Source organism: Pongo pygmaeus, chromosome 4 (assembly GCF_028885625.2).
Source record: "Pongo pygmaeus isolate AG05252 chromosome 4, NHGRI_mPonPyg2-v2.0_pri, whole genome shotgun sequence".
NCBI lineage: Eukaryota > Metazoa > Chordata > Mammalia > Primates > Hominidae > Pongo > Pongo pygmaeus.
This window is the reverse complement of record NC_072377.2, coordinates 155794955-155927508: the sequence shown is the minus strand read 5'-3', so window position 1 is coordinate 155927508 and position 132554 is coordinate 155794955. Positions and strand designations below refer to the sequence as shown.

Below are 132554 nucleotides of genomic sequence, written 5' to 3'. Positions count from 1 at the left end.
TAAAGTCTGTCCAGGAGCGAGTTACATCTTTAAATTCTTGCAAGGTATTTCCCGGGAAGCACACAGGAGAATCTGAGTTTGCAGCAAGCTGGGGTAAGGCTGGCCCAACCGTGCTCTTGGCCTCAGGTCCCCGCTCATCCCCTCTCGCTGCCTGGACATTTCTGTACGCTCTTCATCCATTTCAACCAAGCCCAGACTTCCTCTTTTGAACTATGCAAGGGCGCCCGATGTGATCTTGATCTAGAGAGGTGCATGGAAAGTTTCCTTCATGCAGGTCACTGATCAGCAAGTAGGCGCACCTGCAGTTCCTCTGCCTTCCCTTCCCCCAGCCCTACTTCTGGTCTGTGGCTTTGGTCTAAGATTGTCCAGTGACCATGACATCGGGCTGGCTGCTGGCCAAAGGGCGCTGCTCCCTACCCTGGCTGACCAGACTAGTTTATTGCAGGTTAGCGCGTGTTTGTTTTCTTTCTTTTCTTTTTCTTTTCTTTTTTTCTTTTTTCTTTTTTTTTTTTTTGAGACGGACTTTCGCTCTTGTTGCCCAGGCTGGAGTGTAATGGCGCAAATTTGTCTCACTGCAACCTCCACCTCCCAGGTTCAAGCGATTCTCCTGCCTCAGCCTCCCGAGTAGCTAGGATTACAGACATGCGCTACCACACCTGGCTAATTTTGTATTTTTAATAGAGGTGGAGTTTCTCCATGTTGGTCAGGCTGGTCTCGAACTCCCGACCTCAGGTGATCCACCCGCCTCAGCCTCCCAAAGTGCTAGGATTACAGGCGTGAGCCACCATGCGTGGCGCATGTGTTTGTTTTCATAGCCGTGAAGACAGCACCAGGCAGGTGAGAGAGTCTGGTCTTGTCCCTCCCTCACTTGTGAACTCAGACCAGCCATTGCCCTCACTGGGTCTCAGTTACTCCATCTTTATAGTGGGGGGGTTGGATCCAACAATTTTGAAGAGCTCTCAATCTCTGACATAATGAGTCTGAAACAAAGAAAAGTTACCTTACCGTGTCTTTACTTCCTTTCTTCTGGGCTATGAACTCAAGTGCCTTGAGGGCCAGCTAAGAGCTTTTTGGGATATTTGTCTAACTTAATTGAACTGTTACTGAAAGATAAATTAACAAAATCGTTCAGAGTTTTGGATTAAGACCTTTGTAACTAACTGACCATCAGCACAGGAGCTTCGGTTTCCTTCTCTGTAAAACAGGGCTCCTCATTCCAATTCCACCTATCCTGTAGCCTTGTGGGAATAAAAGGAGGTACCATGTGGAGGTGCTCGGCAGGGTTCGTGCCTGGCTCAGAGTCAGTCTCTCTACCTGCCCCAAACCAGGCTCAGTTGTAGGGGCTGAAAGGTGGAGCCCATGATGCTTTATGGCTTTGATTTCATGAAATCAGTCAGCTGCAGATCACAAAGGCATTTGAACCCAAAAAGAAAAGTGCCTTAAAATATATACTGAGGGAAATGGGCTTGGGGCAGAAAGGAAAGGAGTGGAATCAGGGAATAGAAGTGAGGAGAGCCCATGGAGCTGAGGGGAACACAGAAGAGGAGGCCTAGAAACCAGGAATGAGGACAGCTAAAATCGGGCACTTGTTGTCTAATGCCTCCCTAATGCCTCAGCATGCATTTTCCACATAATTTTCAGTTAAGGTAGTTGCATTCTGGTACTGGTCGGTAGCAGAAAGGAAACCCTAAGAGTTTGTGAGGTGAGGTAGACAAGATGAGAAGTGACAGTTTGTCTCCAATTAAGGAGGACTTTAAATGTCAGGATTTTCTCTGATAACCTAGGGGAAGCCTTTGGAGTTCTTGAGTGGGGAAGGTGTGCGTCTAGCTATGCTCTGAGGACAAATGTAGGAAGGCAGGGTGCCAGTTGGGAGCCTTTTGCAACAGTCCTACTAAGAGCCAGGTGCCGGCTGAACAAACCACATTTTTTTCTTGGAGTTGTAGCAGAGGAGGAGAGTAGCCACTGTTCTGAACCAGAGCACCCCATTCATGCATGCATGCAGTTTACACTTAATGAGTGGCTCCTATGTTCCATGCCACGTGCTAGGTGCAAAACATACGAACCAATGTGGTTCTGGTGCTTAAAGAGCTTCCACTGAGTGTCCCTCCTGCTCAGCTCTCTCCAAAATGACACTGGAGATTGCTTCTGTGGCCAAAGTTTAATCAGGAGAAGTGATGGGGCCTAATTTAAAACTAAAAGGAAAGAGAAAGCAGAAGCCCAAACCGCTGCTGTCTCAAAGTGGGAGAAAGGGAGGATGGCTGTGATGTTCTAAGGGTGGAAGGGGCCCTCAGAAATTCTCACCTCCCTCTCTCACTTGCAGATGAAACAACTGTCACTTCCACAGAGAGGAAGCAACTGGCCCAGGGTACATAGCAAGATAGCAGCAGACAGAACTGGAATTGCCGTCCCAGCCAGGGCCGGTGCTTTTAGAAGCACCCTGTGTTTTCTCCTTCTTTTGTCATCACCTGTGGAGGTGGGCTTCAATACTCTCTAGCTCCTCACTGCTCCCTTTCCTGCCTTGAGCCTTGCATTTTCCCTGTAGGGCAAACTGTTCACAAGCTCTGGACTGAGATGGGCCAATCTTGGTCTTTGGGGCCACTAGGAAATACCCAAAGGAAGTTGCCCATTGGGAGGGGGGTGCCCTTTTAACCTGAGCAGAGAGCAGCTATTTGGGAATTGCCACTCAACCTCCTACCCGTGGCGGTGGTGTGGGAACAGCTGGCTGTTTAAAGTTTCCCTATGGCCAGGTGCAGTGGCCCGTGCCTGTAACCCCAGCACTTTGGGAGGCCAAAGTGGGCAGATCATTTGAGCCCAGTTCAAGACCAGCCTGTGTATAGCAAAACCCCGTCTCTACAAAAAAATATAGGAAAAAAAAAAAAATGCTGGAGGTAGTGGTGCATGCCTGCAGTCTCGAGAGGCTGAGGTGGGAGGATCACTTGAGCCCAGGATGCGGAGGTTGCAGTGAGCCATGATCGTGACATTGCACTCCAGCCTGGACTACCAAGGGACACTGTGTCTCAAAAAAAAAAAAAAAAAAAAATCCCCCTATATTCATGGTGCCCCAGCACAGCTGCAAGCAATAAGACGCCACCGGAATAATCCCACTTGAGAAGCTTTGCCTCCATGGCCATTACTTCCTTTGCGGTATTATAGGGGTGATCACCCTCGTTTTACCAATGAGGAAACTTGGGCTCCAAGTGGTGAAACAAATTGCCTGAAGACATAGGCAGTACATCATGGATTGACTCACTGGAAATGGTCTTAGAGATAGCCCCAACCAACCCCCTCGTTTCACAAGTTTGGTAACTGAGGCCCAGAGACAGGATTGTGACCACTGTATTAGTAAGGGCCAGATCTGAGGCTAGAACGCAGCTGTCCTGAATCCAGGCTCTGCTCTCTCCGCTGACACTTCCTCCTTTACCTACTGATGAGGAAGCCAGACTGAGCTGAGCACGGGAGGGAGAAGTGTCGGGTTGCCCAACCTGAATTTCGGAACCCAGAAGCGGTAAAACAGCGCTCTAACATGCCTCCTCATTCCCCACCAGAACTTGGGTTTCCTACAGATTTCCCCACTTTAGGGTTGGAGTGAGGCAAGTGGGAAATTGTAGTTACATAACTGAGCCCTCTGCTCAGTGGTTAAGTCTGTGGAGGCAGGCAGGCCTGGGTTCAAATCCCATGCACCACTATTAATAGAAGTAAATAAGTAACTTGACCTGTCTGTACTGGCAATGCACGTTTATTTCTGAGCACACTGTCTAGAACATACGAAGGACTCAGTAAGTATATCAGCTCTTTATTATCAATAATAGGCAGGATTTTATTTTAGAGAAGAGTAATCAGGGTCAGAGGGAGGAGTCTGATGCTCTACACTATGCCTGCTACACAGAGAGCTAAGTGGGGAAAGATTATTAGAAAAATCTCAACCAGACCAGGCTCAGTGGCTACACCTATAATCCCAGCACTTTGGGAGGCCAAGGCAGGTGGATCACCTGAGGTCAAGAGTTCAAGACCAGCCTGGCCAACATGGTAAAACCCCGTCTCTACTAAAAATACAAAAAAAAAAAAATTTAGCTGAGTTGTGGTGGCGGGCACCTGTAATCACAGCTACTTGGGATGCCGAGGCAGGAGAATCGCTTGAACCCAGGAGGCGGTGGTTACAGTGAGCCAAGATCACACCACTGCACTGCAGCCTGGATGACAAGAGCAAAACTGTCTTAAAACAAAAAAAGAAAGAAAAAGAAAAATCTCAACCAAGCAAGGGACACTGAGTGCAGAGGTGATGAATTAACCACAGGGAGGACTAACAAAGGCTCCTTGGAGAAGGGGACATTTGAGAGCACCTCAGCAGATGGTTAGAGAAGCTCTTACATTAGAAACTACTGAAGGAGGGAGGGGTGTCCAGGCAGAGGCAATGGCTGAAGCAAAGGTGCAGAGCTGGGAAAGGAGAGGTGCGTGGGAGTGCTGGGGCCCGTCACCCGCTGTGCGAGGACGCCCTCTGGGAAGGTCACTGAGTCTAGGCTGAAGAGTATGGCTTTATCCTCCAGGCACTGGTAGCCCCTGAATATGCTAGGGAGGGAGAGTATATGATTAGAGATGTCCTTTAGAAAAGATATCCCCAGGGACCAGCATGGAGGAGACAGGACCAGCAGCTGGGGTCCCTAGGTGTGGGGGGGATGAGGACACAAGCCAGCACAGAGGACGCAGAGATGGAGAAAAGAGAAGGACACTGGGGAGCGAGAAAACAGGGAAAAGGGCCCTAAAGTGCCATGGGGAGTGAGCGGGGAGGAAGCAGATGTGAAGCCAGGTTCCATTCCCTAAGAACCCAGAGAAGGACATGAGGACAGAGGTCCCTGATGTAGGCTGTCCCACTGCCCTCCTCTCAGCTAGGTAAGGACTGACAAAACCCTAAACAAGAGCCGTCTGGGAATGTCCCCCCACCACATAAACAGGCCCAGCTGTTAAAATTTCCAGAACATGCATTTCCTTCTGTGGGATGGCCCCACCCCTTCCTCCCAACTACCACCATCTGCCTGTTGTGCTGCCAGCTGCAGGCAGAACCCCTCCCTGGCAGTCTTGAAGGCCATGGACCTTGACCTGGGAGGGCCTGAAAGGAAAGCAAGGAGGGTAGGGAACTGACATTTCCTTCCCCCACTTTCCCGTGTGCCTGCTATCCACTCAAGGCCCGTAAATACCGCTTATCACACAGAATTACAGTCACTGCCAGCCATACCCACAGAGCACACAGTAGGATGAGAAACACATTGCTGGTAATACAAAGAAATGTACGGTATTTTGCTGGTAACACATACAGAGACACACATTGTTGACCATATAGAGAAAATAATTTTTTTTAATTTGCTGATAACAACCAAAAATAGACATTGTGTATGTGTGTGTGTGTGTGTGTGTGTGTGTGTGTGTGTGTGTGTGTGTGTGTGTGTGTGTGTGTATGGCTGTCCACATGGGAAAGATATATATCCTCGCATATATATCTTAACTTGTTCTTCACACACACTGGGGCATGTGCACACTCACACTTTTCTTAGCGCACAGCCTTAGTGTGCCCCACACACCTCCAGAAATCAGGAGTCTGCCTGTTGTTGTGTAAGCCCATCAGAGGAGGACAACCCACCAGGCCGTGTGGAGGGCAGACTTCGAGCCCAACAGCCCTGACTTGAACTCTGATCCTACTTGGCATCCTGTTCTGGGAGACAAGACCAGCTCCCTGGAGAACCAGGCAGTAAACGAGATCAAGCCTTGGAAAAGGAGTGAAGTCCCTGGGGAAGGCTTTCTGAATATGGTGAGGCGCACAGCGAGTGAAATTTAAAGAGGTAGCAGAGAAAAATTGATTCTCCTTCAAAAGCATGGATCCCATTCCGTTCACTTTTCCAGGAGCATTGTAGAAACTGGTGGTGAAGGGGTTAACTGTGCCAGCTACCACATCCCTTGCCCCCACAGGGCTTTGAAAAACCAGAGTGCTGGGATTTGCCCAAGGTGAGTCAGGGTCACTACCTTCCTGCTGCCTTTGGCCGTTCCCAGGATAAAACTCCCCTGGTGAGTGAGATGGAAACCTAAAATGAAACCTTGCTAGACTCCCGGACTCAAGCCTCATTACTGTCACCTTTGTCAGCAGCCGCAGCGCCAAATCTATCGTCACCATCATCACTTCTCCCTGAGGCCTGGTCTCCCATTGGGGTAGGAATGTGCTGATTTTGCTTGGGCAACGCACCCTTTCAATGGGCCTGAGACTCTCAATTTTCCTACATTGGAGGATACTTTAGAGGCAAAATGAGATTAATTTCATGAGGAGCCTAGCACAGTGCCTGGTACCCTGGGAATGTTCAGGTCCTATTACCTGCCCTTCTGTCTTTCCCAGTGTCCTCTCTCCTCTTTTCTCTCTCCCATCCCAGGGTCCAGGTTAATTGCAGTGCAATATTTGCATAGACGTGAGACCTCACCCGGGGAAATTCCCCCTGGTGACCAACCAGGCTTCCTTTCTGAGGTCAGGCCACATCATCAGACACTGCTCCTTCCTCTCCGGCTTGCCACTGCCACCGCTGGCTTTCGCCCCTGTCATCTGGTGGGTTTAGATCCTGGCACACAGATTTAGGCTCATCCTTTGACCTTGGGCGCTGTCCAGAGGGTGGGGATGTGGAGGCTGGGCTAGGGACCCAGAGCAAAACAGTGAGGAGATAGATACTCGGGGAGAAGAGGAAAGGGCAGCAGGTAGGTGGTAGATAGGAAGCCTGGATTGCAATTTGAACTCATCAGTAACTCCCTGGCTGCCCCTGGGCACAAGCCTTCCCTTCTCTGAACCTTAGTTTCCCCTTCTATCCAGTGAGAAGATTGGTCAAGATAATCTCTAAGCTTTTTTCCAGATCTGATAGACTAAGAAGCCACTTCCTTTGCTTCCACTTCCTTTGGCAGCACAGTGTTGCAACATCTATACTTGGATCCTCTTCCTTTGACAAGAATCTTGCAACATACCACCCTGTATCAGTTTCCTTGGAAAGCACAATTTTGCAAAATGCCTCCCTGAATCCCATTTTTCAAATGCTGATAGAATTACACATACCTCCTCCCCACTTAGTGGCTTAGCTTGAGTTTTAACTTTTCCTTTCACACCCATCATACGTAGTGTTCTGTGACTCCCCAGAAGAGGGATTCTCTCTACATTCTGAAATTTGTTGTCCCTATCTTGGTATTGAGAAGTCACCTTCCTGATACAAAAGGAAGGAACAAGTTGGGAGACCACAGTGACTCAACGACAGTAAGTTCCTGGGATCACCTGCATCAGAACCAGCTATTAAAAGGGCAGCTTTGTCTCCAAAAAAAAGGCAGCTTCTAGGTCAGTGGTCACAACTTTGCACCTCAAAATCACCTGGGGAGCTTTATCAATACCCATGCCCAGGCTACACACCCGGAGATTCTGATTTAATTAATCTGGTGTGGGGCCTGGAGGGTCTGTGTGTTTAGAAAGCTCCCCAGGTGATTTAAATGTGCAGTCAGGATTGAGAACCCCTGGGGTCAAAGGACACTAAAGTTAACAAACCCATGGCCTATAATATTCTCTATGAAATTATCCTAATGGATGCCCTTTTGTGCACACAGCTGTGCTCAGTGTTATAAATGGGCGAAGAGAATTTACTCCCTTTTACAGATGAGGAAGGTGAGGGATGGAGAGAGGAAGTACTGATGAGGCCACATGGTGAATCAGTAACAGTGGCTGGCCTGGCACCAAGCAGATGCCTGTGGCCTCAAAGTTTGAGGCCTGTCCCTTTACTCACAGTCTGAAAAAGGGTGCTGCCTGCTCTTCAGACAGCTGTTTGCAACCGGGGTTACCCCATGTGCATCAGTAAAATAAAGAGGGATACTTGTGGATTTAAGACCTGCCTCTGTCACTAACAAGTCAAATCCCCTTTCTCAAGACATACTTCTCACTATCCCCAGATCTCTTCCTGAGGTGCCAGTTTGATCAGATCATTTTTGGTCACAAAAATGTTTTGTTAATATTAGTGGGAAGAAAGACTCCTATGGCCCCCCCATTGCTTACAGAATGGAGGCGACATTCTTTTTTTTTTTTTTTGAGACAGAATCTTGCTCTGTCACCCAGGCTGGAGTACAGTGGCGTGATCTTGGCTCACTACAAGCTCTGCCTCCTGGGTTCACGCCGTTCTCCTGCCTCAGCCTCCCGAGTAGCTGGGACTACAGGTGCCCGCCACAAAGCCCAGCTAATTTTTTGTATTTTTTAGTAGAGATGGGGTTTCACCGTGTTAGCTAGGATGGTCTTGATCTCCTGACCTTGTGATCTGCCCACCTTGGCCTCCCAAAGTGCTGGGATTACAGGCGTGAGCCACTGCGCCCGGCCAGAGGCGACATTCTTTAGCCCAGTGTTCAAGGCTCCCGAGGTCTGTCCACCCAGTCTCAGCTCTCTTTACATGTATCTCCCCAGTCCTCTACTCTCCCCAACCTCAGGGACATTGTACATGTCAGCCCCACTCAATGGGGTTCTAGCATTTCATTCTATGACCCACTTCCTTCTCCTTCTCTCCTTCCCTCCACAGCATTCATGGATTGCCCACTGTTTGCTAGGCACTGGTGAAACTGTGACAATCAAAGAAGAAATAGTCCCTGACCACATGGGGCTGGTACTCCAGAACAAGTTTTCTGTATGGACATGTTGAGAACACTGTTGATGTGTTGGGTTGGGTCATTTTTTGTTACAGGGATCTGTCCTGTGCATGGTAGGCTGCTTGGCAGCGTCCCTGCCTTCTGTCCAATAAATGTCAGTAGTATACTCCCTCCTCAGTTGTGACAATGAAAAATGTCTCCAGATATTGCCAGTTGTCCTGTGGGGGCCAAAATCATCCCTGGCTGAAAACCATTTCTCTCATCAGATGCTAAATTAACTGCACCAATAATCATTTTATTACAACTAGTTGCAGAGAGAGAGAAAAGCAGGGCTTGAAAATGCAGAACAAGGGGCCTGCTGTGGTCTGGAGGGGAGTGCAGGAGTGGGGAAGCTCAGGGAAACTTCCCAGAAGAGGCACACTTAAGTCAAGACAGAGAAAATAAGCAGGCATTGGCCAGGCGACAGGCACAGTGGAGGGGAGGTGCTGCAGCCAGGGGCCAAGGAACATGCAAGGAAGCCAAAAGAAGCAAAAAGGAAGACCAGGCACGGTGGCTCACGCCTGTAACCCCAGCACTTTGGGAGGCCGAGGCAGGTGGATCACGAGGTCAGGAGTTCGAGACCAGCCCGGCCAGCATGGTGAAATACTGTCTCTACTAAAGATATAAAACATTAGCTGGGCGTTGTGGCACGCGCCTGTAATCCCAGCTGCTCAGGAGGTTGAGGTAGGAGAATTGCTTGAACCTGGGAGGCGGAGGTTGCAGTAAGCCGAGATTGTACCATTGCACTCCAGCCTGGGCGACAGGGCGAGACTCTGTCTCAAAAAAATAAAAATAAAAAGAAGAAGAAGCAGAAAGGAGCTGGCACATTTGAGGAATGCTTAGGGGTGGTTAGGGTGGGAAGGGATGGTAAGTAGAGACTAGATCATGAAGGGCCTTGGAAGAATTTGTCAGCCATTGATAGGCACCCATCCAAAGGAGAAGAAGGCAGATCTGAGCTTTAAATGAGAGCTGACTGACAATGCAATGGGCTACCTGTAAGGTAGTGAGCTCCCCATCATTGAAGTAGGGTGGCAAAACTTGGCTGACCACTTGCCAATGGTTGGGGGAGGATGTGCTGGTTCTGGGTAGGCTATTGAGCCAGTAGACATCTGAAAAACTATGATTCTATGACCTCTTCTAACTGCCTGTCCTCAAAGTTCAGATAAGAAGGTAACTTCATTGGCTTGAGTGGGACTTTGCAAAAATCATAGATTTGATGCTTGGGTGACTCAGAGAAGTAAACACATCCTCAGTATCTACCAGTGAGTTCCTGACAGTGAGTTCTACCTAGCTGCCTATATGTGAGCAGATAATTCTCACTTTGGATTTGGAAGATCCAGCTGAGAGTTTTGGCTTCTCAAACTCTATGGGGAGTATCGGGGAGTATCAGGGAGTTTAATTAAACTGCTGCCTTTAGGGATCCCCTCGTTAGAGAGTCTGATTTCTTAGCTCTATGATGGGGTCCAGAAATCTGCCAAATCCTGGGCTAGGTCCTAATGGCATGAAGAGTTTCTATTCTTGGGGAACTTTCAACAGAATTGGTGAACCAGGAAACTCACAGAGTCAAATTCATTCATTCTCTAAGTAAGTATCAAATAGCTTTTATGAGACTGGCCCAATCCTGTCCCTACAACATCAGCAGCAAGACCAGAGATGTCAAAATGGGTGAGGTAGGGCTAGATAATTCCGTATCAAAAGAGTGGTCCTGTGAGAGTTTCCTTGTGTATATCCAAATTTTGCCCTCTTTTAAGATCCAGTATAGGTCTCATCTCCTCCACATCCTCACTGGAGACATTACTTAGATTTGAACTCTACTTGTGCCATTTATTAGCAGTTGTCTTAACCCACTAGGAGCCTCATTTCTTCTTGTGCAGAATAGTGTATCAGTCTTATACAGTTCTTAAGAGAGATGCATGAAATAATTCACTTAAGAGCACTGAGTACTTTGCCTGGCATATGATAAGCTTAAATATTAGCTATTAGTGTTTTTATTTCCTAACCACCTATTGGCATTCCACCTTTATTCATCCTGATTTCTCCTTCCTCTGAACTTTTGGACTTCCTTAACATGTCAGAATGGGAGGTCCCTTAGTGGTCATCTAGCCTGATTTTTTACATTATAGAAGGAGAAGCTGAGGATGAAAACTTGCCTAGGGCCATATGGCAGAGCCAGGATTCAAAGTCAGCTCTACTGATTCCCAGTCCGAGGGCCTGTTCTTCCTTGGTATCTATCCCCTGGCCTGAACAGAGAAGGCAACTTCAGGGAATCCATGCATGGCTGGAACGGGGAAGACGTGAGAGAAACTGCTGTCAGCATTTCAGCAGGGGGAGCTCAGAGCCATTCTCCTCACGGGATGTGCCAGCCAGGTATTCTAACTGGAAATGCCAGCTCATGTCGCTCCAGCTCCTTGAACCTCCTTAGCCCTTCAAGGTCCCTTTGCCATCTAAGATTCCGTGGGCAGGAACTGGTCTAAGCCAGACTCTGTGAATTTACAGAGAATATGTGATTATAGTGGACTTCAAAGTGAAAATATTGTATATAGGGGGAAAATTGCAATCCAGGAATATTAGGGCTGAGCTACACATATTTTCATCCCCTGCAGAGAAAAGGGTCTATGTACAGGAAAACATCATCTTTTTGCCCCTGGTCTAGCTCAAGGGTCAGTATCATTCATATAACTGCACTTTCTGTGATGATGGAAATATCTGTGCAGTCTGGCATGGTAGCTGCTTGCCACATGTGGCAATCAAGCCCTTGAAAAGTGGCAGTGCCACTGAAGGGCTGAGTGTGGTGTGGGAAAGAGCACTGGACTAGGAGTCAGGAAGTCCCTCTATTTACTCACTTGGAAATTTATTTCCCCTGTCTGGCCTCCACTTCCTTGTCTGTAAAGTGAGGCCATTGGGCTAGGAGATTTAGCATCCCCGTGTAATCCTGATCTGAAGGGCACAGATGCAGTTGGATGGGATTCAATGGACCCTTCTCCGCCCCCACCTCTTATTGCCCCTCTCCTCCTGCAGAGGCTGCATGTGGCCCCTTGTGACCTGGACCTGTTTATTTCTCCAGGTCTACCTGCGTCACTTCCCCCAATCTGCCTCAAACCCCTTGGTCTACTCAAACTGAACAGTTCATGGAATATATTCTCTCTTCTCTTTCTGTTCTCGGAATATATTCTCTATTCTCTTTGAATATTCTATTCCCTTTGTGGAGAACACTCTTCCTTATCTTCTTTCTTGGCTACTTTCAGGTCTCAGTTTAGGTGTCACTTCCTCCAGGAAGACTTCCCAGATCCCCATATCCTGACCAGATACTCTTTTGTCCAGGCTCCCAAAGCCCCCTGCATTTCTCCTGCCAAAACACATCTTTCCTGTACTTTATTGTAATCACCTGTTCATTTACCTGTGGCCCCCAGAGCAGTGCTATCCAATAGAACTTTCTGTAATAATGGAAATGTCACATATGTGTGTAGTCTAATGTAGTAGGTACATGTGGCTGTTGAGCACTTGAAATGCAGCTTGTGCTACTGAGGAATTGAACTGTTAATTCTGTTTAATTTTAGTTTAATTCTACTTAATTTATATTTAAATAGCCCCATATGGCTCCTCAGAGTCTGTGAGCTCTCAGAAGGCAGGAAGCGGGTCTGATTGGTCCACTCTTGTATCCTCAGTGGTCCATAAATGTTACCATAAGAATGAGGAAACTCTGGAACCAGGAATGATGAAGAAAGGCTACACCTCATCCAAAAGGCCCTCTTCATCCCCTCCCCAGGCATATTTTCAGGGGATAAGGAACAAAGACTTTTTGTTTGTAAAGCAGTCAGTAGTTTACAAAGGATGTCTACAAACTGTTACTTTTATTTCTAAATTTATTATTATTTTTGAGACACGATCTCACTGTGTTGCCCAGGCTGGAGTGCAGTGGTGCCATCATGGTTCACTGCAGCCTCAACCTCCTGGGCTCAAGCAATTCTCCCACCTTAGCCTCCCAAGTAGCTGGGACTATAGGCAAGTGCCACTACGCCCAGCTAATTTTTGTGTTTTTTGTAGAGACAGTGTTTTTACCATGTTGCACAGGCTGGTCTCGAACTCCTGGGCTCAAGCCTGCCTCAGGCCTCACATAGTGCCGAGATTAATAGGCATGAGCCACTGTGCCAGCCCATCATTTTATTTTAATTACCATTAAATGGCAGGAGTCAGGCAAAGCAGGACTCATTAAGCAGGGGATCACTGGGGCTCAGGATGACAAGGTGACTTGTTCAGGATCTCCAGCTGGTCCGTGCAGAATTCCTTGGGCTGCAGTTTCTAAGGCCTTACTTGACATCCAAATGTGACTCGGCATGCACCAAGGAAGGAGTGGGCCCCTTCTTCACTATGGATGGAGAAGCCTCAGAGAGTAAGTGGAAACAGGTGGGATAGGAACGGGGTGGGAGGATGTGGGCTGGGCATCTGGCAACTTCCTCAGGGCCCTGAGCACTGGAATCCCCCACCTTAGGTGAAGGAGGAAATGGAGGTCTTCAGGAGAATCTAGGGAGGCCAGGCCAGGTTGCCCCAGCCCATTCTCGGGTGCCTTTTCCCAGCCCAGCTGAGGAAGTATCAGGCTTCCAACTGTTCTCCCCAGATCCGCCCCCCCCCCCACCCCAACTCCCTGGAATTCACAGCACGGGACAGACAGTCTGGGAAGTGACGGGTGGAGGCTGACAAATAAGGGCTCTCTGCTCTGCCAGCGGGCAGGATGGGGCCTCAGCTGGGCCTTGCGGGGCTGCCTGGTGGCGGCTCCTCCATCTCGGGGAATTCCCCTCCTGCCTAAAAGTCAGCTCAGCCCAGCCCAGCCCTCCTTCCTGCAGAAGCACAGTGAGCCGAGGAGCCTTCACAGGGACAGCCGCCCCTGGTGCACACACCCTCGTATTCTCCTGCCCTTCCCCAGGTGAGTGACTAGATGGGGGCCGGTGGGCCAGGACAGGGGAAAGGACCCACCGCAAAAGGGTGCTGGGGCAAGCAGACACCCCCAGCTCTGTGCCAAGAGCCACTTGGCCTCCCATGTCCTGCCAGCCAGGGTCTGCTGCTCCCAGCCCAGCTTGCTCTTCCCACCCAGGTCTTGGGTTCCCAGCCCCTGCTCCTCACCCAGCCTCCTTCTCCACTGTCTTCTCTCCCCCGTCTTGTTTCTTCTTCCTGCTCCTCTTCTTCTGGCCTTGCCTTCTTGGCCAGTCTTTTTCTCTCTAGTTGTTACTAGCTTTTCCAAAGGGAAAAGAAAAGCCTATTTTGTCTTCTTCCCTCAAGAAAAGGGAGGTATGCAAGTACGAATATGGATGTGGGTGTTCGTGTGTGTGAGAACGTGTGCCTGTGTTGTGTCAGATCCCTGAAGTGTGTATGTGTCTGTCTGTGAGGGTGTAAGCTGGTGACTGTATTTGTGTGTGTATCTGTGTGTACAGTGAATTTTCGATGGAGAGTGTACAGGTGTGTGTTGGGCACTTTAGAAGTCTACAGCTAGATAGGAAGAGACCAAGAATCGGCACTGCCTCCAGGGGAACATAGTGGAGGCTGGGACCCTCCTTAACACTGGAGCAAAAGGATCTCTTGCTTCTCTCCTGCCTGCTCTGCTTCTAGGGCCGCTGGACTCTTTTGTGGTAGAACCTGTAACAGAGAGCCCAGGGCACAGGGAGTGGGCCAAGGGTAGGCAGACACAGCTGACGCAGCTTCCTCTTTGATCACTTAGAAAATCTGGACTAAAATTCTATTTAATTTTAGTTTAATTCTACTTATTTAAATAGCCCCGTATGGCTCCTGAGAGTCTGTGAGCTCTGAGAGAGCAGGAAGCAGGTCTGATTGGTCCACTCCTGTATCCTCAGTGGTCCATAAATGTTACCGTAAGAATGAGGAAACTCTGGAACCAGGAATGATGAAGAAAGGCCAGCTCATCCAAATGGCCCTCTTCATCCCCTCCCCAGGCATCTTTTCATAGTCCAGGGAAGTCCCTGGCTAGAAGAGGCAAGGAACAGAGGCCAAGTCTGGTGGTGGCTTCTAGGCTACAGAGGAATGGAGGGAGAGCGGGAGGGACCATCGAAGAAGAGGGTGTGGGAGAGGACAGGGAGGAAGGTAGGTGGGACTGAAAGAGGATTGCTCTCAGGGCCCTGTTAGGGCTTCCCAGGATTAGGAAATGCTCCGGTTTTGTGGGTCTAACTTCCTGAAAGGCTGGGCCGGGCTGGGCCTGGCTGACCTGTTCCCACTTCCAGGAGGATGACAAGGGGCAACCCTGGATGCAAGCCCAGATCCAGCCTGACACCCTGACCTGGAGACAGAGAGGCCAGGGGGAGAGATGCTGGAGTGGGGAGACCCAGGGCTCCTAGGAACTGTGGGAGGGGCCTGGCTAGGCCACGTATGTGACGAGGCTGGGAATTTCCCCCAGTGTCACTTTGCCCGTTCCTCTCCTCCAGTGGTGCCCTAGAAACTGAAGTGTAACAGGCCAGCCCAGGGACACAGGGAAAATAGTTGGGATAGAGAAGGGGGAAAAGGGGAAAGAGCCTGGAGAAAAGTCAGCAGCAATGCCTTCTAGGCCCAGCTCCTCAGAAGACAGTCTGATGTCTAGGGCAAGCTGCTCCCCAGCTCCAGGCCTTGGGGTCCTCCTGGGAAAAGGAGAGAAGCAATCCCTGCTGCCTCATAGGATTGATGATCATAATGATCATCGCTACCTTTCATTGAGGCCAAGCCTTGTGGCATTTGATTGTCACCACCCTGTGAATTGGGCACAGTTATAGCCTTCATGTCATTGATAAAGAAACCAAGGCACAGAGTTGTAAGTGGCAGGGCTGTGATTTAAGCCCAGAGGCCAGAGCCCACACCTTATCCTCTGCATGACGGTCTCTTGGGAAATGGGCAAGTTGTGGGTATGAAATGGTTTCATTCACCTTAAGGTGCTGAATGAATGTGAAAACTTCTGAAAATACAACTACCTCCTCATGCAGATATTTGGGAGCTGGATAGAGAGAATTAAAAATGTCTTCTTAGGCTGAGGAGAGAAGCTGGGACCATGGACCCTGCTCATTTATTTACTTTTTACCAAAAACTGCCACAATTGCCTAGAACGGTTTCAGTCAATATCATGTGCTTGACGTGCATTATCTCATTTAACTATCACCAAAATGTCTCTCTAACATACACATACACCCAGCACCAAAAAGTACCTAGAATCCACTGGAGGGTTTTACACTCCTGAGATTGCCTCAGGCTATGGATCTAAGGAAGGGACCCAGGGCTGCTCTTTTCCTAGTTCATTAGCTGCTCCCAAGTTCCATTCTCCCCTAGCCAAGGCCCTGATTCACTCATTCTCCTAATGCAATGAGGCATGTGCTTGTTTGATTTAGACACTCCATTTCCTATCAGTGGGGTATGTGGAAATAGCACTGTGCTGGGAGAAGGATACTTGGGTTCTGTCCTATGTATGAATCACAAACTCAACGTAAGACCTCCTGCAAGTCCCTGCCCCTCTCTGGCCCTTGGTGTGGCTCCAGCCCTACAATGAAAAGACTGGGTTGATCATTTCTTTCTTTTTTTTTTTTTTTTTTTGAGACAAAGTCTTGCTCTTGTCCCCAGGCTGGAGTGCAATGGCGCGATCTTGGCTCATTGCAACCTCCGCCTCCTGGGTTCAAGTGATTCTCCTGCGTCAGCTTCCTGAGTAGCTGGGATTACAGGCACCCACCACCACACCTGGCTAATATTTATATTTTTAGTAGAGACAGGGTTTCACCATGTTGGCCAGGCTGGTCTTGAACTCCTGACCTCAGGTGATCAGCCCGCCTCAGCCTCCCAGAGTGTTGGGATTACAGGCATGAGCCACAGCACGCCCTGCCTGGGTTGATCATTTCTAAAGACGCTTCAAGCCTGGCACTCTGAGTTCTGTGTCTTGCTAGCTGGCAAGACTTTGGAGCATGATGCTTAAGAGTGTTAAGCGTTTAAGAGCCTGGATCTTCAAGCTCCGGTTATTTGCTGTGCTGTAAGACCTTGGGCAAGTCATCTAATACCTCAAAGCTTCAGTTTCGTCTGTGAAATGTGGATGATAATGGCACCGACCTCATAAGCTGGTTGGGAGACGAATTATGAATAAAAGCGTGGAGATAGCACACAGCAAATACTCCATACATGTTACCTTTTAATGCTTTTATTATGCAGCCTCCACCCCTCTTCTGGCACTTGGTCTAGAGTTAAGTTGGTTATAGATGGATTTTTCGTATGTTTTTTATTACCTTCAAATGTGTATTTGGGTCTGACTCTGTAGCTACCTCAGTAGAGGTGAAGGAGGAGGGAGTAGCAGAAAGGAGATCGAGAAGTTGTGTGCTTTAAAACAAAACCAAATAAAACAAAACAAAACAAAGGCAGTTTGATTCTCCTTCTGGGTGTGGCTTTGTGCGAGTGCTTGTCATTACTCTGGAAGAACAAGAGGTTGCACCTGCCTGAGTCACTCAGCTCCCAGTGTCAGGCCCAGCTTCTTGATTTGGAAATCCCCTTCCAGACCACAGGGTAGCAGGCAGTGCCAGGCTAGGGAGCCTGTCTCCCATTCCTGCCATGCTCCTAGAGGCTAGGGTCTCACAGAGGATGTGTATGATGGGATGGAGCCTGGTGAGGTTGCATTGCTGAGTTTAAGAGCAAAGTTCTACCCAATGCATGCAGCCCACATCTAGACACCACTATCATTTCTTGAATGCCTACTGTGTGCTGAGCCTTGGGCTTTATTTGCATTATCCAATTTATCCTCACGATCACATGAGGACTAGGTATATTATCCCCCATTTTCCAGACAGAAGCCTGAGGCTTAGAGGGGCCACCCAGGTAGTAAGTGGCTGAGCAGGGATTGGAATCCCATTAATTCAATTCATAGCCTGTGTTTATGACAGTGGTAAGTTTCTGCAAGACAGTGAGAAAAATCATGTCATTGTGAAGACAACTTGGTACAGTGGACCAAGCACACAGGACTGGGAGCCAAGGCCCTGGATTCCAATCCTGGTTGTGTCACTCAATGTGTGTGGCCTAGAGCAAGTCCTTTTCTAGACAGAGGACTCAATTTACCTATCTGCCAAATAGGGGTTTGTTATCTATGGGCTCCATGGCCTCTAACAGGGTGGAATGCCCTAAAGACAAACCAAGACTTCAAAGAATGGAAGAGGTGGGGGCAGTGACGACTTCATAAATAAATGAGTTTTCTCACAAATTGGAACTGTTAAGAAAAAGGATCCAGAACTAGGAAATCAGACAAAAAGATGACTGAGTGCCATTTTTTATGTCAAGCTTGAGAATTCCCAGCGGACACTTTGAGAAATGAAACTGTCTGCCCAGCTAATGCCAGACATGCTACAAAAACAGCTGAAATAGTGTGGAAACAAAATGCAAGTAATTAGAGACCAGCCATTTTTAAGTAAATTTTAGTTTTCAGTGGGTAGAGGGTGGGGGTGGAGAAGATGTGGGTTGGGAATAGGAAGAGAGCACTGCAGGAAGAGAATTGGGAAGTACAGGCAAAGAGCAGGAAGAAAACTGGCAGGTGCGGATCTGATGGGTGGAGATGATGCCTGGGAGCTGCTATGTAAACCAGGGCCAGGATTCCCAATTTCTCTGTAGGATCCCCCAGTGGTGAGACTCAGTGGTGCTTTGGAGTTTGCATTGCTTCCTCCCTCCCTCCCTTCTGAATCAAGGCATAAGTGTAATTCTTTTCATAATTAAACTAGAATGAGTATCGTTTTGAAGATCTGATAACACCGTTGAAGTAACTGAAGGAACCCTAGGAGGTTACAAAGCCTTAAAGATTAGGTATATAATTTGGGCAAGTGTCTGTGTGTGTATTATTGCGAAGTCACAGTTGATTGATGGGTCTCTCTTCTCTAAAATGAGGGTGTGTATTAAACAGTTCCCCAAATCCTTTCCCCTAATTCTTTTTGAGGATGAGGGCCTGTCAATGACTAAGTTTTCAACAGTACCAGTGAAATGGGTCTTTTGCAATAGGGTTTTCATAAAGCTATATTTAGTTTAAAGAGCTGTTCTTTATTCCAAGGTTAGACCTTCCACTTTTTGGAATTAAAATTTAGCTTTCTTTCTTTTTAAAAATAAAACGATAAGCTTTTAAAAAGCTTTCCTACCCTTAAAGCAAGTTTATGTTCCTTACCGGTCTAGGAAATCCCAGTCTGTTGGGATTATCTACCCCACATATAAGTAGGTAGGGTGGCACGCGGCCTCTGGATTTGCCCACCCGGGTTTGAATCTTGATTCAGCCCCTTACCGAGGTCATCTAACCTTTTTGTGACTCAAATATTATTTATTTTAAGAAAAGGTAGTAAAACCCACCTCCCTAGTGTGATTGTGCAAAGAAAATAACGCACGCAAAGCATCTACAATGTCTGGAGCAAAGCGTTTACGACGTTTGGGAATCCTTTACAATGTCTGGAGCAAAAAATGTTCGCGGTAAGAGTCTTTATGGGTCCTTTCAGCTCGGAATTTCTATAGCTTCGTTAAGAAGAGTCCTGGAGCGCCCTAGATGGAACTCTGGGGCCCTGAGCTCCAGCTTTGGCTTAGTGCCAAATGCTTACGTGCCTTTTGGCAGGTCCCCTCCCTGTTCTGGCCTGTGTTCCCCTCGGCACAAGGAAGGGGCTGGGTGGTCTCTGTGGCTCGCCTCCGCTCTGAAATTCCGGCTTTCAAGGTGGCCCCAGGCCTCCGCCAGGGGCTTCCGGCGCTGGGAGTGCGGCAAGGGGCCGCGCGGGCCCGGGACGGTGGCGCCAGGGAAGTCGTTCCTAGAGGGGAAGGCCACCGAGGGGACGAGAGACACCGCGGGCCCCCGGAACCGCGGGCAGCCGGTGTTTACCTCGCTCGGTCCCACCCCTGGCGGCCGCGGGCCCGCCCGGAGCGCGCGGCGCGATTGGGCGAGTGGTCTGCCAGTCTCCGGGGACTTTCCCAGGGGTGGGGCGGCCGGGCCAGGCCCCCAGCACTTCCTAGTCCTCGGCCCGGGTGCCCTGCCCCCGTCCAGGAGCCCCAGGAGTGCTACGGGGGGCCGGAGCCTGGCCCGGGCCGCTGCCCCGTCCCTGGATTCGGGGCTGGACGCAGCAAGCGGGGCGCTGTGTCCCCAAGCTCCCCGTCCTCGGGTAAGCCGGCCGGGCCGGAGCGGGGATGGAGGGGAGGAAGGGAGGCCGGGCCCAGATCGTCCGGAGCCTGGGTGGTGGCGGGGCGCGAGCTGGGGAAGGTGGCTTGTGCACCCAGGCCCGGCGCGCGGGGTCCCGGGGCGTCTCCGCCAGCGGCCAGGCCAGGCTGCGCCGGGACTCCCTGCTTGGCGCTGGGCCTGATGGGGGGGCGCGCGTGCGCACTGCGCGGGGCAGCACGCCTGGGAACGGCGTGGGGTCGTTGTACAGAGCGCAGACCCTCCGGGTGCGGGCGGCGCTGCGGCCCTTTGGGTGTCTATCCTGTGGAGACGAGTTGCCTGCGCGGCGTCAGGAGTTTCGTATAAAGTTGTGGAAGCAGTGTACATATGTCACGAGGAGGAAAATAATAATTCTTGTTGGGCGCTTTCCAAGTGCTGATCTTAACGCTCTACGTGTATTAGACTCATTTAATTGTCACTTCCATCCTAAACATTAATATTGTTATTATCTCCATTTTATACTTTAGGAAACCGAGGTACTTGGAGCTTGAGGTCACACAGCTGTGAGTTGCAAAGTCAGATTTGAACTCAGGCATTTGGCTCCAGAGTTCCTACTATACTATTTCTGTTGAACATATTTTGTATGCACATTGTTGGAGACATTTGTGTGCATGTGCAGGATAGATGAGTTTCCAGGAGTGCTTCTGGGGATGGAGTTTGAAGGCTGAGCTTTCTGCTGTAGGACATTTGTGTGCACGTGTGCATTGTACATTCATTGTGCGTACAGGAGCAGATGGGAATTTTGTGCGACTGGGTGAGAGATTGTGTTTTGGTAGGGGGAGGGAGGGACTTTTGTGGATGATGCAGAAGAATCAGCAACGTCCTTCCCCACCCCCTTGCAGAATGACAGTGCAGGGAAATGTGTAGATTCCTAATGCATCATTTTTTTCTCACAGTACCGTCAAAATGGGATTTAATCAGCACTTACTCATTTTCCAAACAATGGGGTGTGATAGAGGGGAATTCGGCATCTGATGAGAGGTCAGAAAAGGGGACTCAGAATGTTTTAAAAAAATCCTTGACAAAGGAGGGTGGAATTGTATTAGGAGGGTAGAATATTAGTTAGTACAAACTCAGCATCCCCGTGGTGGTCTCTGTTTTGCAACAGAAGAAACTGAGGCAGTGAAAAAACTGATAATGCTAATGCTGATACCTTACTATGTGCCAGGCACAGTGTTTACATTCCGTATCTCATTTAATTTTTTGTTTTGTTTTTTTTTTTTGAGACAGAGTCTCACTCTGTTACCCAGGCTGGAGTGCAGTGGCACGATCTCGGCTCACTGCAACTTGCCTCCCAGGTTCAAGCGATTCTCCTACCTCAGCCTCCCGAGTAGCTGGGATTACAGGCACTCGCCATCATGCCCGGCTAATTTTTTGTATTTTGAGTAGAGACAGGGTTTCACCATGTTGGCCAGGCTGGTCTCAAACTCCTGACCTCAAGTGATCCGCCCGTCTCAGCCTCCCAAAGTGCTGGGATCACAGGTATGAGCTGCCGTGCCCGGCCTCACTTAATCTTTCTAACAACTCTTAATTTTCAGATGAGGAAACTGAGGCCCAGAGAAGATTAAGGCTTTCCCAAGACTAGCAACCCTTGAATCCTGGACCCTGTTCCCTCTCCCCTGACCAAGACTGCTGTCCTGGCTGTGTCCCGGGAAAATAATGTGATCAGGGACTGGCACTTCATGGAAGCACGTGATCATGTCTCTCTGGAAGCTGCCGCTGGGAGTGTGTAATGTTCTATACGCTTATGTAACCATGTTTGTCTCCCAGCCTTGGGTGTTCATGGGTATGGCATGGCATTCATGCTGAAGGTTGATGCCTGCCCCTGGATACCCCCACCAGGTTTTTTGGGGCCCCAGGAAGCTGTGGGGTCTGAGTCATACCCTTACCCCCAGTGCTGCCTGTGACTTGGGGCCCGGATGTCCTGGTTGGGTCAGGCCGACCTGATTTGAGAGAGGCAGCGTTGTAGGAGGTTGTTTGTCTGCCTCTCTCTTCAACCCACTGGTTACTGTTTTACTCCTGCACCCACTGTGATTTGGCCACACCATGCTGGCCTGCTTTTCCCCCTCCAGCACGCCAAGCTTGTTCTCATCCTTAGGCTTTCACACATGCTGTTCCCTCTGCCCAGAACATCTTTCCCCAGCTTTTCCCATGGCTGGTTTTTCCTTATCGATCAAGTCTCAGCTCAAATGTCAGCTCCTCAGAGGGGCCTTCCCTGATCTTTTTATGCAAAGCAGCCCCTTTTTTCACTTTCTGTCACATTACTATTTTATTTTTCTCATACATGTATCATGCTATGAAAGAATCTCATTTATTTGCAAATGAGAAAGCATATGTGTAGAACTTAGTGTCTGGCAAATTGTTATTTTTAGTGTTTATTTGTTTACTGTCTTTCTCTTTTCCTAGAATAGAAGGGGGTGAGCAGGGACCTCCTTAGTCCTCTCGAGTGTATTTCTGTAGCGGGAGAAGAGTGCCTGGTGGATGGCTCTTCTGAGTTTGTTTAGTGAATGAGTAGAATAATGGCACATTTCACAAATGAGGAAATTAAGGCCTAGAGATGAGAAGGCAGGAGGAGAACCAGAGTGCTCTCCTAGCACTCTCCCAAGCATCATTTCCTGATAGCTCCCGTGCCCAGTGCCGTGCAGTGTTCTTGATGCACAGGTGCATAAGGAGCTGGCTTTGCCTTCCAGGAACTTTTGGTCAAATGGGGAGATGTGCTATGAGTGCGACCTGAAAGGCATTGTGTGCCAGTAAGTGCCAAATGAGTCGGATTGGCATAGGTATAACGGGAGTGCAGAGTAATTTGGGGGCACCAGATGGTTGGGGGGGTCTTCTGGAGGGAAGTGACTTCAAGGTCAGACCCTAAAAAAATGACGAAGTGCAGAGTGGAACCTGGGTCTCTTCTGGAACTTAGTAGACTAATCAGAATAACTGCAATCAGCCTCTCCTCGGTTGGGAGAATTGACCAGTTGGCCTGGGAAAGACCCTAAAAGATTTTGATACCAGACATAGAAATGTTGATTTTTCTCCTTAGCAGCATTGGGAAATGGTCAGAGCAGTTGGTTCACAAACATGAGCCTGCATCAGAATCCTGGGGATGGAGGAGAGGGTGGTTGTTAAACACAGATTGCTGGGCTGCAACTCCAGAGCATCTGATCCAGTGGATGGTGGTGGTGCCAGTGCCGCTGGTCCAGGCTGCTCCTTGAGTACCCCTGGTGAAGAGCACATGATTCAGTGCTTGGCAGACCTGGGTAGGTGCCGCGTCTGTCACTCTGGTCCTCTGCATCCTCACCTGTCAGCTCTGTATGACGTCAATGCTACCTCCTAGAATGGTGGGAATTAATGGGACAGTGTGTGGCAAGCACTCAGCACGGGCCACCAGTGTGGTAAGCACTCGGTACATGGTAGCTGCTATTATCGTTAATGATGCTAATCATGAGGCTATTGACAGGATTCCAGTAGGAGATGATGAGACTGGTTTGATTTTCTGTGCTCTAGATAACTTGCTGCTAAGGTTTGAATGTGTCCCCCAAAAGTTCATATGTTGGAAACGTAATCCCTCTGCTTCATGAATGGATTGTCAGCTCTGCCCTCATAAATAGACTAATGTCACTATCACGGTGTGGGGGGACAGGAGGTTAGTTATAAAAGGGGCCAGTTTGGCTAATACACTCTCTATTTCAACCCCTCATTTTCTCCTTCTGTCTTCCACCTTGGCATGACCCTTGCCAGATGGTGGTGTCATGCACTTGGATTTCTCATCATCCGGAACCATGAGCCAAATAAACTTGTTCTTTATAAATTACCCAGTCTGTGATATTCAACAGAATGGTAGCAGAAAGCAGACTAAGACATTTGCCCTCAACCCTCTGCCACTTGTGGACCATGCTATGTCCCCTCTGGATGAGTTGTCCTTTGCTTTGTCTCAAACATCTGTCCCTGTTTGGAGTGGCGGAAACTCAGATGTGGGTGGGGCTTTGAAGACACCTGGCTTGCATTCCCTCAACAGCCCCAGTGCCCCTCTGCGTGACCCTGACCCCTGGGATCAGGGCGCTTTCCACCTCGTAGGCAGCCCCTTCCAGTGTTATTCCAGACTTCTTTCTTTTGTGGGCCCACATCAGGCCGGGTTCTTCCTTTCTCACCTCCATCATTTTCCCTCATTGCTTGCCTGACCACTGTGAGGGAGGGAGAGGTTGAGCAGTAGCATGGTGTGGTAAGAGAGTGCACAGTGGCCATCAGAGGACGGGGTGTGCATTTCTTCTGTGCCACTGCTGTCCCATGTGGCTGTGGCACGTCTGTTCGCCTTTGCTGACTTTGGTTTCCCAGCTTTAGAACGAAAACGTTTCACTCTCTGGCATCTCAGGGTATTCTCTTCCAAGTCGTAAAAACTCTGTAACAACCAATGATTGGGTCACCCTCTCTTTGGCTCTGGCAGCTCCTGGTTTCCCACTGGGCCAGGCCTTGCTGTGCCTGCCCTCCTAGATTCTTGCTGCTATGCCCCCACATGCCTGCAGTGCCTGCCCCTCCTATCCCTGGCCGTCTGTAGGGAGGGTATCCGGGCATCCTCCAGAGAGTTGCCACAGGAAGGCACAGGGCAGCTAGGTCCCCTTGTTTTGTGGGGGAGCACAGCTCCCAACCCCCAGAGAAAGACCTTGGCAGCCACCATGACCATTGCGGGAAGTTCTTGATGATTTTCCCATGACTGGCCCAGGACAGTCACTCTTCAGATTGGAACGGATGACTGGCGAGCAGCAGCTGGCTCTTTGTCTGAGGGCTGCTCTGGGCAGAGCTGAACTCTTCTCTCCCAGGGACCTCACCCTGGGGCTGTTCCTTGAGAGGCAGGAGCTCTGTGTCCTTGAGCACCTACACAGTGGACAAACCGGGCAGCCCAGGCCAGGGGTGTGTGTTTGGGGTAAGTGGGTGTAGGTGTGTGGGTGCTGTGGGAGTTGTGTCACCAAGGAGTCACGCTGAGAGGCAAGGGCAGGTATGGGACTGCCCTATGAGTCAAGGGCCTTTGACTCGGTCTCCACCCACTCGGCAGAGCATTGGCCAGGCTCTCTGTTGGCCTTCAGGCCACGTGTCCTTTGCCTTCACTATAGTCAGCTTCAGCAGCAGACTTAGGAGCCCTGGTCCCTCTCCACCCCACTTCTGTCTCTGCAGGTGCAACTCCTGCGTGATCTGGTCCCCAGGAAACTGGCAACATAGACTTTTAGAAAATATTGTCCTAAGCACATTAACACAGGAACAGAAAACCAATTGCTGCATTTTCTCACTTATAAGTGGAGCTAAATATCAGGTACTCATGGACATAAAGATGGCAACAGTAAACACTGGGGACTGCTAGAGTGGGGAGGGAGGGAGGCAGAGTTGAAAAACTGTTGGGAACTACGCTCAGTACCCAGGTGATGGGATCACCCCTACCCAAATCACGCAGTATACCCAGGTAGCAAACCTGCACATGTACCCCCTGAATCTAAAATAAAAGTTGAAGCAGAAAAAAACAAAAAATACAGTAAAAAGAAAAAAAGAAAAATTGAAGGAGACTCTCAGATATAGAGGGTAACATGCAGGCACCTGCATGCTCACTCATCTGGTTTAAGAAATAACACATTTCCAATCACTTGAAATTTCTCCTTCATCAGCCACCAACAAGAAACGAGTGTTCTGCATTTAGTGGGGTTTTTTTCTTGCATTTCTTTAAAGTTTTTTTTTTTTTTAATGTGTGCATCCCTAAATAATATATAGTGTTTTTTTATGTTTAAAAATGTTATTTAGGCTGAGCGTGGTGACTCATGCCTTACTGGCACTTTGGGAGGCAGAGCAGGCAGGTGGATCTCTTGAGCCCAGGAGTTTGAGACCAGCTTGGGCAACATGGCAAAAACCCATCTCTGCAAACAATACAAAAATTAGCTGGGTGTGGTGGCGCATACCTGTAGTTCCAGCTACTTGAGAGGCTAAGGTGGGAGGATGACTTGGGCTGGGAGGTGGAAGTTGCAGTGAACTGAGATCATGCCACTGCACTCCAGCCTGGGCAACAGAGTGAGACCCAGATTCATTCATGTTTGTATCTCCAGCTGTGGCTCATTCTTTTTTCATTGCTGTATAGTATTTCCTGATAGGAAATTGCCACAATGTATTTATTCATTTTCCTTTTCATTTTAGGTAGCTTTCAGCTTATTGTTGTTAACACAAGGCATCTTTGGCTTTTATCTGAGTACCTCAGCCCCTGTCCAGCCTTTTCCTTCCTAGCTCCTTGACAGCCATTATTGCTCCTGTCTGGGTAGCATTTTAAGGTTTACAGAGAACTCTATGGTTCCTACTTGGTCCTCATAACATTTCCCTAGGGAGAAACAAGGAAAGTGAGGCCTGCCCAGGGTCATTCGAGAAGGGATCATAGCCAGGATTTGAATCTGTGAAACCCTCTTTCCACCATATTTTGTATAAGAGGAATTCCCCAAAATTGGCGTCTTACCTCTTGGAGGCAGGGGAGTTACAGGGTTAGATAAACTCTGGTTTCAAGCTATCCTCTTGCCTCTGTCTCTGGAGTAGCTGGGACTACAGGCATGCACCACTGCACTCAGCTCACTTAAATTTTTTAGAAAAATATTTTAAAATTTCCCTTTAAAAAAAATTACCAAATAACACATGATTATTGGGGAAAAACCCCCCAAAACTCAAGCAGTACGAAAGATATAAAGTAAAAAAATGACAGTTGTCTTCTCTCTCCTTCCTTTCCCCTTCCTCTGTCCCTACTGTATTTAAAAATTAATTTTATAATTGTATAAGAACAGGACTAGATTTCCCATGTAAAGAGTTAAAATAGCAAAGGTAAAATAAAAGTTTCTTTTGATTTTAGTTCCTTGCTCAGGTCCTTCTGTAGAGCAGTCTACTAATAGCAGTTTGGTATGTAGCCTTTGAGACTTTTTTCTTTTCTTCTTTTCTTTTTTTCTTTTTTTTAAGAGACGGAGTATTAGTGTGTCACTCGGGCTGGAGTTCAGTGGCATGATCATAGCTCACTGTAGCCTGAACTGCTGGGCTCAAGTGATCCTCCCATCTCAACTTTCTGAGTAGCTGGGACTCCAGGCCTGTGCCACCATGCTCTGCTAATGTAAAAAAGTTTTTTTTTTAATAGAGAATCTATTCTTGCTTTTTGCCCAGGCTGGTCTTGAACCCCTGGCCTCAAGCACTCCTCCCACCTTGGCCTCCCAAAGCACTGGGCTTCCAGGCCTTTTTCTATGCACATTTAAGATTCCATATGTATACACACACACACACACACACACACACACACACACAATGTGTTTTTGAAAAAAATGGCATCCTGTTACACATATAAATCTGCACTTTGCTTTGTATTTTATGGGCATCTTTCTGTATCATTGCCAAGCAATCTACCCCATTCTTTTTGATGACTGTATAGTAGTCCATCGAATGAATGGTAGTTTGCTTAACCAGTCCCTTCTTGATGGACATTCAAGAATGGCAAAAATGTCTATTACAAAGAATGTGGCAGTGCATATTTTTGTCCAGCTTTTGTGTACTGATGCAAAGATCTCTAGATTCCTAGGTAGGGGATTACTGAATCAATCAGTTACTTCTGCCCCCTTAGGTAACTTGCACCTCCTCAAACACTTTTTTTTTTTTTTTTTTTGAGATGGAGTCCCAGTCTGTCTCCCAGGCTGGAGTGCTGTGGCGTGATCTCGGCTTACTGCAATCTCCACCTCCCGAGTTCAAGCGATTCTCCTACCTCAGCCTCGCCAGTAGCTGGGACTACAGGCATCCACCGCCACACCTGGCTCATTTTTGTATTTTTAGTAGAGACTGGGTTTTGCCGTGTTGGCCAGGCTGATCTCGAACTCCTGACCTCAGGTGATCCGCCCGCCTCGGGATTACAGGCGTGAGCCACCGCACCCAGCCCTCAAGCATACTTTTCTACATGAGAACTTTGTTCTCACCAGTTAGGCATACATGCAGGTTGTTGTCATTGAGAAAGGACATTCTTCAGTGGGTGACTCAGCTGTAAGAAAAGCAAATGTATACCCAGGCTCCCTCAATAGGAATATACTGCCTAAAAGGGTGGAGGTGAAAGTCTGCATTTGGTTAGGCAAACCATGCCTGGAATGTTGGGTCCAGTGCTAGAACCAGCTGGAGATAGTGTGGGGTAGAGGGTTGGTGGGGGACTGGCGAGGGGGCAGTCCCTGTGTGGAACAGTATAGAGAAGGCTGCAGGTTCCAAATGTCCTCAGGGCTGGCTGTCATGCTGAAGATGGGCATCTTGTTCCTTATTCCAGGGGACCACAAAGGGGAGAGAAGGGCCAGTGGAAACAGAACTGGGAGCAGCCTAACTATAGCCAGTGCCGGCTGCCCCAGGAATTGTTTTGGGGAGGAAGTTGGTGAGATCTGGATTGCTTAAGTTAGCCAGCTGGAGTCCCTGGGCTCCTCAGAGGACTGGGTAAGCACAGGATGGAATGTCCTCTGAGCTCCCTTCCAGCCTGAGATTCTAAACCCTGTTGACTACAGGTGGTGAGGGGCAGATTGCCACCTGGTTGCATATAAAGCTAGAGACATGAAAATGGAGGGGCTAGGAACTTGGGGCACGTTCTGGAGGACTGGAAAGCAGGTCTGGTTTCCTACCTCTGAGCTTCAGCCTGCCGCCTCTCCAGGCAGTGCAGAGCAGTGGAAAGGGCACCGATGTTGGAATCTAACAGATTGAGGCTGCATTATTTGTTCTACCACTAACCAGCTGTGTATTCTCAGGCAAATGACTTAACTTCTCTGAGTCTGCTTCCTCATCCATGTAGCTGCGTCGACTGGTTTCCTTGCTGGAAAGTGTGGATGATAATTTCCATCTCTGTGTGGCAGGAAGAAAATGAGGTCACGTGCGTCACGACGCGGCCCAGCACCTGGCATACGGTAGCGCCTAACGAACTGTCACCCTCTCTCCGGCTTAGTTAGGTGCTCTCCAGTCCTCTTTTGCAGTGTGAATTCTGGCTCAGGTGTTCAGCAGGTGGTGTGTAACCTGGGCCTCGGAGGCTGAGTGGAGACGGTGGGGCCTCCTTTGTGGGTGACTCGGGGAGGGGAGGACATGAAGGACATGGGAAGATGTGTGCCATGTTGAGGAACACAGATCAGGCTTGGCCGGAGCCTGGTACAGGTTAGGCAGGAGGGGAGGACCTGGCACAGGGCTGCGGATGTCAGCTGAAGGTCTCTGACTGCACTGGGGGAGAGGATAGCACCTATGAAAGCTCTTATGGGAGGACTGATGGGTTAGGGAAATCCACCTGGGCCTTAGAAGGGATTGGAGCTGGGGATTGGAGCCTTCTTAAGGTTAGAAGGTTAAAGAAAGTAGTGCTAATAAATTTCAGATTCTGAAATGTTAGAACTAGAAGGGGCCTTAAAGATTATCCAGCGCAACCCCCCATGTTATTACTATTTTTGCAGCTCCCTCTTTTTAGGTAACTGAGGCCTATTGAGGGTTAAGATGTTCGCCCTAGTGTACCTGCCCCAGCTGTTATTATATGAGACTCTATGCCTGCAGCCTCATTGTTGCTCAGTTGATTGCAAGGATGGAGGAGTTAAGTCTGGGCTCCTTATTGGTGAGGATGCCAGGGTGGGGTCCTTGAATACACACTGTCTCAAGTACGTGCTGTGTCCTCACTCATGTGTGAACCTGACAGCCATCGGGAGAGCCCAGCCTGGTCCTTTTCTCTTTTAAATTAAAGACCTTATTTTTTATAGAGCAGTTTTAGGTTCACGGCAAAATTGAGAAGAAGGTACAGAGATTTTATATATACTGCGCCCCCCACCCCCAACAGGCATAGCTTCCCCCATTATCAACATCCTCCACCAGAGTGGTAGATTTTTTACAGTTAATGAATCTACATTGATACCACTGTCACCCGGGGTCCATGGTTTACATCAGGGTTCCCTCTTGGTGGTGTATGTTCTATGGGTTTGGACAGATGTGGAATGGCAGGTGTCCACCATTACGGTATTGAACAGAGTAGTTTCACTGCCTGAAAAATCCACCCCAGCCTTTGATGGATTGGATGGATTGGATGGACCTGAGGCTGCAGTTTCCCCAGCCTGGAAATTGGTTGGGGAGGACTGGAGGTCATCATAACACAAATATGTGGACAGTTTTTTGTTTATGTGTGCAATGTGATATCATGGCATCTCACTTCCTTTCATCCTTGGGTGGAATTGGAGGATATTGCCCTTTACAGCAGAGGAAATGACGCTCAGATTCCCAGTCGTTGGTGAGTGTGGCATCGTGGTTCAAGGGCTTCTTATAGCTACATCTTCACTAGTTATGGTGTGTCCGGGCACCCTGCTTAACCACAGTTAAATGGTGATTTGCAGGTCACTAGAGAATAAGTGGAGGCCAGAACCTAGCTTACTGAGCTGACGGAAGAGCCTAAAATCCCATTAAAGGAGGGAACATACGGGGAAAGCCTTGGCCCTTAGATTAGCTGGGCACAGTTGTGGGGTTGCCTCAGCCTTTTATTAAGCACCTGCTGTGTGCCAAATGCTGAGCTAATTACTGTATACTCTTATTATTTTGGAAATCTTATTATAAAACAAAGATGTGTTTCTTGTTAAATCAGATAATCAGGAAGTATTGCCTAAAGTAGAAAGTGAGAATTCCCTTCCAACTATACACATATTGTTCCATTTAATTTCTTTGATCTTCTATCAGGTAGGTTCTATTATTACTCCTGCTTTACAGATGAGGCATCTGAGGCTCAGGAAAGGTGAGTGGCTGGTCCAGGGTCTCACAGCCCACAGGGTGGACAGAGCTGAGGCTAGTGCAGGTGAGGCCCCCTCTCAGGCCTCGTGTTTGCAGGGTTGGCCTTGAGCACTTTCCCTGTGTGGACCTTTCTTCCTGCCTCCAAGGCAGCGATGTTTCCATGGTGCCGGCTCCCTCTCTTTCCTCAGCTTGCTGCTAGCTCCTGAAGCTTGGGTCTTCTTGATCCTGAGGCCAGCTTTAGCCATCACCCAGTTTCTGTGTGGCCCATGCTCCTCCCCTTGCATGTGAGGGAATGAGCCCATGGTTCCATACACAGCAGAGTAGACACTAGAGTAGACCTCTCTGATGTTCTGTTCTGTGCCGTCTTTCCTGGAGACCCCTTCCCTATAGCCCCTCTGCCAGCCCACCTGCCAGCATCCCTGGCAGCCCTCGCCTCTGCTGGGGAGGTAGATGTTGGGCTCCATGACCTTCCACCTCCCTGTACCAAAGATTTGCTTACACTTTTCCCTCTGGGCCAGGGAGGGCATCACCTGCTCCAGGGTTGCAGGGATAGCTGGCCCTAGGATGCAGCCAGTGACCAAAGGCATTAAATTGGGCTGATTAAGTCCCCAAGCTGGACTTCAGTTTCCTTATCCATCAGGCAGGTATCAGCCCTGCCTTCTTCCCAGGGCTGTTGTGATAATCAGATGGAAAAACAATGCTTGGGACACTATGAAGTATTTTGCAAATGTTAGTGGCTATGCAAGTGAATATCATTTGGGGGGTCTGGGACCACCCGCCTACCCAGCCACCAGAACACGGCTAATGGCAAGATAATCTGACAGACCAAAGCATTGCAGTGCAAAAGCTAGAATGTAAATTTAATTCTGAATGTAGTCTTTATCACACCCCTCTCTTTCTGGGGTAAGGCTGAGAGTTGAGCCCTGGGGACTGCTGCCTCCCTGCCACCCACAAGTGCTTGCCTGCTAGTGGGTGGCTCCTTCGGTTTCAGCAGCATCACTTCCATCTTCACGCTCTGTGGTCGTTGCCTGACCAGCCGTCTGTCTGGGCCCCTTTCTGCCCCCAAACTGGGCCTTTCTGGTTCCGGCGGGCAGCCCCAGGGCCCCTCTGGGGCAGGCTGTGGAGGCCCCGCTGGCTGAGGTCTTGTTTTGGAAGAAAGTCTGCGCTGGCTGCTTCTATACCACCAGCTGTTTCTGGTTTGGGCAAGGGGGGCTGGAGTCCCACTGCTGGTGGAGCACCTGCTGATTTGTAGTTTGTGGAACCAGGCCAGGTGGAAAGAGACTCCGAGAAGATGTGGTGGGGGCCTGTGGTGTGCCATGGGATTGCTGGGCAGGAAGGGAAATGGAGGATGGGCTGTGGGCAGCCTGGAGGGAGAGCAGGGATCTTCTGGTCCCAACTCCATCCTGACTCCTTTGTGACCTTGGCCTTCCCTGCTCAGGGCCTTGCCTTGCTGCACTGCCTGTGCCGTGAGAATCAGATGAGCTCATGCCCAAGGACTCCTGGGCTCTGAACTCCAGATACTGCCACATGGAGGGGAGTGGTCAGTGCTTGCTTTTCCCCTTTGAAAACATCCTCATGGTTTGTGGACAGCAGAGGGGAGTGCATGCCATCGTCATGTTCGAATGCAGCCCCTCATCCGTTGAGTGTTTCTGGGCGCATCTCTCTCCCACCTGATAATGCAGGATTCGCCTCATTGCCCTTGGAGAGTCCCCTCCAGCTCTGTCATCCTGAGAATGAGTCCTCTCTCTAGGAGAAGTTATAAAAACCTCACTGATCAGAGGGAGAGTTCCCGTCTGCCCAGTGGTCATCCAGGGACTGCCGCTGACCATCTGGGCATGAGGTCAGCAGGACTTGGAAATTCCCTGTTTCCCTCTTTGTCTTTCTTTCCTCCAAAAGTCCAGGCCCTCCAGGGGCGGCTCCCCTGATCTCCAGAGAGGGTTTTCCCACAATAGGATATTTCTCCTGCGTCTCCTCTGCCCACTGCCTTTCTTTCTCCCCAAGCTCTGCCCTCTGAGGCTAAAGTAGGGGAGCATAGCTCTGTCTGCCCCCTTTTTGTTTCCCATGAACCCCTTTCCCTGTTGACTCCCCAGCGCCAAGAGAAACTGAGTGTTGCGTGTTTTGGAGGACGTGGGGTGGGTTTCAGTTCCCACATCCTGCATCCTGCTTTGTCCCTTCGCCTTACATCTGGGCCTCTCTGAGGGAGCATGGCTGGCCCAGACCGGATTCTAGAAGTGTCTGGGTGTCCAAGTGCGTCTGGTCAGTGGGTCAGGGTTAGGCTCTCTCTGGGATGTTGGACATGGCCTTGCAGGAGGCGGGGTCAGGGTCAAGGGCTTGTTCCCTTCAGTCTGACTTCTCTGAATTCAAGGTTTATCGAGGCCCTACTCTGGGCCACTCTGAAGATACCCTAGCACACAGGATGGACTTGCTCTCTGTCCTCATGCAGCCTCTAATCTATGGGACAAAGCAGACATTGAGTAAGAAATTCCCCATGCCTTCGTGTGGTGTTGACTGTGAGTTCCATTTAGGGTGCATGCATAGTGGTGGACAGGAACCAGGACACTGCTGCCCTTGTCATGCAAGGTGGCTCCAGGCCCCTTCTAGCCCTCTGTTTCACTGTTCTTGAACTCCAAGCAACTCTTAAGGAAGGCCCACCCTCCTGTGCTCCCGACAGGAATACAAAGATGTGCAAAGTATGCTCCTACCTCAGGAAGTTCCCAGCCAGATGGGTAATGCCCGCACCAGTCAGACACATGCTGTACCAGGTGGCAAGGCTCGTGAGGACAGAGGCAAACAGAGGGGAAGGACCTCCAACGTCTGCCAACATTTTTGAGTACTTTACTATGTGCCAGTTCCAGTGCTAAGTGCTGCCCCCACACTGTTTCTTAGTTCAGTGGAAATATCTGCGCTTTGTGCTATGCTGTAGAACATTGACCTTTCAGGTTAAAAACAAGTCACCCCTAAGCCAGGTGATGACTTGTGATGGGCGTGTGGGTAGCTGTCCTTTGCCTCTTGGGCTCAGTAGGGCGTGGGTACCTCCCACATGGTGTATTCATCTTGTATCTGTCAGTCTTTGGGAGAGGGGGTCCTGCTCATCAGAACTTTGTTTTTCTTTCTGGCCCATTCCATCCTATGGATGCTCTTGGAAAAGTCCTTATTGATTCTCATGCTGCAGGGCAAGGGAAACTGCCCAGAGGTGACCTGATAGCGTGGTGCTGCCCTACAAACAGATTTGAACTCCCTGTCTGTCCCTCTGGCTCTGTGTCCTGGCTGTGTGAGTATGGTGGGGGTTAGAGTCACAGTAGGCAGGGCTGACTTTGCATCTTGGCTCTTATTGCTGGCCGGGTCATCATGGCTGAGTTACTTAACCTCCCTGAGCCTCAGTTTCTCCCTTGTAAAATGCAGATGAGATTAGTATGCATGTTAGAGTTACTGTGCAGCTCCACCAAGATTGTATATCTGAAGTGTTTAATGCAGTGCCTGGCAAGGAGGTGATTCAAGCATGGTGGTGTTGCTGTTAATCCTTTCTCACTCTCATCTTTCATTTACCTTCTGGGAGCAGGGTGGTATGGTCATAGTCACCTGGCAGCGCCAAGGACCCATGGAGCATGGTGTGTGGACTTGGGAGGGTCTTTGAGGATTCCTGATGAAACAGTTTTTGTCTTGGGGGTGGTGACCTTGGGAGGAAGGTGCCGAGCTCCCAAACCCTTCTGAGGTCCCCAGTGAAGGCCTTGGGGGCCCTTTCATGCTGGAGAGCTATTTGGAGGGCTGGAGGCTGGCTCGGTGTTTCAGCCTTAGGGCCTCTGCCCTTACTGTTCTCTCTGCCAAGAATGTTCTTCCTTCAGATGTCTTCATGGCTAGTTCCCTCACCTCTTTCAGGTCTTGGCTAAAATAGCTCCTTCTCCTTGGGGCCTTTTGTGCCAGCTCCATTTAAAATGAAATTCCTTGCCTCACCCTTCCCTGCTAAATTTTTATCCTAGACTTTTTGATCACTTGAAATACTGTGTTCCCCACCACCGTCCTCTGCTTTCATGGAGTTTAGACTATAAACTCCAAGAAGGATTTTTGTCTGTTTTGTTTGCTGATAATTCCTCAGCACCCAGACTGGTGCCTAGCACGGAGTCGATGCTCAATAAGTAATTGTTGAATGGATGAGTGGATGGACAGAGAGCTTCTCTATTAAGTCACAGAGCTAGGATTCTAAAATCACCTTTCCAACTGGTTTCAGTGACATAAAGCAGATGAAACTGAACAGATTACTATAAAAATCTTGGTGCTCAAATAGACAGTGGTTTGATGAAATAGACAGTGGTTTGATGAAAAATTCTTCTGTTCCTTAGAACTGCAAGGGACAGACCGTACATGATATGAGACTCACGGAGGAGGGTGTTAGTGTATTAAATATTAGTCAGGGTGTTTTTTTCTTTTCTTTTTTTAAAGAAGATGATACACACATAAATGGAACTTTGGACTGGGTTGACTTGCTTATCCCTTAGGGTAAAAGCATTTCACTTTAAAGATTACTGAATTAACTTAAGACTTTCATTTCCCTCCCTCAGAGAGGGGAAGGGACTGCCCACAATCCCATAGTAAATTAATGCCTAGGCCATTAATTGAGTGTTTATTGGGCAAAATTCATAGCTAATACTGTGGTAGGCTCTGAGGATGCAATGATGGGTAAAACATATGGGATTCCTGTTCTTCTGGACCTCACAGACAGGACATGAACTCAGATTTTTTTTTTTTTTTTTCCGAGTCCAGGTTCTTTCTTGTATCCCACATTGCACCCTACTGTTTATTTGGACTCCTGTTCCAAACAAGCCAACAGTGCATTGAGGCTGCTAAGAGAAACTGATGCCATTCTAAGGTTGTATTAATAGAGGCAGAGTGTCCAGATAAAAGGAGGTTACTGTCCTGCTTTACTATAATATGGTCAGACCAGCTTAAAGTGGGAGACTGCCTTCTGGGGCATTGACAGACTAGAGCTTCTCTGCAAAGGATGCCCCCATGGCCTGGCCAGCCTGTTGATATGCTGCTGTTGTCCTTACAGCCAGGCGGGCACCACGGCAGGGGCTGAGCTACCCTCATGGAAGGGAGAGGACCGTACCGGATCTACGACCCTGGGGGCAGCGTGCCCTCAGGAGAGGCATCCGCAGCTTTTGAGCGCCTAGTGAAGGAGAATTCCCGGCTGAAGGAAAAAATGCAAGGGATAAAGATGTTAGGTAAAGCAGACCCTGCCCCCTCCCTGCGAGCGCCCCTCCCTGCAGACTGTGATGCCAGTCCCTCTACTAGCAGTGGAGAATGAAGCTGGCAGATGCCTCTGCCCAAGTCATCCCCTGTCCCTCCTGGCCCAGCGCTGGCTCCTGCCTCACAGCTGTCTCTATGCACCATGTAGCATGGTGACAGTATTCCCAACCCTGATTCCTCAGCACCCTGAAACCAGGATGACAGGACTCAGGTCCAAGAGGGAGGTGTCGGCTAAGGGAGAGGGGGCTGGAAGTCCCAGTTAGTGGCCATGGAACTAGAATGGCCTCCTGTTTCTGGGGCACGAGAGATGGGGAGAGCCGGCATCACCAGGGCAACTGGGGCATGTGTTCCCAGGTGTTGGAGCAGGGAGCAGAGCTTGGCTTGAAGCAAGGAGGTGGTAGGTCCCTCAGTTCTCTTCTCCTGGCTCTTGCTCAAGCCGTCCCCACTTTAGAACAACCCCACCTCCCTCCACATGACCGATGGTCCCTGTGCATCAGCACCCAGTTGCTGTGCCCCCTTCTCCTTCAGGCAAGGCTTTCATTGATTTCCCCATCCAGAGGGGGCTCTCTTTCTTCCACACTCCTGAAACTCTTCCTTTGCCTTGCTGCGCCCTTCTCTAGTCTCAGGTTTTAGAGGGGAACATAGCTCCCTGATTTTTAAAATGCTTTCTCCTTGCTTGACAGATCCTTGCTTGGGATGGCCGACTGGGGAGGGAGGAGTGAAGTTTCCCCATCTCCGCTTGTAGGAGAAGGAAAATGGAGGCCTAGAGGGCTGGTTGGAATTATCCAAGGTCTCCGCCCTGCAGGCAGCTCTTTGCCCTGGTGGCTCAGGCTGTGGGTAGCCCATAGGGTGGGGAGCCTCTGGCTTTCTGTGGAGTCCCCTGGCTGGGTGTGAAGGGAGTGGGGCAGAAAGAGAATGCTGGGGGCGGGGGGAGCCGAGGAGTTTCTCATAGATGCCTTCCGCTCCTGTGTCCCCCGATTGCTGGGCCCTCTTCCTTGCTCTAGCCTGTTGCTTATGGTGGACCAGCATGGAGTTTGTCCCACTTGGCCCACAGAGCAATGGTGGGAGTGAAGTCCAGGGCCTGGAGCCTTGGAAGCCAGGCAGCAGCAGGGTTAGGGGCCTGGGACGGGGAGAAGCAGCACACTGAGCTGAGTAAATGCTTTTGCTTCCTCTTCCCCAATAACTCTAGGGGAGCTTTTGGAAGAGTCCCAGATGGAAGCAACCAGGCTCCGGCAGAAGGCAGAGGAGCTAGTGAAGGACAACGAGCTGCTCCCACCACCTTCTCCCTCCTTGGGCTCCTTCGACCCCCTGGCTGAGCTCACAGGTATAAGAGGAGTCTGGGTACCTCTGACTCTCCCTGTACCCCAAACTGCTCAAATCCTTCACAGTGAACTCCCTTCTTATGCCAAAACCCACATTCTCTCGTTTATCCTTAGGTCACAGGCTACCCTTCCATTCATGTTTTGGCTGCCACATCCCCCAGAAGGTCAGATTTGGAAGGGACTTCGAAACAATCTTGTTAAAAATAGCCAATGACTCAGCACTCCTGAGGCCCCAGCAGACATGAGTAATAGATACAACAGTTGACTGCCTTGCAGTCCTGTGGCCTTGGGGTCTTTATCAGCATATTTAGTGAACAAATATTTAATGAGCAGCTACTGTGTGCCAGGCATCGCGCTCCAAGCAGCTACTCCCTGTCACTTGGAGCTGGCATATGAGTTGGAAGCTCCCTGGTTGTGCCCTGTGCGTCCATTTTACAATTAGGGAAGCTGAGGCCCAGGGAAGAAGCTGGACTCGCCTGTCAGCCTGCTGCAGCGTATTTCAGATGTAAGGTTACGTGTGCTGCCCATTAAAGGAAAGGGTGACTGTAACTCAGAGTTGAAGTCCCATGTATGGTAGAGGCATTACCATGCGTACAGAGCGTGCATTACTCTCGCATGTCTCCAAGTCCAGGGTAAGGTCTGGGACCAGGATGGAAATGATCCCCACCCCAGCTGGACTCAGATGCCTCCTGCTGCAGCTCTACCATATGGTATCTGGCCCAGGCCAATGTGACAGCCTTCTATTGGCTGGTGGTTGCATTTGCTGAATGGACAAATGGAGGAAAGTGATGGTCTCAGAGTCCACTGTGCTGTAGTCAGTGGGCATTTCCAGCCTCTGCTTGTCTATTCAGCAATGTTCCTGAGTTCCTGATTGGTGCCAGGTCCACTCCCAGAGTGAGAAATGAGGCTACCTTCAAGGAGCTCCCTGCAGCAAGAACCGCAGGAAGTCAGGGAGGGAGGGCCAAGTCTCAGTCCTGAGTTTGCAGTTGCTGGCTATGTGGCTGTGGGCAAGTTGATGACCTTCCCAAGCCTCAGTGTCCTGACCTTTAAAATGGGGATATGGGGCTTTTATGAGAATGGCTGGGATAATAGATACATAAAGACTTTTCAAATTGTAAATCATTGTCTTTATTATTGAGGCATGTTCAGGGCAGCAAGGAGCAGCAGCCAACTTGGGATTTTCCCAGTAAGCCCAAGGAGCATGGTCTCTCTGCTCAGGCTCTGCCCCGTCACTCCAGGGCAGTCCATTTTCTCAGACTACCTGGCCCTGATGAGACCACCTCCCATTCTCCCATACTCGAGTGGGGAATCCTGTCTGAGAACCCCTTTGTCAAGGGCTGTCCTTGAGACGGTGGTACCTGGGCTTGTCCGCTTCCCAGTCAGTTCATCTGTGCTTTCTTGATTCTCCAGGAAAGGACTCGAATGTCACAGCACCTCCCACAGCCCCTGCATGCCCCAGTGACAAGCCAGCACCAGTCCAGAAGCCTCCATCCAGTGTAAGTTTTATTTGGAGTCATGGGTGGAGGTTGCCTGGATGGACCTCAAGGTCCTACTGACAGATACAAGAACATGAAGAAAGAGGGTTGAGGTCAAGAAACTGTTCCGACTTGCTGGGTGATATTGGGCAAGTCCATTGCAAGCTCTCTGGGGCCTCAGCCGCCCCATTTTGAAATGAAGGTCATAGTTAAAACTTACCAGGAAGACCCTGGTATGTACAAGGAATTCTTCTCACTTACTAAGTTGTATACTGTTAAGTATCACTGAGTGTGCACAGTGCTAGGAAAACAGACAGATGTGACATGGAGCTCACATTCTCAAAGAGGGCTCAGAAACTGTCTTCTACAGGCTGGGCACAGTGGCTCATGCCTGTAATCCCAGCACTTGGGGAGGCTGAGGCAGGAGGATTGCTTGAACCCAGGAGTTTGAGACCAGCCTGGGCAGGATAGTGAGACTCCATCTCTCTAAGAAAAAAAAAGTAGTCAGGTGTGATGGTGTATGCCTGTGGTTCCAGCTACTTGGGAGGCTGGCTGAGGCAGAAGGGTTGCTTGAGCCCAGGAGGTCAAGGCTGCAGTGAGCCATGTTGATGCCACCACACTCCAGCCTGGGTGACAGTCAGACCCTCTCATTAAAAAAAAAAAAAAAAAAAAAGAAATCTACAGATTTGGCTAGAGAAGTTTTGCTTGGTATCCTACAAGGGATTGTATAGTTCAGCATCCTTATCCTACAGATCAGGTGCAGGGAAAGAAGGACCTGATTTGAGGTTACATGGGTAATGGGGAAAATGTAGATGGAGGAGGGAGACTTTCTAGGGCAGGGCCAAGAGCCAGAGGTGAGTTCTTGGTGGCCATGAGGGTCCTCCAAGAACTGACTCCTCATCTATCCTGCCCCTTTCTGGGATGAAGGGAGGCTGCAGACCAAGTTCAACGGGACATGGAAATCCCAGATCCCAGAGCTAATGGCTGGTTCAGGTGGGCCATTGGTGTCTTGGTTGGTTGAATGACCAGTAATTCTACTTGGAATGATGGAAAGATGTGAAAAAATCTGGGATTCTTTGGCCACCCTGGATTTGGTTGAATCCTGAAAGAGTCTCCAAATTTGGTGAATCATCTCTGAGACTTTTCTCAGATAGTTCACTCCTCTGGGATCTCCAGGACTGGCTTGGGAAGGCCAGCACAGGACCGCGCTTGGTGGTGGCCATAACAGCTGCCATCTGTGTTCTGGGAAACTGATCAGAGACATCTGGGCCTAAGAGACAGCTCTGGGGCCATGGCAGGAATGCTGGATCTGCAGTCTTGGGTTCAGTCCCTGCTTTTGCATTAACCAACTGTATACTGTAGTTTCCTCATCTTTCCAAAGAGGATATAACCTTCTGACCCACTCCATGGGTCACTCTGAGAAATAATGGAGCTCATGAAAGCATTTAAAAAGTACACGGCCTTAAAAAATGCAATCCTACAGTGCTGCTGGTTCAAGGTCAGCTAGTCCCACATCTCCCTTCTACAAAAGAGGATTGGCCATCGAGGGGATATGACCTCACGTTATGCAGAGGGCTATGACAGGCTTGTCGAGAATCCTGCTTCGTGATCTCATGTGAGATGATATGTAACGGTCCCTGTGTACTCAAAGTGGGAAGAGATTTTCTCCCCCTTGCTGCTCTCAGCCGCAGGGCTGCAGAGGAGGGCTGAGCTGTTTTTCTCTCAGGCAGCACCTAACTTCCTTTCTGCACAGGGCACCTCCTCTGAATTTGAAGTGGTCACTCCTGAGGAGCAGAATTCACCAGAGAGCAGCAGCCATGCCAATGCAATGGTGAGTGGACGGGCAGGCCCCTGGGCTTGACCTGCTGCCCTCTTTGTGTCCTATCACTTGCTATCATGTGAGAGGCGCAGAACCTGTTCAGATCCCTTGGGTACCCTGGAGTCACTTGGGGATACACGAGGGGCAGGAGCAGGGGGTGCTTCTCGCTCACATATGCAAATTCCTGGGCTAGTGACTTCCCTGACTTGGGCCACATAGGCACCTGACCGTTGTGAAAGCCTGGGCTCTTTGCAAGCCCTGTTGCCTTCTGCCAGGGGCCAGGCACCTCCGCACACTATGACTCAGCCCTTTGGGTCTGGGGGCTTCCAACCCCGGGGGAGAAAGAAGGCTCAGGACGGCCCAGGGCCCTGTAAGACAGGTGATTTGCCCTTTGTGCGGACTCTTGGAGCACACAGGAAGGAGGTTCAACTTTCCACTTACACGCATGCACGCATGCACACACACACATACGCACATTCTCTCTCTCTCTCTCTCGTACAGCTCTGGAGCGTCTGCCCAGCATCCTCGTTCCACACCTTACAACACTGACTGCCTTTATCCTAACTACATTTCCTTCTGTTCTTTCTTAAAATGGCAGACTTATTGAAGAACCATTGTGAAAAGTCTGGAAGATTCTTTAAACGTCTTAAATTCCTACCTTCTCCATTCTCCCTTCCTTCCCACTTTTAAGTTTTTTTCTTTAATTGTTGTTATGCAAGCAATAGATGCTCTAGCCCTTCACTGATATATTGATCTCTGCTGCCTCCCTTCACAAAGGTTTGGCTGACAAATGTGCTTGTGTTCACTGGTTGCCCCATGTACCTGTCAGTGCCCAGTGCAAGGCCCCCTCAGGTGGTTGTCTAGCTAACTAGCATGCCTTCAGTGTTGAGAGGCTCACTACTGCCTCAGACGGCTCTGAGTATTGGAAAGGCTCTTTATGTTCTGTCTCCTGGAACCTTCTGTCCCCTTGTCCTGTTCTGTCCCTGAGGGCTCTGAGATGCTGGCCATGGAGGCAAGATCCCCTGCTCAGAAAGTATTTCACTCTGACTTTGGACCGATAACTTTAACTCACTTAATAAGTTCCTCGTTAGCTCTACAGTGTGCCTGTCTCTGCTGAGCCACTTCAGCCAAGACAACACAGCCTCCCTGTGCTCTGAAGCTGGTAGTCTGGAGAAGTCGCAGGCATGGGAAGCATTGCATGAGCCTTAAATAGAGCAGCATCTGCCACCTCAGCTCCTTTGTGGGAAGAGGCAGTGGAGGAATGGATGCAGAGTTGGAACAGCAGCATTTCGTCTTGTTAGAATGTGGCACTGACGCCATTACACAGGTGTTCGGGGAATGCCAGGTTGTGGTTATAGTCATTGCCATTCCTCCAGAGTTCAGAGAAGTGGGAGGTCAGTGCAGCAGAGCACTGGATGGCGAGTCAGGAAACCTCAGTTCTCGTTATACCTCTGCCACTGACTTACTGGGCGACTTTGGGCAAGTTCCTCCTCCCCATAGCTTGGTTTCCCAGCCTGATCTCTGAGGCTCCCTGTAGCTCTGATGTCCTGTGATTCCCATAACTGTTTCTGGGAGGCTGCTGGAGGAGCTGAGCCATGGACAGCGTGGAAAGGATGAGCAGAACTTGCAGAGGCAGAGAGAACACATGGGGTGAAGCCTGCAGAGGCAGAGAGGACACATGGGGTGAAGCCTGCAGAGGCACCAGACCTGGTGTGTGTGGGTTCAGGCAGGGTAAAGTGGGGAGCCCAACTGGATGCTGCTGTAGATGGGACCTGTGGCTGTAGGGCCTTAGATGCCCAGCAGGGGAGCTGGGCCCAGTGCCGTCTGCAGTAGGGTAACACTGTAGGTCCTTGGGCGTGGAATTGGCGTAACAAAGGCAATGTCTTTGGTAGGAGTATTCCAGATAGACTAGAGAGAAAGAGTCAACTATCTGGCCCACGGTGTGCTTTATTTCTTATATACTGTACTAGTTTGGGACTTTCTGAAGTATCTAAAGCAGTGGTTCCTTAAACTGTTTTGAGTCTTGGGTCCTCAGAAGCTGATGAATGCTTGGACCATTCCCCAGAAGACATACGTGCAGGCCAGGCATGGTGGCTCACGCCTGTAATCTCAGTACTTTGGGAGGCCAAGGTGTGTGGATCACCTGAGGTCAGGAGTTCAAGACCAGCCTGGCCATTGTGGGGAAACCCCGTCTCTACTAAAAATACAAAAATTAGCCCAGTGTAGTGGTGCACTGCTGTAATCCCAGGTCCTCAGGAGCCTGAGGCAGGAGAATCGCTTGAACCCAGGAGGCAGAGGTTGCAGGACGTATATGCAGATGTCCCTTGGTAAACATGGGAGAGTGGTTCCAGAACTCCCTGAGGATACCAAAATCCATGGATGCTCAAGTCCCTTATGTAAAATGGCGTACTAGTTCCCTATAACCTATGCACATCCTCCTATATACTTTAAATCATCTCTAGGTTACTTATGAAACCTAATACAATGTAAATGCTAAATTTTGTTATACTGTATTGTTTAGGGAATAATGACAAGAAAAAAATTCTGTACATGTTCAATACAGTTTTTTGCTTGTTTGTTTTGGGATGGAGTCTTGCTCTGTTGCCCAGGCTGAAGTGCTGTGGTGCGATCTCTGTTCACTGCAACCTCCGACTCCCTGGTTCAAACAGTTCTCCTGCCTCAGCCTCCCAAGTAGCTGGGATTACAGGCATGTGCCACCATGCCCAGCTAATTTTTGTATTTTTAGTAGAGACAGGGTTTCACCACTCAGGCCATCTTGATCTCCTGAGCTTGTGATCTGCCCGCTTAGCCTCCCAAAGTGGTGGGATTACAGGCATGAGCCATCGTGCCCGGCCAGTTTGTTTTTTTAGAAGATTTTTGATCTGCAGTTGGTTGAATCCATGGATGCGGAACCCATGGATATGGAGGGCTGACTGTACAGTGATGTCCCTTCTCTGGGCTTGTTGCTGTCAGGGGTCAATTCATCCTCCTAAGAACCCTGTGAGGTTGAAGGGAGGGAAGGATTGTGCAGACATTTGGTAGATGAGGATGCTGAGGTCCAGCAGACAAGTGACTTACTGTCAGGCACTCTGCAAGGCCCAGTGTGTGGGAGGATGGTGGCCCTGCTGCTGTGGAGCCGCCAGTGGCCTGTGAGTCCTGGGTCCTGCCCTGTGAGTCAGCCCCAGACAGGGAACCTGCATAACTGGAGAATTTCCCGGGGCTGAGCTGGGGTCACAGGGGGAAACTGAGTCATGAGAAATGAGGAAGCAGAGAGAGAATGGACTGGCTGCGCCTACTCAGGCCTTGGTGAAGAGTGGGCCGTGTGCCCTTTCCCTCTCCAGGCGCTGGGCCCCCTGCCCCATGAGGACGGCAACCTGATGCTGCACCTGCAGCGCCTGGAGACCACGCTGAGTGTGTGTGCCGAGGAGCCGGACCACAGCCAGCTTTTCACCCACCTGGGCCGCATGGCCCTGGAGTTCAACCGACTGGCATCCAAGGTGCACAAGAATGAGCAGCGCACCTCCATCCTGCAGGTGAGGCGTGTGGGGAGGGTGGCCCGAGACAGGCAGGTGTGCTTCCCCCCGAGCTCTTCCCGCCTTCCTGCTCCTGGGAATCCACTGGTACCATGGGGACTTCTGAAGGCTGTGTTGTGGGCAGACTTCGGGCTTTTTGTTCAGGGTGATGAACAGGATAAGGAAGTTGTGGGGAAGGATGAGGAAGAGGAAGGAAATGGGGAAATACGGGATGGGCAATGCGAGTGTCATGGTTGGGGATACCCCTAGCAGTCCTGCCTTTATTTCTCATGTGCAGGGTTGGGGGATGGGAAGGGAGGGAACAAAGGTCAGCTCCTTTCATAATGCCTCTTTCCCCCCAGGGTAGGCACCCTCATTATCACCACTTCACAGGTGGGGAAGCAGCCCTTTTTTTGCCCAAGGTCACCCAGCTGGTAAATGGTGAAGTTGGGATTGGAACCTCGATCTCTCTCTCGCATTCCAAAGCCCATACTCTTGACCACCATCCCAACCTGCCTCCCCTATTGAATTGCTTTTGAAAGCCTCCCTGTGCTGTGGGGAATGGCCAGATTTCCTTGCTAGGCCAGGCCAGACCTTGGAGTTATATGGTCCTTGGTTCCAGTAGTGACCCTTTATTGCTGTATGACCTTGGAAAAGTCACTTATCCTCTCTGTCCCCCAGTGTTCCTATCAGTAACATGAGCTAGGAGTGCCTCCATGGTTAGATTGCTGCATTAAATGAGGCCATGTACATGAAGCACCCAGTGCAGTCCAGAACCTAGTCCATGCTGGAAGAGAGGTCCCCATTCGGAGCTCATGACAGGCATCCGCACTGGGCAGGAGGTCTTAGCCTTGCGGGCTTTGGCAGCGGGGAAGTGTTCAGTTATAATTAGTGACCATTCTAAAGATGGCAAAACGGAGGCTTCTGAGGGACTGCTCGTGATCTAAGTACCCGCCACCTTAGTGACAGAGCCATGACTTGAAGCCTCTTTACTCCCTGCAGAGTCTCCTACCAGGCCAGTCTCTGGTCTGTGGTCTCATTCATGTCAGCAGGCACTCAAGTGCCCCGCTGATGGCAGAAGGGGGAGTCCCCCTTGCGTGACCTTGGTTGCTGAGAGCATGAAGGGCAATCAGGTTGGAGATGCAGTATGAGGAGAGGTGTGGGGGCAGAGGAGCACGCAGGATGCCCATCCCACCTGGAGGGGAGGGGTGTGTTGGGAGGTGAGGCTGAACGAGAGGCAGAGGCCTGGAGGGCCAGGCTGAGAGAAGGGAACCCTTTAAGATGTCAGTGAGGCTTCAAGGTATCCAGGCTGAACCCTGGCAAGGTGAGCTTGGCACAGTGCCTAGGCCGTGGGCAAGGTAGGAAGGTGCCTGGGGTGAGAGCACTTTGTGCATCCACTTTTCAGCTTTGAGATGGGGATAGATCCTAGGCCCCTTAAAAGGGGTCCTGCCAACCTCTGTTATTTTTTATTTCAGGCCCCTCCTTATTTATTTCCTCCTTAGCTCTTATCATAGTTTGTAATAATTTTATTTAATACATTTTTTCTTATACTCTTTTTTTTCTTATACTCTCTGCTAGAAGGTAAGCTTGAGGGGGGCAGGCACCATGTCTATTGTATTCACTGTTGCGTCTCAGTTCCTGGCACTTCATACACATTTGGTGAATGAATGAATGAACAAAATAATAAATGATCAAATGAACTCATAGCTTAGCTCTTGTAGCACCTTGGATGGAAGGTGATGATCTTTATGACCTCTGATGATTCTATCCATTTGCCGGTTTGCACCCAGGGCATTGGCCCAGAGACTCCAAGGAAACAGCTCTCTAGACTGCAAGGGTAGGACAGCAAGTGAGGCCTTGTCCTGGCCTTCCCTTAGGGACTAGGAGCAGGCCATTCTGTTCCCTGGAGGCCTCGCCCAGAGACATGGCATCTCAGGTATTTTTACTGCCTGGGTGGAGGTATATTAATCCAGTTCCTCCTCATTCATTCATTGATTTGTTTCTTGGTTCACTAAACAAACATATTCAAGGGCAGGTATAGCATAAGGCTCTCTGCTAGGCATTGAATGGACTCGTAAGAATAATTTTTCGATTTCTTTTTTTTGAGGAGTGGTGGGGGACAGGGTCTTGCTCCGCCACCCAGGCTGGAGTGCAGTGGTACGACCACAGCTCACTACAGCCTTGACCTCCTGGGCTCAGTCCTCCCACCTCAGTTCCCTGAATAGCTGAGACTATGTGCATGCGCCATTATGCCTGGCCAATTTTTTGGTATTTTTAGTAGAGACAGGGTTTTGCCATGTTGCCCAGACTGGTATTGAACTCCAGAGCTCAAGTGATCCTCCTGCCTCAGCCTCTCAAAGTGCTGGGATTACTGGTGTGAGCCACCATGCCCAGCTAGTTTTCTGTTTGCTAAGCCTCATCTCCCTCATTGTCCAACCACCTCCAGTTTAAGGCTGTGTCCTCCATTTAGCCTTCTCAAGGGTCTCCTGTGTGAGTCAGAAATGAAACAACTCTGAAATCTCCCTGGATTACACAACAAAAGTTTTCCCTCCTATTCTGTGTGGCAGGGGTTTGTTTCTGGTCTACACAGTTCCTTAGAGTCCCAGGGAGACAGGGGCCCAACCTTCCAGCGCCCTTTAGAATACGAGGCATCCACATCAGCCCCTGCTACCAGGAAAAAGAGACTGGAGAATTGTGCATAGGCCAGCCCAGGAGTGATGCTTGTCCCTTCCACACCTCTTTTGTTGGCCAGAACTAGTCACATGATTGCATCCACCTGCAACAGGCCTGGGAGATGGAAGGCAGCAGATGGCTGTTTAGTGAATGGCCAGGGTCCTGGCCCAGCTCAAAGGCTGTCCCCTCCTTTGGGCACCATCTGTGTCCCTTCTCTGATCTTTCATCACACGGGAAAGAGACACCAATGTGGGGTCTGCCAGTTGGAGTTTTACTCCCCACCAGTGATGAGTCTTAGCAGCTGTGCACCTGTTAGACTGTATCATTTTACCTGGTTTCCCCACCTTTAACATAGAGATGAGTTACTTAGCTTTGAGGAAGTTGTGAGGCACCAGTGAGGTAGTATATGGAGAAGCACCGAGCAATGTACCTGGCACAGGTGAGGTGCTCAGTGAGGATCTGTGGAAAGATTGAACAACTCTGTGCTGACACTGTATGTTAGCATTGCTAGTCAGCACCTTCCCTTCCCACCCAGCCTGTGAGGTCCTGAGTCTGGTGACCCCTCTTCCATGCCCCCAGTTCACAGAGCTTCCAATATGAGTCCCCACACATAAGCAAGTGACTGATGGTTCATGGACGCTTCCACTCTCACTGTCTCATCTGTCCCTCTCAGCAGCCCTATCGAGGAGGCAGAGAAGAAACAGTTGTCCCTGGGCTAGATGTGGTGGCTCATGCCTGTAATCCCAGCATTTTGGGAGACTGAGACAGGTGGATCACTTGAGGTCAGGAGTTCGATACCAGCCTGGCCAACATGGTGAAACCCTGTCTGTACTAAAAATACAAAAATTAGCCAGGCATGTTGGCACACACCCCAGCTACTCAGGAGGCCGAGGCAGGAGAATCTCTTGAACCTGGGAGATGGAGGTTGCAATGAGCTGAGATCATGCTACTGCAGTCCAGCCTGGGCAACAGAGTGAGACTGTCTAAAAAAAAAAAAAAAAAGAGAGAGAGAGAAACAGTTGTCTTTCTTTTGTAGAGGAGGAACCAAGTGTCACAGCCACATTGTGAGGGCGTGAGGGCATAGTGAGGTCCCGACTGACTGCCCTGTCTTCTGATTTTCCCCTTGGCAACACTGGGTACCTCTCACACCTGCAAATTGATGTGCCTTCCAGGCCCCCAGGACTCGCCTGCTCATTTGTCCATTTGCTCATTTGGCTGTTCAGTCATGTTGTTCCTTCCACAAACTTTGAGCTGGGGGCTGGGGATCTGGCAGTGAACAAGAGAATGGTTAGGGGTCCCAGCCCTCCGGGAGCTCAGGAATTAATTGGGGATAGGGGGGTAGATATTAAGAAAATAGCCGCACAAACAGTTCTTTAGCTTTATCTGCCACAGGTGCTGAGAAGCGTAAAAGCCGGGGGCTGTGAGCGAGGATAACGGAGTTAGCCTAATTTAGCTGGATCGGGGAGTCAGGGAGGACTTCTCTGAGGAGATGGGATTTAAACTAAGACTTCGAAGAAGAGTAGGAGTCAGCTGGGGGAGGCTGGTGGGGAATAGGGGTCCCGGCAGTGGGAGCAGGGATGAAGGAGAAGGGATGGAGCTGTCTGTCTTGGAGGAGCAGAAGGCCCCATGGCTGATGCTTGGTCAGGCTTCTCCATAGTTGGCTCCCAAGGGAGAGGACACGTGGGTGGCCAAGTGGCATAGCTCCTTAGAGAGGGATTGGGTGAGGCCAGGCAAAGGGGATAAGGAGTTGGGCCCTGGGGTGGCTATAGGCCCCCCGCCATCCTCTAGCTCAGCCTGTACCTGGGAGGCGCCCCTCCTTCCCCTCACCCTGTGTGTTCCCCTGCCCCACAGACCCTGTGTGAGCAGCTTCGGAAGGAGAATGAGGCTCTGAAGGCCAAGTTGGACAAGGGCCTGGAACAGCGGGATCAGGCTGCTGAGAGGCTGCGGTAAGTTCAGGCCCCTCAGAGAAGGGGTGAGGAGTGGGGGCTGCAGGAGGAGGGGCTGGTGCGCAGCACTGATTTCTGAGTTGAGGACCATGGCTCCGAGGCCCTGTGCCCAGAGCCCTATTTGGAGGTTACGTGTCTTGATCCTTCTCCTTGGCTCTTTTGGTATTTTCTCTCTGGCCCTTTTGCCACCTTGGGAGGTATATAGAGTGCCTTGAGAGCTTCAGAAGAAGGTCAGCATAGATTGTACTTCCTTCCTCCTCCAGCGCTCGCCTCTCTCCCTTGTTAATGGTGAACTGGCTGTCCAGAGGACTCAGGACTTTGCTGCCTCCTGCTGGTCACCATCCTGACCTGCTCTGTCTTCCTGAGAACATGAGAGCTCCCCCCACTGGACTAGGGGGCTTAGACTGAATTAAGGGTTGAGGGTCAGGGAAAGGCATTACAAGTTTATACTCCTTCCCTTCCTTCCTTTGCAAGATTCTAAATTGACAGGTCTTAGGCAAGACCTAGGAGCCTGCATTTCACCAGGAGTCTCTGTGATTATGACGGAGGTAGGCCCAGGATCACCTCTTGGGAAACACTGATATTGACTGTCAGAGCTTGACAAGCCCTTGGAGATCATGCAGGCCAGACCTCTCACTGTACAGAGGGGAAACTGAGGCCCAGGAAGAGGCAGGGACTTGATTGGAGTCTTACAACAAGAACTTGGGCCTCCTTGCTCTCCATCCTGTGAGTGGCCACAATTCCTGCCTGCACTGTGGTCCTGGACAATTTGGGTGATGAGTCATCTGTTGGGTACCAGCTGGGCTCAGGCACATAGGAAAGGCCCGTGTTATAGACAGGACTTGCTACTCTGTTTTTTCCTCCTCTCCTGTTTCTTATTAGAATCAACAGAAAGAGAAGGAATATACACTTCTTAAGTATGGCCACAGAAGTAATGTTTGACTACTGAGCCACTGGCTATTTTGAATCAGTGTGTAATTTATTTGCTTTTGGATGGCCAAGGATGCACTTTTGGGGTTTCTATAGCCCTAATGACCCCATCCATGGATTCAAAAACTGAAGCTGGGGAAAAAAAATCACGGATTAGAAGGCAAGAATACAAGTCTCTGCTGTATGACCTTGAAAAACTTCTTGGTTTTTCAAGCGGAAACTCAGCTGGCAAATAGAACATAAAGAAATGGTGGCTGGGCGTGGTGGCTCACACCTGTAATCCCAGCACTTTGGGAGGCTAAGGCGGGAGGACTGCTTTGAGTCCATGAGTTTGAGACCAGCCTGGTGAAATACATCACCACCCCTCCCCCAGCCCCAACAAAAAATACCAAAAAAATTAGCTGGGTGTGGTGGTGTGCCTGTAGTCCCAGCTACTCAAGAGGGTGGAGGTGTGTGGTGGGGGAGGTTGGGGGTGGCTGAGGTGGGAGGATTACTTGAGTAGGAGCAGTCCAGGCTGTGGTGAGCCGAGATTGGGCCACTGTACTCCAGCCTGGGTGACAGAACGAGACCCTGTCTCAAAAAAAAGAAAGAAGAAACATTTTAGTCAGACCTGAATCCACATCACTAATTTTATGATATCCTCTATCACCTGCCTTATTAGTTACTTAGAATTTTACTTTAATTTGATTCATCTTTTTACTTAAAATTATAAAGGAAACTTTAACTAGAGTAAATGGAAAACAGCATTACCTATGATAAATAGAAGATAACTCTAAATACGATGAAAATGAAAGGATGTTAATAAATCCAGGCTAAGGATCATTGCACATTGAAGGCTCTGGGCCTGCAGCCTGCACCTTCTGTGTTAACGAGGGAAACTCGAGTAACTAGAGAGGTGCCCAGGGCCTGTTAGCGCTAAGATCGTACTGTCTCCGTGGTCTACACAGGAAATGTGAAGATAATTGGAAAGGGTGTCACTTTCTCACTAGAATGTGATCCAGGGTTATTTAATGCAGTGTTTGGATATATCCTGAAGGTCTTGTGTGCATAGAAATTCCACAGCTGGGGAAACCCTGCCATTGACAATCAGAGACCTCCAGGGAAGCCCACAGATTGAGAGCAAGGTGGCTGAAGATGCCCTTTTTGGTTTTCCAGGAGGGCAGGTTTCAGGATCCCGCAGTACTCCCTGGGGCTCAGCTGCAACTCATGCGATAGTGAGCATTAAGCAGCCCTGTAGTTTTCTTAACTCAGGGTCAGCATTGTGACTTCTCTGTTTACCTCCATCCCAGGGAGGAAAATTTGGAGCTCAAGAAGTTGTTGATGAGCAATGGCAACAAAGAGGGTGCGTCTGGGCAGCCAGGCTCACCGAAGATGGAAGGGACAGGCAAGAAGGCAGTGGCTGGACAGCAGCAGGTATGTGGTCACAAATTCCTTCTGTAGCATCCTTGGTTTCTGGTACTCAGCCTCTGCTTACCACCTCCAGTGACAGTGAGCCTACTACTCCCTCCTGCAGCCAGTGCCAGTGGTAGAAGGTTCTAGCTGTTACATGTTTTTTTCTTTACTTGGCCTGACCTCCATGCTTAGAGGCTGCTGGTAGTCACTGTGGCTTCGTGGGCCTCATAAGCCTTCTCTTCTCCTGGCTAAATAGCTCCAGTTCCTTCAGCCATTGCTCATAGAAGGTGGTGTTGAGTTGTTTGCTCAGTCTGGGTGCATTCCCTAAACACATTCCAGTTTGTCAAGGTCTGTCTTAGAGAGTGGTTCCCAAAAGTCAGTTTAACATCTTTGATATTCCTGGCAGAATTAGGTTGTTTGGTTGAGCAAGCTCCCTTGGATTCTGCTAAGCTCCTGGGATTGTGTCTCTGGAGCCTCTAAAGTGGAGAGGGGAGGGTGTTGGCCAGTGTCAGTGTGGTCTGGTGATGCTGCAGAGCTGGCCCACTCCCCCATCCTCCTCTAGTCCCAGCACTGGCCACATCCAGGTCCCAAGCAGGAGCAGACTCTGCACCCCTTGCCCAGTCGTTACCATTCCCCTTGCTGCAGAGCTGAGTCCCAACTCTTTACCAACATGTTTTTACTTCACCCTTTAATGGGATTTAATAGCTGAGCAGTGGGGCTCCATGTCTTTAACCCACCCTACACCTATGCAATAGTAGTAATTACCGTAATGGCTTAATTCCTTATTACTATGTGGCAATGTAGAGTTTACCCAGGACATGCAAATCTGTTATCTTATTTGGGCCTCATCTCTACATACAGAGTAGGCAAGGCTGGGACTAATATTCCATTCTATAGCTATGGCCATAGGTTTGGAGAGGTCATGTAACATCATATAATCAGGATTTCTGTGTGACCTGCTATCAGGCAGATGTAGGGTACAGCCCTGGAAACATGCTGATAAATGGCGAAAGTCTGCTCTTCCCTGGTCTTCCGAATCCCAGCCCATGGAGATCCTCTTTTTTTCCCTTTATTCCCCAAATCAGATCCTTCCTTGTCTGCCCTCTTGTGGAAGGGACTTGTAGATGCGGCTGTTCTCCCTTGGGTTCTCTGAGCTGCCTCAGGTGTGGAATTCCCTGGGCAGGTCTCTACTTTTCCTGTGCCCTTTAATCTCCACTCATCTTCCTTGAAAGCCCCGAGCCAGATGTTCTTCCTGCCCTGAGAGTGGGAGCGACTTGCCCTTGTGCCCCAGGGTCACCTGTCCCATGTGTTACAGAGGGGCGGTGAGTGTGCCTTGGAATTACTTGCAGGTGGAATACTAGCTCCACCTTTTACCGGCACTGCAACCTTGGATAAGTCACTTAAGACTCCTAGGCCTCAGTTTCCTCTGTAAAATGAAGATAGTAACACCTGCCTCAAGGGGTGGTTGTGAGGATTCAGTGATGCAATGCTTGTAAAGTAGGTTTAGTGTCGTAAACAGTGAATGTTAGCTGTTGCTCTTTAGGGGAGATTTGGTGCCAGCAGCCAGTTCTGTTGACTCCACGTGGACTCCTCTCTCCCTCGTGGAGGTTCAGGGTGCACCACCCTAGAGCCTGGAATCCACCCTCTTCCTCCTTCCCCAGTAACTCGTTGACCTTTTTGCTAAGCACAGCTCCCATCCAAGATGCTGCAGATTTCAAGTGGGCAGGCCTGTCTGTCCCTTTTCTCAAAGGAGGTGACCTTCCTTGGAGGGTTCCCCTCACCTTGCTCCTTGGTGCTATGTTGTGCTTACAGGCCTGAGCCTGTAGGGGGCAAACTCTGCCCCAGCCCTACCCGAAGCCTCTGGGAGGTGCAGTGTGGAGGGAAAGAGAACGCTGAGAATAGAGAGAATCTGACTCCAGGATGATGGCAGACAATGTCAGAAGTCCGGATGGGGCCTGCAGACCTTATTCTGTTTGAGCTTCTCATTGTATTGAAGCCCAGAGAAGAGGAGGGTCTTGGTGTCCATCACAGAGGGGCTTGGAGATAGAGTCGACACACACCCTCCAGACTACCGGCCTTGTCGCTGTTTCACCCCAGCACTTGCTATTTTTTTTAACCGTTAAACCTTTTTATTTTGGTATAACTAGACTTACAGAAGAGTTGCAAAAATAGTCTAGAGAGTTCCCCTATCCCCTTCCTTTACTTCCCCTAACAGCAACATCTTATAGAACCCAGGTTGAATGATCAAAACTAGAAATTAATGGCATGTACTACTTAGTAAACTACACACTTTATTCGGATTTCACCAGATTTGCACTCACTTCCTGTCGTGTGCCAGCATGGAGTCTGGGATCCCACATTGCATTCAGTTGTCTCTTCTCCCTAATTTTCCTCTAGTCTGTGACAGTTCCTAGTTGTTCCTTGCTTTTCATGACCTTGACACTTTTGAGTTGTACTGGCCAGTTATTTGTAGAATGTTTTTCAGTATAGACTTATTTGCTGTCATGATTGATGCCTCACAAGTGATTGGATCTCATGAGGAGATTGAGGTTACGTGTTTTGGCAAGAATCTCACGGAGGTGACGTTCTGTGTACATCAGAGTGTGCAGAACATTTCTCAGTCCAGCAGACCAGGGGTACATGATGTCAGTGTTTTACTACTGTTAACCTTCATCACTTGGTCAAGTGCTGTCTTTCAAGTTTCTGCAATCAAGTGACCAATTTTCCCTTTGTAATTAATAAATGTTTATTTTTGAGAAGAAACTTAGAGACTATGCAAATACTCTATTTTTCCTTAAACTTTCACTCACCGATTTTACTGTCCATTGGTGGATCTCCACCTGCAGCAGTTATTACTATAGTAATGGAATGGTGATTTTGTATTTTCCTTATTCTTCCTACACTTATTAATCGGAATTCTTTTGTAAGGAAGAGCTGTCCCTTCTCCCCCATTTATTTATTTATTCAGCTATTTTGTTCTGTCAGTATGAACTCAAGAATATTTATTTCATACTGTGACTTACAATCCAATGCTATTGTGAATTATTTTGCTGTTCAAAGTGTTCCCGTTTTGGCCATAGAAGTTTTTTTCAGGTTGTCTCCCGTGCCCTTTTGACATGCCCTTTTATTATTATTGTTATTAGTATTATTCATTTGAGCACTTCCTTGCTTTCTGGCACTGTAAGATGCACCAAACTCACCTTATATTTTATCTGCTCCACCTTATATTTTGTCTGCTCCAGCCTCTCAAAGCAGCCCTGTTTCTTTTTAATAAAAAGAAAATGGTATTTAGAAACCAACTGAGCACTAGGTGTACTCCGTGCTGCTGGATGTCTCTGCTTTAGCCCCTTACAGAGGACAGAGCTGGGAAACATCCATGTGTATTACACAGATCTTTATTTCTGCATCTTTCTAAAAATGTTTTTTAATAAACATTTTATATAACTTTAACTTTTATAAAAGTTTTATAAAACATATATGTTTTATAGAATGAATATATCTATATCTATATCTGTCTGTATCTATATCTCAAATGTCTTACCTTCCAGGCCAGAGAGTGTTTTGGCTGATGTGTGTAGGGAGTGAGGAGAGTGGCTGTTGGTACCTTAGAGGTTGTACCTAAACAGGGAGAGTGGCCGCAGGGAGGGGAGAAGGGAAGGGGAGAGGGCCTGGCAGCCACCCTGAGTCAGGGAGGGGGAATCATCATCTTGTAGACTTCTAGAAGGGGACATAGTCATGACTGGGATGGTTAGTGGTGTCCTGCTGGGTGGGAGGAGTAGGGAGACAGAGGGCTGGGGCCACTTGGGTGAGGGGTCTTAGAGGAGCACTGAGTGGGTGAGATAATTTGTATTGAGATTTTGGTGAAGGCCCCTCTGTTCTTCTCCCCAGGCTAGTGTGACAGCAGGCAAGGTCCCAGAGGTGGCGGCCTTGGGCGCAGCCGAGAAGAAGGTGAAGATGCTGGAGCAGCAGCGCAGTGAGGTAGGTGGCTGGGGTGGCAGTAGTGGGAGGATCCCTCTTCCCTCCCAGGACCAGCAACACAAAGGCTTGCCCTGGCCTCCTGGCTCTGGCAGGTCCCAGGTCACCGTGAGGAGTTGGCATGGTGACCACTGACCCGCCTGCCCATGGATGAGGTCTGAGTCCCTGCCCTGGACTGTCCTCTCTTGATCAGTCCCTTTGCCTACAGTGGTCACTCTGAGGAGGTGGCATGTGGGGCATGGCCTAAAATTGTTGGGGGTAGAGTTTAGGCAGGCTCCTATGGTAGATCTTGGATGGTAGAAAGAGGTTGTGATAAGTTAGGCAAGTTTTAGCATCACTTATGAGGAGTGGAGGGACCCTTGAGAGATGGTTTAGGGAGGGCCCATCACGGAAGGAGGGGATTAAGGCCACTTCCTACTAGCCTGGAGGCTCCATAAATTTACTGTCAAAATTTTTAACGTTAAAAGCTACCTTGGCTGGGTGTGGTGGCTCATGCCTGTAATCCCAGCACTTTGGGAGGCTGAGGCGGGTGGATCACCTGAGGTCAGGGGTTCAGGACCAGCCTGGCCAACATGGCGAAATCCCGTCCCTACTAAAAATACAAAAAATTAGCGGGCATGGTGGCACATACCTGTAATCCCAGCCATTCAGGCTGAGGCAGAGAGAATTACTTGAACCCGGGAGGCTGAGGTTGCAGTGAGCCAAGACTGCGCCACTCCATGCCAGCCTGGGCAACAGAGCAAGACCCTGTCTCAAAAAAAAAAAAAAAAAAAAAAAAGCTACCTACCTCTATTGGTATAGCTACTTTGCAGATATTTTGAGACTCCCATTTCAAGAATTTTCATAGGCAAGAATGAAAAGGACCAGCCAGCAGCTGAAGCCTGACACAGAATACTGAGTGGATTCCTAAACTCCATTAAGGCTATGGCTAGGTCTTTAGGTAGTTTAAATGTCCCCCAGTCCCACTAAGGTGAAGGAGCCAGTTCGTAAGAGGCTCTTAGTTTCCCTCTGCTGCCAAGAGAGAAGCCACGCAGCAGAGTCCCTGTGCTGCAGTCCATTCCGCCTTTTCCCATGGATCTCACGTGTGTTCCTCCCCCTCCTCACACCCTGAGTCTAGTCCAGTCTTTCCAGACCCGAGGTCGAAGTGCAGCTCCTTTTTGGTAGACACTTGTTCTGTCTGTTCCGTCTAGCCCCTCTCCACACAGCCCAGGTGCTTCTCTAGAACCCCGAGCCTGCCTGCCCTTGTCCTCCCGCACATTTGAAAGCTTCTTGATGTGCATATTAGTTTTAGATTTCTTTTTGTATTGTTATAAGCGTTTTTTTTTTTTCTGATTTCAAAAGTGATATAATGCTCATTACAAAAAGATCAAGAATACCACCTCCTAGAGAAAACCACAACTGATTACAGGTTGTTGCATATCCCTCAGTTTTTTTCAAAGTAGAATAAAATTATACATATACGTGTGTGTGTATATATGTATATACACACACTGCCTTACAGATTATTTTTTCTTTTCTTTTTAAAAAAATTAACTGGGTCAGGCGTGGTGGCTCACACCTGTAATCCCAGTACTTTGGGAGGCTGATGCAGGAAGATTACTTGCAACCAGGAGTTTGAGACCAGCCTGGGCAACATAGCAAGACCCTGTCTCTACAAAAAATAAAGTAGCTGTGTGTTGTAGTACACACCTGTAGTCTCGGCTACTCGGGGGGCTGAGGTGGGAGGATCACTTGAGCTCAGGAGGCTGCAGTGAGCCATGATCACACCACTGCACTCCAGCCTGGGCCTGCCTCCAAAAAAAAAATTAACTGCCTTTGAGAGTATCTATTCATATCTATAACATATACCATATTCCTTTAATTCTTAGTAATTTTTTTATCATATACAATGTTTTTGAAATTGTTGTGGATCCTTATGACATATCTTAAGGGTCAGGGCCAATACTCCTTTTGTTTTATTTAGTTGTTGATGTAGGGTTGTTTTTCTTCCCTGAGGAATTGTTATATCAAGAGTATGGTGGATAGTGTCATCTTCGAACTGAGGAAGTGTGTTAGGTGCTTTATTTTCTGTTTTCTTTTTTTCTTTTCTTTTCTTTTTTTTTTTTTTTAAGACAGAGTCTCACTTTGGTTGCCCAGGCTGGAGTGCAGTGGCATGATCTTGGCTTACTGCAGCCTCCGCCTCTTAAGTTCAGGTGATCCTCCCATCTCAGCCTCCCGAGTAGTTGGGACTATAGATGTGTGCCACCATGCCTGGCTAAATTTTGTATTTTTTGTAGAGATGGGGTTTCGCCATATTCTCCAGGCTGGTCTCAAACTCCTGAACTCAAGCAATTGGCCCACCTTGGCCTCCCAGAGTGCTGGAATTATAGGCATGAGCCACTGTGCCTGGCCGCCTATTTTCTTATTTTCTTAACAGCTGCACATTGTCTGTTTATACTATCGTTTATTTAACCTATCTTCTGTGCTTAGATTGGCCTCTGGATTTTTTTGTAATACAGATATTGCTGAGATGATTAGCCTTGTGTATATATATTTGCACACTTGTGTAAGTGTTTCTGTTGGTTAAATTCTTCAGAATGGAATTATTGGGTTAAAGTTGATGAAAATGTGAAATTTCAATACATAATCCCAGACTGCCCTCCAAAGAGGTGTGTGTGTTCCATAATTATTCACCAAAATGATGTAGTTTCCATGTCTTAGTGTTAATCTTGCTTTCCTGGCAAGGTAAAATGCAGCAGTGGATGAAGGTGGATGGCTTTGAGCAACATTGAGTTTTTGAGAGGTGAGGGATGGAGACAGTGTCTGTAGCCACTATTCACACACACCAAGCGCACCTTGGGATGCTGGTGTACATGGGGCAGGAGTTGGCTCTCCTTGTTCCTTCTCTGCTCATCTCCCGCTAACTCCAGTCTCTCCCCACAGCTGCTGGAAGTGAACAAGCAGTGGGACCAGCATTTCCGGTCCATGAAGCAGCAGTATGAGCAGAAGGTAATGTGGGGTTCCTGGCCACGCCCACAGGGCATGCCTGGTCTTCATCTTGCTGCCTCTTTAGCAGCTTTGAACCTTGGGGAGTGGCCATGCTGAGCCCCAGTATGGCCCAGAGGAGAAGTTGGGGGCAGTGTTGGAGGGCCCAGGGGCAGCCGGGCCCTGCCCACATCCTGGAAGTGCTCTACATCCTTGCCTCACACACTCCTCTCTGCCTCTGAACCCAGATCACTGAGCTACGTCAGAAGCTGGCTGATTTACAGAAGCAGGTGACTGACCTGGAGGCTGAGCGGGAGCAGAAGCAGCGTGACTTTGACCGCAAGCTCCTCCTGGCCAAGTCCAAGATTGAAATGGAGGAGGCAAGTGTGACTGCTGGTCCCTGCAGAGTCAGTTCCCCTCCACATTAGCAGAGAGTTCAGTGGAGCAAACAAGCCAGGGGCAGGAGTCAGGAGACCTGGGGGTCTAGTGCCAAAGAGCTAGGTGACCAAAAACACAGGCACGTTCCTTCCCTGCACTGCAGTTTCCCATCTGAAAATTGAGAAAGTTGCATTAACTACAGCTTTTCACATTTTCTTGTTTTTATTCAGAACTTTTTGATCCATTAAAATTGTGGGGACTGGGGAACTGTACAGGGAAGCACACCATATAAAAGATCCAAGCAGGTGGCCGGGCACGATGACTCCCGCCTGTAATCCTAGCACTTGGGGAGGCCGAGACGGGTGGATTACGTGAGGTCAGGAGTTCAAGATCAGCGTGGCCAACATGATGAAATCCCGTCTCTACTAAAAATACAAAACTTAGCCAGATGTGGCAGCAGGCATCTGTAATTCCAGCTACTCAGGTAGCTGAGGCAGGAGAATTGCTTGAACCTGGGAGGCGGAGGTTGCAGTGAGTCAAGATTGCACCATCGCACTCCAGCCTGGGGAACAAGAGTGAAACTCTTGCTCAAAAAAAAAAAAAAAAAAAAGATCCAAGCAGGCCTGCTGTATGGCGCTTTGTGGGGTGGGATGCCGCTAAGTGTTCAGCATAGTGATGGTGATTTGTTGGGGAGGGGCTACAACATGAGACAGAGCTTCATTTATCCATTCATCCAGGCATTTGTCTTCAGAGCCTGTCTCCAGGCATTGTGCTTGGGCATAGAGTCCACAGGAACAGCTTAACCGTGCCCTTGCTGGGAGAGAGGTGCCAGACAACTAATTACAGAAGCAAATAAAGTAAAAGTGTGTTAAGTGTTGCAGAGAAGGCCAGGTTGGGTGGCTTGTGCCTGTGATCCTGGCACTTTGGGATGCCGAGGTGGGAGGATTGCTTGAGGCCAGGAGTTTGAGACCAACCTCAGTGACATAGCCACACCTTGTCTCTACAAAAATTAAAAAATTCGCTGGGTATGGTAGCATGCACCTGTAGACCTAGCTACTCAGGCTAAGGTGGGAGGATTGCTTGAGCCCAGGAGTTGGAAGCTTCAGTGAGCTGTGATCGTGCCACTGCACTCCAGACTGGACGACAGAGTGAAACCCTGTTTCTTTAAAAGAAAAATATATGGCCGGGCGTGGTGGCTCATGCCTGTAATCCCAGCATTTTGGGAGGCCAAGGTAGGCGGATCACTTGAGGTCAGGAGCTCGAGACCAGCCTGGCCAACATGGTGAAAACCCGTCTCTAATAAAAACACAAAAATTAACTGGGAGTGGTGGTGCATGTCTGTAGTCCCAGCTACTCGGGAGACTAAGGTACGAGAATCGCCTGAACCCGGGAGGCGGAGGTTGCAGTGAGCTGAGATTGCGTCACTGCACTCCAGCCTGGGCAATAGAATGAGACCCTGTCTCAAAAAAAAAGTACTATGAAGAAGTTACAGAGATCAGACAGTGGGCATAAGTGGGACCAGATTCTTTTTTGGGGGGAAACAACAGGTCCCCTGAAGTAGTAGTATCTGCCCAGTCATATGTATGACTGAGACCAGCCAAGGCCCATCAGGACCTTGGAGCAGCTTAAAGAGGAAAGGCCACTTGACTGCCAGAATCTTGGGAGATTTTGTTTATGTCACCATGTTTTCCCCTTCATGGGAACTGGGCATGGTCTTTTGCCTAGCTTAAAAATGGACATTTTCAACATGGATTGCCTCTCAGAGTTCCTCCCATCAGCATGGGACACCAGGGGCCTTATTTGAGCAGTCAACCTGCATCTGTGACACTCCCTTAGCTTGGAGGTGTGGTAGGGAGAACACTTCTGTCTTTCCTTATGAGTGCACAATCGTACCTGGTGACTCGCAGCCAGACGTCCTGGCTCTTTGGCCCCTCTCCCTCGCTCACAGCGATAGGTGAGACAAATCCCTGGAATCTGAGGGCTCTTCCCTGTCAGCTACAGGGAAGGTAGGACGTTTCATGACAATGCGTGGCCCTGTACATAAGTACGTATTTCGGTAAAGGCCATGCCCATCCAGGAGCCTCATGTTGGGGAGTCCAGAACGATTCTCAGGGAGGTCTGACCAAGCCTGCCCTCTGTAGTCCGTACTGACTAAAGGTCACACAGGGCTGGGTGAAAACTAACCCCTGAGACTGGTCTCCTAATCACATGCTGTGAATACACAGTTATGAAATGTCCACACACTACAAAGTGAAAGTTTCCCTGGACCACCTCCCACTGCCATGATCCCAGGCCCTCCCTAGAGGGAACCACTGTTACCATTTTGGTGCATCTGTTTCCAGACCTTTCTGGCATATGTGTACACATAGGAACATGTAGTTTATTTGGGGATGTGCCTGGTCTTTCCACTGCACTGTGCTGCGATCCCCTAGTTTCAACACCTCCTTTGACATGGAGAGAGCAAGGGAATAGGAAACCTGGGTTCTAGCCCCAGCTCACTGTGTGGCCTTGGGTATGTCACTTCCCCTCTCTGGACATTTGTTTCCCATCGTATTACAGGGCTGGGGCTTGATGCTGTCTAAAGGCCATCCCAGTCTTGGCTGGCTGTGGCGAAGCCCTGCTGCTTCCATAGAGGGTATGGAACCGCCTCCTGGAAGCCTTCCCTCAGCTGTGGTGATCTTTCTTTTAGCCCCACAGTATTTTGTTTCTTTCTGGAGGAGCACTCTCTGCCTTATGCCACAGTTCTCTCTGGGCGTGTCATCTCTCCTCTAGGCTCCAAGGCTGTACGAGCTGCAGTGTCTGTTAGGGATTATCAGTAGTTTATTGCTTTCTGTGGATCACGGAAGACCCCCTTGTGAATCTGGTCAGAACTGTGGCTTTTCTTTCTAGCAGATTACACACAGACAAAATTTTGCATTCAGTTTTGGGGCTCACAGCCCTCCTGAGGCCTCTGTCTGACTCACGTTAGGAACCCCGTACCTGTGACAGGTAGGTAAGCTTAGACAAGAGAGGGCTGTGGCAGTGCCGGGGGGTCTCAGCTGCTTAGTGGATGAACTGGTGTCGGAATCCAGGGTCTTTTACTCAACTGAGCTACTGCTTTTTCTTTTTTTAATTATTATTTTAAATCGGCACATCATAATTGAGGGCAGGACCGGATGGACATTATTGCACCGACCCCAGGTGCTTTGCATGTGAGCAATGTGGAGTGATGGCCGGGGAGAACGTAAGGGCTGGGCCAGGCAGGACAGAGAATCCAAGGCCTCCTGGAGAGGCCATCCTAGCCAGCTTACCAACCCTGTGTTCCCTGCAGACCGACAAGGAGCAGCTGACAGCGGAGGCCAAGGAGCTGCGCCAAAAGGTCAAGTACCTGCAGGATCAGCTGAGCCCGCTCACCCGACAGCGTGAGTACCAGGAAAAGGAGATCCAGCGGCTCAACAAGGTGGGTGCCTTGGCCTGGGTCCCTTGGCTGGGCTCCCTTGAGTCCAGCTGCAATGCCCACCCCATCACTGGCACCCCCAACCATTCAGCTTAGGAAGGGTAACCCCCAGTCAGTGAGCTGGCATCCTGTTTCCCGCCTGCTCTGCCATTGCCTCCCACACACGGAGTGACTGAGCCCTTGAATGAGCCTGTGTGACCCTTCCCTCTGGAGGTGCACTCTTCCCCTTATGCCTCACCTGCCCACCCTGCTTGTCGGGGTTCACTTTACCCTCACATGCTCAGCAAAGCCTTCCCTGAATCTCATTCAGGTTGCCCTGGTCTGTGCTGCTGAGGTACCAGCAACTTCTCTGACACTCCTTCTCATGGCTCGTCATCACTTATTTAATTCTGTCTTCCCATCTGGCAGTGGGAGGTGCATACCTTCACCAAGGTGTATACCCTGCGCGCCTTGTACAGCATCTGGCATCAAGCACGTGTTCAGCAAACACTGATGGGAGTGGAGGAGCACGGGCTGAGGGGCCCGCCCTTGTGCAGTGGGATCCAGGGAGATGGGGCCCCCAGGGTAGAGGCTGGGGAAACCGGAAACCCTCTGGTCTGAGCCAAGCGGGTTTCCTCTAGTCCCAGCTTAGCCTCTCCAGCCTCTCCAGTTCAGTTTCGCCATCCAAGCCCTGGTGGGAACGGCTCTAGTTCTGCCTGCTTTCCAGCAGGATTTCAAAGATGCAAGCTGACAGGAGGGAGCTTTGAAAGGAAGCATTCTCTGAGGGCCTGGAGGAGTTAAGTTCATGGCTCAGCTTTTCATTTCGTGCTAATTGTTTTTCCTTTCCCTCTGCCTCCTGACCCTGGTCACAGTGGACTCTGGCATGAGTTGAGCATTCCTAGGCCTGCTGGGGAAACCCTTTCTTTTTGGTTTTGGTGTTTTGTAAACACTGATTATGCCAAGTCTGGGGCCCTTGACCTGTTTCCAGAGAAAGAAAAGCGATCTGTCCTGAGCTGGGGGACTTGGGGCTCTAAATCCAGGCAGAGAATTGTCCATGTTGCTGATCATAAAGATGACCTTGGAGGTTTACTTGGCAGAGCCAGGGACAGACACCGTGTGGATGAGTAATGCAGGGCATGTGGCCTTCTTTGCTCATGACCTAGGCATCTCCCTGTCGCTGGACCTCAGTCTTTTCATCTAAAAAGTGGGGTGGAGTAGGAAGATAAAGTGGGGCCATAACTTCCCCTTGGAGCATCCTGAATTTACTCTCGGTCCTGCAGTTTCTTTGCGTGTCTAGGGGAGCTGAGGAGACCAGGTGGAAGCCCGAGTCCAAGTTGGGCCAGGTCTCTATCTCCCCACAGTCCAGGGAGGCCCATGGGCGATGCTGAGTCATGCGAGGGGAGGCCCTGCTGTCCTGGGGCCAAAGTCCGGGGTGACTAGTCTTGAGACATGTTCCAGAGTTCTGAGTAACATGTTAACAGAGTTAAAAGGGAAACACAGTTAACTGAAACCTTTAAGATGTGGGCACACTGTTTATATAATCTATTGTGAACATGATAGATTAAGAGTACATTTTTATTTTCAAAATATTATTTGGTGATATTTCAGCCCATTTTCAGTGTTAGAAAGGGAAAATATTAACTAAGCAGAAATTAAATCCAGTCTTCTCTACATACGTAAGTGTTGAGGATGGAAGGGGTGGTTTGGATGGGAAGGGGTTGCTGAAGCTGAAGAATCTCAGGGCAGGGCAGTTGTTGGGGAGACTGAAGCTTCCCCTGGAGGACTTAATCTTCCTTCTAGGTCTGGGTGCTAAGAATTGAGCCACACCTGTTCAGGGAAGGCAAGATTTCCCCTTCTGCATGACAACCCCAGTTTAGCCTGCTGGGTAAGAGCATATGCTGGGCTTGAATCTGTGCTCTGCCACTTACTAGCTGTGTGACCCTGACCTTGGACAAGTCCCTTCAGGTCTCTGAGCCTCAGTTTTCACATCTGTAAAATGAGGATGATGATCATAGTCTTTTCTTCGTGGCACTGTGCAGAAGATTCAATGAAATGATATGTGTAGAATGCAAATAAGTAGGGCAGCATTTATTAAATAGGACTGATGGTGGTGGCTATTATTAGTACGATTATTATTAGGAAGGAGGTCCCTGAGGATGACCCCTCCAAAGGGCCCTGATTTCCAGGGGTTCCTGCTGATGGTCCCGTCTTTTCTTTTCCTGATTCCAGGCCCTGGAGGAAGCACTGAGCATCCAAAGCCCACCATCATCTCCGCCAACAGCATTTGGGAGCCCAGAAGGAGCAGGGGCCCTCCTAAGGAAACAGGAGCTGGTCACGCAGAATGAGTTGCTGAAACAGCAGGTGAGGCTTCTGGGAGGAAATCAGGTGGGAGGTGCTCTGTGGGAGCTGGAGCTTTCCTGAGGGCCCAGACAGCTTGGAATCACATGGAACCTGTAATTAGTAATCCACTTTCTGGCCATTGGCCAGGGCCCCTGTCTGGCCCTAGGTTTATCCTTTCCAGCACCATAACCCTAGCTTAAGTCGTTCCTCCACCACCTTTATGATTTAGCCATCTCTATGCCCCACACGTGCTATTATTTACCTAGTATTTAAAAAATAAATTCCAAATAAATGAATTTAAAAGGGAGCTTTATATCACCGCTGTAAATGGAAAAACCCATTTATTATTTGTCACAAGTAGAAAGTAACTGTATGCAATAAACAATAAAAACAAAACAATGTTATTAAACTCTAGCCAGATACTCTTGCCAGATGAAGACTCTGAACTGGAGTTCTTTTCTCCTTTATTTAAAGGAGATTGGCAGGTACTAGAATGGTATTAAAGACCTACTGGCCCTGAGGGACACAGAAGGATTGGGGTGAAAGGAAATGAAAAGGTTAGGGCTCTCCCGTTGGCTCTGTGCTATTTAATCCTATGCTTTTGATCCTCCTAAACCGCCTTGAACCTAGCCAGTGTCTCAGCTGATCTGCACTAAGGATGTGAAACTACAGGCTAAGAGACAGAGGCAGGCCCCACCCAACCCACCTCTGCCAGGGCACCCCAGAGCCCTAGCAGAGTTTGTAGGGTCTCTGCCCTCAGAACCAGCAGACCCAAACTCTAGTCTACACCACACTCTGGTTCTGTGATCACTGCCCCTGTGGGTCTCAGCAGAGTGGAAGGACTGCACTGGTTGATGGCTTTCAACCTTTTTTTAAAACCATATATCCTTTGTTCAAATAAAGTCCTACCTTGAAGCCCAGAATGTAAGATAGAGGGACACAGAACTACTCTGTTTGAAGTTAAGGTGGGGGCTGGAGGTATACCTGTCCCATTCCCCATGGCAACCCCCAGCTCTGCCATCTGTGACCCCAGCAGGAGGCATGGGAGTCTGGGCCTGAGGAGAAATCCCCACTCAGAACCATCCCCCTCCCTCTCTTCACCCTCACTCCACACTAGGTGAAGATCTTCGAGGAGGACTTCCAGAGGGAGCGCAGTGATCGTGAGCGCATGAATGAGGAGAAGGAAGAGCTGAAGAAGCAAGTGGAGAAGCTGCAGGCCCAGGTCACCCTGTCGAATGCCCAGGTGAGAGTGACTGGACCCAGGAAGGGCGACTGGCCTGTCCTCGTGGGGAGAGGGGGCATGGATTGGAGGGCCCTGGTGAGGCTGGATGTCAGGACACTCATTGCTTCTCTCCAGCTCTGCGATCATATTTGACCTCGGCAAGGCCCTTCCCCTCTCTGACTCTTTCTTTGTACAATTATGAGGTTTACTCTAAGATACCTCTACCTCTGACTTTCCACAGTCAGTTCTGGGGCTTTACTCTCCCAGAGTGGAACTAAAAGATGTTAGCACAGAAGCAGCAAGGTTCACGTGAACCCTCTTGACCTGTACACAGACCACTGTGACAAGCAGGTGGCCTGCAGCAACAGCCTGGGCTGTGCTCTGCCCTCAGGGCCCTTTCCTGGGGCTGGCCCATGCATGGTGGCCCAGAGGGAAGCATCAGCCGGTCAGTCCTCATGGCTGGTTAGGCCCTGGATCCAGGCCTGGCCAGAAACCACCTGTGCCGACAGTCTTTTCTCCCTCCCTTCTTCTCTCAGCTGAAAGCATTCAAAGATGACGAGAAGGCAAGAGAAGCCCTCAGACAGCAGAAGAGGAAAGCAAAGGTGAGGAGGCTTGAGGGAGGTGGCAGCACTGACATCCTCTTACCTTCCTCATGGAGCTAGCCTGATGGATGCACAGTGTGTGCTTGGGCATGGGGACATCCTCTGCTAACTGATGAGTAATACAGGAAAAGCCTTAGAGCAGTATTGGTACAGAGGCAGTGCCCACAATGCATTAGCTGTCATCACTGTTGACATTCTGTGTCCAGGTAGCAACCTTCTGTGCCCATGTGACTAGCCTTCTTTGGCCGTGTATGAGCCTTCTGTGCCCATGTATCCAACTTTCTGTGCCCATGTACCAGCCATTTGTGCCCATGCCCGGCCTTCCATGCCCATGTACCAGCCTTCCGTGTCCATCAGCCTTCTGTGCCCATGTGCCCAGCCTTCTGTGTCCATTTACCCAGCCTTCCATGCCCATGTATGTGCCTTCCGTGCCCGTGTGCCCAGCCTTCCGTGCCCATGTGCCAGCCTTCCGTGCCCATGTGCCAGCCTTCCGTGCCCATGTGCCCAGCCTTCTGTGCCCATGTATGTGCCTTCCGTGCCCATGTGTCCAGCCTTCCATGCCCATGTGCCCAGCCTTCCGTGCCCGTGTACCAGCCTTCCGTGCCCATGTGCCCGCCTTCCGTGCCCATGTGCCCAGCCTTCCGTGCCCATGTGCCCAGCCTTCCGTGCCCATGTGCCCAGCCTTCCGTGCCCATGTACCAGCCTTCCGTGCCCATGTGCCCAGCCTTCCGTGCCCATGTACCAGCCTTCCGTGCCCATGTACCAGCCTTCCGTGCCCATGTGCCCAGCCTTCCGTGCCCATGTGCCCAGCCTTCCGTGCCCATGTACCAGCCTTCCGTGCCCATGTGCCCAGCCTTCCGTGCCCATGTGCCCAGCCTTCTGTGCCCATGTACCAGCCTTCCGTGCCCATGTGCCCAGCCTTCCGTGCCCATATATTAGCCTTCTGTGCCCATGTACCAGCCTTCCGTGCCCATGTACCAGCTTTCCGTGCCCATGTACCAGTCTTCTGTGCCCATGTCACAACCTTCCGTGCTCATGTGCCCAGCCTTCTGTGCCCATGTGCCCAGCCTTCCGTGCCCATGTGCCCAGCCTTCCGTGCCCATTAGCCTTCCGTGCCCATGTACCAGCCTTCCGTGCCCATGTACCAGCTTTCCATGCCCATGTACCAGTCTTCTGTGCCCATGTCACAACCTTCCATGCATGTGTACCCAGCCTTCTATGCCCATGCAGCCTTCCATGCTCACATATCCAGCCTTCTATGCCCAGGTATCCAGATTTCTGTACCCATGTAGCAGCCTTTCATAACCACATACCAGCCTTTGGTACCCAGCCTGCTAGCCTTCAGAGAGCTAACATTCTAATTAGAGGGTGATGAGATGGGTGTCCTGTGCAGCCTGTTGCAGGCCAAAGCCAGACGTGAGCCTTTCTTGCAGGCCTCAGGAGAGCGCTACCATGTGGAGCCCCACCCGGAACATCTCTGCGGGGCCTACCCCTATGCCTACCCACCCATGCCAGCCATGGTGCCACACCATGGCTTCGAGGACTGGTCCCAGATCCGCTACCCCCCTCCCCCCATGGCCATGGAGCACCCGCCCCCACTCCCCAACTCGCGCCTCTTCCATCTGGTGAGTCTGTGTCCCTCCCTTGCTCCAGGGCACACACAGAGGCTGCCCCAGACACCTTCCAGAGAGGAAGGTTAAGTGAGGGGTTCAGAAACTGCATCCTTCTGAACTAAACAGCACCATGGTGGCAGGTGGGTGTCCAGGGCCTGGCTCTGGGCTGCTACCCAGGGACAGGGATCTGGCCACAATCCCTCAGGGCTGCCCCACAGCTGTTCAGGGTCACTGGTCTGGGACGGAGAAGGCTGAGTAAGAGTGCAGGGTGGGAAGGAGGACTCCCTCCAGGCCCCAGGCCATGGCTATCAGAGTTTGGGTTTGCTTTTTCTTATAACTTCCGCATGTAACTAGGTTCCAGAGCCTCACCATGTTTCTCTCTCTTTCCTTTCCTTTCCTCTCCCCTCCCCTCCCCTCCCCTCTGCTCCTCTCCGCTCCTCTCCCCTCCCCTCCTCTTCTCTCTTTTTTTATTTTCTTTTCCCTTTTTTTTTTTTTTGAGATGGAGTTTCACTCTTTTTTGCCCATGCTGGAGTGCAGTGATATGATCTCGGCTCATTGCAACCTCTGCCTCCCAGGTTCAAGCTATTCTCCTGCCTCAGCCTCCCAAGTAGCTGGGATTACAGGCATGCACCACCATGCCCGGTAATTTTTTGTATTTTTGGTAAAGACGGGGTTTCTCCATGTTGGCTAGGCTGGTCTTGAACTCCTGACCTCAGGTGATCCACCCGCCTTGGCCTCCCAAAGTGCTAGGATTACAGGCGTGAGCCACTGCGCCTGGCCTCTTTTCCTTTCTTATCATTCTTCTTCCAAAGATCTGCTGTCACTTGTCCCATTTTCCCCAGTCCTCTGCCACAACCCCACCTTAGGCATCCCAGCTCTCCCCTGGACCATTATAGAAACCTCCTGGCTGGCCTCTTTTTCAGCTTCTCCCATATGACCCTTCTTGGTACACATCTTTAAACACCAGAGTATAGTATGGCACTTAAGAGATTGGCTCTGGATTTACAAAGACCTGGATTCAAATCCAAACTTAGCCATTCTCCTTGCTGGATGACCTTCAGCAAGTTATCCCCTCTGAGCCTCAGATTCCTTACCTGTGAAATGGGAGTGCCAGCCTGGGTTGTTATAAAGATTCAATTATACTTGACTAATACAGATTTAGTATTTTCCTGGCACAGTAGGTGCTATTGTAATTTTTGGGTGTGGTTATTGATTATTAAGCACCAGTTTTGTCGCAGCCGGAATACACCTGGCGTCTACCCTGTGGAGGGATTCGGAATCCAAATCAGAGCTCCCAAGTGATGGACCCTCCCACAGCCAGGCCTACAGAACCAGGTGAGCCCCTAATACTGAGTCTTGGTCCTCCCTGGGGGAGATAATGTCTCATCTGCCAGCATTGCCTGAGTTTGGGGGTGATGTTGTTACTTTCTGATCTTGGTGGAGGAGAGGCCCAGCTTTCCAAAACAGTGTTGAATGGAGAGTGATGGCAACCACAGAGTGAGGGGGGCTGAAACCATTCATTCTAGTGCATTATCTAATGCCAGGCATTGTGCTAGGTGCTATGGATGCCAAGAGAACAGAAGCAGATACAGTCCTTGCCCTTATGCAGCGTAATGTCTAATGAGGGAGGCAGAAATGAATAAACAAACACCACACAAACAGGCTGCACTCAAGTGCCCTAAAGGAAGAAGAGCCGGTTTCTGTGGGAGCAGATAGCAGAGGAAGCCGACCTAGACCGGAGGCAGCATTTCAGTTGAGACTCTCAGAATGAGTGACACTAGCTAGGTGGAGAGGTAGGGGTGGAGGATGCTTTTGCAGAGAACATGACAAATGCAGAGGCCTTGGTGGGAGGAGGGGAAGTAGGGGAGCCGATTTGAGGATCGGAGGGAAGACCAGTGTGGCTGGAGCCAAGAACAAGGTAGGGAGAGAGAGGGGCAATGCAGGGTTCGGGATGTAGCCAGGTCCTGACCGTGCAGGCCTGTGGAGCGTGGTGGGAGGCCTGGGTCTTATCCTCAGCATAATGTGTAGTCACTGGACATTTTTAAAGCAGAGTGGCATGACCATATTTCTGTTTGAAAAGCTCCGCTGACCATGGTGTCCACCATGAAAGGCTGAAGAGCCTGGAGCTGTGTCCACTCGTGAAAAGATTGGGACCTTAGCGACTGCCATTGCTCCCTGTAGAGCTCTCATGGGGCACAAGGCACCACCTCGCCTGTGGGACTTCTGGGAACAGAATTATAACTAGTGGGTGGGAATGACAGGGAGGCCAAGTCCATCGCAACATGAAGAGGAACTTTCTAAGGGACACAGTTGTACAGAAATGGAGCCAGCTCTGGGAGGTAGCGAGTGTCCCTTTGCAGAAGGGTGAGTAGAGGCCATGGGACGGACACCTTGGAGGGGTTGTGGTTTGGAGGATTTGGTGACTGGAAGAAGGGATTGGGCTGCTCAGTCATTTTCTGTTTTTCCCTGAAGAGCCCTACAAGTTCAGTGGAGCCCCTTGGAGGCTGCTTTGATGAGTGGTAGAGATAGGTTTAATGGGAGGGGCTCCCTCCCCAGAATTGCTCCAGGATTTGAGATTGGGTTCAAATCCTAGCCCCACTACTTCCTGGACCTGGAACTATGAGCAAGTCATTTAAAACCTCTTAGTGTCCCAGTTCCCTCTTCTACAACGGGATAATAACCTGCCTTCTTCATAGGGCTGGGTGAAGATTACATGACCAACATACCTAAGGTACTTACCCTGGCACTTGGTAGCACCCAGTAACTCTAGCTGTTATTTTCACTGTTCCTGTATTGCGTTCCATAAGAGACTTTGAAACTCACTCTACCACATAATCATGAAGTTCTCAAAATTTTTGTTTATTTAGAGTCTCCAAAAAATGACCGTGAGGGGCCTCAGTGAGACCAGATTGTGTCATTTGGCTCCACCTTCATCTTGCAGAGCCAGCTGATCTCAGATTGCCGAAAAACTAGAAGCCACTTGCACGGTGTGGCCAGAGCCTCAGCTGGATGAGAGGCTGAGATGGGTGGCCAGCTTGTACACCAGTCCCTGAACTGAGCTGTTTACAGGACTGGGGAGGCTCCACCCAGAAGGCTTTCATTTGTACTCTGCTGAGAGTGACTGGGAAAAACTCACTTCCCTGCTGCTGAGTGGAGAGAGGCCTCATCCGGCTTTGACCTGCCATCCGTTGCAGAAGCCTCCAGGAGCAGCAGTCCTAAGAGTGGGATGCAGCCAAGACCCCCTTCCTTCAAAACCTCCCGGAAGTGGTTTCAGGCCCTCTAGTTGCCATGACCAATTTGTGTGTGTGTTTAATTTTTGCTTCAAGCTCTGTAGCAGGACCTGCCCCACGCACACCGCTACCCCTCTGTGAGGAGCTGTGGGAAGTGTGGGTTTGTCTCCGGAACAGAAGAGAGTGACAGATATTCTGGCTCTGGGGCCCTCTCCACCACCACTCACAGTAGCCTTGCTAAAGCCACCACAGATGGGAGAAGGCCATGCCAGCCACGTCCGCCGAGGGGCCCCAGCCTGAAGCTGCCAGGCCCTGAGGTTCAGACCCTGGACCCCATAGCTGGAGGCCTGTGGTGCCAGAAGCCCAGATTAGGGTGGCTGTCCATCCCTGGATAGCTATTTGCACGAATCATGGACATAAATCCAAGTTGAAGAAGATCAACATTCTGACTCATGTTCATTTTTGCGCTAATGTTCCCCTATCAACCCCCTGCTTTCCTGGGTCCCTCCTTCTGTTCCCCTTTTCTTCTTTTCCCTGAGATGGTCGCCATTACTCTTGAGTAATGGTGACATATCAGGGCCTCCCTGAGGGTAGGGCAACCAGGGGCAGTGGAAGGAGCCTAGGCCAGGACTCAGGGGACTTGGGTTTAAATTCCAGTCCTGCCCCTCACTCATCAGGAGACCTGGGGCAAGGCGTGGCCCTTCTGTGAGCCTCGGTTTCCTCATCTGTCAAACAGAACACCTCATCTTAACCTTAGCTGACGTGGAGAACTGTGGGAGGGAATGAGAGTAGATCAGAACTGGTTTTATAAACTCCAAATGCTGAGTGAGAGAAGCAGAGTGGGCCAAGGTAGGAGCCAAAAAGCAGGGACTCAAAGCATTCTCTAATTTCTCTCTTTTTTTTTTTTTTAAGAGACAGTCTCACTGTGTCACCCAGGCTGGAGTGCAGTGGCTCTTCACAGACTCAGTCATGGCACACTATAGCCTCAAACTCCTGGGCTCAAGGGAGCCTCCCACATCAGTCTCCCAAGTAGCTGGGGCTACAGAAGTGCGCCACTGCACCTAGCTATTAGGTTGTTGCAAAAGTAATTGCAATTTTTGCCCGTTTTTTGTGGCGGGGGTGCCTCCCTCATGAAGATGCCACCCCTGACAGGGCTACATGGCCCTTGCAGTCTGCCTTGGCTGATCTCAGGGAGAATTGTGGGGTGGGGAGGTAGCCTTGGATTTTGCCATATGGCAAAAACCGCAATTGCCTTTGCACCCACTGTAAAAAGTTTTTGTTGTTGTATTTGTTCTTTTCTCATCCTCCCCGCTTTACCCTGCTCCACCTCCTCCTCACTCCCCACCCAGGCGGGGGCGGCCACCATTGAAGAAGCGCCACACACAGTAGGCTCAGCTGCTGCAGAAAGGCTTTTACTGGGCAAACGGGTGAGTCTCATGCCAGTGGACCAGTGAAGGGAGAGGGCACGTCCTCCGAAGGAGCAGGGGTGGCATCCCTGCCCAGGGGCCTTAGCCTGAATGCACTAAGGGCTGGCCCCTCAGACAGGCTCAGGGGAGGTCCGCCCACAAGGGCTTTGGGCCCCTCCCTCATGAAGACGCCACCCCTGACATGGGGTACGTGGCCCTTGCTGTCACATCTGCCTTGGCTGATCTCAGGGAGGTTGATCTCTCTCAGGGAGAACGGTGGGGTGGGGATGTAGCCTTGGGAGGGCCCTTCATGAAGTAGGAGTGGGGGGTTGGGCAGTGTGGTAGACCCAGAAACTTCTGGGGATGTCAGTCGTAGTTACTAATATTTGGAGGCAGTGGGAGATGCTGGCCCCAAGGTGGAGGTATCGGTTAGAGCAGAACAACTGGACCTAGAGCTGGTTTTTCCTTTGGGTTTAGGTGTAAGTGAACTATTATCATTGGAATGGAGAACTGGAGAGAAAGGGTTGTTACTCTCCAGCACTACACAGCTGCAGGCACACAGATGGTACACATTCCCAGAAAGACACATAGGTAGACATGTGGCTGTACACCCATGCACACACACACAGTCACACATACCTGTAGGCATGTGTGTAAACACCCACATGCACCCACACCCACATGCCTGGCAGTACACAGAACTGTATGCATCCATTTGTGCCAGGCTGGGGCCTTGAGTGATAGGAAAGGGGTCTGTGGTGGGTAGATAGTGTGGTTGGAGAAACGGATTCCTTCCTGAACAAAGTCTCTCCCCTACATGGTGGACATGGGATAAGACGGCCTTCAGTTACTTCCTCTTGACCCCCAGGGCTGCCTGCCGCCTCATGTAGGACAGGATGTCCATCTTGACGTTGCTGACCGTGGTCCGGTGGTGCCAGCGCATGATGGGTATACCATCTGGCCCCACCAGGAACTTCTCAAAGTTCCAGCGGATGTCGTGAACCTTCATGGGTTCCCAGAAGAGGCGGTCAGATGTACCCAGGAGCTCCGAGGTGGGAGGACAGGAGTTCTAGAGCAGGGATGAGAGGAATGTCAACCTTGCTTGAGGCCCCCTGACCCTCTTCCTTCCCAGGCCTTCCTGGGGTGGGAGAAAAGCCTGGCCCTGAGAAAAGAGCCCCAGTTTGGGAGTTAGAAGACTGCCAGTGCCAGCTGTGGCTCTAGAAGATTTTGAGACCCTTAGTATGTTCACTCTGGGTCCTCCTTCTGGGCCTTTCTGTAAAATGGGCCAATGAGAACCTAGTCAGGGTCTGCAAAGCCCTCTAGTTGGAACAATAGTCAGGTGCCAAGAAATTCCCCAAGAGCCCAGGAGCAGGGGAGGTGGCATGGGCCCTGACGCTGTGGGCTGGAGCCAGGAGGGGCTGCAGCCCCAGCCAACACAGGTGGCAGCTCACTCACCTTTAGAAAAGTGTAGAATTTCTGCTCTTTCTCTCCATTGACATCCCCTTTCTCAAAGAGCTGGAAATTAGGGACAAAGCCTCCACCTGGTCGGACATACCTGTTGAGAAATGTTCTTAGGTGGGTCCCAAGGAGGTGGGCACAGGGCTCAGAAATGAGAGGAAGGGACAGAACAGGGGAGAGGGTGTTGGGGGTCTGGATTTATTCTGCAGTGGGCAGCAGGAGCCAGTGAATGTGCACGGTCTTCCTTTCCAGCCTGGTCCCTTTTCAGTGTCCCCCAACCTTGGTGCTCCCCACGGATGCACATCACAACCAGTTGTCCCTGTCCTTCTCCCTCTCTTGTCCCTTCCCTTCCCTCAGTCCACTGGGGATCCTAGAAGAGGAGAGTGGTTCTTGGTGGCTGGTAAATGTCCACCATGAATTGGGGTTGATACAAGACACGTGGGCCATGTGAGAGGAGCTTTCTCAGGATGCTGAGTGAGCACTCACTTGAGGGTGGGAAGGATCTCTGAGTTCTCTCCTGGTTCCTGTTTTCCAAATTGGTTGCAGGGAAAGCCCAGAATGACCAGACCGAATGGTGCAAGCTCCTCCTGTAGTGCATTCAGTTCTGGGCCAAAGAGAAAGAGCAGACATGGGAGTATCCTGGTGAGGAGCCCTGTCTCATCCACACCACTCCCCCGGCTCACCCGCTGTGCCGCTGGAACTACTGAGGCCCGAGAAAGGGAGGGACTTGTGCAAGATCACCAGTGAGTTCACAGCAATGCTGGGACTCAGGTTCTATCCTCTTGACCGTAATCCGGATGGATTGGAGGTTTGGAGGACAAGAATAATATCCTTCCTCAAGTCAGCTGTCAGTCACCTGCCCATTGCCAAGGCCCTCCACCTGGGCCAGCTAGAGCAGTCATTCAGGACCCTCAGGATTGAGTTTCCTGGAGCAAGAACTATCCATCCCTGGATACAAGGCAGAGAACTTCTTTGGGGTGAGGTTACAACCCTCCCGTAATCTTTGGCAAATCAGGAACACAGATGAGGCCCTGGCCCAGCTCCCCAGTTTCCTCAGTGTCCCCTGGTCTCTTTTGCAGCAGCACCCAGCCCATCTCTTGCCCAAATGCACTCTGCTGTGTTCCAAGGCTAGAGAGAAGCATCCCAGACAAAGCACTCAGAGCCACTGGGCCACGTGACCACCGTCCTTCCACTTCCGGGAATTCGCCTGTGATTGCCAGGCAGAGCTTAGAGGGTCAGATTGCCCTTGCCTCCCTGACCCCCTGCCAGTAGACTGCTCAGCCCCAAAGCGTTTTCCCCTGGGTGCTGTCACTTGCCTTTGGTTGCCTGTTCCCCTAGCCTCTATTCTACCCCAGCGAGGGAGAAAGGAGTAAGCATATCAGGAGATCATGAAACCTGGGCCAAATGCCCCATTCCGCCGCTAATAGCTTTGTGACCCTGTTTAAGTTGTATCTTCACTCTGAGTCTTGGTTTCCTATCTGTAAACTGAGAAGAGGGGAAGGCTAAACTAGATCATCTTCAAAGTTTATTTTAGAATGGGCATTAGAAGTGTAGCCTGCCCCTTCATCCCGCTACACCACGCATACGCTCTGGGGCCTCGAGGCAATTGCCTGCTTTCCAGAGAGCTGCCAAGAGAAGCACCAAAGCAGATGGGGCTGAGGGAAAATGAGATATTCTCAGCAAGATGGAGCTCCAGTTACCATTTCATGCTCCAGCCAAAGGGAGCTCTAAGCACAAATCTAATCTCTATCCCTCTGCCTTTAGGGTTGTTGAGGTGCCCAGAGATGAAGAAGGATAACTAGGAATCTCCTAGAACAGGTCCAAAGGCAATCAGACCTCAGGCTTATATAATCATCTTCACAAAACCACAGAACACAGTGGAGCTGAGAAAAGGGGCTTGGACTCTCGTGATTGCCATCACCCTTCCCCCTATGCACCAGAAAAGCTCCTGTGATTGAAATATGCCATACAGCCCCAAATAAAGCAGGGAGGAAGGGTGGGCTCTTACCAATGTACTGGCCCGTCAGGCCTCAGTAGCTGGCCACGTTGACAAAGAGGACGTATTTGCCAGCGTACTGCTTGAAGGGGATGTACTCCTCCCCATCAATGGTGAGGGCTCCGTACTCGTAAATGGTGCCACTTATGCCACCATGGCAGTCCATCTGGAACACAGGCCGTAAAAGGAGCAGTTAGAGCTGGAAAGGAACTTGGACATCTCCATTTTCAAAAGAATGAAAGATCCCAACAGGGAGAGTGACTTTCTCAAAATCATCACCGAGAATTGGAACTGGACTAGCACTGATGTCTCCTAATTCCTTGTTTAAGATAATGATTATGAAAGCACTTAATAAGTGCTTTTTAGGTGCTTAATATTAAGTGCTTAATAAGCACTTATTAATATTAAGCACCTAATAAGCACGTATTAAGCACTTAATAAGTGAGTGCTATGGAACCCTGGAGAATGACTTATTTTGCTAATTACTTCCACATCACATGTCAATTTCAGAACATTTACTGGGCTCTCAGGGAGACTGCCCTAAAGCTGATGACTGGGTTCCTGGACAGGCTGTTGGAGACTGGTTGGGTGGCTGTTGGAATAATCCAGGCAATTGAGAATGAGAACCTGAACTAGGCCAGTGTGAAGGAAAAACTGAACAGAAAGGAGGAAGAGGCAGTATGGACATGGTGATTCAGAGGCTCCCAGTCTGCAGGACAGGAAAGATGAGGCTGTTGTTACCAAACAGGGAAGCAGGACTGAGAGCCAGGCATGGGGGAAAGGGCTGTGGTGAGGTAGGGAAAAGCAACAGTACCTGCATGTGTTAATGTTTCGGGTCTGAGTTCCAGGTCTGAGCAGGCTGGTGATGACCCTTATGCCTTCCTTCCTCCCCAGCTGCTGCTCACAGTCAGCCTCCAGGACAAGGAGGGACAGAGTGCAGTGGACTGTGGGCTGGGAGACCTGGACTCCATGTCCCTCTGCCATTAACTCCCTGTGTGGTCTTGAACTGGCCCTTTCTTTTCTTCGGACCTGAGTTTCCTCATTTATAAAATAAGAACCTTGAACCGAACCAACTCTTCAACCAGGTCAACCATGATGGCTTGATAGGATCATGATCAGTGGGAGAGGGGGGATTGGGGTCACTGCTAGCTAGTAGGATGTGGTCTATGAGCCTATTCTGCCCCTGACACAGACAACAAAACTCTGAGACTATTCTTGAAAGGATGTCATTGCATCATTGACACATTTGGCAGGTGGGCTGGTCGTGATGGGGAAGGAAAAACCTTGAAACCATTGTATAAGGTGGTCTTTAAGGTCCTTTGTGGCCGTGATATCCTTTGAGAGGTGGGCAGACAATAAACAAATGGAATGCAAAGTAGCATTATAGACCAGGCGAGGGCAGAGACAGGTGGCTGGAGTTAGAGAAGCAAATTCACTCCTTCTCTTCCCCTCAATTCTGGAGAACTTGCTGTTGAGGCAAGGTACCTGGGCCTGACCAGGTGAAGGGAGTGATCTATGCTGGCAGGGCGTGGCCCCAGTAGGGTGGGGAAGAACTGCCTCTGTCATGAAGCAGGTCTGCTGAGCCGGGTGAGGCTGTGCTTCCTCCGCCAGGCCATTTCCTGGCAGCTGCAAGCTCTCTTCTTGGCTCTGGTGCAAACTTTCTGCTTTACATGAGTCTAATATTCCACACCCTGTGACTTTTGGTGGGTGCTGGAGGCAGGCCCAAGACCTAAGATCAACATTCCTACTGCTCCTGGACCTCCTCGTTCCCAGCCGGGGCCAGTTCCACCTTAAAATGCAGACAAACTGGGGCACAACAAATACACCCTAGACCGCCACAAAGATCTAGTGGCCAGAAAGCCAGGCATGTCTATAGCCTCTCCACTTTTTTTACTCTGCCATGATCCAAAAATGAACTCTGAGACATAGAAGAAAAAAAGATTACAGGTTGTCCTAATAATGGGAGCTTGTAAACAGAAGGACCAGCTTCTGGGCACAGTTTCAGCTTGGGGATGTGGCAAGGAGAACCCTATTTCATTAGGTTCTATTTTTTGCTGGCTGTGTGGCCCTGAGCAAGTCACTTACACTGTCTGGGCATATACTGTCCAGGGAGATAAGCATGCTGCTGCCCAAAACGGTTGTGGGAATCTGTTGGCAGAGCAAAACAGACCTGGAGTCTCTTGGAACGAAATCTCATGTCAAGGGATAGTGGGGGTCAGAAGGTGGCCCGTGGGTGGAGAACCACGGCTGTACTCACCACTGATCACTGCAACTCAGTCCTCTATGAGCCCCCTTCCCTTCTCTGGGCACGTGGAATCCCAGAGCATTGCATCTGAAACAGTGGCCGGAGGAGATAAGGGGAGAGGCCATGAGGGTGCCTGAATCCTCCCATAGCCGGGCAAGAGAAGAGGGTTCCGATGGCTTGAGAGTTGGATGATGGGACTCAGCCAGGACTCTGGCTGGCTGGGGCTGCTGGTCTTGTGTCTTTCTCCTCTCCCATCTTATCACTCCTATCAATATGATGCTGTGAGAAGTGGTCTGGGAGCCAGGAGACCTGAGTGCTGGGCTTTGCTGTGTCTCTGATGCCATGTGACCCCCTTTCCTGGGGTTCCACCTCCTCCATTGTAAGATGGAGTTAGGTTCAGGGCTGTCTTAAGGGCCCTTTAACTCTGTCAGCCTGTAGTTCCATGATTCTCTCTGCCAGGTTTAGTCACCTAGAAACCAGCAGTTACTAGGATCCCATGCACGTCAGCAGTTGTCACTCTTTCCGGCTTCTGCAGTCCTTTTGTAGAGACAAGGAGCGTGGGCAGCCTGAAGTTGGACTGGGGAGGGGACACAGCAAGAAGAGGAGGACCCCGTCTCTTCTCTAGCCTCTCCCTTTGAATTGGTAGGAGGAAAACACCTCTCTGGGGCTGAGTCACCTTTCGTCCATTCCATTCTCCACATGCCCCATAACCCTATCTCTTTACCCTGGAGTTGGGGATAAGGTGAGTGGTTGGGTCCTAATCCAGAGCTTAGACATCTGAACTCTAAGAACTTGGGAGCAGAGATGGGCATGCCCAGGCTTTCGTTAGCCAGCAAGTCCTGACTGGTTGTATGTGATATGATCACACCTCACCCTAAAACTTTTCTAGACCATCCCCATCCTATTCTCTCTGAGTCCATTTATCCTTCCCCAGAGTTCTGCAGAGAAGACACAGCTATGATGAGTTGTTCATGGAGTCCACGTTCTCCCCACTAGCCTTCTTGAGGCAGGGCCCAATTGTATCTTCTTTGACCCTTCCAAAACTGAGAGGTTGGGACTGACTCCATGGTGCTGGCCTGTCTATGGCCCACCCCAAACCTCAATGTTGAAAATCAACCCCATTCCTGACCTGGAAAATGCCTTCTGAGTTGGGGATTATGAACAGGGATGGATAAAAAGGAGGGGACTTGGACGAAGTGGCTTCACATCCATTTAGACTGACTCCAAGGAGAGGCTGATTAATGGGATTTAGGCTGAGGACAGAAAGGGGGTGAGTAACATGGAAGGAACCCTGTGCTTGCAATGGGCTTCCTGAGAAGTGGACAGAATTTTGGAAATAGAATCCTAGACTCATAAGACCTTAATTAAAGTGAAGACCCAGAGGATTTTAGAAACACAAGCTCAGAGCTTGCAAAAATGTGAGTTATGCATGTTGGGATGCTGGAGACAGAAATTGCTCTCTTTGAGTCTATCTCTACACCTGGCTTCTGCCTCCTTCCCCACCCACTCCCACTCCCTGGGTAGAGGAGGGGTCTACAGAGCCCACCCCAGTATATACTGTCAAAGGAGATAAGCATGCTGGGTCATCCCACTCCTGGCCTCAGTATCCCCACTCCAGGTATGGGCCACACACCTGCTGGAAATAGACTGAGGCTCCAGAGAATTCTCTCTCTTCTGAATTAGTCCCCAGCTTTCTCCGGCTACCAGGTTTCCTCAGGCTAATGAGGACTGACTACACTCCTGGGTAGTGAGGCTGCCCCAGAGGAGGAAATTTCAGAGAACAGCTTGGGGATTTTTCAGCTTCTCCAAGCATCCCCTCTGAGGCCCTCAGCTTCATTGTGCCCCATGCACTCCCACCCCCAAACTCCCCCCTGCAGATGGAGAAACGGGGGTCCAGGCGCAGGTAAGGACTCAGGGTCCTCAGTGTTCTGCACTGTCACTCCAGAGCTCTTTCTAGCACAGATCTCTGCCTCTTCTACCAATGCCCTAAATCCAAGTGGCCATTTCGACCTGCCTGTATCATTCTTGGGGTAGAAGAGCCCCCCACAGCAGTTCTTCAGGACCAGGACCACCCAGCTGCCTCTCCCCTTTCTCCTTGTCTGTCTCCCTGGGAACTTGCACAGCCCACCCAGACGCCAGGCATTTTTTTCTGTGACGCCCTCCCTCTCAGGCCCTACTGAAGGGGAGCAGCTCAGGCACGGAGGTGACATAGATGTAGCAAGGCGACCCTCGAGGTGGCAGTGGGGAGAAAGTGCGAGCTCGGGGAGAGAGACCTTCCTCCCTTAGTCATTCTGCCCGCCTGAAGCACCAGGTCTCGGCTCTCCAACAGATGGAACTACGAGACGACGACAGTCGGGGGCGGGGTCCCGGCGGCGGAGGGGGCGGCAAAAGGGGTTCAGGAGGTCCCTCGCACCTGGGGATCGCCCATCTGGCGGGGAGCCTGGGAAAAGGGGTGCATTGCACTGAGCGCTGGACACCGAGGGGCTAGGTTTGTTCTCCCGGCCCCCGGCCCGGAGGCTCACTCACCTTCGACTTCTCTTGTCCCCGGCTCTGCGGGACGAAGCCGGCCAGAAGCAGGGAAAGCAGGCAGGACGCCTGCAGCAGCCGGGCCATGGCGGGGTGGGGGCACACTCAGGGTCGCCTGAGCCGCTGCCTGATCCCTGGCCACCGTCCGTCTGAGGTGTCCGGCGCTCCCAGCCACCTTTCAAGCCCTCGGGTGTGACCAATCCGCGGCCAAGCCGGGGCCCTTGCAGCCAATCGCTAGGCGGCTGGGATTTCAGGGGCGGGCGCGACTTGCCCTCAGCTCCCCACCTCCCCGGCCCGGGGCGACAGTGACATAAGCAAATCTGGGCAGAGAGGTGGAAGTCAGGTCCCTGTGGACGTGGGAGGCGGTCCCTTCCTCTTTTGGCTCCAAAGTGCGAAAGGAGGCAGGCACAGCGGTCTCCATTACAGCCAGGGCAAGGGGCCTAATAGCTCCCAAGAACTGATGGAAGTCTCCATTCTGGGAAGCATTTCTTATTCCTATCGAGGCTTTAAAAACACCTCGCGATGGTCCTCTGGAAATTGAGAGTTTGAAATTTCGGCAAGATCTGAAGTTAAACTTCCAGAAACATTTACTATATATAGATTTAGTGCTTAAGAAACAAAGAGTGGGTGTCCTGGGATTTTGAAAACCCCATTCTGGGTAGGACATTGGGACTGTAGGGACAGAGAAGGTGGGGTGCCTTTCCTCCCCATCATAAGGGTCACAGCTGACATGCCTGCAGAAAAAGACAGGTTAGCAAGAGAAAAGCATAAGAGATTTATTTAATTAAAGTTTTCTGTGACATGAGAGTCTTCAGAAATGAAGACCCAAAGACTCAAGGAAAACTGTCTATTTTTAGGCTTAGATTCTATGAAGACCATGGAAATGCGCAGAAATGTGAGTGGAGAAAAAGGGAATGGTCTAATAGTAATAAACTGAGTGGGAAACCCAGCAAGGCTTGTCTGTTCGTATTCTTCTTGGCCTATCTGTGGCCAAACCACCTGGTTTAGAAGCAGAAAATAAATTTGCTCCCTGTGTAGTCTTTAACATGTTGCATTTACTCTCTGGGCCTCAGTTTCCTCAGCTGTGTAATGATGGGATTGATTAGTGATCTCCAGTGCCCTTCTGGCTCTGGCTAGATGACTTGTTTCTAAAGTAAGTGACAGACCGAGACCAGGAGTCCTTTGAGAATAGGGCCCATAATCACCACTTGGCACAGGGCCTAGCACACAACAGATGTAAAGTATTTGCTGACTTAATCATTCATTACATTAAAAAACAAAATCTCCATGGAACACTTACGATCAGGCCAGGCAGTTCTAGGGCTGGGCTGTCTAGGTATGATCCTGTCCACAGATGGGGAATGTGACGGAATTAGTCTCAAATCTGTCTGACCACCAGAGTCAACTGGGAAGCCTTTAATACAGATTCCTGGACCCCACTTTGGAATCACTGCATTAGAATCTCTAGGGGCAGAAGCTGAGAATCTGTCTTCAGACATATTCTAAGGTTATTGTGAGGCAGTTGGCCTGGCTGTAGCCTTGGTAGTGTGAGTCCTAGGATTAAGTGCCTTCTAGAACTTTCTTCTGACCAAGAAATGCCTTGAGAAACCATACCTTTACTATGATTAAAGGTATTAACATCCCCATGGGAATTTGGAAGATGTCTCTCAAGTTTTGCATTCTCTATGAAGTCTTCCCACCTGAAACCACAGGCTGTTGAAGTGGAAGGAACCACAGAGGCCGGAAAGTCTTTAGCTGAGTTAAAGCCTGGGAGCATATGAACAATGGCTGACACCCAGTAAGTGCTCAATACGTTTTATTCAACCACCTCATTTCCCTGAAGCCTAGAGATGAGGAGCAGTTTATCCAAGTTCCCATAACCAACTGATGGCAGGGAGGGAACCAGAATCCAGGTCTCTAGACTCAGTCTCAGGCCCTCTCCATGTTGTTCTGTTGTCTTTTGAGGTTCGTATTTATCCTAAAATATAAACATCTGTGTGCACATCAGTTTGCCAAAAATCCATTGTTCATTAGTATCAGTAGGCATCTAGTGACCCTCAAAATAGGCACCTAGCAACATGTTAACACCATGAGAGATGCTGAAGAGTTGTCTAGAAGCCAAAGTCCCTGCCCTCAACGGTGTTTCCAGCAGAGACCAGCAGGGTGACGGAAGGGAAGGCACCTATGGTCACACAAGTGCAGGCTGGCACCTGGCAGCAGACATCTCTACATTTTGCACCTTCTGTGTCTCACTTTTCTCACCTTAATCCCAGTCCTGGTGGTCTATTTCTTTGGGGGAGACAAGAAGGAGCCAGAGACCTGAGATGCTACCCCTGGATTGCTACAGAAAGTAATAAAGTTGCTTTCCTTCTCTGATCTCAGTTGTCCACCTATTAAACAAGGATCTTTGACAGTCTCTCAGTGGTGGTATCTGTGGCTCTTCATTCCTAAGGGTGTAAGGAAAGCCTGAGCCATACGAAACAGGAGTACAAAACTGATGACATGGACAGTGGGGTGGGGAGGCTTGGGGAGCCTGCCCTGGCATTAAGAAGGGCCTTCATGCTGCAGTCAGCTTTCAAAGGAGGTCTAACCATTGACACAAAGAGCATGACAGTGAAAACAATGAGAATGAAAACAATACTTCCCAATATTTTCATCAGCAGCCTTTTAAATACATTTGGTTGACTTGTTCTCAAGGACCCTATGTTTTGAAATATATTGTTCTCCACCAGGCTGCTTTCGATTGCCCTCAGGTTAAAGTGTAAATTCCTTAGCACTTCAGAAAGTGCCCTCAAAATCCATCTGCTTCTTCATCTTTTGCCACACTCTCCATATTCTCTCTGCCTCCGCTATACTGGACATTTTTCTGTTCTTGCAGTCTGCCATTCTCCCTCACTTCCAGGTTTCATCTCTGCTGTTCCCTGTGCTTGGAACAGAGGTTGTCTCCCTTTAACTGGTTCTATCCTACTCATTTTTCATGTCTCCACTAATGTCACGTCTTAAGACAGGAATTTCATGATGGTCCCCTTGTTTTCCTATAGTTCCTAGAGTATTTGACACTTTCTTCATCGACCCTTTGTTGTACTTTATCATCATTTCTTGTTTGTCTGTTTTCTGCACTAAATTATAAGATCCAAAAAGGCACCAGCACCAGCACAGAGCTTAATACATAGCAGTTGCTTGATACATGTCTATCAAATAAATTAATGTCAAGTAAAACAATATTTGGCATATAGAATAAGGAGAGCTTCAAGTCAGCAAGTTGTAACCATGTAGAGCCCTCAAGACTGGTCTGATTTCATCTTCTAGGAAGATTCAAGACATGCGGGTTATGCTGAGTAGGCTTGTCAGAGGAGAGTAGATGATTTGCATTGGGCAAAATGGGAAGGGAGGGATGGAAAGAGAAGCTGTAGAAGAATCATAAGCTAGTTTTGCTTCCAGTCTGAGAACACGTCTTCCACATTCCAGACAAGTGAGCACTCGGAACCTCTTCATCCTATTTGTTAGAGACCTCTACAGGGAGCTCACTACTTACATACTTGGTAGGTGAACAGAGACCGAAGACGACTTAAAAGGAGGTTTTACAAAAAGTGCTAATGCACTGTGTCTTCAAGGAAGATAGAACACAAGTTAATAAACTCAAAGGATTGTAAAAAGTTAAAACAACGAAAGCCAGCCTTATTATTGGTTAGTAAATATTTCAGGTTCTGAACTCAAAGATGGGATCAGCCACTCTAACTGATGAGCCTAGGTGGAAGCAGAAGTGAGGCCCAGCCTGCGTCACTTCAGTGCCAACTTCAAACCATAGCCCTTGTTTTGCAATCAAGAGAAATTGCAGAACCGAGCTGGGGCCCTGGAGCTGCCAGTTTCCTAAATAATTGGCAAATTTGATCTCAGGGCCTGCCAGAAGACAGGGAGTTCATCAAGAGGAGAGGTGGGTGGCTGTAGTTTTTGCTTGTGAAACTAGTGCCTTCCAAACTCTGGGCTGCAGTTTTCTCATTTATGGAACGAGGTGTTAGACCAGTTGATCTCCATGGGCCAAGCTTTAGCATAAAGAGAGTAGCAGCCAGCATTCACTCAATATCCTATCTATACCAGGTGCTGCCTTAGATTAACTAATCTCTGCAACCTCATGAGGTAGCCAACATTATTATCCCCACTTTGTAAATGAAGAAACTAATACATAGAGAGGTTAAGCAACTTTGCTTAAGGTTATGCAGTTGGTAAGTCACAGAACCAGGATTCTGACCCACACGTACTATTCTGCTGTGAACAGGTCTCTGTAAACCTACCCCACCCCCGCGCCAGCCAAAGTCAGAGGAGGCTGAGAAGCTGAAGAAAGAAGCTGACATACCCAGTTTCTCAGAAAGAAACATTTATTAGGGGCTTACAAACAGAAGCCACAGAAGTCTTAGGTGGCTGTGAAGTGAGAAGTGAGATAGTGGATCCCCAAGTGAGATAGTGGACCCCTCCTCAGCCCAGGGCTTATATAGCATAGGGAAGGGGTGATTTCCCTATTGAAGGGATGTGTAGGCCAACTGAAGTGTGATAATATTAAGGTTGTTTTCACCTAAGGGGAATATTTATGTTAAGGACATGCTCTTACACAAGGAAGAGTAGATAAACTGAAAATCTTAGCGGCTTTCCTGGAACTGGAGTTAATCAGAAATCAACATGGTTGAATCAGCATCCTAGACAGAATGTCTTTAGCCTCCGCATATACTGTCTCCAGAGCCCTTGCCATTAACCTCTAAGCCAATATAGCAGGCAGGCCATAGGCGTGTGTGGCTATTGCATGCTTGGAGTGGGGCTAGTACAAACTGATCTGTGCTGTGAGTATAAAACACAGTGTTTTCTGAAGACTTAGTGTGATAAAAGAATATAAAATATCTCAATAATTTTAATAAAATTACATATGGAAATATTTTAAATATATTTTTAATGTAGTGGGTTAGCTGAGCATGGTGGCTCAGGCCTGTGATCCCAACGCTTTGGGAGGCTGAGGTAAGAGGATGGCTTGAGCCCGGGAGTTTGAGACCAGCCTGGGCAACATAGTGAGACCAGATCTCTACAAAAATTTTAAAAATTAGCCGGGCAAATCACTGGAGCCCAGGAGATTGAGGCTGCAGTGAGTGGTGATTGTACCACTGCACTCCAGCCTGGGTGACAGAGTGAGACTCTCTCTCAAAAATAAAAATAAAAGAATAATAATATATTGGGTTAAAGAAAACATATGCTTAAAATTAATTTTGCCTGTTTCTTTTTGCTTTTTAAAATATAGCCACTAGAAAATGTAAAATTACATGTGACTCACATTATATCTCTGTTGGATAGCACTGGTTTAAGCTGTACACTCTTAAAGGCTTGGCACAGGATTATGATTGACTCTGTGAAATCTAGGCTTATCTCCTGTTGGGGGTCCCCAGATCACCTCTAGGTTCAGTGATTTGCTAGGAGGACTCACAGAACTCAGCATATAAGTACACTGACACTATGATTTATTACAGCACAAGGTTACAAAATCAGCAAAGGGAAAAGGTGCATGGGACAAAGTCTGGAGGAAAACAGCCACGAGATTTCAAGAATCATCCCCCAGCTGAATTAAGCACACAGGATGTGCTTCATTCCTTTGTCAATGAACTGTAACAGCATGTGTAAAATGTTGTTTACCAGGGAAGTTCACTGGAGACTCAATGCCAGGGTTTTTGTTAGGAGCTGGTCACATAGGCATCCTTGGCTAAGCACATACCAGAGTTCTAAACTCCCAGAAGAAAAGTAGGCAGTCAACAGAAACTGCATTGTTTGTCCAGTTTAGGCATAATGAGCTACTCTTATTAGTTTGGGGAATGGTGGAAATCCTTCTGAAATAGAAGTTCCCAAGAGCTGACCACAGGCCAAGCGTAGCGATCTTTCTAAGGATCACAGTCTCGGGCCTGTACTACTAACAATTTGCTACAGATTTCCCAAATAAGCCTCAACAGGACCTGGCCTGGCAAATACTAGGTTTGTTGGGCTTACCTGAAATGGAGTTGTCCTAATCCGTTTGGGCTGCTATAATAAAATTCTATAAACTGGGTGGCATGTAAACAACAGATTTATTTCTTACAGTTCTCAGGCTGGGAAGTCCAAGATCAAGGATTTGGGATCAGGTGAGGACCTGCTTCCTCATACATGGCTGTCTTCTCACTGTATCCTCACATGGTAGATGGGGTAGGGGCCTTTCTTGGGCCTTTTTTATAAGGGCATTTATTCCATTCATGAGTACTCCACCTTTATGACCTAATCGCCTCCCAAGTTCCCACCTCCTAATAGCATCACTTGGGAGGTTAAGATGTCAATATAGCCAGGTGCAGTGTGGCTCACGCCTGTAATCCCAGCACTTTAGGAGGCCGAGGTGGGCGGATCACGAGGTCAGGAGTTCCAGACCAGCCTGACCAACATGGTGAAACCCCATCTCTACTAAAAATACAAAAATTAGCCAGGCATGGTGGCGTGAGCCTGTAATCCCAGCTACTCAGGAGGCTGAGGCAGGAGAATTGCTTGAACCCGGGAGTTGGAGGTTGCAGTGAGCTGAGATCGTGCCACTGCATTCCAGCCTGGACAACAGAGTGAGACTCTCAAAAAAAAAAAAAAAAGTCAATATCGGAATATGCGGGAGGGGAAACACTCAGACCATAGCAGGAGTTAATGACTCCCTCTGCCTGCAAATCCCACTTAGAGGGAGAGTTATAAAAAGAAGAATCCCTAGAGACTAGCTCATTCCACCCTCTCACGGGAGAGGCTAAGGCTTCAAGAGACTGAATGATTGGTCCAGGGTCCCATAGCAAATACAAGCACCTATGAGAATCACATTTATCTATGCTAGATATAGTTCCAAGCTTTCAGCCAAAATGTCGCTTCCCTCCTCTTGGATTTATATGCTTCTGGAACGTAAAGCACATACCCTTTGCTCTATTTCTTAGTGGTAAGGTGCCCTACCTATGTCTCTGCTAGCCCCTCTCCACCTACTCTCCATACTTTCTTTTTTTTTTTTTTTTTTGCGATGGAGTCTCGCACTGTCTCCCAGGCTGGAGTGCAATGGCGTGATCTCACCTCACTGCAACCTCCGCCTCCCAGGTTCAAGTGATTCTCCTGCCTCAGCCCTTTGAGTAGCTGGGATTACAGGCACCCATCACCATGCCCAGCTAATTTTTTGTATTTTTAGTAGAGACGGGGTTTCACCATGTTGGCTAGGCTGGTGTCGAACTCCTGACTTCGTGATTCGCCTGCCTCGGCCTCCCCAAGTGCTGGGATTACAGGCGTGAGCCACTGTGCCTGGCCACTCTCCATACTTTCTAGGTTATTGTTCAGCTGGGAGACTATACTGCTGTAGTAGCAATAACAATCTTCATAAACAGTCACTAAGTAGTAAGCAACCCACATCCTACTTCTCGTGGGCTACTTACCAATGCACAAACCATTGAGGACTAGGAGGGAACTAATGAGTTCTAGAGTAGAACTACCAGAGGGGCTGCCTCTCTTCGCCCAGCCTGACCACAGCTAACAAATGGCCAGGTCATGTTCACATCATTCTTAGCCCTTTCCCAACTCAGAAGGTTCATGTCAAGGGGACTTGTGAGCTATACTTCAGAAAGTTCTGACTCCGGAGTTCTGACCCTGTCTCAGTATGTGCTATAGACTAGTTCCTTCTCTAGAAGCTTTGGATTGCCCCCAACTGTGAAATAAGGAAATTAAAAGTCTAGGGTTTTGTCTGTCCCAGTCAATCTGCTGGTGGACAGTTTCTCATGAGTTGACACCAGGCAGGGAGTCCTTGAGGACGAATGGGGTGGTACTCTGCACTGTCTGCCCAGGAACAATTGAGTTAGAGGGGGAAGGTGGATGACGGGCAAATCATGTGTCTACTTTTTTTGTGGCTATGGCTACTGTTTACCTCAAATGGTTATTCTGAGTTTGAAATGAGCTAGAACACTTAGTTCAGAGTCTGCAGATTACCACCCCTACCCCATCCCCTGCAAGAGGGAGGGGTTGGATCTGACGTCTCTGGTCCCTAACTTTCTTTGGACATGCTTTGCCACCACCTGGCTGGGTAACTTCAGCTGAAGTAGGTTCACCTCTCTGAGGCATGACCTTCCCCAGCTGTTGAATGGGGGTCAATAATGTCTGCCCAGTCTGCCTGGTAAGCCTTGTAGGAGGCCTGATACAGTGTAGAGCTGAAAGCCACTAGAATGTGGACTCCAGAAAGGACTGAGGAATTGTTATATTCTTTTCCTTCCAATTTATCAATTTATTCTTTGTCTCCAAAGCCATGTCTTGTAGATGCCTTTGTCTCATGTTACTGAGCATTTTTTTTTTTTTTTTTGAGACGGAGTTTTGCTCTTATCGCCCAGGCTGGAGTGCAGTGGTGCTATCTCAGCTCACTGCAACCTCCACCTCCTGGGTTCAAGGGATTCTCCTGCCTCAGCCTCCTGAGTAGCTGGAATTACAGGCACCTGCCACCACACCCAGCTAATTTTTTGTATTTTTAATAGAGACGGGGTTTCACCATGTTAGCCAGGCTGGTCTTGAACTCCTGACCTCAGGTGATCTGCCCACCTTGGCCTCCCAAAGTGCTGGGATTACAGGCGTGAGCCACCGCACCCAGCCCATTACTGAGCTGTTAAATGTACTAAACTTAGTGTCAGTTAATTCAACAGGTGTTCCTTAAGCACCTACTCTGTGCTATGCATTGCAGCAACTGCTGAGGATTCAGGATTCAGAGTGAATAAGACAGGACTCCTGCCCTTGAGGTGCTTACAGTCTAGTGGGGGAAGGACAGCCAATTAACACAGCTGCACAGGTGATGGATGCTGTCATAAGGGAAGGTGGCACAGAGGGATTCCTAGCCCAGATCAGTGGCAGCAGGGCCAGCTTCCAGTGGGAGTGACGAGTAAGCTGGGAACGAGCAGGAGGGGTTAGTTGGGTGAGAAAGAGGGAAAAAGAGGAAGAGATAGGGACAAAGAGAAAGAGTGATTGGGGCTGAGAGAACCACTGGATCAAAGGCTGGTTGGCCTCTTCCAGCCTTGATACTCTATGTCCTGTGTGGCTGGAATGGAAAGTTCAAGGTAAAAACTGACAGGAGATAAGGCTGGAGAAGCAAACAAGGGCAGGTGGAGATGAGCTTTTCCAGCCTTGGACTTTGTCCTGAGGACAATAGACAGAAGAAGCCCCCTACCCCATCACTTTGTTTCATTATTCTTTTATTGCTTTTTGTGATTTTAGATGATCTCATTCATTTTTAAAATCTACTTATTTATGGCCTGTCCCATTTTCCTCCCAATTAGAATGTAAGCAACATGAGGTCAGAGACCACATCTGTCTTATTTTCTCTGCTGTAACCTCAGCCCCTAAGAGAATACCAGGCACATAGAGAGTACTCAATAAATAGTTGAATAATGAATAATGAATGAATGAATGAATGAGAAAAAGGAAGGACAGAAAAAGATTCTCAAGTGTCCCTTAAGCCTTGTCCTTTGTCTTCATTAGGAACAAGCCTCTCCCTCCCCAGCCCTGATAGGGGAGGGAAATGGCTTAGAAAACTTTGTCTCTTCCCTTTAGGAGGTGAAGTGCAGGTGAGGGTGGGAGATGGGCTGGGAAGAAGAGTCCGGAGAGCTGGCTCTGCAGCTGAATGCCTCAGTGAGTGCTGGACATCAAGCCCCTTTTTAAAGGGGTCTGTGGTCCATGGGAAATAGCCTGGCCCTCCCACTGGACCCCCAAATACTGTAAGGCACTTGGGGCAGAATTTGTTTTTGCTCTACTTCTCAGTCTTTGGTGTCTCGCTCTCATAGGCATTATCATAACAGAAATGTCCTTCGAGCTGATCTAGTTCCTTGCTCCTCAGAGAGTGATCCTTAGCTCTGCAGCACTGGCATGGCCTGGAAGCTTGTCAGACATTCAGAATCTCAGGCTTTTTCCCAGACCTACTGAGAATCAGAATCTACATTTGAACAAGATCATCAGGTGACTCAGAGCCTCATTCAAGTTTGAGAAGCATTAATGTAGTTAAACCTTCCATATACAGCTGGGGAAACTGAGTCCCAGAGAGGAGAAGCAATCAGCCTAGTGAATAAATAACGCAGATGATGCTGGAACACAGGGTCCCCTCTTCTCTTTCCAGAACTTATTTTTCTCAGCTCCTTAAATCAAAGATGAAACAAGGTTTGTTCTAACTGAGCTCCAGACTGACCAGAGTTTAAAGTTGGAAATGCCTCTGCAGCTACCAGAACTCTGGCTTTGTGGCTGCATTATTGTCTGGACTTCACAGACATTCCCACTGCTGCCTGCCCTACTCACTAATTCTGATCTTTGCCTGCCTGATCTGATATGGCATCTGGGTTCTAGTTGGCTTTGCTGTCTACTAATTAGCTACTGATATAGGTAAGCAATTCTCTTTAGGTCTTGGTTTCCCCATCAGCAATATGAGAATAATAATAATCCTACCTCATAGGGTTATTATGAAGATTACATGAGAAAATTCTTTAAACCCAACTAGTGGTCGTAACTAACAGGATGTTGCAGGCTTTGTATGTGTCAGGGACTGTGCCAAAGGCTGCAAATGCATTATAGTTGATTCCCACCACATCCATTTTAGAGATAAGGATACAAAGTCATAGAAAGGCTAAGTGGGGCCGGGCGCGGTGGCTCACGCCTGTAATCCCAGCACTTTGGAAGGTCGAGGCAGGCGGATCACCTGATGTCAGGAGTTCGAGACCAGCCTGGACAACATGGTGAAACCCCATCTCTACTAAAAATACAAAAATTAGCCGGGTGTGGTGGCGTGCGCCTGCAATCCCAGCTACTCAGGAGGCTGAGGCAGGAGAATCACTTGAACCTAGGAGGTGGAGGTTGCAGTGAGCCGAGATCGTGCCATTGCACTGCAACCTGGGCAACAAGAGCAAAACTCTGTCTTAAAAAAAAGAAAAGAAAAGAAAGTCTAAGTGATGGTCTACCTCACACGCTTGCTTGTGACCGCTTTGCCACATTGCCCATTTGCAGAGCATTTTAGAGAGGCTACAACCTCCCTCCACTTCCCTTTCCTAACCTGGTCCCCAGGATAGGTCTATAGGGTAGGCACTATTGCCTCATGCTTCACATGAAAATTTGAGGATCAGAGAGAGGATTTGCCTGAGGTCACAGAGCTTGTACATGGCAGAGCTGGGTAATGAAATGGGCTTTCCGATGCCCCGTCAATAACTCTCCACCATAGTACCTCACATGCAATAAGCTACTACACATGATATAGTTGGAAACATAATCCACATAGATGTAAGACATTATTTTTAACCATTTCCCCCTCTCGTTCCTCCTTCTTTAACAAGATATCTCCTATTCTGAAGCCCCTTTGAAGCTGTTGCTACATGGAGGCATTCATTCCTTGGTCCAATCTGTTTCTCTTCAAATTCCCCCTCTCACCACCGTCCCCCTCCTTTGATGGTGGTGTGGGAAGAGTAGTATTGAGCTGGGAATTAGAATATCTGGGTCTTTGTCTCTCAGCCTTTAACCCCTCACTGGGCTATTGTCCAGTGTGGACTAGATAATCTGTAACATCTTCTGATTTAAGCCCATCTGTGTTCCCACTGATACTAAATGACACCTTGCATGGACAGGGCTGTAGACTCTCCAGGGCAGAGAGTATCTGTCGTGCCTGCCACGTCCACTGTACCCTCCTAATGCTGCGGTTCTCCAAGCAGATTTATGGTCTCTCTCATGTTTAATCCTCATTCTTAGAACCACACCTCTGGCCTTCCTGGTTCAGCAAGACCCCTTCCATAGATTGCTAAAGCCGGCCTCACTCTGAAGAAATACAATTTTCAACTTGACATTAGGTGGTTATGGAACCATGACTCCTACGGAAGTCTGTGATTTCAAAGCCCTGTGCAGTAGGAACTGCCATGGTATCTATTTTACACATGTAGAAACTGAGTTTTACAGAGCCGAAGTGACTTGTCCAAGGGTTGCCATGAGCCATGAAGCTAAAATCTGTAATGCAGGTTTTCTGACCCACATTTCAGTGCTCTTCCTTATGTCCCTCCATTTTTTTTTCATTCATTTTCCATGTTTATTTATTGAGCACTGACTCTAGACAGGCCTTGGGTGGGGCACTAAGCATGTGGTAGTGAATACAACAGATGTGGTTCCTGCCGTCATGGGGAAGAAGACTGTATTAAACCTTATGCTTCTTACACTATATTAAGTTGACAAATTCACATCAACTATAAACTTCATATTTTTGGAGGGGAAAAGTTTTTTTCACCTTACCTGGTTTCTTGCTTCTCCTACCACTTTCTGTTTGTTCATGCTCCTCCCATTCAAGTCAGAGCCCTGGCTAAAGTCTGGGGAGGTCAGGCCCAGCAGCCAGAAGCGTCACCCCAGGCTCTAAGCCCTCCTCCCCTTCCAGTTCCGAAAGCAGCCACTGCTTCTCCCATTGACAGTGGGGACAGATAACACAGAGGCAGGGCCCCTGGAAGAAAGATTTCCTACACAGGGTCTGGTCTCTCATCATGGCTTGTGGGTCAGGGTGGAAGGGGCTGAAGCTGACTGGGACCCAGGCTGATTCATTAGTGTTATCGCTTGGCCAGCCCAGTCAGACAAATATAAGATCTGCTTGACCAGCCCAGTGAGACAAATATGAGATCCTTATTTATTGAGGCTCGAGCTTCAAACTAGGCTCTGGGAAACATGAAAAGAGCGTTGCATGAGAACCCTGGTTTTGGCATTAGAGAAACCGGGATTCAAAGCCCAGCTCTGCCCCTTTGTAATTGTTGCAGCTTGGGCAAGGCATGGATCCTCATTTGTCAAGGGGATTTTGTATGGAGTAAGTAATGCATGTGAAAGCGTCTGGTGCAGTGCCTGGGATATAGTCCCTCCTTATTACATGGTTATAATTATTAAAGATGCCAGTGGTGACATCGGTGCTTTAGTTATGGGGTAAGTGCCTGAACTAAGAATCCTGGAGGTCATGGAGCCTGGGAATCTGACCTCTAGCATCCCACCAGCCCTCTGGCAGCCCATCTCACTGTCCCCTTAAAGTGCCTCCCTTCCCTGCAATGCACCACCTGCAATTCTATAACTCGTCAAAAGCTCTATGGTCCCAGATAAGTCAGAATCTCTCTGGTCCACCCTGTTCTTACTGTAGCATGACAAGTTGGACCAGATGATCTCTAAGGGGTCCATCTGGCTTTGAAAGTCTTTGACAAGTTTCCTATGGTCTCCCTGGGAGAAGTACTTTGTGTTCAATGTTCTGTCCTCTTCTTATCCGAAAAGGAGGAATGTGGGTTTTCAGGACTTTAGAATACCCTCAGAGAAGGTCCAGCTCTCCTCTCATGCACACATACCCCTGTTCTACCTCTCCATTTGCATATAATAGCTGAGATTAATTTAGTACCAACTATGGGCTAGGCGCTATTCTAAGTACTTTTAAAAGCGCTTTTATAAATTAGGTATACTATTTATAAAAGTGCTTTTATAAATTAGGTATACTATTTATAAAAGTGCTTTTATAAATTAGGTATACTATTTATAAAAGTGCTTTTATAAATTAGGTATACTATAAATTGCATTTTATAGTTGAGGAAACTGAGGCACAGAGGAGTTATGTAATCCAAGCTAGTAAGTGGTGGAGATGGTCTGGTTCCAGGACCTGCACTTCTACCCAACTTCTGCTCTTCACTTCCTTCCCACACTTCACTGAAGCTCAGAGAGTGATGGGGACTTGCCCAAAGTCACACAGCAATTTACACAATGATCTCTGACCATTAAACCATTGGAAGAGCCAGATTAAGGGCAAATATGAGCCAAAGGTTAAAATATCTTGGCCTCTCCCATTCTACATCCTCCCTCCACCCCCAGTTCCCATGGGCTATTTACTAAAAGCAGAGAGGCTTAGGGTGTGGTCTTGTGGGGAAGTGCCAAGGCCAGGCGGGCCCCGCGGTGGTCAGCCCTCCTCTGAATGAAGCTTGGCTTCTTCGTCTACCCTCCCAGGCAGCAGCAGCACAGTCAGTGAGATGGAAGTGCCCAGAGTGGAGATGGGAGCAGGGCTGGAGCAGGAAAATAGAAAGAAAACAGGGCAGTGGCCGGGATTAGGGCAAAAGGATAGGGTGGAGGGGGAAGGAGATGACCAATATGTTTTAAATGCCCACTGTGTGTGCCTAACACAGTGCTAGGCACTTTCCCGTACATCCTGAGATGAAGGTCCCATTATTACCCATTTTACGCAGGAGGAAACTGAGGCTCAGAAGGATGAGTTATCCTGTGTGTCTACTGTGAATCGTATCCTCTTTCCACTGAAGAAAGGGAAGGAATGACAGCAGAGCAGGAGAGGAAGGAGGAAAGAGGAAGAGAGCCAGATTCGGGAGAAAGGAGAAGAAAGTGAGTATGGGGCCTTGGCGCTCTGCCCCAGCAAGGGCAATGGACCCAGAGTCATCCTCATCTCCCAGAAGGCTTACTGGGGAAATGTTTATGAGAAACCTCAACATTCAGAAGGGGCATGACCTTCCAGCTGGCTGTCCCATGACTGCTGCTGGCTATAAACAGCCTGCTTATTCACCCCAGGAACCTGGCTCCTCTGCCACTTAAGGGATCGCCTGGAATGGGTGGGTTTGGAGAGCAGGAGGGTGCCTCGCCAAGAATTTGCAGACCAGGAGGAGTGGCTGCCAGGAACTTGATGATTTGTAGAGAGCTGGGCCAAAGGGGGCCCCCTCTGCTCCCACCCCTTGCAGAGTTGCTCAAGACCACATAGTGAGTTAATGTGCCCTAAAAGCCCTTAACCCAGACTTGACCAATTTAAGGGAATTACAAAGCTTGACTCATCTCATTATTTTCCCTAATGACCCATGTCATTAAAGCACTGTGGTGACATCAAATGAATTAATGGTCATAAAGGCATTTGGTAAACTGGACACCCCTGCATACCTGAGACCTTGTTCCTAGTCCAGTCCCCACCCCTATTGATCACTTAGGACAAACTCACATAGTGAGACAAACACAGAGTCACCCACCACAAGCTTACTGCCACTTACCACCTTAGGTCGTTCAGCCACACTAAGTCCCAGCTGTGAAATGGAGGTTATAATAGTACTGACCTACTGGGGTTGCTGAAAGGATTAACCAAGATACTTCCTATGAAGTTAGCACAGTGATTGCACCTTTGTGTGCTCAGTCAGTGTTAGCTACATCCATGCTGTGGGTCCCATGAGAAATTCTATAAACTCCACCACCACCACCACCACAGTAATGCTCTCAAAAACGACCTTAAATTGGAAGTTTTTTGAATGGAGAACAAGAGAGGAGGCAGGTATTTGCCGGAGCTGGACTGGGAAGAAGTAGATTTCGTACACAGCTTGAAGGACTGGAAAGAGAACACTAAGAATATCACTGTGGAATTTCTGGGAAAGGAAGGGAATGTCTAAATACAAGAAATTGATGAAATGCTTTAGGATGTTTACAACTCAAAAAAGAACAGAAAATCTCCCTCTCATTCAAGGGCAGTGGTGGGACATGGCGACCTTTCAAGGACACAGGAGCTAGTGGCTGTAAGTGAAAGGTGTTGACAACCAGCCGAGTTCACAGGACTCATCCTGCTGGCTGCTGTCTCTGCAGCGTTGCTGAGTGCAGTGGATCCTTTTTCCACTTTGCATTCCAGAAACTTCTCCCAGTGCTCCCAGTAACTGTCCTACCTATAGTCTCGGAATATATTCCTGTCTATTCCATTGCTTCCTCTTCCCATTGAATCTTTCTTTTTAAAAATAGTTTGAGAATTTTTATTCACTTAAGTAACAGATGATTACATTTTTCTTATAAAATTAAAACCTGACAACTATGCTAAAACGCCATTTAACCCCTTCTGCTCTCCATGTTTGTCCCAACTCCTCCCCTTTATCACAATTAGCATGGGTTTAGCTTTCCAGAATTTTCTCTATGCCTACACATACATCATTTAAAATATATATGTGACAGGATTGTTTGGCTTTTCTTCTTTTTTCATAAGTAATGTTATACATTTTTTTTCCTTCCAAAGAATTCTGATTTAATTGTGCTGAGGTGTGTCTTTGACAATAGTAGTTTCTAAAAGCATTTCAAGTACTTCTAACGTGAGGACAACTTTAAGAATCGTATTCTTAAATCAGTAGTGGGGCTCATAACTGTATAGAGATCAAGCATTGAGCTCCATTTTAAATGAAAAAGTCTATTGGCCTCTGTGCAGGGGTAAGCAAATCTCCTACACTAAATTCAACCAGTCCATAAATCTTAACCACTTTTCGTTTCCCCCATGAGTCTATTAATAATAGTCATTATTCTAGTCAACATGCTACTATTACATAAATAAAATTCATTTGTGACATTTATACATTTGTTTTGGAATTAGACCATTTTACTTGTATTTATCAAGCAAAGGACATTCTATGCTGTATCCTCAAGGTCATTTAAAACTGAACACTACCTATTCCATGACTAATCTTTGTTTTTTGGGATGAAAGATGGAACCATTGCTAGAAGGTGGTGGAGTTTCCTTGGGTAAGCAACTGTCAACTCCTAATGATAGGATTTGAGAACCTGTCTTTCCAATGGAATAAGTGAAAATTTCACTCAAGATCCACTACAAGATGACAAAGGGTAGAGGTGTAATGTTATACATTATTATTGCACTACATGTTGTTTTTCTCATCCACTGTATGTTCTGCAGATCTATCCATGTCAATACCTTTGATCTACTTAATTGGTAACTATTGCACAATGTGGATGTTTAATGGTTTATTTGCCTGCTCCTCCCTGACCCAGGCTTTCACCAAGACAGACAATGCTGCTGTGAACTTTCATATGCTTTCTTGTGCACGTGTGATTTTGTTTCTCTGGGATAGAAACCTGGCTGCGGAATTGCAGGTTATCAGGGTCTAACATGCCTTGCTGAATCTTAAGTGTAGGTTTTTCCCTGGCAGCTCCCTTGGTCGTTTCTTCTTCTTTTTATTTATTTTTTATTTTTTTTGAGACAGAGTCTCGTTCTGTCACCCAGGTTGGAATGCAATGGCGCAATCTTGGCTCACTGTCTCCTGGGTTCAAGTGATTCTCCTGCCTCAGCCTCCTGAGTAGCTGGGATTACAGACACCTGCCACTATACCCAGCTAATTTTTGTATTTTTAGTAGAGACGGGGTTTCACCACGTTGATCAGGCTGGTCTTGAACTCCTGACCTCAGGTGATCCATCCGCCTCAACCTCCTAAAGTGCTGGGATTACAGGTGTGAGCCACTGCACCCAGCCTTCTTCTTTTTTTTAAATTTTATTTTATTCTATATAGAGAGGGTCTTACTATGTTGACCAGGCTGGTCTTGAACTCCTGGCCTCAAGCAGCCCTCTCATCTTGGCCTCCCAAAGTGCTAGGATTACAGGCGTGAGACAGCATACCCGGCCCTGGGTCATTTCTTCTGATTCTCAAGTACTGTGTCTAAATCACCAGCTTCCTGTTTCTAACTTTCCACTAAACATCTCCACTCAAAGGTCCCTGAGGTCCCTCCAGCTCATAAAAGAAAAGTGAACTCGCCTCTCCCTTCTGTCCAGCCCCTCTCCTGGTGTACACACTCACATTCTCCTGGTTGCCCAAACATGAAAATCTTAATCACGATTCTTTCCTTTCTTTCTCCAGCATCTAATAAGATCTTGTGGATTTTATCTCTGTAATGTCTTTTGGTTCTCATTCCTTCTCTAGTTATCTTTGGCCAGTACTATTTTAACTAGCCCCTAACTAGTCTCCTTGTTCTCTTATGCAATGCACCAAATTAATCCTCATAAAGCACACATGATGTCATTCTCTTTAGCTGGTTTCCCCTGAATACAAAATACAGTAGGATCTCCTTGGCTTGCTACTCGCGGTCTTCACCACTCTGACTTAGTTTTCTTTCTCTAGTTTTGATCTCTCCAGATTCCTCCTTTTTCACACCCCAGGCACGCTGATCCCCTTGCCATTCCCAGATGTGCCTGTATTTCTTGCCTCTAAGGCTTCGTTTCTGTGTTTCCTCTCTTAGAAATCTCTCTCCCAGCCCTGCCTGTTGAAAGTCTACCAACCCTTGTAGGGCCTCCTGAATTCACATTAAGGACGTGCGTTCCAGTGTTGTGCCACAGTAGCTGGTTTCTTAACCTCTCTGACCATCAGTTTTCTTCTCTGTAAAAAAGGGTAGGATACCTTCCAGGTCTGTGGGGATTTGTTTGTTGGTTTGTTTGTTCGTTTTTAAGAGACAGGGCCCTGCTATGTTGCCCAGGCTGGTCGCAAACTCCTGGGCTTAAGCAATCCTCTTGTTTTGGCCTCCCAAAGTGCTGGGATTACAGGCATAAACCACGGTGCCTGGCCTGTGGGGAAGTTTTAATGAGATTATGCAGGTAAAGCACTTAGCACAGTGCCATGCACAGAGTAAAGGCTAAATACACCTTACCTCTTATTGTCAGCATACCCCTTCCATAAAAAACTGTGCCCAGCCTCACTGTCGAAGTGAATTTCCTGCCTTCCTGGGCTCTCCTGTCTGTTATAGTAGGCACTTGGTTATTTAGGTGTGTCTGTCCTCACACCTGATAATGACCCCCTGAGGGGCAGGGATGGTCTTCTTTATTTCTGCATGCCTCATAGTGTCCCCAGCACAGCACCTGGACTTGAAATGAATGTAGGCAGAATGTTGTGCTGCTGTCAATTTATTTGGAAATACTGTGAAGAGAAGAGCACCTGATAATGAAATCATCAGCTTTGCATCCAAAAAATGGGGCTAATACTAATGCTACTACCTGCTCACAAGGTTGGGGTAAGCTTATGTATGTGAGATAACTTTCTAAATAGGTTTGTTTGATTTTTTTTTTTTTTTTGAGAGAGAGGGTTTTGCTCTGTCACCCAGGCTGGAGTGCAGTGGTGTGATTATAGCTCTGTGTAACCTCAAACTCCTAGGCTTGAGCTGTCCTCCTGCCTCAGCCTCCCAAAGTGCTGGGATTACAGGCATGAGCCACTGCACCCAGCCTCTTTTTCTTTATTCTAAATCTTAGCCTGTCTTCCCATGGTTGCCTGCTTCCCCCTTGTGGTTAAAATTCCAATCATGTATTAAAATCAGTCAATAGAAATAATCTAGCTGATAGCCAGAGGTTTATCTCAGCATTGTTTATATTACTGAAAAATCAAATACAAACCAGGCCCCCACGTAGGAGTTTGGCTAGATTATGGTAGAGCTACACAGGGGAATATTATTGAGCCATTTGAATATAATGAAATAGATGTCTATGATGTACTGCTAAGCAAAAATATATAAACGTGTATACTACACTCCATTTTTCTAAATATCTATACAAATGTGAAAGGATAATACACTAAATGTTAATAGTGTTCAAGGGAAATTCAGTTGATCTGAGTTTTTAACACTGAGCATGTATTGCTATTAAAGAAATTTAACTCCTTTAGTTTTGAGAGAACCTATCAATCAAACAAGAAACCCATTAGTTAACCGTTATGCCAGGCCCATCTGAATTGACAGGCAGCATCGACCACCATTTATCTGCTCCTTGTGCCTGCTCTCTGCAGAGGGTCTTGTATGGGGAGAAGGTGGAGCATACGGAGAATAAAGGATCCTGGGCTGGAGTTCTAGGAGCATCTGAGAAGTGGGATGATAGGGGCTATGTATCCACTGCTCTTGGCCAGGCTGATTTTCGTCCTGAATTTGACCCTTTGTCCTAGCCCCAATCAGACTCGCAGCCTAGACAAAACCCTAGAACCATCACAGGCCTAACTGGAGACCTGAAGGGTAAAAACCGGCCTCTGCCATCCATGGCTCACAGTTGAGACTGGGGGAAGGACAAGAGTGTGACGAGCACAGATGTGGTAGCTGTTGAAGACTAGGGGCACTGTTGGAGCTCATAGAAAGCACGTCTTGGGTCGGGGGTGGGGAATGTTCTTGGAGGAGTTGACAAGTAAGTTGGATATACATTCGTTCAGTGTCTACTCAGCCTTTCTCAAAGATTTAGCAACCAAGGGTCACCTTGTGGACATCCAGTGCATATAAAGACTATACATTTTAAGTTTTAAATTAATCACAACTTAAAATTTAAATTATAAAATGGTACTTACATATCAGCGAAAGAGGTAATATTGTTTTCAAGCTTGAATCAGGATGTGTGTATCTGGCGTAATGAAGGACAAATTACTTCCACTTCTAGTTGTTTTCTTTTCATTTTTTTCCTGCTATTTTAGAAAGGCTAAGCTCAAAACTGTAGGTCATCAGACACTGTGGAGAACAGTATGATGGTTCCTCAAAAAATCAGAATGACCATATGATCCAGCAATCCCACTTCTAGGTATATACCCAAAATAATGAAAAGCAACGATCCAGGCATGGTGGCTCACGCCTGTAATCCTAGCACCTTAGGAGGTTGAGGTGGGCAAATTGCCTGAGCTCAGGAGTTTGAGACCAGCCTAGACAACATGATGAATCCCATCTCTATTTAAAATACAAAAAATTAGCCAGGCGTGGTGGCACGCACCTGTAATCCCAGCTACTGGGGAGGCTGAGGCACGAGAATCACTTGAACCCAGGAGGCAGAGGTTGCCGTGAGCTGAGAATCGCACCACTTTACTCCAGCCTGGGCAACAGAGTGAGACTTTGTGTCCAAAAAAAAAAAAAAGCAAGGACTCAGATATTTGTACACCCATGTTCACAGCAACATTATTCTTAATAGCCAAGATGTGGGAACAACATGTTTATCAATGGATGAATGAATAAACAAAATATGGTATATACATACAATGGAATATCATTCAGCCTCAAAAAGGAATTAAATTTGGATAGATGCTACAATATGAATAAACCTTGAAAACATTATGCTAATGAAATAAGCCAGTCACAAAAGGACAAATATTGCATGATTCCACTTATATGAGGTACTGAGAATAGTCAAATTTATAGAGACAGAAAGTAGGATAGTTACCAGGGGTTGAGGGAGGGAGTAGCGGAGAGTTATTGGAGTGTAGGAAAATAAATCTGTATTAATCAGGGTTCTCCAGAGAAACAGAATTAATAGGATATATAAAAAAATTTCCTATAATGAATTGGTTCATGTGATTTGGAAGCTGAGAAGTCCCGGGAGAGCAATCTGAGTCTGAAGAACTAGGAGAGTCAATGATATCAATTCCAGTCATAGTCGAAGTCTGAAGGCAGGAGAAGACAAATGTTCCAGCTAGAAGAGTGTCAGGCAGAGAGAAGGATGAGGGCCACCCACACTGGGCAGGGCAGTCTGCCTTACTTAGTCCACTGTTTCAAATTCAAATATTAGTCTCGTCCAGAAACATCCTCACAGATGCACCTAGAAATCACGTTTAACCAAATATTTGGGCATGCTGTGACCCAGTCAAGTTGACACATAAAACACAAAAGGCTTCTCAGTTTCTGTCTTAAAGCTAGCCAAATGCTGATGCCAAGGTCTACAATGCATGCAAAAACACAAGGAAAAGCAAACGCTAGAGTTAGTGGCACAACACATTCATGTTTTCAGTCTTCATCCCTTGGAGCCTGACCTGTTGGAGTTGGCTCCTCGCCTGGATTGAGGCTGCAGCTTGTACTAGCTGTGCTTCTGGGCAGTGGTTATACCCTGGAGCATTGCATCCAGGCTTCGAAGCTGAGGCAGTGTCCTGGCCTTGGGGTTTAGACTGAATCCATTTCCTGTCCCTCTTCTGAGTCTTCAGAATCCCCCAGAGTGGAAGAAGGACTGCAATGGTCAAGCACATTTCTTGCTTGTGTCTTGCCTCCTGGCTGTGCCTTGTTCTGTAAGCAGACCCTGTGGGAGTAGGGAGCAAAGGGGAACAGGTGAGCAGATAGCCAGTTGACCATTTGGTGTCAAATTCTCCCTCTTCATACACCACAACCTGACACAGCTTTTCTGCCTAGGATATCTGTTAACAACCTCTTCCAGTCCAAGAGGCTTTGAACCTTAGGGGTGGCAAAGTGTCCTCACCATACCCTAGCCCTGAGACCCTATGACTTTAAAGCCTATTAACTGCCTCCATTCCTACATCATCAGTAGAGGCTCAGGGCCCAGCTATTTCTGTGGACAGGTATTCACAGTCCTAAAATTCTGACTGATATTGTTATCTTTAGCCTCGGACTTCATTCTTTTCTACCTATTTGAACCACATACAGACCCTATTGGGACATCAGTATAAGCGATAAAAATCTCTCATTTTTCAGACAGTTATCCTGAGCCTCCCTCAATGTGTCAATCTCTCCTACTAATCCCCCCAAAAGACACCCAAGCCCCTGGGTGTTGGATCTAAAAATCACCACCACAGGATGTCTCTCTTCCTTGTTCCCGAGACTTCCAAGTGCATCCCCATATCCGAGGACTTCATTACCAATTTTTTCACCCACTACACTATCCCACAGGAGTCCAGGGCCCTATCTGGATTCTAGAAGAGGCTATTTCCTTGTTGATCTAGGAAGGTGTTTTGCTTTCTCTTCAATCCAGTGCTCCACTTTGCTCTCCTCATTCAAGCCTAATATTCATCAACAGATACTGTTTGGTCTGGAAGATTATCTGGTCTTACATGTAAATCTGGAAGGAAGGAATACTGGCATTTGAGGCCTCAGCTCTCTCTTCATCCCTCCACAGCTAGCCTAATGGCAGAGTCCCTTGGATACCAGTGAGGCAGGAGAATAGGAAACCTAAGGCCATTTCACGCTGACTTCATAGAACTAAATTGAAAGGAAAACCCTAACTTTCCATGCCTAAGTAACAAAAGGACCAGAGGCTACTCCTTTTGCAAACTCCCACCTTTTCTGCATGGCATATGGTTAATTGAAAGTACCTCTGGGCCAGGCGCAGTGGCTTACGCCTGTAATCCCAGCACTTTGGGAGGCTGAGGTGGGTGGATCACGAGGTCAAGAGATCGAGACCATCCTGGCCAACATGGTGAAACCCTGTCTCTACTAAAAATACAAAAAAATAGCCGGGCGTGGTGGGGGGCACCTGTAGTCCCAGCTACTCGGGAGGCTGAGGCAGGAGAATGGCGTGAACCCAGGAGGCGGAGCTTGCAGTGAGCCAAGATCGGGCCACTGCACGCCAGCCTGGGCGACAGAGAGACTCCATCTCAAAAAAAAAAAAAAAAAATGAACAAGAAAAAGAAAGAAAGTACCTCTTATTGGTTGCTTTTGGCAACCAGACATTTGCCTAACAGTGTAACTTTGTAACTTCACTTCAGCCTCTGATTGGTTTCCGTCTGCAAACAATCAGGCTGATTGGGGGCCAATGGGAAACCTCCAGCGGGTATTTGGACCCAAGAAGATCCTGTATCCCGGCCCTTGAGTGGCTGCTTGGGCCTGCTCCCACTGTGGAGTGTACTCAGTAAATCTCTGCTTTTGTTATTTCATTCTTTCCTTGCTTTGTTTGTGCATTTTGTCCAATTCTTTGTTCAAAATGCCAAGAACCTGGACACTCTCCACTGGTAACATATTTTGGTGAGCCAGCCGGGAGAAGGTAGGCCCAAAGTTTGGGATTTATTTTTCTCCTTTCCCCTTTTACATACAGGGACATCTCTCTCTCTCTTTTCCTTTCCAACTCGGGACCCTTGGTGAGCAGCGTGTAAACATGGAGGTAACTGCAGGTTTCTGGCCGTGGCTGGTGAATATTAAGGGGTTTTCATGTGAAGAAGCCTAACCGCTACCACCTGGTTTGCCTAAGGGACCTGGGTCTTTTTCATTTTTTTTTTCCTTTTCTTCTTTATTAGTCTTTTAGCAGCTGTTTCCTAGTAGCTCCTTGGAAATTGAGGGAAATTGGCTGGCGTCAATCCCCAATATTGCCTGAAGACCATGGAGTGAATTGGGATAATTGCCCTGCCCGGAGGGGGAAGGACTCTTTTTTAAATCTTTTCTGGGTGTGGTCCCTGATCCCTATGTGTGGCACAGCTCAGAGCAAACTCGCCTGTTTCAGGAAACTTAAACCTTTTCTTTTGCGTAATTCTTCCGTTTCCCTACTGGACTGGCTAAGTGCAAAAGAAACACATCTAGCCTCCAGTTATTAAGTTCCTGGAATGGGAAACATGGGAAAGTGTGGCCTTATCAAATTATAAGGATGCTAAAAGTCAAGGCCTTCATCCAGGGACAAAATGAAAGGTCATAGTAGGCCATTCCCTTTAGAGAGAAAACATGCAAGCAGGACCGGTGCCCACCTAAGGTCAGAGACGTCTGACACTCTTAAGATTGGACCCCACTAGGGGAAGCCCCAGAGGGGAATCCTCCAGACCTCAACCTCTCCAAAGAGGATGCCCTTCGCAGAGGTTCTGAGGTCTAGTATTAAACCCTCCTTAAAATTTTATCTCACAGTTGCAATGCTATTTGGCCCCAATATTGTTTGGAATGTGGAGTTTACTGTTGAATGGAAAACTGGGATGGCATTGCCGTTGCATATATCCAGGCTTTGGTGCTGCTATTCTAAGCAGAGGGCCTCGTGAAAGAGTGATGTTCTCCTTTGGTACTGTTTGGTCTCGGTGTTCTTTGGAGTCTGGGGAGGTTTCACCTTTAAAAATCAAACTGCTAGGGCCAGGCACAGTGGCTTATGCCTGTAATCCCAGCACTTTGGGAGGCCGAGGCAGGTGGATCACTAGGTCAGGAAATCAAGACCATCCTGGCCAACGTGGTGAAACCCCATCTCTACTAAACCCCATCTCTACTAAAAATACAAAAAATTAGCCAGGCGTGGTGGCGCGTGCCTATAGTCCCAGCTACTCAGGAGGCTGAGTCAGGAGAATCGCTTAAACCCAGGAGGTGGACACTGCAGTGGGAGCTGAGATCACGCCACTGCACTCCAGCCTGGGCGACAGAGCGAGACTCTGTCTCAAAAACAAAAACAAAAAAAATCAAACTGCCATCTGGGCGCGGTGGCTCACGCCTGTAATCCCTGCACTTTGGGAGGCCGAGGCGGGTGGATCACGAGGTCAGGAGTTCAAGACATGAACGAGGCCAACGAGGTGAAACCCCATCTCTACTAAAAATACAAAAATTAGCTGGACATGGTGGCACATGCCTGTAACCCCAGCTACTTAGGAGGCTGAGGCAGGAGAATTGCTTGAACCAGGACCTGGGAAGCAGAGGTTTCAGTGAGCCGAGATTGCACCACTGCACTCCAGCCTGGGCTACAGAGCAAGACTCCATCTCAAAGAAAAAAAAAAAGAAAAAGAAAAAGAAAAAAAACCCAAACTGCCATGGAAATTGCTTTACCCAAAATTTTGGTTCACAGCCTTCATTGGATTACCTACTGGGGCAAACAAAGTAAAACCGGTAAGCTTGTGTTGCTATCTCATGGCTAGGGTTTCAAGCTATTAGATCTTCATTTGTGTGTGTGTATACATGTCTAGATGTATTTATTTGTATGTACACTTATATGTTATGTTTGCCAAATTGGCTTATAAGTAAAAGAGCGCTCATAAATTAATAAGTCTAAGTGATTTTTAAGTTCAAGTGACTTAAGTATAACTTTACTAAACAAGCTGGCTTTAAAATTATTGGTAGAATAAAAATAGAAATGCCTTCAGAATTGTCAGCATACATTTTGTCTGGATTTTATGTTTGTCTTTGCTAAATATTTTGAGATGTCAATGTTTGGCATAGAAGGTTATAAAACTACAAACCCAGCCAAAACAAAATGATCTCGGTTTGTGTGCCTTTTTTTGACAAATAAGAGCAATTTAATGTTAGCTACATCTTCTGAGTTATTGGCAAAATACTTATGTATTTAATTCTGAGACTCTTAGGTTTAGGTGAGCACTTGATATTCACTGGCTATTAGAAACATGGTTAGCAAGGAAATAACTAACTTTAAGTGATAGTGTCTAATATCTCAGTTTACAGAAGTAATCTAGATAAACTGTTAAAAATGAAAGAATTGAGTATAGTAAATGGGATAAATGTTTTAGGTAAACTTTTTGTGTAAATTAAAAGCTTAAAATTAATTTTGATGCTCATTGAATATTTGGGTCATTTCCAATTAAGGAAGGGTAGTGATATGGGGAAATATGTTTCTAAAAATTGTGGAATTGTTCTTATCTATAAATGCCCATATCTGATAGTTCAGGATTTCTTTTTAGGGTTTCACTAAAATTTTAGGTTACTAAGGATAATATTTCTAGTTAACACAGAGTTCTGTATACAAAATGTACCAAATAGGTTGTGTTATTACTCAGAAAAAGAATAATTTTGTCTAATCAAGAAGTTATCTAAAAGTTAGCTCAAATTACACATTTGAAAAAATTATTTGTGAAACAATGTAGTAAGGAACCAGTGATTAGGGGAGAAAGATGTGGAAAAAGTTTAGATAATAAAATATGCTTTAAAACATGATAAAGAATTAGAGACATTAGGCTAGTTAACATTTTCATAGTTAAAGCTTTTAGTCTTGATTAAAGTAAAATAATAAGTATTGTAAAGAAATGCATTGGCAGTTTGGCAGTTCTTTTTTTTGTATAGTTAAGCTTGAAGCTGGATTTAGTGTGGAGCCAAATTTCCCAGACATGCTTGCACTGCTTCACACTATGTTTACTGTTTTGCATGGATAGTGCTGGCACTGGAGTGCTTATTGGTCATGGGCCTAAAGTAAACTTCTTGATTGCACAGGATGTATGATGATATTGGTGAACTTAAGGATATTGAATTGTGTATCAGGAATAAAATATTTATTATGTGGCTCTTTTGGGGCCCTGGGCAACACTTTAGCCTCCAGGGTAAATTGAGTAAGAAAAAATTAGGGTTGCTTTCCTGTTTATTTGTTTTTGCTTCTAGAAGGCTTTTATTTGGTTTTGTGGATAGTTATTTTGTTTCCTGTGCATTTCTAGCAAGTCATCATTTGTTCAATTTATCTGGAATTCCTAGGCTACCTTCGTCAGACCCACAGGAATTAATGGAACACATCAGCTTTTTAACCTTAAACTAACTTTTCGGAGTTTAGGCTTCTTGATATTTTAAGTATGTTGAGTATACTTTTGTAAACAGAATTTAAGTCATATTTCTCTCTCTGCCTAATTTCTCCAAAATTTGTAAACTATTTGTAAATGTTCTTAATTCATGGTAGTGTGTTTGTTTGCATACAGTTGAGCAGGGTCACTAGGGCTGCTCAGGGAGAGAAAACCCAGAAACGTGGCCTACTGGCAAAAGGATAAGAATTTCCTACCAGTCAGACTCTGGCCTTTTTCTCTCTGTGCAAACTGGTTAAATGAGACGTGAAAGTCACTGTTTATCTCCTCTGTAAAGTTTTCACAAATGTCTTCAAAATATAAACATGTGGTCTAAATTATGTTCAAATATTAGGTTTGCTAAATGCCTTAAGGTCATAAACTGCTTCTTTGGCTTTTGAAAATTGTTTGACTTGCCTGCCTTATAGCTAGCTAAGGCCTGGGGACATGTGGAGTTGGCCATGCCCCTAGCTATGCTGGAATAGTAAAACCTGATCAGCACCTAGTACATAGTTAACATAACTTACCAGGTTTTACATTAAAAGTAAGATTGCTAAGAGTCATCATTATAACATGTAATTGATACTACTAAAAATATTTTTACATGCGAGGTGTGTTAGGAAAAATGTCTGTGTGTGTGTGTTTTACTAAAAGGTTATAAGAAGCCATGGAAATGTAAATTTTTCTAGAGTTAAAAGGTTGTTTTGAATTTAATAGGATAAAGCTAAAGGTTCAAACCAGTGGTAGAAGGAGTGCGGAAATTAATCTCGCAGAAGTGGTTCTCTGTGTGAGAAACATCGGCCTGACCACCTGACTTTCTGATCACATTCTGCTGGGAAAAAGTCCAAGGAACATCCCTATCGCATTCTGCTGGAACAAGGACCAAGTCACCTCATCATGGGAACATCTTATCAATAGCCTGTTGGGCAGCAAGCCATACTGCCCAGACCCCTCCCTCCCATACCTGTAAGTACCCCAGCCTGTAAGTGGCAGTGGGCTCAGGCATTAACCTGGTCCCCCACCTCTGCAGGTCTTGGGCTAGACATAAAACCTGCATTTGCTGCAGAGCATCCAGCTCTCTTTCTTTAACCCTCACCTTCCCTTCAAAACCTAACAACTTCCATTGTACCCTCTCAAACTCCTGATTATGAAAAAAACTCCACTACATTTTGGCGCAGAAACACAGGACATAGATTGGGTTCTAAACGGGTAAGTCTTCTCTTGAAACCTGGAAAGCAGCAAGCAGCAAAAATTAGACTGAGGCCTGCTTCCAGATCCTGAGTAGACTCCCTGTTTGCAGCCCTTTTTCTGTTACTCTCTCTTCTTTGGCCCTGGGCTGACCTCCAGATCCTGATCAAACTCTCTATCCTCTTTTGTCTTTCTCCCCCTTTCTAGACGGCTCCAGCAAGGATCACCCCCATTGCAGAACATCACGTCCAACACCAGTCTCCATTTAGTGGGTGAGTCTCCCTTTTCCTCCTCTCCAGATTCCTCGCATGCTTCTGCTAGTTCACCAGAAAATCCCAGTGCTGGGTGAGAGGTCTCCCTGGTCACCAGGTGACCACGGTCTGCCTTCTCAGGGGATGCCCTCAGAACACTCACCACTCCAGTCACTCTGATCTCCAGGGGACCGTGAAGAGCTGCAGGGATGCCCTGGCTTTCTTATGTCCCTCCTCCCAAGAGGAATCAGGGTATTTACTCCCCTCCGGGGTACTCACACCCCTCCTCTATATTTCTCACACTTCCAGCCACCAGTATGGGGCAAGGCTCCTCAAAACTTCCTCCAGATACCACTCTCAGACGTCTAATCTGGAACCTCCAAGCCTCAAAATGCCCCTTCCTTCAGACAAGCCTTCCTCCTCTAATTTCAACCTGGACAACAAAACCCCTCCTTCAGTCCTTCTCCCACCACCATCCCCTCCTCCTCTTTCAGCTCCGGCTCCTTCACTCCTTTATTGTTGCCCTCTGTTCCCCCTTTCTTCTCCACTGCCTACCCAGTCACACTTAACCCCCTTCCGCCGAAAACCAGGCATACGCCCAAAGGCCTTCCAAAGTCCTCCCCTTGCGGGAAGTCGCGGGGGCTGAAGGTATAATCTGAGTTTACGTTTCCTTCTCTCTAGCTGACCTCTTCCAGCTTGAAAAAAGACTTGGCTTCTTTTCCGTGGATCCCACCTCCTTCCACAAGGAATTTCTGTATGTCACTCAATCTTATAAATTACCTGGCATGACACTTATGTCATCCTCTCCTCCTCCCTCACCCTGGAGGACAGGGAGCACATCTCAGACTGTGCTCAGCAAACCCCTTTATCCCACTTCACCACCTCTACCTGAAGACTGATAGGGCTCAGAATCCACCACTCCCACCACCATCACCACCTTGGAACCAAGAGTAACGCTGTCAGTCTCTGCTAAGCCCAGGTCTTTCCCATTAGATATGAGGCTAGTTATTTATTTTTACCAGAATATTCTGAGCCCCTCCTCAGTTCTTCTATCTCTATTGTGGGAGTCGACAGAATCCCCTCTAGACACAAACAGACTGGTCCTCTATTATGCAACCTATTCATCACCCCCTTCACCCACTCTTTCCTGGTTATCCCTCAGTGCCCTACCCCTATCTTGGGGTGGGACATACCAAGTAAATTTTAGGATCTTACCCACAAAGGCTCAGGTTAGCCCAAATGCAGGTCACTTACCTTGGGCTTGTCCTAACCCCTAATTCTCAGGCCATTCCAACCAAATGAAAGGAGCTAATTTGGGACATGCCTCTTCCCCACACAAAAAATAACCTCCTCTCCTTCTCAGGCTGCATGGGATACTTCCATCTATGGATTCCCCATTTTGGCTTGCTGGCCAAGCTGTTCTATATGGCCTCACATGGGCTCATCCTAAAACCCCTCAACCCAGCTTGCCCCATCAACTCCCACTTTAAAAAACTGAAAAATGACCTTTTTAATGGCCCCAGCACTGGGACTGCCCAACTCCACCAAGCCTTTTACTCTGTATTGTAGGGAAAAGAAAGAGAGATCAGACTGCTACTGTGTCTATGTAGAAAGGGAAGACATAAGAAACTCCATTTTGACCTGTACCCTGAACAATTGCTTTGCCCTGAGATGCTGTTAATCTGTAACTTTGCCCCAGCCTTGAGCTCACAAAAACATGTGTTGTATGGAATCAAGGTTTAAGGGATCTAGGGCTGTGCAAGATGTGCCTTGTTAACAAAATGTTTACAGGCAGTATGCTTGGTAAAAGTCATTGCCATTCTCCAGTCTCGATAAACCAGGGGCACAATGCACTGCGGAAAGCTGCAGGGACCTCTGCCCTGGAAAGCCGGGTATTGTCCAAGGTTTCTCCCCATGTGATAGTCTGAAATACGGCCCATGGGATGGGAAAGACCTGACAGTCCCCCAGCCCGACACCCACGAAGGGTCTGTGCTGAGGAGGATTAGTAAAAGAGGAAGGCCTCTTGCAGTTGAGATAGGGGAAGGCCACTGTCTCTTGCCTGCCCCTGGGAACTGAATATCTCGGTATAAAACCTGATTGTACATTTGTTCAATTCTGAGATAGGAGAAAAGCCGCCCTGTGGTGGGAGGCGGGACATGTTGGCAGCAATGCTGCTCTGTTACTCTTTACTCCACTGAGATGTTTGGGTGGAGAAAAGCATAAATCTGGCCCACGTGCACATCCAGGCATAGTACCTTCCCTTGAACTTATTTGCGACACAGATTCCTTTGCTCACATGTTTTCTTGCTGACCTTCTCCCCACTATCACCCTGCTCTCCTGCCGCATTCCTCTTGCTGAGACAGTGAAAATAGTAATTAATAAATACTGAGGGAACTCAGAGACTGGGCTGGTGCAGGTCCTCTGTATGCTGAGCGCCAGTCCCCTGGGCCCACTTTTCTTTATATTTTGTCTCTGTGTCTTATTTCTTTTCTCAGTCTCCTGTCCCGCCTGACGAGAAATACCCACAGGTGTGGAGGGGCTGGCCCCCTTCACTGTATGTACATTCTGACCAAGGCCTTGCTCTTGGACTACTCTGCCAAACATATGGCAATGCCCCACAAGCCACTGCATACCTCTCGAAACAAGTGGACTGTCATCCAAGGCTGGCCATCCTGCCCAAAAATCTTGGGTGCAGCCACATTACTGGCCTCAGAGGCACAGAAAATTACTCTCTAGCAACACATTACTACTGTATCTTCCCATAACCTACAGGATCTCATGAGCCATTGATCTCTTCTATCCCTCCCACCATCCTACTTACAGGATGCCTTATTCATAGATAATGCCTTATTCGTAGGTAACCCTCTAATCATCTTCTCTGAGAAATGTAAAACTCTCAACCCAGCCACCCTCTGCCCTGTAAACACCTCTGACTCTAAGCTCTCTCACTCCTGCCTGGACCTCTTAAACTCCCTCTTCTCCCCCTGCCAACACATTTCAAAAGCCCCTTTGCAGGGAACACCCACATGATTCATTAATGGAAGATCTTTTTAGCTCTTTTAGGGAGCCATGTCCAGCAGCTGGCTATGCCATCATTGCTGAAAATAAACTCCTAGAATCCAGCACTCTCCCACTCCATACTACCTCTCAACAGGTGGAGCTAGTTGTCTTAACCAGAGCCCTCACCCTAATAAAGGGAAAGAGGGTTAACATTTACACCGATTCCAAATATGCATACCACATCCTACACTCTCATGCCTTAATCTGGCATGAAAGGGGTTTTCTAACTACGAGAGGAACCCCCATAGTAAATGGCAAACTCATACACAAACTGCTGGAGGCAGCTAAACTACCACTAAAGGCCACCTTTATCCATTGTAAGGGACATCAAAAGGCTACAGATGCCATAACCAAGGAAAACTTCTCAGCAAACTCAGCAGCCCAGCAGGCAGCCCTTAAAACCTCATCATTATTGCCCATCTTTCCCAGCATACACCCTGTATATACACAGGAGGAACAAACCTCACTCACCCAGGCTGGTGCTATTTGGGGAGGAGGATGGTTCTACCCCATTAATAAAATTGTCTTGCCCAAGTCCCAGGAACTTTCTGTACTTTCATACGTGCACAACGATTTCCATGCCGGTTACTGCCCCCTACTCTAGCTCTTAAAAGCTTATATATATTTTCCCACCATGGCTGCCAATCTCATAGGTATTACTAAGGCATATTCCATTTGCACTCAAACAACTTCCTCTCAGGGAGCTATCAAACCACCTCCTTTCCCCACACACCAGGCCCAAGGACACCTGCCAGGGCAGGACTGGCAGATCAACTTCACCCTCATGCTCCCCGTAAAATGGGCCTGGTACCTTCTGACAATTGTAGATACATTCTCTGGATGGATAGAAGATTTTCCTACCACCACCGAAAAGGCACACACCAACACTTCTATTCTCCTCATCCATATGATCCCCTGGTTTGGACTCCCCTCCTCCATCCAGTTAGACAGTGGGCCAACATTTGTTTCACAGGTTAACCAACAGTTGGTGGAGGCTCTAAACATTAAATGGGCCTTTCATGTTCCTTACTGCCCCCAATCTTCAGATAAAAGTAAATGGGTCAATGCCTTTTTAAAACAACAACTAACCAAACTTCCTAGAGGTTAAAATGGCCTGAACTTCACTTCTTCCAATGGCACTCATGAATTTACAAGCCATTGCTCACAAGCCCCTCAGCCTAAGCCCATTTGAATTCATGTACCAATGCCCCTTTATCCTCCACAATCTCCCTGTATCTGCCCCCAGCCCACCCCTCCGCCACTTCGATACTGGATACTTGGCTGGCATTATACCTCACTCAACATCTAATAAGACAGTACGCAAATGTTACTTGCCCCAACCTAAAAGTCCATCCTCCAAACATTTCTTCCTGCCCCTACAACCAGGGAACTGGGTCTAAATCACCAATTCCTTCTCCCCTCTCCAACCTAAGTGGACGGGTCCTCACCAGGTAATCCTAACTACTCCTGTGGCAACAAAACTAACATTCTTTCCACACTAAATCCACCATTCCAAACTAAAAACAGCACCAGACTTACATCCAGAAGTTTTCTCAACCCCAAAATATTCTTCCTCCCTCATAGGACCAACCTCACTATGCTTAACAAGAATTCCAGAAGTTGCCAGTCCAGAAGGCCCTGGTCCATTACACTCTCTGCCTCCAATTTCAAATCTGTTATCTCACACCTTGTTTCAGATCTTTCCTGATATTCCCTCCCCACATCCCTGGATAGTCCACTCTAATTCCTCACATTAACCCAGGAGCTATGGCTGCAGGGCACCTTCCAAAATTTCCCTGGTACTCAAGTCTTCTTTTTCCCCTTTTGTCTTTGCTGTGGGATACTCTAAATTCCACACCCTCTGGCAGCTGAGCTTCCTTTGTCAACCTCACACATTACCTCTTAAATCAGTCACACTCTCCTCTTTCTTCCAATTGTTTAATTTGTTTGTCCACACAAATCCAGCAGTTCACAGCCCTTCCTGTTAACCTAACCACAGAAACTTTATCCAAAGTAAACCTGCATCTCACTTACTCAACCAGTCCCTTCCCAAAACCTGTTTATAATCTTGCTTGGCTAAACACCTTTCCCTGCAATCCATCAAATCTACCTGCATCATCGCACGCAGGGCTGGCACCCTCCTTCGTCTCATGGCCTGTAAACTAAACATGTCACAAATTGAATTCCGTAAAACATCCCTTCCAAACCCCTCCCTTCTCTGCCAGCACTGCTCTCCATGTATCCAACTTGAGGGAACTCCCTAAAAAAAATGCACAGACAATGCCCTCAACTGCAACCTTTATTCTTCTTCCCTATCAGGACCCCAGTGGCTGTTAACAAAAACCCATTTCTCTCTCTCTCTCTCAAACCAAACAGCGTTCACCACCAATATCCCTCCCTATCAGGCCCTAACAGGGACTATCCTTGTTAACAGTTATTCAACCTGGAAAAACAAAAAAGTTGGGACAAAAGTTTGTTCAGGATTTAACCCCCACCTTCTCATGGTTCACTGCCTTCACTTACAACTTTGCCCGTCAACCCCCGGTCTTTTCTTTCTGTGTGGAAAAAACTCTCCTCTTTGCCTACTGGCAAGTTAGTCAGGAACATGTACCCTGGTGTTTCAATCTCCAAACATTAACATTTTGCCTAACAATCAAACCATTCAGGTTCCTTTAGTAATCTCTATTTCCTCCTCCTCCACACACACCAAGTGGGCTATACACTTCATTCCCCTGTTAGCAGGACTAAGCATCTCAGCTACACTTGGCATGGGGATATCCGGTTACCCCTTTCTTAGGGCCCCTAATCTTCCTCCTAATGCTCACAATTGGCCCACGTATGCTTACCTTCATATCCCACTTTATCTCCCAAAGGTGGAACTACCTTGCCTAGGCAGCCACCCAGAAACACATTGATACCATCCTTCTCCTCCACCAAGTCCGGTATCAGCATCTCCGGGAAAACAACTCTGAAGTTGGACACCCACTGCTTCAAAACCCAAGCCCTGATTACAGTGCCCCTATTCAGCAGGAAGCAGCTAGATAATGAACAATGCCCCTCTTCCTTTTAGACTAAAGTAGAAGGCAAGAATGTTAATCCAAACCGTACCACTTTGTAAGCCCCCCATCATTTCGCAGACATTGGTCAAAGTGAAACATTCCATGGGGGTTCAGGCCATGAGAAACATTTTGCTCAGCCACCTGAATTTCTTACCATATTCTGCTGGGAAAAAGTCCAAGGAACATCACTATCACATTTTGCCAGGACAAAGACCAAACCATCTCATCAGGGAACATCTTATCAACATCCTGCCAGGCAGCAAGCCATACTGCCCAGACCCCTCCCACCCACACCTATAAGTACCCCAGCCTGTAAGCGGCAGTGGGCTCTGGCATTAAGCTGGTCCCCAACCTCCGCAGGTCTTGTGCTATACATAAAACTTGTGTTTGCTGTGGAGCTGCCAACTCTCTCTCCCTGTCTTTCTTTAACCCTCGCCTTCCCGTCAAAACCTAACAACTTGCATTATACCCTCTCAAACTCCTGATTATGAAAAAAAAAAAAAAAAAAAGCAACTCCACTACATATTTTTACCTCTTCTTTGAAAAATTTTTCCATGTCATTGCCTTAACCAAAATCTGGCCCAGCACTTCTCTGAATCTAGAATTTCCTCAGAAATCCGTATTAGTCAAAGGATCACAAAATTAATTTTATGCCTTGCAAGGAATTCCTAAATTCATCTAAAGCAGGTGAAATAAATTCTGCTTCAGCATTTCTCTTTCTTATCCAGAATGAAAAATGCTTAAAATATTCAGAAGCTAAAATGAGTTATTTAGTTTCAGCAGAGTTAGTGTTTACTTATGAACTTAAGTTACTTGGTTGCCCAGGCAAGCTGTCACTAGCCTGGGATTATAAGAACTTGATTTCAAAAATACCAGCATTCACACTTCTATGTTAAAATTCATATTTTATATTTTAACTCCAAAGGCAGAAGAATGAAAGTCTTAGTAATGAAGACATTTCAAGAGAAGGGATAAATAAAGGAAGCAGCTTTCTTGACCTACCATTCCCCATGCCATTCACCTTTGTGTTAGCGCAAACTGCACCATTTTATAAGTCCCCTGCTATTTTGCAGACCTTGGTCAAAGTGAAACATTCCATGGGGGTTTGGGCCATGAGAAACGTCCTACCTGGCCACCTGACTACAAGGAAGACAAAGGCCCAATAAAAAAAGTTCTTATTATACCCTACCAGGCAAAGGCCCAACTAAAGAAACCTCCCTATCCTATCTTACTGGGCAAAGGCCCAAGGAACACCATGAAGACATCCCACCAGAAAAAGGGCCAAACCACCTTATCATGGGCATATCTTATTGATATCCTGCCAGGCAGCAAGCCATACTATCCAGACTTCTCCCAGCCATACCTTTAAGTACCGCTGCTTGTAAGTGGTGGTGGGCTCTGGCATTAAGTGGGTCACCCGCTTCCACAGGTGTCTGCAGTATACCTGTGTTTGCTGTTAAGTCGCTCTCTTTCTCTCTCTGTCTTCCTTTAACCCTTGCCTTCCCTCCAAAACCTAACACTGATTCTCTACTTTCAGCATCTCTAAACCCTGATCCAGTAAATGCTTCTGAATCCCATGATCAAATAATTTTCCTTTTGTCCCATAGATTCTGGTATGTTAGGGTTTCAGATTCCTTGTATGTTTTCATTAAGTAACTGAAGAAGATACTCCCATTCTCTTTGAGAATAGCGTATACATGGTTACACTACAGGGCTAAAAACTTCTAATTAGTAAATGAGAATTTTCTATTAAGGCGTTTAATTATGTGAGCTCTCTAGTGTTACCCAAATCCAAAATTCTGTGATTTTGTGTTGCAATGGTGCTGTAATTTTAAGAGTCGAATCCACTGGTGGCTTAGTTGCTAAGGCAGTTACAGACAACCTCGCCTTTTTCTTAGGGGTCTGCTGTGTCTGGGATTTCATATATGGCTGGCTGGTATTCCCAAGGTAAGTGACACTTTCTTTTTAAGAAAAGTATACACAGCCGACTTATGGGTCTATGTGACCTATCTTGTAAAGAGAAGATGACCAAAAACACATCCTTGTGTTCCATAATGCTGGTAAGTTCCAGTGAGAAGAAAGAACATGAAAAAGTGCCCCGGGTAAATTTTAAAAAATAAAGTGAGATAGTCCATTGGCTCCTAGACTCAGTTGCCTTTGTGGAGAAAGCAGTAAGTATGGATGGAGTGGTTTGTATGGCCTTACAAGGGATCCATGTTAGAACACAAGATGGTGACTCTTTCTGGGAGCAAAGGCTGTGTGGTGGTATAGCTCCTCAGAAGAGGAGAGCACCCAGCAGAATTCTGCCTTCCTGAAGACAACTTCATCATTTGCCAGCACCAGAAGGAAAATTGGCCATCTGGGAGAGAGATGGCAGTCTGGGTTTTTCATCAGAGTTTGCCTGATCCAAGGGATTTTACTGTTCTATGAGGTGAACACAGGGTAAGACCCTGGGTTTCAAATTGTTTCTAAAGTCTCCCTAAACCCAGACTTATGCACCCACTCTGCCACATGCTTCCTGTACCCTTCACAGGTGCATTCTACCTGCTAAACTAACAGAAGCACCGTAGAAAATCTTTCTCCCTCATGTGTCTCATCCAGGCACATCATCCCACCTTTTGAACTTCCCTCCTTCTTCAGAATGTTACTCAGACGCCATTATCATTCCTTACACCATCACCTTCTCCATGTGTGTCATGCTTAAGTCTTCATACACTTAAGTCTTTTCAACCTGCCAATTATTTTTCCACTATACCCTGTGTATAAGGAGGTGTCATGATCCTTCTCAAGTAATTTCAGTGGAAGAACAAAGGAAGAGGACCAGTCACCTCCAACCTTGTCTCCTTGGCTCTACGTCCTTTCCCACTCAACAGGGATTTCTCAGTAACTTCTAGGGGTTGACTGAATTTGTGGAGAATACCATTTGTTGATTCTCCTACATGTAAATGGATAGTCAAGATTTCATATACAATTGATTTTATTATTCACAGTACTTACGTTAAATAAATCTACCACAAACACTGTATTAGTAAATACTGAATAATTGCTCCAAGAGGAATACAGGATTAGGTTCATGTAAGCCTCTGGTCACAACATTTTCATCAACTAGAATGCTGGCACTTTTATTGCTAGTCTCTAGCGATTCATCAATTATAGTTTAAGTGTTCCTAAAATATATTGACTTCAGTGGTGGACTTCTGCTGTCAGTGAACCTGTGATTCTCAGCATCTACCTGCCTCTCTAGTTTCTGGGGCAGTGGTTTGTCCTGTGACCTTGATTCTTTGAAGGATCTAAGAATTGTTAATTTCTAGTTTTTCAGACTTTTTTCTTGTTGTGATGATAGGATTGACAACTTCCAAGCTCTTTACATGTCAGACTAGAAACCAGAAGTCTGCTCAGTTTTTCTTCATTATTTTTTCTTTCTGTTCTAAGACTGTATAATATCTAGTGATCGAGCCCCAAGCTTACTGATTCTTCTGCCAGCTCAAATCTACTTTTGAGTACCTAAAGTGAATCTTAATTTCAGGTATTCTACTTTTCAACTCCAGGAATTTTTATTTGAGTCTTTAAACACTTTTTATTCTACTAACGTTCTCCATTTGATGAGTCATTGTCACCATACATTCCTTTCATTCTTTGAACATGGTTTTCTTTAGTTTTTTGAACATATTTGTAATAGCTTCTTTGGCATCTTTGCCTTACAGGTCCAACATCTAGACCTCCTCAAAAGCGGCTTTTATTGCTGCTGTTTTTCCTATACAACGGTTATACTATTTTGTTCTTTTGCATCTCTAATAGTTTTTGAAATAATATATTATAGCAACTCTGAATTCTGACACATCCCCTTTAGGGATTATTGATGTGGCTCTGTTTTGTTAGTTTGTTTAGTGGCTTGCTTGCACCAACTTTGTAAACTTTATTTCCGCCCCCCGCCCCCCACCCCACAGTGTGTAGCCTTTACCCCAAGCCTGGCTTCCTAGAAGTCAGGGTCAAAACTTCTTTTGACCCTAGATGTTGGGTCAAAATATCTTAACATTTAGCCAGTGTTTGGTCAGGGGTTGTGCTGACACTCCTTGAGCTAGTAAGACTTCCACTCTTTGCTAATGTATTAGCATGTGGCTTGGGAAATTCTTTCAATTCCACTCAAGTTCAGCTAGTACCTGTTATGGTTGATCCTGATTGTGTGAACCATAGACATATGCACAGCCTTCCAGATAGAGATGATTATAGTCTTAGCATGTTTTAGCTCTTTCTCTTGTTCACTCTGTTAAACTGGGTGACTTGCTGTTTCATTTGTTGCTACTTGTTTTATGAAACTATTAGAATTCTTTTAAGTGCTTGCCACTAAGATCTCTATTTTCAACAATGCCTTAATTCATGCATCCCCTCATGTTATGATTAAATACAGTCAGCACCCCAGCTGAGCTGAGGAGCTTCTGGCCCTCCCATCTTACTTCTTTCCCTGGATATAACATCTACACTCTTTCACAGAAGCAGAGGACAAAGGGGAAAGCCTGATTTTCCTGAAGTGACACCTCCGCCCTACCAGTGGAATCCGGGGAAGCTTCTTAGCAGGGATACTCCTTCCTACAAGTGAGATCTTGGTAGGAAGATGAAGGCCTGAGGTCTTTTTAATGTACTCCTGCCAGTCTGGAGCCTCTATCCTATTAGTGGGAGCTGGGAGAATGATCTTTTTTTTTGGCTTGCCTTTCCTGGCATGAAACATCTACTCTATAGAGAAAAGCTGAGGAGGAGGGCAATTGAGGTTCCAATATTCTTAACCTCTCTTACCTTGGCAAGAGCCTCTGCTCTACAAGTGGGAGCTAGGTTGGGTATGGGAGCCCCAGTCTTCTTGGCTGTAGCTGCCTAAAATTGAGCTTCTCCATCATGGAGCTAGGGTAGGTGAATAACAGACTACTGTAAGGTCATCAAGCTTGAATGAGAAGGTTTCAGTTTCTTAATATAATCTTTCTTCTGGGTTACTTTATTTCACTAGCAAATGTTTATTAGGTCTTTGATACACTCAAAACCATTTAAATTATTCTTCTAACATTTGAAGTCTAGAATCAAATTTTTTAAACTCCATGAGGTCTCAAATTTCAGGACTCTATTTTCTTTCATTTTTGCTTATAATCCACTAATTTTCTCTGAGTTTATCTTTTTCTTACAATAGCTTCCAAATACAGCCAATAAAACAGCAAATATTACTAATATTCTGTTTTCTAATTATCTTCTGGAGCTGTCAACAAAGTAAGCATGTGTAGAGGAGACAATCACACCAAATGTTTTGTTTTGTTTTGTTTGAGACAGGGTCTTGCTCTGTCACCCAGGCTAGAGTACCGTGACAAAATCGCAGCTCACTGTAGCCTCGACCTCCTGGGCTCAAGAAATCCTCCTGCCTCAGACTCTTGAGTAACTGGGACTATAGGTATACATGACCATATCTGGCTAATTTTTGTATTTTTTATAGAGACAGGGTTTCATCACATTGCCTAGGCTGGTCTTGAACTCCTGGGCTCAAGCAATTCGCCTACCTTGACCTCCCAAAGTGCTGAAATCACAGGTGTGAGCCACCACGCCTGGCCCAAACCAAATGTTTGGCTAGTACAAAACATAGATAAACATCTTTCCACTTCTGACATCAGTTTTCTCACTGCTCAACTACTAGGCCTATGCCATATTTTAGGTTTTTATTACATTAGCAGGACACTTCCAGGACCAATTTCTTTGTACTAGAAAATGATTGCTATTTGCTATTAATAATCAATCCCTAAATCTCAGTGGCTTCATACAATGAAGATACACTTTTTTTCACCCACAAAGTTAATAAGGTGTTTTGTGAATGGCTTTCCATGTAACTACCCTCCAAGCAATGGGTCTCATCAGTAGATGAGATAAAGATAAGGAGTTTGGAGTGTCCGCAAATGGTATTGCTTCTCAACAAGCAATTGTAGAATAGATATAGAGGGGCAATGCAGGGCAGTGGTTCCAGGCCCACACCTGAGTCTGAAAGATTCACATGGTTGTGAGAATGAAACAGAATGATACACATGACTCCCTACAGTTCTCTCTAATATAATCCTAATTAGAGTTGTTTCCTTGTCTGTCTTCATAACTAGAATGGGAATTATATATCTTTAAATAATATAAAATAGCTAACATCTTATGAGCACCATACATACATGATATTGTATAATCCTTGCAATGATCCAACAAACTAGGTGCTATTGAGGCTCAGAGCAGATTCAGAATCTATATCTGTCTAAATCCAGAATGAGAGCTCTTAACACCTCTTGTAGGTTTCTTCCTTGTAATCTTAACTCCCTGGCAAAATTTGCTTTAGAAGAATGAGGCCCCGCTTTTAATTTATAAATAAGGAACAAGTTGATTTTTAATGGCATGGATACTCACATGGAAATTTACAGAATACCTACCCCTACTGTTAGATGGAATTTTAAAAATGAACAATTCTCTCTGCAAAAGGTCTTTATAATATTTATGAATTGTAAAATCCTTATGAAAATATCTCTCTTACTAATCTGTCACAAGGTGAATTAGAAAATTCCAAATAGAGATGCTATGCAGTATAGCAAGCACTCTATTATATTATTGGCTTATGTAGTACTTATACTTTGTATACTCAAGCTTACAAAGTACTCCAGGGAAAAAGAGCAGTAGTGTTTGTATTTGTTTCCTAGGGCTGCCTTACAAAATATTAGACTGGGTGGCTTAAATGACAGAAGTTTATTTTCTCACAATTCTGGAGGCTGGAAGTCCGAGATTAACGTGCAGAAGGGTTGGTTTCCTTGGAGGCCTCTCTTCTTGGCTAGCAGATGGCAGCCCTCTTGCTGCCTCTTCACATGGTCATTTCTCTGTGTACACCTGCCCCTGATGTCTCTTTGTGTGTCCTACTCTCTAGGTCTTATAAGAACACCAGTCAGATTAGATTAGGACACATCCTAACGGTTTTATTTTAATTACTCTTTAGAGGTAGTATGTCCAAATACAGTCATATTCTGATGTATTGGTGATTAGGGCTTCAACATATGAATTTGGTGGGAAGGTACAATTCAGTCCATAACAGTATGTAAAAAGGGTAATTGTACCCACCAAGAATTCCTTTTTAAATTGCAGTGAGTCTTGTAAGAGGCCATGACTATTTTCTTTTGCTACTGAGACTTATATGATATCTAGTTTATATTTATATATTTTATGTAATTAACACCTTTATATACTTCTCATTAAGAAGCAGCAGAAGACACATATACCAGAAAGCAACAGAAAAAAGTTTATTTTACACTTTAGAACTCTTACTGAACACTGTATTTTTGGTTATAATTTGTATTTTCTTTAGGGGAAAAATGGTAATATTTAATGTAGAAAATCTTAGTAAATGGCATTCTATATATAGTAATTATTTTATATTTACAAATTTTTAGACTCACATATGCAATTCCAACACATATAACTTATTTTATGTGATGCATAACAAAATGTAGTGCAGCCAGGACTTACAGCAATAAGTAGTGGCACATATAGTAACATTCATATCTTGTGGGTTGTCCACATATAATTTTCTAAGTTTGTTCTGACTAGTTCACTTATTAATATTTTAAAAGCCTTTGTGGTCCACAGTGAACATTTATTCTCTAATAAAATTGTATTTTCTGTAATATCCTCTAGAAATATTTAGGAATCACATCTGGAATATGATTTCCACAGAAACATAGCTGCACGCTTTTATAAATATATTAAACAGGCTTATCCTCAGTAAGATTTCTTGATACATAATAAGGTTTGCTTTTGACTGAAGGCTTTCTGTCACTACAAGTTCTAGTTGAAGATATTCTCATATTAATTTCTTGTTCAGCGATTTTTTCTTTATGAGTCCTCTTATGTTGACAGAGGGCTGAGCTATGTCTGAAGGCTTTTACACATTGACTGCATTTACATGAGTTTTTTTCCCTGTGTGAGTTCTGTAATGTATGAGGTCAGGCTTTTGAGAAAATACTTTTTAACACTCATTACATGTATAAGGTTTCTCTCTAGTGTAAATTTTCTGATGTCTAATAAGGCATGACACTTCACTGAAAGCTCTCTCACACTTAGTTCACACAGAAGATTTCTCTCCTGTGTGTATTCTCTGATGTAAAAAGAGGTGTGAGTTCAGGCTGAAGGTTCTCCCATATTCATCACACACATAGGGCTTTTTTCCAGTATGAGTTCTCCTATAAATGCTGAGGTGTAAGTTTTGGAAAAAGGCTTTCCCACACTCACCACACTCATAGGGTTTCTCCCTGGCGTGAATTCTCTAACATTCAATGGACACGACTTAGGGGAGAAAGCTTTTCTACATTCAACACACTCATATGTTTTCTCTTGAGTATGGATTCTCAGGTGTATAATGAGATTTGATTCCCTGCTGAAGGTTTTCCCACACTTAGTACATATTAAGGGCTTTTCTCTCTTATGATTCTCTTTTGCATAATGAGGTCTGACTTCTGGAAGGAGGCTTTTTCACATTCACTATGCTCTTTTTATTTTTTGCATATCTTCTATTGCCACTAAATAAATCCAAATTGTTCAAATTCCTACCACAACAGCCACATTTTTGGAATTTTTGAAATAAAGTCTGGGCTCAGATGAAATATATTTTCAAGAGCATTACAATTGTCACCCCTTTCCTCTGTCTCAGTTCCCTGGTCTATTGATGAAACATGCCTCAAAAGTGTTTATTGGTTCTCCTGGTGCCTCTGCATGTGGTTGGAAGTCTTGCCAGACTTCTAGAAAGAAGCACAATTAACTATATACTGGTAAATATATCTGCTAATGTATTATGACTCTTGACTTTTTGTCATATTATGAGATTGAATCTTTACTTTCATGCATAATATACATATGGCCTACAAGAAATATCAAGGCTAAATGGAGTCTATCCCCCTGAGCATTTCAAGAAAGAAAACCACATTTTTAAAAAATTGCAGTAGTAGAAACAGAAACAGAATATGACAATGAACAAAGTATATATGGCTATATACAAATAGGATTTTGCAAACTGGGCAGAAACACCAAATAATCTTGAGGAACAGTAAAAAGGAACAAAGAAGGACAGTCGCAACAGGGTCAGTGGGGAGAGCTTATTTAGCAGAATTAAAACTGACCAGGGTGACAACGGTGATTGGAGAAATAAAGTAAGGACTGGATGAGGAACAGGAATATCTGAGCTGCAGCCTTATTAACTAACTGCTGGATTGCTATAGTTTAATCTTCATTTTTCTCTTTGCTTCTAGTGTCTTTTGGCTCTTGTCTATTCCACCATCAACATTAAACTAATCTTACAAAACCATTAATTCTCTTTGCAAACAGAAACACCTAACCAGTACTTCAGAAAGCACTAATTTAAATCATACTTTAAAAATTATAATACTAATTTATTCTTTTATGGCTGTGAAGGCCCATGAATTTATATGTTTAATATGAGGAAAACTGGCCACAGGATAAGCCAAATCCTACTTATCTCAGGATTTGATTCACTACTGAATTCTAATTGCTGAGTTTTTCATCTATCTCATTCTATAATAGTTCAGGAATACTGCATCAATCTTGACTGTTAAATTCTGCCATCACCTTGTTCCCTACCTAGCACATATGGAAGAGGCATTGCAATTAAGTACAAAGGCTCTGAATCCAGATTGCCATGGTCTGAGTCCTAGCTCCATTACTAATTAGGGACAGGGTAAATTACTTGATCTCTTTAGGCCTCAATTTTCTCTACTATAAAAAAGAATAGTAACAGTGACTACCTTGTAGTTGTGAGGATAGAATGAATCAATAGATTTAAGCCCTCAAAATACTACCTGGCACATAATATGTTTTCAATGGAAGTCAGATGTTGTTATTATATGTATTATTACTGATCCTCAGACAAGTATGTGCTCCTTCCTCCCTCCCTTCCTTCCTTTCTTCCTTTCTTCCTCTTTTTTTGAGACAGGGCCTCACTCTATCACCCAGGCTGGAGTGCAGTGGGGTAATCTTGGCTCGCTGAAACCTCTGCCTCCTGGGTTCAAGCGATTCTTCCACCTAAGCCTCTTGTGTGCCACCACGCCTGGCTAATTTTGTATTTTTTTTGTAGAGACAGGGTTTCACCATGTTGGCTAGGCTGGTCTCAAACTCCTGACCTCAAGTGATCTGCCTGCTCCGGCCTCCCAAAGTGCTGGGATTATAGACATGAGCCATTGTGGCCAGCCCTTCTCACTTTCTTAATCTGCTTTATACCATGATTTCCCAACTTCTGGATATCATCAATGTGGACCCTTAAGTAGCAGATTTCTCAGTGTGGATCTAAATTCTTATCAACCTTCATTTTCACCTATTTTATAAACTTCTGACTGTACCTGACTACTATTACACTTGTGCTATCTACATCCACAGCATTAAAGTCACTCCTTGGCTCAGAATTCTACAGTTCTACTGAGCTTCCTGGTCCAGTTCCCAACATTAAGTCATTAGCTTATATGAATGGATTTACACTCTGTATCCAGTGTTGGTTCCCCAGAGGCCTCAACACAACTGTTGTCCCTTTTAGGCCATTAATTGTATCTTCAAAAGGAGTAAGGCTAAGTTTGGGGGAGATGGAGAAGTAACATTAAAGAGGCTAGTTAGTTGAAGGACTTAAGAAGAATTTTAAAACCCTATGTTAGATAGGCCGGACGCAGTGGCTCACCCCTGTAATCCCAGCACTTTGGGAGGCTGAGGCAGGCAGATCACCTGAGGTCGGGAGTTCAAGACCAGCCTGACCAATATGGAGAAACCCTGTCTCTAATAAAAATACAAAATTAGCCGGGCGTGGTGGCGCATGCCTGTAATCCCAGCTACTCAGGAGGCTGAGGCAGGAGAATCACTTGAACTTGGGAGGCGGAGGTTGTGGTGAGCCGAGATCGCGCCATTGCACTCCAGCCTAGGCAGAAAGAGCAAAACTCCATCTCAAAAAAAAAAAGAAACAAAAAACCATATGTTAGACAATGGAGAACAATTGCAGATTTATTTTATCAAGCTCTTGATAGGATAAATAGAATGCTTTAGGTTAAAATATCTGGCAGAAACATTTAAAAAGATCTAAAGAATCAAATCAATAAATCCAACTGGAACAATAGAAGAAGAGAGAACGTTGGCCTCATTTTGGCTAACGTCAGTGGGAATGGAGAAAAAGAAGAAATATAAGAACATTTTTCAAATGTTAAGGAAAAACAAACTATGGAGAAATAAGCTACTGGAATATTTTGTTAGGGAAATGACATAAGCTAACTTGAAAATCAATAGGATTCCTCTAGATGTTATGTGGGAAATGGGCTTTTGGAGAACATGTTTGAAAAGCAGGAAGACTAGTTAGGAATCTGTTGCACTCATTCATTCAAGAGCTGATGATGGCTTAGAATAGGTGGAATCTGCAGAGGAAGTGAATGGTGATCATATCTGGAGTGTATTATTGAGACCTCCATGGTAAGAAGCTTGATGAACCTACTGAGTTACCCAATACAGAGAAAATTAGAAAGCAGAATACACTCAAAGGAAAATGAGACAATCCAGTGAAATTAAAAAGTGATGAGGAAACAAATGAGACCACGTGAGTGTGGGGTTGCCCAAGTTCAAGTAGGGGCAAATTTTAGGACAGATGACAATAATATAATAATTATTGCTAATCTTTTTATGGTGTTATGTGCTAGGCACATAAATGTTTTACATATAAATTATTTTAAATCTCATTGCAACCTTAGGAGTTAGATACTACTTTTATTCTTGTTTTATAGATGAGGAACTGAGGTATAAAGGTTAGTAACCTACCAAAATTCACACATCTATTGTGTGAATAGTGCTGGAGCTGATATTTAAACGAGGCAGTCTGATTTGAGTCTGTGCTCTTAACCACTATGTAACACACTAGTATAGTTACCAAAAAGTACATTAGGATCTCGGTAATTACTTAGAAGTATGAGTGGAGGCTTGGTTCTGGTCAATATCGGTAGGAACAGAGGGCAAAGTAGAATACTGTCTTCAGGAATTAAGGAGAGAATGGGAAGTGTGATTGTGAGTAGAAATTAATGATCTGAAGCACTTTATAAGAAATAAAATAGAAGATAAGAAATTAGAATAAAATGATGGCTCCAATAAATATAGGGTCTAAGAGCTGGAGATAAATTTACCAAATACTTGAGGATATTAAATAATGATGTTAAATTGTTTTTGGGGTGATAAGGACTCTTTTTTAAAGATACCATTACCTATTAGAGATTTAGACTAATATTTATTGATGGAATAAGATCTCAGGAATTTGCTTCAAAATGATGTGAGAAGAATGGACAGTATGTGAATGGAGAACAGATGAAACATTGGCCTTAGGTTGATAGTTGTTGAAGCAGAGTGATGGGCACACAGAGGTTTATCATACTCCTTTGTAGGCTTAGGTATGTGCTTGAAATTGGCTATGTTTGTAGTGGATTGAATAGCCTCCCCCAAATATTCATGTTTATTCAAAACCTCAGAATGTGACCTTGTTTGAAAATAGCGTCTTTGCAGATGTTATCAGTTAAGGATCTTGAGATGAAATCATCCTGGGTTTAGGGTGGGACCTAAAAACAATTACTTGTGTCCTTATAAAAAGGGGGAGAGGGTGCAGAGGCACAGAGAAAATGGCCATATATAGACTGAAGCAGAGATTGAAATTATGCAGCTACAAGCTAAGAAATGCCTGGCGCCACCAGAAGCTGGAAGAGGAAGAGGATTCTTTCTTAGAGCTTTCAGGGGGAGCATGGCCTTGATGACTTCTCTCAATGTCCTAAATGAAATTGATAGGAATCATGGACAGAATACACCTGAAGAGGCCAGTTTCACTCTCTAAAAGCCATGCAAGGAAGAGCATTCATGTGGGAAGCTGATTCAGGGCAATGGTGCTCAAGTAGATAAGGAGTTTTGTCAAACATTGACAATTATTCCCAAAGGTCCAAGGCCTTTAAAAGAGTCCTGTATAATATTTCTCAAAGATGCTGATATGGTTTGGATCTATGTCTCCAGCCAAATGTCATGTTCAATTGTAATCCTCAATGTTGAAGGTGGGGCCTGGTGGGAAGTGATTGGATCATCGGGGAAGTTTCTCATAGTTTAACACCACCACACTTGGTCCTGTCATCACGATAGTGAGTTCTCATGAAACCTGTAGATGTCTATTAGGTCTGCTTGGTCCGGAGCAGAGTTCAAGTCCTGCATATCCTTGTTAATTTTCTGTCTTGTTGATCTGTCTAATATTGACAGTGGGGTGTTAAAGTCTCCCACTATTATTGTGTGGGAGTCTAAGTCTCTTTGTAGGTCTTTAAGAACTTGCTTTATGAATCTGGGTGCTCCTGTATTGGGTGCATATATATTTAGGATAGTTACTTCTTCTTGTTGCATTGATCCCTTTACCATTATGTAATGGCCTTCTTTGTGTCTTTTGATCTTTGTTGGTTTAAAGTCTGTTTTATCAGAGACTAGGATTGCAACCCCTGCTTTTTTTTGCTCTCCATTTGCTTGATAAGTATTCCTCCATCCCTTTATTTTGAGCCTATGTTTTCAGTAGAGACGGGGTTTCACCGTGTTAGCCAGGATGGTCTCGATCTCCTGACCTCGTGATCCACCTACCTCAGCCTCCCAAAGTACTGGGATTACAGGGGTGAGTCACTGTGCCCAGCCCATTTTTAAAAATAATTTATATTTCTTTGTTGATATTCTCTATTTAATGTTACATGTCATCAGACTTTACTTTTTTTTGTTGGTTCCTTCACTGGTTTAATCATGATTTTATTGAATTATCTGAATATATTTATATTAGCTGCATTATTATTATTATTGTTGTTATTAATCAGTAGAGATGAGGTCTTACTATGTTGTCCAGGCTGGACTCAAACTCCTGGGCTCAAGCAGTCATCCCACCTTACCCTTCCAAGTAGCTGGAACTAAAGGTAAATGCTACTGCTCCTGCATATAATAGCTGCTTTGAAGTGTTTGTCTGCTATGTCCAAAATATAGACTCTTTCAAAGGCATTTTCTGTTGTCTCCTTTTTCTCCTGCATAGGAGTCACATTTTTCTGTCTCTTCACATATTTCATATTTTTTTTTGTTGAAAACCAGACATTTTAGATAATGTGTTGTAGTAGTCCAGATACTGATTCTTTCCCCCAGGAGCTTGTAGTTTTTATTTCTTACTTGTATATGTGTTTAGTGGCTTGGCTGGACTATTTTAATAATGTGTATTTCCCTGTAGTATACAGCATCTTTTATACTTCTGTTACTTTTCCGATAGTGCAGCCTTGGGCATGGACAGAGTTATCCTGGGATGACAGTAACTTTTAATAGGGCTCTCTATGACTGTCTCTTTCCCTGATCTCCCTGTTAAGCTATCTGCATCTCTTGGTATCACACCTAGCCTTTGGCTTCCACTAATTGTTTGATCATTGCCTCATTGTTTTTGGCAGTGCCCTAAGGCATAAAGTGTTCCACAGTCTGATATAATTAAATTCAGGTTCTTACAAGAGTGGTCTTTTGAGGCCAGCCCTTGAGGTTTGTTCTGACTCCGGGAGGGCTTAGATGTTTCCCTCACCCCCTCAATCTGTCTGGTAAACTTCTATCTGGGCTTTAGCTTGCTCTCATAACACTACCAGCTTCCTCTTAATTGCTTACTATTAAAATACCAATTATATTTGAAAGTACCCTTATGTTTGAACTTCCCCACTCAACTGTTCCAAATACAATCAGTTACTTGGGGAAAGCTTCAAAGTTCCCCTTTGTTCTTACAATCTTCCTTTCTCTTTCTGGGCAAACCTACATGCCACTTATCTGGAGATAGAGTCAGGGACAGTGGCCCCCTTCTCTTGGCATGACACCTCTGCTTTACTAGCAGAGCACTGGGTGGGGGCAGTAGCCTCTGGTCTTCTTGACTTGCTTCTCCTGGCATGAAAACTGTGCCCTAACAGTGAGCTAAGGCAACTAGGTCCCCAGTATTCTTGGCTTGTAACACATGGGGTAGAGCCTCTGCTCTAGGAGTGGAGGCTGGGAGGAGAAACTGCCCCATTCTTTTTTGATTTTTGAGACAGGGTCTCACTATGTTGCCCAAGCTGGAGTGTAGTGGCATCATCTCAACTCACTGCAGCCTTGACCTCCTGGGCTCAAGCAGTCCTCCCTCCTCAGCCTCACAAGTAGCTGGGACTATAGGTGTACACCCCCATACCTGGATAATTTTTTTTTATTTTTGTCGAGACAAAGTCTGGCTATGTTGCCAGGGCTGGTCTTGAATTCCTGTGCTCAAGCAATCCTTCACCTTGGCCTTCCAAAGAGCTGGGATTATAGGTGTAAGACATGCTTTGTGAGAACTCTATTGTTGTCTACAATAAAGCTTCTGTAACACAGAGCTAAGAGAATGAGAAAAGTTGGAGGCCTCCCCCTCATGGGGAGATGCCACAGTTCTAGACTGGAAAATGAGAAAGAAGAAGCTCTGTTTCTTGGCCACATCTCCTTGGAATGAAGCTTTCATCATGCTGAGCTATGGGTAGGGGAAGAGGAGATTGTGGCTTAAATGCCACAGAATCTCAAAGTCTTACCAAGATTTATTGGATTTTCTTAAATAAATGTTTTTTCATTTTCAGTGATCCTTAGGACAATTTCCAGATCTTTGAAATGTTTTTTTAGTTGTTGTTTGTTTTTTATATTTTTTTCAACTTATCATTTATGGTAGTTTTTTGGAGAGAGAAGGTCTGTGGAGCTCCTTAAACCACCATGTCCCCTGTGTTTCACAGATGAAACAAACAAAAGAAGACTCCAAAAGATGAAGAGAAGGCACACTAGTTAGGGACTTTGGGATTCAATGCGCTGATTTTCCTGGGTTTTCTTTCTGGCTTATATATCCCAGGCCTGGAATTGAAGAATATGGTAACCCAGAAACATCAATTGACACAGACTAAAGAGTCCTACCCCCAACTCACCCCTCAAAAGCCTAGTTGCTTTAGCTAGAGAAAACTTATAAAAATTCATAAAAAGTAACTGCTGTACTGCAGTGAAACACCATGGAAAAATCTGTGGCTTCATCCTGACTTCTATGGATTAAATTGTACCCTCCCCCACAAAATTCATATATTAAAGTCTTAAACCTGTGAACCACAAATATCTGAGACAGATCTCAGTCAATTTAGAAAGTTCATTTTGCCAAAGTTAAAGACACGTGCCCATAACACAGCCTCAGGAGGTCCTGATGACATGTGCCTAAGGTTGTCCAAGCACAGCTTGAAGTTATACATTTTAGGGAGACATGAAACATCAATCAATATATGTAAGATGAACATTGTCTTGGTCTGAAGAGGCAGGACAATTTGAAGCAAACACAGGACAACTCAAAGTGGGGAGGGGGTTTCCAGGTCATAGGAAGGTAAGAGACAAATGGTTGCATTCCTCTGAATTTCTGATTAGCCTCTCGAAAGGAGGCAATCAGATATGCATTTATCTCAGTGAGCAAAGGGATGACTTTGAATAGAATGGGAGGCAGGTTTGCCCTAAGCAGTTCCCAGCTTGACTTTTCCCTTTAGCATAGAGATTTGGGGGCCCCAAAATTTATTTTCCTTTTTTTCCCCACTCTCAGTTCATCTATTTATTATTATTATTTATTATTATTTTTATTATTATCATACTTTAAGTTCTAGGGTACATGTGCACAACGTGCAGGTTTGTTACACATGTATACATGTGCCATGTTGGTGTGCTGCACCCATTAAATCTTCACTTACATTAGGTATATCTCCTAATGCTATCCCTCCCCCGTACCCCCATCCCACAACAGGCCCCAGTGTGTGATGTCCTCTTTCCTGTGTCCAAGTGTTCTCATTGTTCAATTCCCACCTATGAGTGAGAATATGCGATGTTTGGTTTTTTGTCCTTGCGATAGTTTGCTGAGAATGATGGTTTCCAGCTTCATCCATGTCCCTACAAAGGACATGAACTTATCCTTTTTTGTGGCTGCATAGTATTCCATGGTGTATATGTGCCACATTTTCTTAATCCAGTCTATCACTGTTGGACATTTGGGTTGGTTCCAGGTCTTTGCTATTGTGAATAGTGTCGCAATAAACATACGTGTGCCTGTGTCTTTATGGCAGCATGATTTATAATCCTTTGGGTATATACCCAGTAATGGGATGGCTGGGTCAAATGGTATTTCTAGTTCTAGATCCCTGAGGAATTGCCACACTGACTTCCACAATGGTTGAACTACTTTACAGTCCCACCAACAGTGTAAAAGTGTTCCTATTTCTCCACATCCTCTCCAGCACCTGTTGTTTCCTGACTTTTTAATGATTGCCATTCTAACTGGTGTGAGATGGTATCTCATTGTGGTTTTGATTTGCATTTCTCTGACAGCCAGTGATGATGAGCATTTTTTCATGTGTCTGTTGGCTGCATAAATGTCTTCTTTTGAGAAGTATCTGTTCATAACCTTCGCCCACTTGTTGATCGGGTTGTTTGTTTTTTTCTTGTACATTTGTCTCAGTTCTTTGTACATTCTGGATATTAGGTCTTTGTCAGATGAGTAGATTGAAAAAAATCTTCTCCCATTCTGCAGGTTGCCTGTTCACTCTGATGGTAGTTTCTTTTGCTGTGCAGAAGCTCTTTAGTTTAATGAGATCCCATTTGTCAATTTTGGCTTTTGTTGCCATTGCTTTTGGTGT

At 47.2% G+C, this 132554-nt stretch overlaps 2 protein-coding genes and 1 long non-coding RNA gene across 11 annotated transcripts; 1 reads left to right on the top strand and 2 right to left on the bottom strand.

The window, feature by feature from the left end:
- The first annotated feature begins 13035 nt into the window (after nt 1-13035).
- On the top strand, nt 13036-71076 carry TNIP1 (TNFAIP3 interacting protein 1). Of its 9 annotated transcripts, none has more exons than XM_054487445.2 (18): nt 13036-13591; nt 35631-35802; nt 37017-37151; nt 38560-38645; nt 40378-40455; nt 43785-43976; nt 48480-48574; nt 50794-50917; nt 54785-54874; nt 57794-57859; nt 58084-58215; nt 61524-61652; nt 63858-63989; nt 65086-65211; nt 65727-65792; nt 67226-67417; nt 68644-68740; nt 70273-71076. In XM_054487445.2, the coding sequence occupies exons 2-18, from the start codon at nt 35667-35669 to the stop codon at nt 70305-70307; spliced, it is 1911 nt and encodes a 636-aa protein (XP_054343420.1). In that variant the 5' UTR covers nt 13036-13591; nt 35631-35666; the 3' UTR covers nt 70308-71076. The 9 variants fall into 9 exon arrangements, with proteins under 9 accessions (XP_054343420.1, XP_054343427.1, XP_063521680.1 ...); XM_054487448.2 differs by having other exon boundaries at nt 13490-13591; nt 70347-71076; XM_063665609.1 differs by having other exon boundaries at nt 13499-13591; nt 68627-68740; nt 70273-70325.
- Nucleotides 71077-72026: 950 nt separating this feature from the next.
- On the bottom strand, nt 72027-80796 carry GPX3 (glutathione peroxidase 3). Its single transcript, XM_054487454.1, has 5 exons — nt 80267-80796; nt 75508-75661; nt 73986-74103; nt 73497-73596; nt 72027-73110 (listed from the first exon to the last, which is right to left on the bottom strand). Exons 1-5 carry the CDS (start codon nt 80351-80353, stop codon nt 72889-72891), a joined length of 681 nt encoding a protein of 226 aa, XP_054343429.1. The 5' UTR covers nt 80354-80796; the 3' UTR covers nt 72027-72888.
- A 20209-nt stretch (nt 80797-101005) lies between these two features.
- Nucleotides 101006-113920, bottom strand: LOC134739639 (uncharacterized). The gene is made up of 2 exons (XR_010126494.1): nt 113865-113920; nt 101006-102092 (listed from the first exon to the last, which is right to left on the bottom strand). It is a non-coding gene; the product is annotated as an uncharacterized LOC134739639 (long non-coding RNA).
- Nucleotides 113921-132554: the final 18634 nt, after the last annotated feature.

Bases quoted from the DNA above. Each gene is read 5' to 3' on its own strand.
- TNIP1 (XM_054487451.2), top strand. From the start codon at position 19,181: ATGGAACTCTGGGGCCCTGAGCTCCAGCTTTGGCTTAGTGCCAAATGC. The intron at 37,152-38,559 runs GTATAAGAGGAG...TTGATTCTCCAG, and splicing joins CCCCCTGGCTGAGCTCACAG to GAAAGGACTCGAATGTCACA. The intron at 65,793-67,225 runs GTGAGGAGGCTT...CCTTTCTTGCAG, and splicing joins AGCAGAAGAGGAAAGCAAAG to GCCTCAGGAGAGCGCTACCA.